The 122357-nt window shown below is 41.4% G+C and overlaps 1 protein-coding gene across 1 annotated transcript; it reads left to right on the plus strand.

Annotated features, from left to right (window-relative positions):
* Positions 1 to 38858: 38858 nt before the first annotated feature.
* TRPV5 (transient receptor potential cation channel subfamily V member 5) lies at positions 38859 to 89372 on the plus strand. The gene is made up of 15 exons (XM_020811534.3): positions 38859 to 39435; positions 54194 to 54291; positions 54541 to 54663; positions 55832 to 55972; positions 59214 to 59312; positions 60624 to 60799; positions 62080 to 62226; positions 71309 to 71521; positions 72486 to 72572; positions 72833 to 72909; positions 74442 to 74607; positions 74981 to 75047; positions 77213 to 77481; positions 79701 to 79807; positions 81123 to 89372. Exons 1-15 carry the CDS (start codon positions 39296 to 39298, stop codon positions 81358 to 81360), a joined length of 2148 nt encoding a protein of 715 aa, XP_020667193.3. The 5' UTR covers positions 38859 to 39295; the 3' UTR covers positions 81361 to 89372.
* Positions 89373 to 122357: the final 32985 nt, after the last annotated feature.

Here is a 122357-nt window from a genome sequence, read left to right on the forward strand (position 1 = left end):
AAGAGCGGAGAGAGCAACATTGGAATTTGTATCCAGGGAGCCTGCGTGCATTTTACAGCCTTTACAAGAAAGAAAAAGGACCGAGTCCTGCGTCCCTCCTCTCCACACCCATTAAAAACAGCTGCTATTAGCTACAAGATTCAAGACCGCAACTGCAGCACATGGGAAGGGGGCTTTTCCCTCCGTATCTTGGTCCCGACAGAAAGGACATATGTGGTTATTCTTCTTATACAGGCAAGCGATGTCTCTGCAGTACCCTGAATGCTAAAGAAAGACGGAGCCTGTTTCCTTGACATATACTCAGAATGAAGGATATGTTTCTGACTGCTGGACCCTCCTTTTTTCCCCCCTCATCATGAGCTGACTCAGCTAATAGCCTCAAACAGTTGTGAGGCAGAGGATAGGGAAGATCAGGATTTCCTGTGTTTTTGGTATACAGTAAATGGAAGACAAATATCTCCATCTTTACCTAATTGTTAAGAGGTAGGGTTTAGACTGCTTTTTTTCCCATGGTGGCTATAATTTGGAACCCGGTTCTTTGAGTTTCTTTATAGAAAAACAGAGTATTAGGTGGTGAAAATACACCCGAGGTTTACTATAGCGTTCAGAGTCACATGACTGAAAACTTCATAATGAAAAATAATTTTTGTCCATGTGATAAAAGTTCTATGCATTAAACAGTAGTGTAACAGTGAGAATGGTCGGTTACAACTCTTCTCTGTGCCCTATAGCTTTCTTCGTGCGGGCCAGTCATGTAATTTCTTATGTGCAGTTGGTGGTACAGTCCAGGAGTGGTTTTGCCTTATTATGATTAGAGAGCTCCTAAAGCCCATGAGCATCTAGAAACAATCTATGGGGAAAAAAGTGCCATAAGGGGAGAACCAAACAGCAACCGTGTGACTTAAAGCAGACTCTACAAACTTTGGCTAGGGGGTTTATTGCCCTTCTCAGGGGGCCATGGTCTTGAGCCATATCTAGTTGGTACTGAAGTCCCTATGTGGTGGAGTCCCCAGGTTCCCTAGGCGTGAGCGATGACACTGCAGATGCCTCTTAGTAGGCAATCATGAAGCACAAGTAGATGTTGAGGTTGTCTTCATCCATTACCATTGCTAAGACTTCTGGCTCTATGTCACGCATAAAAAAAAGAGCATGACACTTGCTGTGTTCAAAGAGATGGCTAAGTCCAGTAAGATGTCCTTCACTGCTGCATTTCCCAGCTGTTCGGAGTCTTCGCTCTCAGCCATGTTGATCACCTCCATGCCTTCCCCTGTTGATGAAGCCACAAATGTTTCTTCTATCTTCCCCCCACCTTAAATACAAAGGGGGAGTCAAACAGTTCTCTTCCTTGACTTTGACTCTGCCTTCTTTGATCCTGTTATCTACTGAAACTCTGTTATACCCCATTCATTTTCCTGAACATTGACATTTGGAGGCACTGAAATGTTTGCCACCCCCTCCCTCCTTTATTCTACTCTTGGTGCATTTGATACGTTTGTACATCTTGTTCTCAGGTGCTGCTGCTGCTTTGGAAATGACAGTAGGTAGGAGAAGAAAAGAACTGGGCCGATTCGCCCCGCAGCACCACATTGGACTGGTGCTGTTTCATAGCTATCCTGCTCTGCCTAATAAAGCTTGCCCCATCTACTTGTCCTTATGCAAAGTAATGCATAAGTGCAGAATGTGTACAGGGATACTTGAATACACATCCCACTGAAAGTAATGCAAGATGTATAGAATGGCATATATATTTGGATACAAAGTGGGAATATGTTCCCTTCCACCTAACTTAGCATTTATCTCCTTGCAAACAATTGTACTATTCCACACAGAGGTGTGAAAAAAGGCTAAATTGTTGCTTTGGGGAGGCACAAATGTTTGTCTGCAACATGCACTTCCACTCCCCAATTTGGCACAATTCTCTAATTCTCTATTTACAGTAGTCTATGAAGCAATGGATTTCCACTTTTGACTCAGAGAAGGTTTAACTCAGTGCCAGGCACTGAAAACACTGAGATATTTGTTTTCGTATCCCTGGGGATACAAATACGAATATCAGCACCAGAGGTGCCCAGAACTGGTTGATCTACTTAGCACTCGCCTCATGGTGCGCCAGGCCATCATCGTTCACATTGTGTCAATCTAGGAAGCAGTTGGGATGGTGCTTCCCTGCCTCCCCACACAGCCAACCACTCAGCTCACCAGAACGGTTGGCCAAGTGGGGAGGCAGGGAAACACTGACTGGGCTACTTCTATGATTGGTGTGATGCGAATGACAACAGTCAAGTGCATGGTGAGCAGTAAGTGAACCCGGTCAGTTTTGGGGCGAAAGGCCAGGCACCTGTGGTGCCAATATTCATATTTGTATCCCATGGGATAGGAATACAAATATCTCATCTCTACTCAGAGCTCATCCACATTGTGGTATTGTCCCCAGTTCTGGGTTGTTTTGGTAATTTATTGTTGCAGATTTAAATATGGTATCCCGGTGTTGGGACCCACACAAAGGAAGGGTATTTGTTGCTAGGTGTACTGGGATACATTGAGTTGTCCCAGTACCACCTGTCCACACACATCCAGGATTGCTTCCTGAGGTCTTACTGCCATCACAGATGACTGTCCCCGTTTCGCCTATCAGCACCATCCCCTCCCTGCCGATTTCATTCTCTCTCCCCCTCCTCCCTGTTTTAACTACCCATGGTTCTCAAACCCTCATATTTCCACTGCAATGCTTTGTATTTTTCTTTAGTTTTCATTTTGGCACTATGGTGAAGAGGTTATAATGGTTTTTAAAAGTTTAAAAAAGGAGAATGAAGCAAAGACCCAATTCAGTTTGGCAGGTGGCCTGGGGAGTGCATTGTCCCACAAAAATGCAGGAGAGAACGCTATTTCCCCCCCCAATCCAAAATGGCAGCACAATCTGCCACTAAAAAAAGATAGTGCAGCTCTCAGTCACTTTTCCAGCTTATCAGCAACTATTTTATATTTATTCTGATTTCTTGTAACATATTTAGTGGCCAGGAAATATGTTACAACCTTGATAGCTGTTCATAATACGTACTATTTCTTGTCCTCATTCTCTCATTGATTAAGGACGTCTTTTGTGGGAATAAGTACTTCCTGTCTTCCTTCTGGGTTAAGTGGCAGCCAGAAACCAGGAAGTACTTAATCAGAGTGTATACATGTGCATGCACACCCACCCACGTGTGTGTGTATGCTCGCATGGTTTGGACATTCTGACCACAATCTATTCCCCTCTCCTTCTCCTTCCTGCAGTCTCTCCTGTCACATTGATTTCTTAATATCTGCTGTCTTCCTTCTCCCTTTCTCTTATTTTTCAGGTTGTGTGCTTTACCTTTCTCCTTCTTTTACCTCACTTACCCCCTTCCTGCCTTTTGTCCATGGTTGCCTGCAGGACCGCTTGACTGATGAAGCCATCAGAGAACACAAGGAAGTGAGTGGTGAAGAGCACGGCCAACAGGCAGATGGTATGCCCTAGGGACACCATTGGGACTCAATCACCCCTTCTCCACCTCTACCGTTAGGCAGGAGACATCCCTCCTCATGGCCCCCGTGAATCAGCAAAGTGAGTCAGACTGGACCAGGTCTCTCACTCCTGACGTGGGCTCATGACATCATCACCAGGCCTTTGTGACATACAAGGGTTATGCCCTCTGTTCTGCATCTTATTAGAGGAATGAGTCATGATAGCACTAAGGACAATGTCTTTGAACAGAGAAGGTTTCCATGCAAAAATGGGAGGGGGACCCCACAGAGATAGGTGCCAGGTAATTGCTGTATGAATATGGGATCAACAGAAGTCTTAGGGTGGGAAATAACCTCCCAATTTACAATTAACTTATTTGAAAACACAGAACAGTACCCAGACAACAGAATATATGTTAGTTCAGCACTTGAAAACTGCAATCATACGGAAAACCAAACTTGTCCATTTGCCTTACATGCTGGGTAGGGGCCCATCTCTGTCTTAAACATCTGGGCAACTGGCAGTAGGGTTACCATCTGATCCCTGATTGCCTGATCCTAAAAAAATCTAGACAGCAAACAGGACCTATTCATTACATGGCGATTTGAAGAAAGAACTTGCCCTCCAATTGCACTTCTTGGGCCCTTCTAAAAATAAATAATCTCTAAGGTGTCCTCCAGGTGGTGCTGTAACATACTTTATGATTACATCACTAGTACGCATGTTCTGAAACATGACAAATTGGGCAACTGAAAGCAAAAAATGAACTAAGCCTATTGGGTCGATTAATGTTTTATCGTCCCGGCTTATGTTCCTACTGTACTGATTCAAGTGGGATAGCCACACTAGTGTGCAGGGATCTGAGACAGGAAGACAGCCACCATTGCTCTGTTGCCTATCAATGCCTTTTTGTCAGGGGCCGTTCCTTAGAATGGTGGGCGATATCCTTGGATTATAAACTTTATAATCTTCATTTATTTCGATTCTGTGGGAAGCCTTTCAGTCTCGGCTTTCAGTGTCTCAGTTCATCCTGCCAAGCCAATAGAAAAAATTGGCCAATGTCATGCACAATAATAAGCTTGAATTCTGAAGAACCCTGGTTTATCACTAGCAGAAGTTGCCCAGTGCCTGATGGTGTCTGCTTGGTTCTTGCCGCGAGGTGGAACAGTTTCAGTAACTCACCAACAAGAATAAGCTTTGTTTTTGTATCTGAACCTGCCTCCTGGCTTGTCTCTCCCAACAAGCCGAGAATAAGGAACCAACTTCAAACCCTGGTTTCAGGATAGAGTGACACATTGGGAATCCCAGTTGAAATGTAATACTAAGCTGATTCCTCCTCATGAATTCGGAGATGGTTGGAGCTACTCCCATTAGCAAATGATACAATCAGGAAGCATACCCTAATACTGTACATTTGCTCAGGAATGTTAAGCTGGAATTTGCTGCGTCTGGTATATTGTCCTGTGTGAACATATTATGACATCTAAGTGTTTTTATATTATTTCTAATAGTAAACACTCCGTCTTTCAAAACCATATTTGAATGTTCAATCTCTTCAAATGCTTAAATTTGTGGGAGTTAACAATCCCACCCGGCAGGATTACAATTTTATTTTGTTATTCATTTGTGAACATCTTTTCTCCCATTGTTTTTGAATATAAAGAGTGGAATCATCCCACTGTCCATTCCTGGAAACAGGATGTTTGAGATCAAAAAGGCAAAAAGGGCCTGCAATTTTTCTTCTTCTTCTTGAACTAAATGGATCAAGAGGTTGGATTTTTTTTTTCTTTGCCAGTTATCATTGATGCCAAAGTGTCTACACTTCTTGAATCCCAAATTCTGAGTTTAAAAATTAGCTTTAAGATCGCCCATTTAGTTTCACATAGCACATTTAATTGCATCGTTGTGCAGAGGGCGGGAATGAACTTACAGTTTTTGCACTACAGTATTTCTTTCTGTGTATCCCATAACAGTCTCTTGCTGGATTGCTCAGTGGTTGGGAGTTCAATTCCCTACTGTGGCTCCCAAGAGAAGAGCCAGCCTGTGTGGCCTTGGGCAAGCTGCACAGTCCCAGGGTGGGAATGGTGAATCATTTCTGAGTACTCTCCATCTAGGAAACCCTGAAAAACGTCCCTGTAAGTCAGACATTACTTGATGAAATAATAATAATAATAATAATAATAATATTATTATTATTATTATTATTATTATTATTATTATTATTATTATTATTATTATTATTATTATTATTATTATTATTATTATTATTATTATTATTATTATTATTATTATTATTATTATTATTATTATTATTATTATTATTGCATAATGAGACTTTAGATACTAAGTTAGGAAATGTATTTCTAGAATACTCTCTTGAGGGAGGCTTGATGTGCAAAATCATCTTAGAGGTGAAAAGTAGATGATAAATACGTATGTGATCAGGGCTTGAAAAATTTTAAGATGTCTCACCAGTTCAGTCAAAAATTTCACCAGTCAGCATGATCGGACTATAGCCTTGCAATTTATTGGGATTGGGAATCACTGATCTGTACCCTCAGACCTGTGCTGCTTTATTACCTGCGTGCCTGTGAGGTCAAGAAGCTTGTATTTTGAATGCCTTTCTTTTGAATGTCTCCAGCAAAGTAAAAGTGAAAGCAAAAGTGCCTGGCCTCTTAAGGAGCCATGGTTCATCCCACCCCAGAATGTGTCCTCCTTCAATTGAAATGGGAGCAGGGAATCTCCATATTCTCCAGCATGGGACTACTCTACACCTCCTGTAGAGCTATATCTCTATGTGCCACCCAAACTCTGTTCTTGTGAGAAGAGGGCTGTTTTCCTTTTGCAATGGGAGGGGAGAGGGGAGGACTGCAGGATTAGAGAGAGAGAGAGAGAGTCGGAGGGGAAGGAGGCAGGGAGGGAGGGAGCTGTGATTCGTCCTGCAGCATTTTCCACTTGTCAAGCCCTGCATATAATAGATATTACAGTTCCTTGAGTGAATTCCAACTTACAGCAACCCCAGATTTTCTAGATATATAACTGTCAAAAGTAGTTTACAAGCCCCTTCTTCTTCAGGTGGCATTTCTGATGGCACACAATTTGACAAAAGTGACACAGGTGGTAGGGCAGGCTACCCCATCAACTATACATGCTCTGGGTTGATATTGACTGGGTGTTTTCTCTGGATAGATAGTATAGATTCAAACTTGGTCTCTTTGCCTCCAGGTGGTCTAACCATTTCAGCTATAACATATAATCTCTCTCTCTCTCTCTCTCTCTCTCTCTCTCTCTCTCTCTCTCTCTCTCTGATAATTTATCCATTTCCGCCATGTCCAGAATTTTTGCTATTAATATTTGTCTTGTGATGGATTCGCCGGGTCTTTCCAAAGTTTAGCAAAGAGAATTCTTGCAGCTGTCAAGTTATGGATGGCTAAATATTTTTTCATTGGTTCTATTGAGTCCGGAATTATGTTTAGAAGAATCCAGAGGTTACAGTTATCGGACTCGAACCTCATGCAAAAGCAGTTTTTCCAATATTTTTGGGCTTTCCCGCATAACCACCACATGTGATAGAAGGAACCTTCTATTTGTTTGCATCTCCAACAGAAGTTTGAAATGTTTACATCCATTTTGGCTAGTTTTGTGGGAGTTATATACCATCTATAGAACATTTTATACATATTTTTGTTAAACGCTACTGACTTGTTAAGTTTTATGTTGTTTTTCAATATTTGTTCCCACTTACATTATGCCCAAACTTATATTATGCCCAATATTCTGTGCCCACCTTATCATACATTCCTTAATCACCACCTCCTGGGTATTCAAATCTAATAAACAGAAAATTATATAGCACTTTAAAATGCTTGCCTTTGGTATCTAGGAGGATTCTGTCAAAGGGAGTATTGTCCACATAGAAATCTTGTTGCTTATCTTTACCATATCTTGAAATTAATTGGGTCATGTTTAGAAAAAATTACAGTTTCTTGAGGGAGACTGTGGGAGGCAGAAGATTGAAATGGAAAAATATGATAAAAGTGCCTCCCAAAAGCAAAGCAAAGCAAAAAAGCAAAGTCCGCTGCTTATATCATAGAACTGTCATAGGGTTGGAAGGGACCTTGGAGGTCTTCTTGTCCAACCCTCTGCTCAAAGCAGGAGACCTCATACTATCCCGGACCTCATACTATCCCAGACAGATGGTTGTCCAATCTTTTCTTGAAAACCTCCAGCAATAGGGCATCCACAATACCAGGAGGCAAGTTGTTCTACTGCTTAATGGTTCTTACCGTCAGGAAATTCCTCCTTATTTCCAGGTTGGGTCTCCCTCTGATGAGTTTCTACCCATTGGTTCTTGTCCTACTCTCAGGTGCAATGGAGTATAAATCGATGCCCTCTTCCCTGTGGCAACCCTTCAGATATTGGAAGACTGCTATCATGTCTCCTCTCAGTCTTCTCTTCATTAACCTAAACATATCTAGTTCTTTTAGTCATTCTTCATAGGATTTAGCCTCCAGTCCTCTTGTTATCTCTTGCTCTTCTCTGCACCCCTACCAGGGCATCAGCATCTTTTTTGTATTGTGGTGATCAGAACTGGACACAGCCCTCCAAGTGTGGCCTCACCAGCGTAGTACATCCTGTGATCTTGATGCTATCCCCCTGTTGATGCATCCTGTGTTGGCTTTCTCGGCAACTGCAGCATACTGCTGACTCATCCTTAGGGGGGTGGTCCACCAGGACTCCTAAATCCCTCTCATAGGTACTACTGCCAAGGCAGGTACCACCTATCCTGTACCTGTGCATCTGGTTTTTGCTGCCTAAGTGCAGGACCTTACTTTTCCCACCACTGAACTGCATCTTATTGGATAGGGCCCAAGGTTCACGTCTGTCTAGATCCTTCTGAATGTTGAGTCTATCTTCCAAAGTATTAGCAATTCCCCCTAGCTTGGTGTCATCAGCAAATTTGATGAGTGTTCCTTCAATCCCCTTATCCAGTTCATTTATGAAGATATTGAAGAGTACTGGGCTCAAAACAGAACCTTGAGGGACCGTACTGCACACTTCCCTCCACGTAGATGTGGTTCCATTGAGGACCACCCGTTGAGTGCGGTCAGTCAGCCAGCTGCAAATCCATCTGGTAGTTGCGCTGTCTATCCCACTTTGTTCTATCTTACGCAGAAGTAAGTTGTGGTCTACCTTATCAAATGCCTTACTGAAATCTAAGTATACTATATCCACTGTGTTTCCTTGGTTCACTAATTTAATCCCTTTATCAAAGAAGGCAATATGATTTGTTTGGCATGATCTGTTCTTAACAAACCCATGCTGGTTTCTAGTAATTGCCTTGTTATTTTCTAGGTGCTCAAGAATCTGCTGCTTGATTTTTTTTCCCCAGGATTTTCCCAGGTATTGATATCAAGCTGATTAGTCTGTAGTTTCCTCAATCCACTTTTTGAAGACTGGAACCACATCAGCTCTTTTCCAGTCCTATGGCAGTTTGCCAATTCTCCAGGACCTCCCAAAGATTTTTATGTAGTTCCAAGATCACATCTGCCAGTTCTTTTAGTACCCTGGGATGCAAACTTGAACTCATTCAAAGCAGCCTTTTACCACTTCCTTGCCTATTTTTGACCTGCTTCCCTCTCCTGTCTCCCACAGTGCTGCTTTTGACAGGGTAGATTGGCCTGTAGCACTTTAAACAACTTTTTGGTGGTTTATAATTTAATTATGCAGACTGCACATTGCTGCCGCCCCCCAGCAAGCCAGGTACTCAGTTTACTGCCCTCAGAAGGTTGTAAGGCTGAGTGAAGGCCAAGCCAACTACCTGGGACTGAACTTGAGTTGTGAGCAGAGGTTTTGCTGCAGTATTGCAGTTTAACCACTGTGCCATGAGGCTCCCAACCCTCCTAAAAGGCAGAAAAGGACTTTTGAACCAACTTCTTGTGTGGGGTAGTGCTGAGTGCTAAAGGCTGCATTTCTCCCACACCTGCTCCAGTGAACAGGAAGATACACAAGAAGAAGAAAAAAACCAAGTATTATCTTGATTCACCTCTAAAGGAACTGACAGACCTCTTCACAATCTAGAGGTAAACACCAGTTCCCGGAAACAAGGGGCTGTCCTGCAACTAGACTGTAATAAATAACCACTGAGGAGAACTTGTCTGTGCAGTGGCAAGATCTGAGGACAACACCACCAAGAACTGAGTGACTTCTGACTTCCAAGCTAACCTTCACCTTTCTAATTCAGTCATTTCTGGAATGAGGGAACAGCAAAATAGTCAGCTTTGATTATTATTTTTCCCCTGGAGCAAGACTCCAGGGCAAATGAACTCCACACAAAATCAGTCAGAGGCACTGTTGTGATGAGCGTGGGATAAAGTTCTAGACAGGAGAGAGCAGATTAGATAGTGGCAGTAGCTCACATATTCCAAATAGCCCACACATTAGTTAGCCTTTAGATTGCCCAGATGGTTCCAGTCATGTCTCTCATTGCCTTTTACCACAACTGTACAACACAGCAGTTTAACTTCATCTCAGCATGTATACTAGAAGATATTGATTTTAGAAGAGATGTTAAGTTTGAAAAATTAAATTCTATGCTGAATTTCTCTTTGTGTATGTCATATTGGATATATGTATCTCCCTCAGCTGGGAAAAAAAAAAAATACCAGTCTCAGATATTGTTTAACTCATTTACATTTGCAGGAGAAAAACCGGAGTGGGCATCACATGAGACAGACCCACTAGGTTTATATTCCCTGCACATATCATCTAGTACAGAACCACTACAAGAGAGTATCATGTTAAAGCAAACATTGAATTGAAATAATTCCCTCATAGATAATCAGGGTGTGTAAGAACATTTGAATTAGAGGAAGGACTGTAAGGAGCAGGAACAGTGAAGAACCAATGTGTTTCCTGAAGGACCTTATAAAGAGGCACACTGGCTGTATTCCATTGCCTTTCCAGAATGTTCATAAGGGGTGCTACAAAATATGTATATAAAATGCACATGAAATATCAGAACTTTCTCCCCCCCCCCCCCCAATAAATGATGCCATACATGACAGTACAATCCTTTAGTGTTGCTGCAATGGCTCAGCAGAGGTAGTGTCACTGAAAGCCTCTAATTAAAGAGTTCCTTTTCTGATTTTGGTTTGCATTGCTTTGCCTCATTATATGCACGTTGCATGTAACGCAAAATCATAGCAGGAATACTTTAATTAGGGGCAATCTGCCACCGCCAGTGACATCATTCCCACTATGCCAGTGGAGTTATCTAGTACAGTGGTTCTTAACCTTTGTTACTCGGATGTTTTTGTACTGCAACTCCCAGAAACCCCAGCCAGCACAGTTGGTGGTGAAGGCTTCTGGGAGTTGCAGTCCAAAACTCCTGAGTAACCCAAGGTTAAGAACCAGTGATCTAGTAGGATGCTGGCCATTCTTTTCTCACCTTTGTTTTCCTACATAATATCCTGCCTTTCTCCAACACTGGAACACAAAATAACTCACAAGGTAAGTAAAAATAATCCAGATACAACTAAAAATACAATAATTTATAATCTTAAAAACAATACAAGAGAGTATCATGTTAAAGCATACACTGAATTAAAATAGTTAAAAATCATTTGAAAACACATAAGAGGAAAAGAAATTTTTCTCCTCCATGTAGGCATCTTCTTAAATAACCTGTTGAATTGCTAAGGGCTTGCTTGAAAAGATTTTTACCTATTGACAAAAGCCTGTACTCCCCTTGAAGGAAAGTCTACAGCCTGGTAGAAGCCGCTGGAAAGACCTCTATCAAGTCCTCTTCCTCTCTGAAAATCCTGAAACCCAAGGAGGATCATAAAAGAGAAGTGGCCCTTCAGAGAGCTTGAGTCCGCAATGTACAGGGCTTCATATACTCATAGTCATTTTGAATGGCATTCAACCCTAATCATTTTGAATTGTGCCCAGGAACATGCTAATAGCCACAGAAGCTATCCTAACAAAGATGATCCCCTTAAACTAGCCAGAGCCAACAGTTCAACCGGAGTACACTTCTCCCTTCAATCTGTGTATAACTCTTATACCCCACAAAATGTAATTTGATTCTCTCTCTCTCTCTCTCTCTCTCTCTCTCTCTCTCTCTCTCTCTCTCACACACACACACACACACACACACACACACACACACACCCCTCCTCCGTCCCACATCAGCCTCCTGACATGTCCCATCACACTCTGTGGTCGCCATGTGGAGCCATTTTTCAGACCTCAATTGTTTTCCATCCTGAATTTGTAATCTGCAGATTTTGGGAAGAGGGGGAAGGAGGAGAAGACTTAAATAATTTAAATATTTTTCCCTCATTTGTACAAGTTCAATAGGTAGGAGGTATAGATATTCCCAGCAGGTGGAGGACTGTTTTCAGTTATATAAAATATAAATGCTATAGATGAGGAGCCTTGCAGAAAACAGAGGTGACAGCGACAATTCAACACCCGAAATATCGCTGAATATGCAGGGATTTATACCTAGAATTTTAAGAGTTACACATTCAAAGCCCCAGAGTTCGTTAGTTGTGTCTGTTCCTTTCAGTTTTTCCCAGGTTCATTTTTTAAATTAAATCTCATCCTCTTACCTCACCAAATAGGGAAAATATTGGAAATGTTGGAAAATTCTGGTCGAAAAAGGAGAGAAAGCAACATGTCCAAGATAATTAGCAGGTGTACCTGGAAGTGAACTCCACTGAGTTCAATGGTATTTATTGCCAAGTAAGTGTGAACTGATACCCAGTGTGGTGCAGTGGAGAGCTTGACAGCTTAGGACTCAGGAGGTCTGGGTCTGCATTTCGGTTCAGTCATGGAAACTCACTGGAGGGGAATGGAACTGGTAAAACCACTCCTTGAAACTCACTTACCTTGAAAGCCCTTTTAGGGTCACTATAAGTTGGTTCTGATTTAACAGCACAGAACAACAACACAGTGTGCATAGGGTTGTTGTACCTGTGATAGCTTGTCTTTGTGATCTACAGTAACTATTATAAGCTCCTCGCCAAGTTTTTTGCTTGTCATTTTCCTCCGGCATTTAAAAGCCAGAGTTTCTATGTTGTTAATCAGCTGAGCATTTATTACCGCCTGAAAGGAGATTGCATCAGTGAGTCATATGCCTTATCAACCAAATCACTGAATGCCACACTTGGATTTGGAAAAGACCCAACAGGAATCAAGAGGGAAGCCGGCAGAGCTGACCATGTTAAAAAGGAGAACTTTCAGGAGCAGGAAAACGGTTAATATGACAAAGGAATATAATGCCAACCGGAACATGCTTTTTAAAAATTATTTATTTATTTGCAAATTTTTGAGAGCAAGGAGGGTGCCCCAAAGTGGAAGGCAATGGTGTTTGGGGAATTTGTAGTTTGGTGAGGGCAGTGGATTCATTTTGCTCTATTTCCTTCTTACTAAATTACACGAATTTAATGGTTGTTGTGGGTTTTTCGGGCTCTTTGGCCGTGTTCTGAAGGTTGTTCTTCCTAACGTTTCGCTAGTCTCTGTGGCCGGCATCTTCAGAGGACAGCACTCTGTGCTCTGGTGTAGTTGCCAACTGGCAAAACGTTAGGAAGAACAACCTTCAGAACACGGCCAAAGAGCCCGAAAAACCCACAACAACCATTAGATCCCGGCCGTGAAAGCCTTCACGAATACATTACACGTATTTACTTAACTTATATTTATTCTGCCCTTCAGAATAATTACCTCTCTAGAAGGATTAGTAAAGAGGTAATGATAACACTGCAATTCCAGTAATATAACTCAGATTTAAAAGTTCAACATTATAAATGCAACACATTTCAAGGGGAAAAACACATTGCGGCCATATTTTATTGGCTCAATATTATATGTTTCTACTCTGTCTTTAAAGCCTGCATCAAGGAGGCTCATATCCACCAAATTACACTGCATAAAATTACATCAATAAAATGTTGCAGGTTTCATGCAAAAGGAAAGCCTTCTCTGCTGTGGCACATGGATTGTAGAATCCCTTCCACCTGCAAACCCAAGTAGTATTGATATTGATCTCATTCTGGCATCCTATTAAAATACGGCTGTTGCAGCCATAAGGACCATGAAACCATATCTTAGCTCTAAGAAAGTACCTAGTGCAGGTCTTTTGGCTTTAATGTCATTTTACTCTATTGAATTCTCTTGCAACAGTCTAAGATGATTTCTGTTGAAAGCAGTTGAGTCACCAAAGCCCCACTGATTAATGGGTCTACTCCAGTGTAATTTATTATGCTAAGCAACAAGATTTCATCCACTCTCTGTATCTCACCCTAAGATCTCCAGCTGGAGGATGTGATACAAATATTTATCTAAATCAATCAATCAGTGATGAAACTATGAAGTAATGAAAATGTTAACAAAAGATGTAGCTATAATCAAGAACATGACAGCTCTTAATCACTACAAAGATATGAAGAGAAGGGCCAACAGGATTAAAGAAACACAAACAAAGGCTTATTTCACTCCAGATGGGTGAATGAGAAAGAGCAGCTGGGAGGAAGAACAGGCTGCAAGAGGCGGCTGCCTAGGCTAGAAGGAAGATTGTGTGTTTGTATTTACAGCCAAAAAAGAGGATTTTCCACACACACACACCCCTCTGTAGATCGACAAAGAAAATATCCATTAATTTATCATTGAAAAAGAAGTCATCACTGAATAATATGCTTTTCAACCGGAAATATTTCAATTAAATTTGAAAATAAAGTGTATGTTCCCTGGATGATGAGGAGGAGGAGGATGTGCCATGAAGCAAATTCTGGCTTATAAGTGACCCTTTCAAGGATTTTCTTGATACAAAATATTGAGGAATGATTCAGGTGTATGGCAGTAAATGCAGTGTTGAGAAAGATATGGTGCAGGATGCAAAAAAGGGGCGCAGAGGGCCCCTGCAGCTGTGTGTTGCCAGCCCGTGCTCTAAACTGTCACAAATACAAGGAAAGAACAAATTTACAGCAGAAAGAACTGAGCCAGGCAGCACAGCATTCAAAGGCTGTCTTGATCTTACTGACAATAAAAACTGCCGTCATACCAGGTTTTCCTTTAAAAAAAAACAAACTACTTAAATTTTCACATACACACAAGGTTTGTGCACGTGCAAAGTACTGTGTCAGAGTATTTCTGCTCCTCTGCCAAAAGTTTGTTTATTCTGAGTCAGATGTGGAATCAGTCCATTGGAATTGATTCCGCATATATGAATGTCTCATCTGTTTGTTTTTTTAAATCTTTCTGTCTAGTATACAGCACTATACCAGAGAGAAGGAATTTTTTAAAAAAAGAAGGCTGGCATCCACCCGCTTCTCTGCCCCTTGCTCAGTTTCAATGAAGATAAAATAAATAGGAAAAGTAGCGGGGGGGGAGTATGGATCCAACGTGACATCCTTGCTCAGAGTTGCCACATTCCACGGTGAAGCACCCGTGATGACCTCTGACCCCCAGTAGAAGAGGCACAAAAGAAAAAGAAACAGCGAGCAAGAGATGTTGCTGCTTTTCCAGAAAGAAGGGTAAGCTAAATCCATCATGGCTTCCCACGGTGTGTGTAGTTCTGACATGGCCTCCTTCTCCTGTTTCTTTGGCACTTTCTGTGCACTCCTTCCCCTCAGGGATGTTAGCAAGTCTTTGGGTCCAAGTCATGAGTCTGAGTCTTTGATACCAAGTCCCAAGTCCTATTAAAAACAGGCCCTTTTCCCAGAAAAAAAAGGGAGGAGTGGGTGGGTTCTGAGTTGTGAGTTGAGTCTCAGTCATTGAAAAGAAAAAACAACAACTCGAGTCTAGTCCAAGTTGAGTCACCGCTGCGACTTAAGTCTGACTTGACAGCGAATCCCACGACTTGAGTCGCCACCCCTGCCTCTTCTTGTCTCCCTGATATGAAACTGTATGTTATGATATACCAAAGAGAGGGACCATGCAGATGCTGCCGTTGCCACAGTAGCTTGAGGGGTCACACAATCCTGTGGTTCCCCGTGAAGGCAAAAGGGGAGCTTAAATGCTAACAGTCCTCTTCTAGAACCCCAGATTTTTAAAAGGTAAATGCAAGCATCAGACATTAAAGTTGACTGGAATTAATATACAGGGCTATCCAGGAGGAAGGAGGACACTTAACTGGCCAGCGTAATAATCTGGATAAGAAAAGTCCAGAAAATGAGTTAAGACCTCAGAAGAACATGAAAGCCTTAAAGAGAGAGAGAGAGAGAAGAATCAGTGCCAGGAGCTGGCAATAGCCTGGAGGTAGAAGGGTGTGCGTCAACACCTGTCTATTAAATAATCTTCTAATTAAAAAGACTGTTTGCCTTCGAATGAAAGAAATAAAGAATAGTTTTTGCCACCAGAACTGTAGACACATACAGAATTTGGATTGACCAACCCAGGTTCATTGCAGAGCAGCGCATTTGTGTTGGTTTCTTGATTATAAGACTGGCATGATTTATGATTGGAAATGAAGCTCCTTTTTAACTTCATCTCCTTTGATTCTCTGTGTTTGCATCCTGTTCTAATGGCTGCTTGGGTTCTAGATCCCATAGTACGCGTCCGACTGGGTTGGCACATTGGTGTTCTGATGTCCCCTTGTCTCTAGAAGATCCTGTCAGTGCTATTCAAAATGTTTGTAAAATGTTTGCCCACATTCACATTCACGAGAAAAAAACATAAATAAGGAGGCACTGAGAAATTCCATGCTGCAAAATTATAACTTCTTGTTTTGTGCTCTAGGATTATGAGGCCCTTCCTGATAGGTGGCTCCATCTTCAACTATGGAGTTTCACCCATTGTGCCTTCCTTCCGGGACTGCTGTCTGGATGAGTGGCCACTGAAGGCTGAGGAGCTGGCCTTCTCCAGCATGTGGCAATTAAAACCTGGCCACCAAGTGTTCAGCCTTCCTCAAATAGAGCAACAACGCTGCAATGGCCTGGAAGAAGCAACGCAATCCGTTCAAGACCCCAAAAAGGCTCTGCATATTTGGTGAGGCAGAGAACATGCAGGACAGGCCTTAAGAACAGTGTCTGGCAAGAACAGTGTGTATAACACCTTGGTAATAAGCAAGATGCAGAAATATGAGGGACAGCCTGCCTCGGGACAAATGACCGGAGAGACCTCACTGTGTACTCCTTGACACGGGATCAGTAGCATTGCCACAGGGACAGACCTATCGTTGCTTATAATGATTTGTGCTGTTCTTCCCCCACACTGCTGTGGTGGTTTTACTGGCAGTTGCCAAAAACGCCTGAGTCAAATTCCACTGTGGCATTACAGTTTCAGCAGTACCCCTTTCCCCCTTCCAGGCCTCTCCTGCCTCAGATCAGAGCATATTTTGAGCAACTACTTTGATCAAAGGCTCAGATTAGGACAGGAGAGATCAGAGGTCCTTGGGTGACCTTGAGCCTGTCTCTGTCTTTCAACTTAACTTACCACAGAAGGTTATTATGTGGTAAAATGGGAAGTGTACACCTTGGCGAGACAAACGCTCTACCTGAAGTTACCATGCATATTGCATATTTGCAGAAACGCAGACGAAATTGGGTCAATTGCTTGTGTGGCAGCATATCACAGATGAACATTGACCCCTTCTTTTGCCACGGACTAACAACAGCAAATCCCTTCACATCAAGAATTAGGAGGCAGGATAGTGCTTCCTATATTGGATTTGGCTACAAAATAGGAGAGGCAGAATTCCAGTTGTAAAGAAACAAATAGGCATGGGATTTTCAGATTCCTCCCCCCCCCCCCACTACAGCTACTAGAATCCAGCAGGAATCCCACCCACCCCAGCTAGAACTCTGCTGGCTTAAACAACAACAACAACAAAAATCAAAGTCCCCAGAGGAGTTTTGATATACTGTACACATGTTTGCCTTGGCTAGTTTCACTCTGTAGCAACAGCCATTAAGCATGGAGAAGGACATGGATGGTGCTGTCTAAGCTCCATGGCATCTGCAAAGCATTAAGGGATAGCAGTCTCTCTGTTAATTATGCTCTGTGGAGAGTGCCTGTCAAAAGAATTGCCATTCTCCAAATGCTGACTGTGTGTTCTGAGCTCTCTTTCATCTTTCAGGCCAAGAGGAGAGAACCCGGATGCTCATAACATTTCTTTCCTAGCTTTGGGAAGGTGTAGGATATGTCCTGGATCCACTGCACAGTGTTACCAGTGTCCTTAAATCTGACCTTTTCACAATATCTTTCATATCAATGCTATCCTTCCTCTGGCCATCATCTTCGTCTCTGCCAGTATCCTGCCCTGCCACATCTGAGACAGGTAGAAAAGGTTCTTTGTTGGCCAAGTTCCTTCTTATTTTCTGAGAAGCCAAGCCCTGGGCACAGAAAACAGCCTGATTAAGATCTCTCATTTGAATTTACTTCTTCCCTCCAGTGGTTTCTTCTTGCCTAAGGGTCTTCACACCCCCTTCTTGGGAATAAGTCCACGCCTGGCTGTCTCCCCTCAGCCGCTGCTCATGAGTTTGATGTGGAGGATGATAAGCTTTCTTATACCACTGATGGCTCTGTGCTCCATTGGACCGGAGAACTATTTTTGGGGATCCACTCAACTGTCTGGTAGGGGAGAATTAACTCTTCTGTCTACTGCTTCACTTCTGTTTTCCCCAGAAAATAAAGTGGGTGTTGAATTCTGAAGTGGAAATCCTGAAAGTAATTCTACTCCCAGTTGCCATTTCATAACAAATTCCCTACAGAGGAACTGTGTGCGAAGAAAGGTTAGGCCCCTGTGCCTGTAGTAACTTAATAAACAGAGGCCTGTGAAGCTTAATATGCATGGAATAACTGTGAAAGGAGCTACATCCCCATTTGCAGTTGATCATCTCACTGCTCAGTTGGTTATTCAGTCTCAGGGTGTGATCAGACAGGGAAACAGCTCACGTTTTGGACTCCTTGTGGCAGGGCCCAGTGCGAGTTATTTCCTAACGATCACACAATGCACCGGATATTGTGAACCATCCCAATTCTTTGTCTGTGCCCAAGCTGGACGCTTTTGGTCTAGCAGCACAAGTACTCTATTTAGGGGGAGCAAGTCTGGAGCAATTCTTCTGTGGATGGAAGGGTAGCTTCAAAGGAGATTGTTCACATCAAAGAAACCCCTTCTGGTGCAATCAGAAGTCCCATGTGATTGGATCCTTACTCAGGACAGGACAATCAGGATTTCTAGGACCTGCTCTTCGCGTCACCTTCCTTCATGGCTTCCCTTCTGAGTCTCAGTCTTCTGATTTCTTGGCTGCAATCTCCATTTGGATTGATGATTGAACCAAGGTATACAACATCTCTTACTATTTCAGTCTCTGCATTGTCAATGGTAAAATTGCATAGTTCTGCAGTCATGGTTTTTATTTTCTTGACATTCAGCTGCAGCCCTATTTTGGCACTTTTTTCTTCCACTTTCTTTAACAGTCATTTCAAGCCATTGCTGAGACTTTTCTCTTCGGGCAAGCCTTCCCTCTGTAACCAGCTACCTGTGTGTGAGTTTGAGATAGGCTGTTATGCATTACTGCTCTGACTAGATTGTTAGTACTACGTGTGTTTTCCATTTTTGTGTTTTCCATTTCTCAGAGTGATTTTTAAAAAATATTTGTGTATACTTATCGATCTTAGCTTTAATATTGCCTGCTAATGATGCAAGATGCCTTCTTGTTCACTGTCCCTAGTTTTAAATATTGTCTTTTAATGATGTTAACTACTGTTGTATACTCATTGTTTTCAAATTTCAACGTTAAATATTGCCTTTCATTGTTGTAAGCTGCCTTGGGTCCTTTTCAAGGGAAAAGGTGATAGATAGATAGATAGATAGATAGATAGATAGATAGATAGATAGATAGATAGATAGATAGATAGATAGATAGATAGATAGATAGATAGATAGATAGATAGATAGATAGATAGATAGATAGATGGTGTCATCTCCATATCTTAAATTATTGATGTTACTTCCACCAATTTTCACTCCTTTTTCATCCAAATCTAGTTATGTTATGTTTTGCATATAGATTGAACAGATAAGAGGATAAAATGCACCTTTGCCTGACTCTTTTGTCCATAGGAAGCCATTCTGTCTCTCCGTGTTGTGTCCTAACAGTAGCTCCTTGTCCACAATACAAGTTATGTATTAGGACAATCAAGTGCCGTGGTACACCCATTTATTTCAGAACACACCACTGCATATGACATGTAGATATATTTCCACATGCTGAACATTTCCTGGATTGAGAGGCTAATGAAGAAAGAAATGCTGAAGTGAATGACTACAGACCAATTATAAACACATAGTGTAAAATGTAGAAAGCTTGATTGTATCAGTTATGTAAAAAAATGATGAAGAGAGACTTTCATAGATGATCACTCAAGGTAAAGGGAATGGGAGGGAATGGGAAAAGAAGGGCACAAGGAAGAAGAATTTATCGGGTAGAAAGCTTAGGAGACTAGTTTCAACACAACCATCGTGATATCCAACCACCAGTAGGAGAGGGGGAAAAGCAAAAAGAAGATAGTTTAGCTGCATATTGTGTGAGCATGAGCTTACAATTTTTGGAATAAATACATAAAATTACCTATGAACAACCTTTACTACAAAGCAGCCACATCACATGTGAACTGGGTAGAGAAGGTCTGCTCAGCTCAGTCTTGATTCAAGCAATGGAATCTCCCTGGTGCCTCATTTCAACTGAGCTATTAAAGGTAATTTCCCCTTCTGGCCATCGGTAGGAATAAGGCCCAGGTACTGTAGCATCAGAATTCCTCTGCTTCTTTAAATTGTATACTCTGACATAAATGTAGTATTTCATGACAGACAAACCTCCAGGCCAAGATAAGGTTGCTTTCACCCAGAATTATTTACCAATATCTTTGGAATGTACAAGAGCAGGGAGAAAGGTAACACTTAGAACTTTGTGGTGTTTTTGAAATTGACATTTTAGTATTAGTGATGCATTGTTGAAAATATATTGTGAGATTTCTTAGCCATAGCTCATTATTGTAAGAGTAATTCATTAATGATATGTAACCATCACCATCCTCATTACGATCCTCATTACAAAATGTGCTAAAAAAAAGGACGAGAAATTGGCACCAAATCCCCATTACCAACAAATTTAGTATTTGTTACACAGAAAGGTGATGTTACTTTACTTCACAAAACCAGCATTGTTATGCTTTTGTTACCCTACAAAATAACATTAGAAGTAGTGCCATTGCTTCCGAGCCATTGTGGCATAGCAGTTTAAAATGTAGGACTGGGTTTTGGGAAATCCAGATTCAAAACCACGCTGAGCCATGAATTTCACTGGGTGACCTTGAAAAACATGTTCTTTTCCTCAGCCTGCTCTACCTCACAAGGGTGTTTGTTGTGAAGTAAAAGGGAGATGGGGGAAGGCTCAGGGATACTGCCTTGAGCTAATTAGAAGAAAGATGGAATATGAATTCAACTAGTAAATAAGGGAATAAACTATTAGATATATTGAATAAGTGCTACTGTTTTGGCTTTCTTGTGCCCTTCATGAAATGAGGGAGTACCTTAGAGGCCCTGTGGGGACATAGAAAACTTTGGCACAATCTCCCATTGAAAACAACAGAAAGCAAGAGAGGTGTAACCATTATCTAGAGCTCAGAAGGTTACTTCTAGGAAGAAAGAATATAACCGTACGTTGAAGCCATCTACAACTAAGCAGTGGTAGGATGATGGGTCAGTGACAGGGCTTTACCACAAGATTGGCCACTATCCTATTTAATGTCTGTGGAGTATAAGGATTCATCGATGTATTTCTGCTTGCCCTGTGTCACAAACTCTCCTTTGGAGAGTGCCAGTTTTAAAAAATGGGCTCCTGCTTATGTCAGGTGGTACAGTACTGGATACATTCTTATGCAAAAGATAAGCCCCACCTTCTAATCTGAGTGATTGGCTGAACGACAAGACGGAAGACGGAAGAGCAGGCTGGAAAAGGTGAGTGGCCAGTCCTGTCGGAGGGGGCAGAGAAGAAAGCACATATTGCCCAAGAAATGAGCGAGCACGCAAGGGAGGTGGGCGCCATGCCCGCACAGCAACAACTGGCTGGGGACAGGGATGACTTAATTCATGCCCATTTCTAATTCCATTGAAATTTCTCAGGTGCTTTGCTTAAGCAAGAAATCCTAAACTCACTTCCAGTGTTGCTTGAGAATTCAGTGGCATCTAAGGACATCTCAAGGACGTTAGAAACTCTTTTTAGAAGCATTGCAGGACCTGCCAATTCTTCTTTTACTTTCTTTGAAAGACCTTGGGTGTTCTGCCTTATACCTAGGAACTAACCTTTCTAGAGGTGAATTTCTGCTTTAGGGTTGTGGTCCTCAAACTGCAGGGTGATATGACATTTCAAGGGCGACAAAATATTGAGCTATGTCATGCCTTCCTTCAAATGAATAAATCAATTTCCAATTTCCCCTGGCAAAGTAGGGGTAAAACCGAACAAAAACTATGTAGGCATTTAGAATAATTTTAGAAGAGATGTTCTTTCCAATATGAAATAAATCTGTCATATCATGAGATATTTCTAATCTCTGTATCTTGCATTTTGCATGCTTTGTCTTGTAACTGGTCCTTGGAATGTAAATATGGGCATCACTGAGCATATCCTGCTACGGGAGGAAAACGGGACACTCTTTGTATCTAGCCATGAAGAATGATTCATTATGCGAAGACATAAGGGAGGGTTTTCTTCGTTGTAGTGCCTCAGGGCTCGTTTACACTACAGCGATAGTTCGAAATATGTGTCGGGATAAAGGGAAATTGAATTAAACCAATTCTGAGTCGTGTGGTGTTTGAATCCCAGTTTTTCGCTCCCTTTAATCTGATATTCTTTTAAAGGGACTCCCTCTCCACTCACATGCATTCTCTCCCCAACCCAAGGCTGGAATTCAGAGAGGCATATGGGCAGGTGTGTTTGCGTGTGTATCCCAGAGAAGGGAAGTGCAACAGGAAACAGCAAAGCAAGCTGGTGCTAGAACAGACTTTGCATGCACAGCAGTGCCTCGTGAGTGCTAGTGCATGCAGGAGAGCCAAGTGAGGACAGGCAACGGATACACCCTGCAAACGTGCAAACAAAACACATGGACACACAGCCAGGGTGACAGAGGAGACTGGCTGGCTGGAGGGGAGGAAGAGAAAGGAAGCACTTGGGTTTGCCTGTCTGCATGCAAGCAAGCCAGTGGCAGGGAGCTCCTTCTGGCTGCCTGGTGGCTAGGCTTCTCCCCCAATCCCACCCCCACTTTTAACACAACAGCAGGGGCAAGTGGCTGATTCACACAGACAGAGGTGTTCACATAGATGGAATCAGTTTAAATGAGTCAATTCCACATCTGCGTTAAAATAAATAAAATTAATTTTTTAAATAAATAAATAAATGATGTGTGTTTACCATTTTTTACAGGCAACTCAGAACAGGCAAAACCTGATTCAAATAGGCTTTTTAAAAAAGCAACATAACAACCTTCTCCGTTACAGAATGTTCTCCTTTTAGAAGCTGTACAAGAGCTGACACTAACTTCATTTGGCACCAGGTTATAACAAGATTTTTCACCAAGGCCTTCAGGGATTAAGGATCACAGCTCTAATAGGCCTTGGTGGCTTCTTTAATATACATAGTTTTAAATGGCTTTAAATTGTTTTAAAGCACGGAGTTGTTTTATTGTTTCTGCTGCCGTATTCCACCCTGATATCTCAGGATACAGTGTAAAATATAAATACCCCAAGTAAATATATAAATAATGGGTTAAATATAGAGAATATCTGGCACTGAGCATGCTTTGTGTTGTGGTTCTTTATTGAGAGGTAATCATGGGCTAATTTGCAGGCCTGGTGGCCGAGGAACAGTTCTTCAATAAACTCCCATTGTGGGAAGGAAAGCAGAGCTCTTTACAGGGAACGTGCATTTCCCCTTAATGTCTCCTCAGACCTATGGGATCTGTGGAGGCAGTGACTGCAAAGTGCTTTGAGAGAAAGGGAACACAGAAGTAGCCGCTGTCCTCTCAGCATCTCAGAATGCCCCGTTTGGGGACGAAGAGGGTCAGAGGAAAGCTGGTCTCTCAAGTCCCTTTGTCATAATAGGTCACAGAAAATTTAGAGGTAAAAGTAAGGCTTGCGTACCCAACTGCATGCCATGCTTGCTCTCTGGCTATTCGTTCTCCTGGGGAAAAAATGATGGGTGATAAAGGGGACTTCTACTGGAAGGGAAGGAGAGAGAGGGTGAGGGAGCATTGTTCAAAAAAACATAAGGAACATTGCTTTCAGCGAAAGGAGGTGGCCACCCTGCATGTCTGCAATTGGCCTCTGAGAGAGGTGGAGGAAGGGACAAACTTGTTACCTACCTGCCTCTAAATAAACCCAGTGACTCCAAAGGGTTTCTCATGGAAAATGCCTTTGGGGTGAACCGAGGATGCTTAAGTGGGGGAAAAAACATATGTTGTTTTTGAGTAATAGTCACAGTTCTAGCCATAGTGCTTTTTTTTTGTGACCTGACCCACCTTTTTGGGTTTAATTCTACTGAGAGAGTATTAGGTCTTGGGTTAGGCACTATAGTGCATGGCCAACAGCATTCAAGATGGTGCCAACCTGCTGCATACTTTATTTTGACATTGCATACATTTCTGACTCCCAGGTTTGAACCTGGCAAATGTCTTAAGTTTAATTAAAAAGTATATTTAGGGCACAGTTACATTATGAAAATGAATCAGGGGAGGAATCAGGGGTTTTGAAATCAGTTTAAAGTAACGTGGTAGTCACGTGGTTTTTGGTCAGTGTGTGTGGGTACTCTTGGGAAAACACTTAATCCATTTTTAAACTGTGCTGTCTATCAGTCAATGGGACTACACCGGGCATTTTCTGCCTCTTCCAGCCACTAGCTACTGCTGCTGGAGTGCTATTCTTACTATTTGTTTTGTTTCTTGCAGTCTGACATAATGCTAGTATGATAAATAGGAAAAAAATTAAAGTAGATTAGATTGCAAGCTTTCACTGCAGCCCGATGCCTGCACATGGTGTCAGACAGAGAGATAGGCGCTCATACACAGAGAGAGTCAGGGAGAAGGAAACAGAGCAAAGGAAGTGGCAGTGTCACTTACTGGTGGCAAACTAAAACTGATCAGAGTAATTTAAAAGGCCAGCAGTTACTAGACTTGCAAAGGAAAGAGCGCTTTCCCCCATCAAACCTTTCTCTGCCAGCTCTCTCTTCAGATCAGACTGCTTGGTTTCCTGCAGCCCGAAACCCCTGATCCTTGCATCTAGTACTTGACATACCCCACAGACAAAATTATATGTGAAAATAATTCAAAATGAAGAGATTTCACAATTTAAAATAAATATCTTGTAGCCATGTAAAATACTTGCTTCCCAACCAAAAACATTTCCTGGGGAAAAAGTTCTGCACTTCCCTGTGCGTTGAGTAGTCAGCATTTTTTAAATTGATTTGAAACATGCTAAACCTGATTCAAAAATAGTTTCCCCCCCCCCCATGTATCCGAGCTCTCATTCATGCAAGGTGGTGTCAAATCAGCTGCACGACATAATTTAACTTTGTACCCATATTTTATTTATTTATTTATTTATTTATTGGACTTATATACCGCCCCATAGCGCTACAAGCACTCTCCGGGCGGTTTACAATTTAATTATACAGGCTACACATTGCCCCCCCCAGCAAGCTGGGTACTCATTTTACCGACCTCGGAAGGATGGAAGGCTGAGTCAACCTTGAGCCGGCTACCTGGGATTTGAACCCCAGGTCGTGAGCACAGTTTTAGCTGCAGTACAGCGTTTTAACCACTGCGCCACGAGTGAACCATATCTGGTTCTCGCCTTGGAATCTGGCTAGCAGTTAAATGTCTTCATAGTAGGACCAGCTTTTCTTAAAGTTTTGTAGGCCTTCTCTAGATCTGCTGACTTTAGCTTTGCAGACAGAGTCAGAGTCCGTGTAAAGATGGGTTCCTCTCCAGACATTGTTTGTAGAACACTGAAATACGAAGCTAGGGAAAAACCTCAGTATGAAGGACAACTTCTGCTGTATCAATAAACTACAGATCGATTCCATTTTTGGGCAGATTCACCAAATTCAGTTAAATATGGATGAGCTAGACATTGATAAATTAAGTGTTAATAAGCACATTTAAAAGGAAGAAACAAGAAGGTTAGCAAACCTCGTGGTACGCTGGGTTATCACTTTAATGAGATACCAGCTTGCTCCATATTCCTGTATCAGTACTGAATGCTTTCTCTATGAAGGACTGTACTAATTGTGTGATAATATATTTGTTACTAGTGCAACTATAATAGAATCAGAAAAGGGAAGAAGGATTGGGTTTCTTGTTTGTTTGTTTGTTTTCTTGTTTTCTTGCTTTCTTCTCTTATTGCATTTTCCAGAGTGTCAATGTGACCAGTGGAATTCTGGGAGTTATAATCAAAGGGGAAATCTCTGCGCAGGAATATCCTTAGCTAGAGTGACCATGTTGCAACCTGGAGAGCTGAGTTGTACCTCTAACAGCACAGATGAAATAGGAGAGAAAACAGGCATGGCTTCCTTGAGCTCCTTTTTAAAAAAAAACTGGTCCTGTCATTCATGCCCTGGGCTTCCAGCTGAATTCCAGATTTGCTGCCCAGCAGGTGTGAGGAGGAAGCAAATGACAGGACAAAGTACCTAAGGGGGAAAAAAAGATATACCCTTGCTGGCCTCCTACTTCATCAGAGATATAATGCACCCTGATTTGTAACGGGACAATTTTACCATACAGTACACATTAAACTTCTACAGAGTTTCTTTGAAGAAATTTAGCTAACGGCTGAAATCCAGTTGCTTAGCTCTGCAGGCACAATGGTGATGACATCAGCAGCAGGCACTGAAGAAAAGTCTGATTGCCCATAGAGATGTAAACAACTCATCCATCATTTCTCGTTGCAACAGTTCATACAATAAAGCAGCGTTGCTGTAGTTGTATATTTTACAGTTGTATGGAAATGTGCACACATTGGTTTTACACGTGTTCACATTAGTATGTAAAGTGGACTCAGATCAGAATTTCTGTCATATTGTTTTGCCAGGATATTCACTGCCCTTTGAGGATGGACCTTAAGGATCATTTATAACTCTGAAGGTGATAATGAAGATGCATGAAAGAAGGAGGTCTGATCACAGCCTTTCCCTTCTGGTGCCTTTGCATTCCTGTGCCATGCAGTGGGTGCAAAAATGCCTAAGCAATATAGTTTTCTTAAGGATCAGCCATTAATGTCTATAGCATCTCCTCTTAGAACAGTGATGGCGAACTTTTTTGAGCCCGAGTGCTCAAACTGAACACAAAACCAACCACAGCAGTTCCGAAGAGTCCCACTTGTCTGGCCGCACAACCTCCAGCGTCTGCCTGGGACACTCCCTGCTCCGCCTCCAGCTGCAATCCTTGAAGGTGTAGGCAGCAGTAGCCAAGTGTTTCCATGGCTGGTGTCTGGGTGTGTGTGTGTGTATGTGTGTTTGTGGTGGCAGAGGCCATTGCCGTCATGACTCTCCCTCCCTTCCCAAGAGTTCTTCCCCAAATCCAGAATCAGAGGACGGGTAAGTATTTCTCAATGGAGACTTATGGCTCGCATGCCCACAGAGAGGGCTCTGTGTGACAGCTGTGGCACACATGCCATAGGTTCGCCATCACTGTCCTAAGAAAACTACAAATTCCAGATGGTTTGTTTCTCCGAATGAGTTTTTAATGATCAAACTGAATGGGGGTTGTGGTTGATTCTACTGTGTGAGGGAAACCAAAATACAGTGGTGCCTCGCTTAATGATTTTAATTGGTTCCAAAAAATTCTTCGCTATGGGAAAACATCACTAAGCGAAACGCATTTTCCCATAGAGATGCATTGAAAACCAGATAATCCATTCCAATGGGAATGGATTGCCGTCCTTAAGTGAAAATCGCCATAGGAAACATTGCGAAGCGAAACACGGTTCCCCCGTTGGAATGCATTGATACCTTTTCAATGCATTTCAATGGGAGAGAAAAAAAATCACCAAAAATTCAAAAAGAGTCAGAACGAAACCAAATTTGGTTAACAAAGGGTTTATTAAGTGCACTAACAATTTCAAGCACTCTAAACCCTTTTAAACAATTTAACACCTTTTAAAGTAGCGAAAACGGAGCTGTCAAAAACATCGCTAAGCGAAACAGGGGGACATAAACTGTCATCGCTAAGCGAAGCAAGGTCCCGAACATCGCTATGCAAAATTCCCCCATTGGAAACATTGCTAAACAGAGCACAAGACTGCTCCTAAAACCTCATCGCTAAGCGAATACATTATTAAACGAGGCAATCGCTAAGCGAGGCACCACTGTACATATTTATGCCAAGCAGAGAAACAAACATAACTCATGTGTTCTTCAATGTCCTGGATAATACCCCCTTCTGTACCTCTTGAGTTTTAAAGTCTTGTTGTCATTTCTATCTTTTGTCCGTCCTTTGGGTGAAAAAATATCAGAAACATGATAAATACTCCACTAGAGGGCAGCAAGTCCTTGCTAGAGGCACTGAATGATCTGGGTAAGGTTATCAAGTACACTACGAGTATATACAGTACAGCTGTAAGAGTGGTATGTTACATTGCTGCATTTTAGAAGCTCTCTGATGCCCCCAAGAGCTGTGATCTTGTCAGTTCTCATGCCTAAGTAGGGTCAAGTAGGGACACCTGTGTTCAAGGTATCCAGCGCGAATTGCAAGTGCAGGAGGAAGATGGGAACAATGAATAAGCCACAAAGGATCAGTGACACATGGTGGTGATGTGTGGATGGTGTCCCCCAGCAACCTGCAGAGATAGGAGAGGAAGGAAGGTTTCATTCCTTTGACATCTGCTCCATAATTGTCTATATTTTCCTCCATTACAATTGGAGTCTCGGTTTCACTTTGGGGAAGAAGAAGAACAGAACCCTGGAATTCATGAGTAGAAAAAAAAGTTCTGATTTGTGTAGCATTGAATCAAGAAAAAGCTGAAAGTAAAATAAACTTATGAATAATCCAGAACCCTTCTTCAGAACTGAGATCTTCAACATAGTTGCTTTTCATTTAATTTGCAAACTTCATCTTGCCAGCAGCCTGACAATGGCCAACACATCTGGCTAGATTTTTTTTAAAGCTTCATTGCTCTTCCTCCGCATCCCAAAGCTACAACCAAAGTTGAAGAAGGAGTTTGCAGAACTTGAAAGCATGTAACTTCACTTTTTCCTGCATGTATGCCACCTCCCTTTGCTCACGGGTTCATGAAGAAGCCATTGAGATGCTGAGAAGCAACATCCACTATTGCAAGCAGCAGGGTGTTTCTTAATGTTTAAAGATTTAAACCCCAATCCAAAGAAAGCGACTGTTGAAGCCAATGAGGTTTATTAGATTTATTAGACTTCTTACAGCAGATTGGTTGATCCACCAATCAACAGAGAAGACACCAGCTGTTTTGCCCTAGGGTCTATTAAGGACAAAATGGAAGTTCACATGCTAGTATTAGGGATACTGGTGCCTTTCTCTTATAGCAGGGGTCGTCAACCCCCGGTCTGTGGCCCTGTGATGGTCCGTGGGCTTGCCGGGACTGGGCCGCAAATACGGATCTCCGCCCGCTGCACTCACGTGCAGTGGGCGTGCCACACTCACGTGGTGGGTGTGTCATGCCTGCGGTGGGTATGCTGTGCTTGCGTGTGGGCGTGCTATGCTGGTGCAAGGATATGTTGTGCTCATGGGAGTGTCATGCCCCCCACAAGCACGACGTGCCTTCACACAAGCATGGACTGTCCCCGCCCCCCCCACACACATGGAGCTCTCTCCCCCCCCCCAGCTGGTCCATGGCTGGGGACTGCTGTCTTATAGGATAATCCAATCATTAATGTTAACATTGACATGCTCAATCTCAGTGTCTACCTCAGTGCATACCAAGGCATTAGATGCTCGGTATTGAATTACTTTATCCCTGCAGGAACAATACAGGGACACTTGGTCCTGTATGCCACCTGTATGCCACCTGTTTCACATTCAGAATAGTTTGCATTGCAATATGTGCAGCAATTCCTCATTTTCTCTCTATTTTGGTCAGTAAATACTTTCCTGCTCACAATCCAGGTAGCCTGGAATGCTTGGTTTTGTGTATTCCAGAGTCTTCCGGCTGCAGGTTTCAAGAGATGCCCCTGTGAAGATGGCCTAGAATGCCAGACAAACACAAGGAATATATAAAGTAATGGTCCACAAATTTAGAGCTGCCAATCAGGGATGGGCAGAAAGTAGGTTGACTGCCCAGCTACCTGCAGTGAGCAGGTAGTCTACTGCTGCTTGCAGGTGGGTTACTCTTCACTGCAATGTGCTATATGTGGACCTGCTATTGAAGAGGGTCTAGGATCTTCATTTGGTGCAATACATGGCAAGTAGGCTGCTAACTGGTACAGTGTATCTACAGACAATAGAGAGGGAAAGAGTCACAGAGCAGAGAGGCCTGGCTCTCTTTGAATTCAGAGGCAGGGAAGGAATGATTAGTTAGTGCTTGATAGATTGACAGTGATCCCAACCCAGCCAAACCTACTAAAGGCAGCGTGCAAGACTTTAAAAATTCCAACAGTTATCTAGCCCCCTTTCAAAACTACCCAAGTTGACAGCTATCAATGCATCTTCTGGCAGTAAGTTCCATATAATTGAACAGGTTTAACTAGGTGCTATGTGAAGAAGTGCTTCCTTTTTGGGGGTTCTGAATCCCCTCACCACTTATCTTTATTCTCACATTATGAGGGAAGAAGTAAAACCTCTCTACTTTCTCTAGATCATGCATTATTGGATATACATCTATCATGTCTGTCTTAAGCTGATGGGTATCTACCTGCCCACCTTTCCAAGTTATTCAGTGCGGCTACATAGATGTTGCCATCATCCCATCTTCTTCCTTCCACGTGGAATCTCCAGTGAAAAGTGTCTTGGAGCCTGGATAGCACAGTAAGAGTGTCAGTTTAGGGCTGCAACTACATGGCTGGTGAAAAACAGGTTATATGTATAAAAGCAAGCTTCATTGCTTCACACGAACTAAGCCCTACTGCGCTTTGAAATGGTGCGCAATGCGTACTTTATCAAAGTGCAGGAGGGCTTCTTCTGTGGTCAGCCAGGCAATAGAGTTCTTCCTTCGCTGCAGATCTTGTTTGTCTGGCAAGCAGCTGGACAGCAGTGACCAGGGAATGCAGGAGCCAGTGGTGGCAACAGGATTATCTTTGACAGACAGACAGAGAAACCACTACTCTTGCTGCTCCTGGCAACGTGCTCCCTGGCTGCCATCTTCCAGACAAGGAAGGCCTGGATACATGTTGTCAACGATCCTGCAGTGACCCTAAGAGGATTCTCATGCTCTCTAACATGTTCAAGGAGCAGTTTGCCATTGCCACACCACCAGCGAGTTTCCATGGCTGAATGGGGATTTGAACCTAGGTTTCGACAGTCTTGGGCAATAACTGCACATTTACAGCGTACTTGAAGGCTGACCGGATAGCTCACTGGTTTAGGTGTCTGGTTGTGGAACCAGAGGTTGGGAGTTCAATTCCCCACGGTGCCTTCTGCAAGTAGAGTCCACTTGTGTGGCCTTGGCCAAGCTGCAGAGTCCCAGCGCCCCCCGGAAGAAGGGAATGGTAAACGTCTTCTGAGTATTCTCTACCTGGAAAACTCCTAAAAGGGTCACCATAAGTTGGAATTGATTTGATGGCACATGGCCATTAATATTTTATTGTGAGTTATCTGCAAACCAGAGCAAAAACGCTCTAAACACATGTCCTGTTTTAATGCAGCAAAAACAGAGCTGTTGGCTGTCCCCAACCTCCCGACTGGGCAAGAACAACATTAGAGGTTCTCAGGAAGTCTCCCAGCACTGGCCAGCTGGCAACACTTTTTCTTGCCTGGTTGATAAGCTCCATTTTTTTGCCATATATTGAGTGGGTGAGGACTCTGCTGCCCTTCCTTCTTCACAAGGCTTGCTTGTCTGGTGGGCGTCTGGATAGCTGGTGGCTGGGAAGCATGGTGGCTGCAGTGGCAGCATTGTCTTTGATGGCCAGGGAGACCTGGGTTCAAATCCTCACTCAGCCGTGGAAACTCATTGATGGAATGGCAATAGAAAAACTGCCCCTTGAACATGTTACAGAGCATGAAAACCCTATGAGAGCCACCATAAGTCAAACACAACTGGATGGCATGCAACAACAGTTGGTCTGAGGGGCTGCAGAGCTACCTGATGTGATGGATCACAAATGAGCCAACTGGGTGTAAGACAGATTTAAGACTGCAATGTGAGCGTCGTAGCTGAACTGAACAAGAACTGGAAGCTGGGGCATTTTAGTCCAAAATACATCTCCATGTTCAGTACATACACTGCACTGGCTTTCATTCCGTTGCACTGAATTCTCTGTTCTGCACATTTGTGGTAGGTAGGTGGGCAGGTTTGTGATTGTTGTCACAATGCATCACATTGGTAATAAAAATACTAATACTGTATGTGTGCTGTCAAGTCAATTCCAACTTCTGGCGACTCTTTTCAGGGCTTTCTAGATAGAGAATACTCAGAAGTGGTTTATCATTCCTTTCTTCTGGGGGAGCCCTGGGACTCTGCAGGTAGCCCAAGGCCACCCAGGCTGCCTCTTCTCCCTGGAGACACAGCGGGGAATCAAACTCCCAAACCTCTGGCCCCTCAGGCAGAGTCCTAAACCAATATGATCCAGCCAGCTCATCATATTGCTTCAGGGTGGAAATTCCCTTTCTCGGTAGGATTCTTTTTTTACCTCCCACACTTCCTGGAGCACAGGGCTGATGGAGAGACAACATGGGACAGCAGAGATGATCTATGGATCCACCAGCACCTGCTTTAAAATCAGCTAAAGGCCCAGATATATTTACAATCTCATAGTTTCACTGTTTAAACTGCAGGTGTAGCATTTGCACACTAGATACCTGGCGATTGTTCAGGGCCAAGGGGATGACAATGCACCCAGAAGATAGAGGAGAACACAGGCTTAGGCTCCTGGAGCTGGAGAGAGCCCAACGGGGAGTGGGGGAGGGGATTTCATACTACCTGCAGGGCAGGAGCTTATCTACCTTCCTATCAGCCTAAGGTATTTATAAGGTGCCCCATGACAATGAGTATCTCACAGCCTTATCTGGCTGTGAACCACTGCTGCTATCCTCTTGCCTGTCCTCCTTTTCTCCATGATCCAGAGGAATGTGGGCAAAATATTTACTCAAAAGCACCGTCTGTATCCACTTTTTTTTCCTACTAGCCCCTCTGCCTGATCTTCTGAGGCCAGCCTGGATTCAAAAGTTTGATGACTGATAAAATTCCCACGCCACCTCTCCTTTCGACAGACTCGAATACCTTTTAGGGCAGGGGCAGCCAGCCTTCACTGGGGCCAGAGACCATGGCTGTAAAAATAACCATTTCGCCTGAGAAATTTCACAGCAAGTGTTTGAGTCACTTATATGTTATTTCAGGCATGCCTGGGCCATTTGAATATCAGAAACCGTCTTAATTTTTTAAAAAAGAAACAGAAAATGACCACTTGGATGTTTTCAGCTTTGAAAGAAAGCTATATGGGGCCTGGAAAAGTGTGTGTGTGTGGGGGGGGGGGACAATAGCATGTAATTGGACAAACTTTAGTAGAAGGAATATACCCATTAAATTGGCTCTCCCTAAACCAAATACAGGTCAGATGGGCTGAACCAACGTCCCATCATCCCTGTCAAATACCCTGCTGGGGGTGAATGGTGGAAGCTGTAATTGAACACTCTGAAAAGAGCCGGGTTAAGAGACATCAGATTACACCGGCACCCTTAGCTCTGTTTCCTGAGTGCTATTGTACTCAATGCGGCTTAACTTCTAATCTGAAGGGACACATAAAGTCACATATTCATCTAGGCTGCACCACCACTGTGCATAATTCCTTGTGGAATTAGCAGGACAAGTGACATTTCTCTCAGACTTTTAGCATGGGGGAGCCAGCAGAGATAGAAGAAAAAAGACAGAAGCATGTTATAGAATGCAGGTTCCTGGGATTTTCAAGTGATGAAACTGATGGATCCACCCATCCCAACACCACATGCTGTGTATTCTCAAAGCTAATTTTAAGCTTTTGCTGCGTATTGCATTCTTCATCTTAAGGAAGCTCCTCTGAGCTACCTCTATTTTAACATTTCATGTCTGGCCATGTTCCCACTTTTCATTCAACCACATTCCAGGGTGGGATATTTGCAAATATGCTTCACACTTGTATTATGGTTCTTTAGCTTCATTTCTTTGTCTGCTTGATTTTTCTGACCACATGAGCTTGGTTTTCTTTTAGACCATGTTCGTTACTTACTTCATTGACTTTACTGAGCTCCTTTTGCACACCATTTAAGTTGTTGCAGTTAGTAATACTCTTTGTATATGGTCTTGCTGATAAATGCTCTATTGACAATGATACTATCATTTGAATTAACAAGTGCTTCTCAAAGATATTCTCAGAGTACAAATTGAAAAGCAATGTTGAGAGTATACATCCATGTTTTAATGACCTCTGCCACCTACTGTTAATTGACAATACAGGTTGGTAGTTACACAAATATCTCTTTTCAAAGAAGTAGAAATCTTAGGGGGTTTTTTAAAAGGCAAACAGCATGGTACTTTAAAGATTATCAGTTTTATTTAATCTTATTTATTCAGTATAACCTTTAAGGATCACAATCCATTTAATCAGACACATATATCTCTTTTTAAATTGTCTTTTAATTTCTTAAACTACAACATAAACATAAAATACATAAACCAAAATACAAATCAACTGTGTGTCCCCCCCACCACCACCATAGTCAGGACCTCTTGCAGTAATCCTCTTCTTCCTCTATCTTTATTCTTCTTCTTCCTTTATTGTCCTCTTCTCCAGAACTGCACTGATTCTTAATTTGGAGTTTTCCCTTTTGACACATATATCTCTTACTGACTTAACAAAAGCTTCAGCAGCTTTTTCATGTGGAATCAAACAAACTTTATCTATTTGCTTTCATGGCATGACATCTGTTCCCAAGCAGATGTAGGCAGAATAGTGCTCCTCTGGTTCAAAATCCCCCTCTGAATCACAATTACATGCCTAGTATCCTTTCTTTGCCCATCTTTTAATTCTACCACATGTTTGTCTTGAGAAAAACCTTGTGCAAATAGCTCATGAAGCATATACTGTGATCTCTTTGCATTTTCCTTTTTTGGGGGGTAGAGCAATAAAGGCTAATTCCAGTTAGTTGGTCTTGACTGAAAATATTCACCAATATAATAAAACTTCAACAAAGCCAAAAATGCAGCTTGGGCTGCATTTTTGGGCATTTATTGATAGCTGTATTCCGCTTCAAATTTTTTAATTTCTGTATTTCCTGCCCTGTATTAACATCTAGTGCAGTGAATTCTGTTGGTCTTCAATGAGCTCTTTAATGTACACTATAGCTAGTAACATGTTGCCAGGGAATGCACTGTGGAACAGTTGGTTACACATACAGTTGCCTTCTGGTCACTGCTCATGCAAGGCAGAATCCAGCAACCTCTGGCGTGAGCCAAAAGCCCCATTAAAGACAACAAGGATTTCTCTGGCTTGCCTAAGTGCAAGCCACGGATCTGCAGGGCTCAGCCAAAACATGCCACCTGCACACTTCCTGCTTCCATGAGAAAGAACATGAAACTAGGCTATGATTTTACCCTTGACATCAAGTTATCAGAGAACGATAACCACCCATCAATAGTTGGCATAGTCATTTCTGGGTATGCCTGCTACCTCATTGATCATTTTATATACAGTACATTTAAGGAGATATGAATATTCTCTAGGTTTTTCATTTTTGTTAACTCTTTGAATAATAATTTATCTTTCGTTTAAAGAGACATTCTGTAGTCTCTATAAGCTGTCGCATTTCCCTTTTTCGGTAACAAAGCTTCTGAAAAGCTTTTACATTTCTCCTTATAGGATTTTAACCTATAAATCTGACCTCTTGGGGGTGTCAGTGGGCGCCAACCCCAAAATATGTTCCATTGATTAGATCAGTTCTACTAAAAACTAGTTCTGCCCAGGGAGGAGGGTTTTTTTTTAAAGGACAGTTTTCACCCCATAATTCCATTTTTTTATGGTATATTTGAGTAGAAGCAGAAGGTGACACATACGTAAAGCTTTCAGAAGGTGGATGGACTGGAAAGTGGAATGGCAGCGTCAGTGAATAATAACCATAATAAAAAGGTTACCAAAAAGAAAAAAATCCACACTCTCCACTGTTCATTTGTTTGTAGAAAGATAACATGAAAACGTCTTATCAACCATAGTCATAGCTACAGCCACTGCACAATAATATTATTCTTCCTGTGGGTGACAGAAATAGGAAGCTTATTGGAGAGTCTATGTAGGCCTTTTGTTGATATTGTATTCCAGATCGACACTGCCCACTTTGCTGTTTGAAACACACTGAAAAAAACTTTAAATGAACTAAAACTACCTTTTTCTCCATGTTCATTTGCAGGAAGATTCTGAATATCATCTTCCTTCTTTATCAGAGCATTGAGCAATTTTAAATTACAGATGTATATGAAAAATAGTTTAAATTAAAAACCAATTACAATGTTAAGATAATTAGACTATCCTTGACCAGAAATGGGTTACTTCAATAACATTGTCTTCCTCATTTGCTGTATCTTTTGTACATGTGGTGGGGCATGAGTTGCATGTACGTAAGCACTGCATTGAATGAATTTCTCCGCAGTCACAGAACATTTGTTCTGCATCCAAGTAGCCCCATTTTACTTGATTATTCTTGATCTTCCTCTTTTGCTTCAAAGTCTATTAAGTAACTTCCAGAGGGTCCAGCTAGCATCTTGTCCTGGTGGGAGACACCCTTCAGCATTTATTCCTTCGGCAAGGTATTGTTTTTGTTCTCCATAGGTTTAGCCTAGCCTCTCCTGGTTTAATATTTAGAGTTTGAGATGTCTGCAGGAAACTTTCCCTTGGTTTTAGACATCCTCTAAGGCAGTGGTCCCCAACCTTGGGCCTCCAGCTGTGCTTGGACTACAACTCCAAGAAGCCTTCACCACCACCTCTGCTGGCCAGGATTTCTGGGAGTTGAAGTCCACAGAAGAGACTAACAACAGGCTGGGCAAAGAAATATTTTCTTTTGCCTGTTTTCACTCTCCTGACTCTCAATTGGAGTGGATGTCCCCTGGTTCTGGTATTGCGTGAGGGGTGGGGGGGGGGAAAGCATCCCTTTATCTACTTTATCCACTCCAGTTTTGCAGTTCTAAGAATATGTCAACCTTGGACACTTCTAATTAACTTGATGATGTTGTGTGAAGAATTTTTTCCACAGCTGAATAAATGAGTATTTGGAAACTCAATTCTTCTACATCCAGAGTTTTGCTTCTGTATGTGAAGAGAGCTTCTCAGCAAAGGTTTCCACCATGACTGTCATACACATTATCTTCATGAGTTCTGTCATTTACTGATTTCAATACAGTACACTGGTTTTTAATACCTGATGCCGATGAAAGCTCCTGTTCTTTTCTAACAGAGAAGATGAAAAAATATTTTGTAAAATGGATGTTTCCACAAGTGATGACAAAGACCCAGAAGATACAACCACACTAGAAGATGAAGTGAGAGGCATATTTCTTTATTATGCGACTGATTCGTAACAAAAAAAAAATTCATTCAAGGTCAAAATTAAAAGGAAAAACACACACCCTAAAGTATAGAAACCTATATAGTCATGAGAAAATGTCTAGTGGTTTCTCGGACTTCAAGGTTCATTTGTTTATTTATATTTTTCTGTGTCAATTTGCATGAGATATAAAAATCTGAAAATGGTGGCATATTATCTCCCTGCCACTCCAATGCATTGTGAGAATTTGGAGGAAAAACTAACCTACTCATTATGGACAACCCACTTCCCAAAGATCACTCATTGGCTCTCTTTTCTACTTAAAACCATAATACATCACACTGTGGGCATGACCACACAAAGGTTTGTCCCAGTTTGAGGCAAAATTTTCTATACTGTACCTTGGTATTTAAATCAATGTTGCTATTCACACAGAACTATTCAGTTATCCCAAGAAGATGCTTTTCAAGTGTCAGTCCACCCGGCCCCTCACCATTCTCTGCCATAATTACCAACCTCTCATATATATATTTCCCTGGGAATCCAATTCCACTTTTTAAAAAGTTAGCAAGTAAAATAGGAATGAACTGACAAGGCATGGTAAGCATTTGAATTAATGTTGTAATGATTTAAAGCTATAAAACTACGTTTGGCTATAGTTATGTGAAACAAGAGCATAAAGTATTTTTAAAAATACAATTTACAAATCCCATTGCTGTTGTAGTACTTACTAGGGCACGTAGAAGGCAGGCAAAAGGTATAGGGTTCACTCCCACACCATGCCTTACTCTGTGAAAACAGAGCATATTAAGTTAAAAAGAAAAAAGAAAAATCCCAAGGGGGAGGGGAGTACTGGATGTATTATGAATGTTGATATGAAATTGAGTTTATGTTTTTGTTGTTAGTTATGTTGCTTTTTATTTTTGTCTTTTATTTGTCATATTTTATAATTATTGTTGATTATTAAAATAAAAAGGAAATGGAGAAAAAAATTAAAAGCATGTACAGTATCTTGGAAACTGTAACTGCAGTGACTTTTTCACTAACTGAAAAGGCCACTATAAATTGGAAGCAAACAGATACAGTACTGTACATAACAACATATTATTTAAAAAAAATAAGTAACATACTACTGACCATTGCAGGAAAAAAATGAATTAAAACTGGCAAGCTAAGGGAAGCTGTTACGTGGTGGAAGGCAATGCTTGCAGCAAGGACAATATGTTGTACTATAGAACGAACGGCCCCAGCGCTCTTCGCCCGAACGAATCGGAGGATGAAGGTGAGGAGTTTGCGGGGAGCAAACTCTCGGTGCTCGTTCTCCATCATCTGCCCGTCCTTGTATCGGAGAAAGTTCTTGCCGCCGGCGAGCTGCCTGGAGAGGAGAGAAGAAGGTGCTTGGAAGTGATCAGAGGGCAACCCCCAGCCTGTAGCGAGCCGGCGGGACGGGTAGCGAGGGAAAAACTCGGCGACCCAGGAGGACTGTTGCATGTCTGTGTGTGTGTGTGTTGCGGGCCGGGGGGGGGGAGCGGGCGGCGGCGGAGAGGGAAGGTGTGTCTTCCACTCTCCCCTCCCGCCTTCCTCGGAGCCTGCCCCGCCCTACTTAAATCTCCCTTAGCGCCTGTCAGGGCAGCCGGCGCGGCTCCGCCTAAAAAGCTTGCCAGCTCGGAAAGAGGGAGACGGAGAGCCGGAGCGTCGGTAGTCAAGGTCGCTCGCGCTGAAGGAGCACCGAGGAGGGAAAAGCCCAGCCGCGAACCGAAAACGCCGCTTCCCGTGTTTCTCGTCACAGGGGACCAGAGGGACGGCTCGTGCCGCCGCGGGACTCCCGGGCTGGTGCTTTCGCCCTCGCGCGCTCTCTAAGACGCCGGGGACCCGTGTTGCCTTTTCGCCTCTGCCCCTGAAAAGGTGGCTGGCAGGCAAGCAGGCGGGCAGGCACCAGAGAAGGTCACGGCAGCAGGCCGGCGGTGGGTTCAGGGAAAGGCCAGGAGACCGGAGTTGAGTGGGCAACGCAGGACAGCCCGGCGCCGGAGTCCTGTGAGGCGGCTGCGCCCGGGGGGCCGCTTGTGTTGCTGTGCCAGGAGGCGAAAGCGCGGGGGCAAGGAAGGCCAGGAAGGAGCGAGAGCCATGGGGGTGCCGGTGCCTGGAGAGAACGGCCTCTTGGGCTCTCTCTGGAAGAGGCTGGGTTGCAGGATGCGACCCCAGCAGCACCCGGCCGGCGACGGCCGGCGCAGCATCGACGAGATGCACCTGTTGCAGCAGAAAAGGTGAGGCGCGCGCGCGAGTCCCGGGGCGGCGGCGGGGATGCTGTGAGGCGCTTTCGCGCGCTTTTTTCCTCGGGACATCTTGCCAGCCTTGGGGAGGGGGGGGGAATCGCCCGGCAGGGAGGTGGGAGGCGGCGTGGGTCTGAAAAATATTATTGGTCTGAAAAATATTACATTAGAAGGTGATTCCCTATTCTGTCTCATTGTGGTCCTTCTCCTCAATTCAGAGAGGAGCCATTTTCTGTGGGTGATACTTTTGGGCATTCCATGTAGGGAAACAGAGTTATTCATATACTTGTAACAAAATCAGTCTTTGCACCAAGATTGTCAGGGACTGTTCGCCTCTTGTAGATTGTATTCAGTCTGTCTTGCACTGGCTTCTGAAGTGAAGGTTTTTTTTTTGTACCTAAGACAGTTTATCTTTCTTAACTTAACAAGAAACCAACAATGTAAGAATGTTTATTTTCACAAGGGATCTGAAGGTTCTTGTTGCACAAGAGCTGCCACCAGCGCAGTTTACTAGCTTGGTAAGAAGCTATAACTTGGTAGGAAGGAAGTGGATCCAGACACTCTGTGTACACACACATTTCATGTACCAGGATAAAGTTGCATTTGCTAGCTTTCACATGTTTCTAGGGCAACTTCAGCAGCTCCTCTAACAATGAGGTTTTGGAACTGCCTTCCTTCAAATCATTCCAAAAGGCAAAATAATTTGCTGACAGCAGATACCTGAAAACACTGGTTTTCTTTGTTAAATGTCACCCTGCCCTGGTCTTTTCTTTTTCTTTTTTTAAACAGAAGAGGGTTCTGTCTGGAACATGACTATTTTGTCCCCTTCAAATTTGTTCTATGCCATTTGTACAGAAGGTCTTTTCCTAACTGAGGATGGGGCAAACAGTCCATAATTAGATAGTGCCCTTCTATCCTAGATATGCATTCTGTTCTATCGTCCTGATGGACATCTGGTCAAGACATGGGTTGTGCACACAGGTCTTATTGCTATAATTAATCACATGGTTATTAAAACAATTCTCTTTTCATTCTCTCCGTAAACAGTTGGGGACCCTTCAGTCATCTTGTGGGGGAAAAGAAGTATAAGGGCATACGTGCTCAGGTTTTTAAACTGACTTGCGCAAGAAAATGTATTCCTGGGTAAAGTAACTGAGGGTTCAATTGAATCCTAATTCAAGGTGGCTTTCCCATGCCATCTTATGACAGAGTTAGCTTTGGATGATGGGTAAGAATGAAATACAAATGTCCGTGGAAATGCCCTTGATCTTGCCAGGGCTCTACAAAGACAGGAAGAGGCTGAATCAATCCCCATGGAATGGGGTCTTTATGATAATAGGCAAGATCATCTGTAAGGAGATGATGGGCAGCCTTATTCTTAACATGAGACTTCCTCCCCCCCATGAGGTTCTCAAAAATATACATTTTAAGATGCTTTCAGGACTGCTATGAACATTTTTTTTAACAAACAGAAAGGCAGTCATCGCTTCATGCATATGTGAAGCATCCACCTCAAAGGCAGGTTTGAAGACTGGTGTGCCTAGACTTTTGCATAGTGCTGGTGCACTCATGCGCATGAAAACAGCCCAATGTATTGTGTTCTGATGCCATCTGGGGAATCTTCCCTCTTGGGCATCCAACTATTTTGGTTGATCCTACTGATGGGCAGTACAGCAGGTGTATTCAATCCTTCCCTCTCATTTATTTGTTTATGCTGTTTGGAAGTTCCTAATATACTGTATGTGCAGAGTCAGTGAGTTTGGGGGAGAATGATTTATACTCTTGTCCGGTGTAGCTTTTATATTCATGTAAAACAAAGTGTTTTAGTTTTAGATCAGTTTCAATCTGGTGTATGCAAGTGCACTCAGAAACATATTAGAAATCCCTGCATTTATAAACCCTTTGAAAATGCTTGTGCTTAGAATATGCATTTCATTGAGAAGTGGCTCCTTTTCTGCTTTCTGTATTGTGTGAACAACATTTAGAAATGATGCACTGGACAGTAATAAATCTCCTTAATATTATTTATGAAAATTCTAGGAAGCCTGAGTGTGTTTGTTTTCCTGGAGGGAAGTCTCACTGAATTTAGTTAAATATATTCCTTGTCCGTGTATGCATGGTCTGAGAATTCATTTAGTCCTAGGTTTCACTTGAGATGGTGAACCTATGTCTGAGCTGTACCGCTTTAGACTGCAGCTGGGGATCTTACAAGAATATAAGAACATAAGAAGAGCCCTGCTGGATCAGGCCAAGGGCCCATCTAGTCCCAGCTTCCTATATCTCACAATGGCCCCACTAGATGCCTCTGGGAGCACACGAGACAACCAGATACCTGTCTCCTGATGCCCCTCCCCTGCATCTGGCATTTGGAGGTACCTTCCTTTTAAGCCTGGAGATTGTACATCCCCATCATGGCTTCTAACCTGCGATGGACTTTTCCTCCAGAAATCTGTCCAATCCGTTTTTCAAGGCATCTAGGTCAGGTTCCGTCACCACATCCTGTGGCAAGGAGTTCCATAGACTAACAACACACTGAGTAAAGAAATAGTTTCTCTTGTCTGTTCTCACTCTCCCAACACTCAATTTGAGGGGATGTCCCCTGGTTCTCGTATTGCGTGAGAGGGAAAAGAACTTCCTCCTATATGCACTCTATTCCCTCTTCCCTTATGCCTGAATCTTTCTCCAACCCATCCCAAAAATTATTTACATGTAGAAAACTAGGTGTCAAAAGGAGGGCTCAGTGAAAATCTTTCTCTCCTCAGTATCCAGTTTCTATGAGGATGGATAGTTTGTTAAAACACACTCATATGAATCAATTCTGTGGAAGTGTTTCACACTTGTTGGCTTTAATGGATCCTAAAGCCCTTCCAGCAAATCATCTTTTGCCTTAGCACAACCAAGCATTGAGATTTGATTACTCTGTAGGTGCAAAGAAAAGCCTGTCGATCCTTATGACGTCCTAAAGCACCATAATGTTTAGCCTTTAAAAGGCCCTTTGAGAATGCCTGGATAGCAAAATCCAAAGGAGGCCCTCACTTGGGAAGATGATGCAGGAAGAGCTGTTGAGAGTTCTTGTCTATTACTGTGAGTCTGGGAGAGATTTTCCAAGGAGATTTTCAGATGAATCAGATGTGTTTGTCTTCTGTTCTACTGCCCTTAGTGGCATCCTACATCTGAGGTCTCCCTCTTGAATTTGTAAGCCTTGGTGCTGAATTTGGTGGTGGGAAGCTCCTTAAATCAAGACTAGGACAAAAGAGTAGAGTGCGAATATTTTGCATTCAGCATTGTTCTTTTCTCTTGAAATCTCCATGTAGGCAGCTTAGCAGCTTGGAAAATGATTAAAACTGTGCAGATGGGATGATCTCTGTATTGATCAGATATTAAATGATGCTGATCAAAATTACTGAGAATAAATTTGTAGATAAGAAACTCAAGGAATATTTGAAAATTGTACAGACATTCAGAATTAGGCCAGTCAGTATAACATTTCCACGCAGTTGAGGTTTCGAAGGAAGGCTTGTGGATTCCTATGTATGAGATCCTTAATGTGAAATAGAACATTTAAGCAGCTTTCTCAAAGCACATTTGACTTTTTGCCTGAAGTGTAAAATGTGTAAGGCAATTCCTGAAATGTGGGGAGGCCAGTACAGTATATGTTTAATGGCTTTTGCCTGTGGTCTGTAGTTATTCAGTCTCATGTGATTTCACAGGATACCAGCACCCCATTCTGCTGAATAGATTGATCAGATCAAAGACACATGATTATTAAATCAGATTAAACATACATAACCTTGAAGGACAATATGGAGGGCAGTTTTGTGAACCAAGATAAACTGCCTAGCAAGAGGCTAAGAATTCCTCTTATAGCTTACACTTTTGCATAGCTTGGAAACACCATGTATACGTATTGGTTTACAAGGATTTTAGGTGTAGCTATATCCTCCTCTTTAGTCTTGCCCATACTTATAATTTTCCATTTGAAGAACTTACAGAACAACTATTGTAAAGAGTTCAGCAATTGTTGAAAGTGGCAGAATCCACTGCTTTGTGTTTTAGAACTTGGCCAACCTGAGGCTTTACAAAAAGATAGGGAGAACCTTTTATCTGAAATCCAGTGCAATCAGTTTGTTCTCCTCTGGTAATAATTAGAGGCGGCTGAAAACTGATGGACTCATAGGCACTCCGGGTTGAAATTGTGGGGCATACCTCATGTTTGCCTTGTAGTATCCTACATAGATATAAGCTATGGGAGCTAGTTGTATTGTTCAGTTAATAGCATTTTGAGCTTGGAAATGTGGAGACCAGGTTGAAATCCCACACCAGACATGAACTCATGAGGTCACACTGTGAAAACCACTGTCTCTTAGCCTCGAAGAAGAGATGATAAGATTTTTTAAAAAAACTGCTGCTGCCACTATACACCCCTTGAGTGACATCTAGGGTACCACAATGCATGCCTTGACAGCATCATGAATAGTGTTGCACATCCCATACTCCAGACAGAAGTTATATGAGTTACAAGATGTAGAACATAGCATTAATATCATTATGAAAAGTGAAAAGTGATTAGGGTGGAAGTAGTGCCATGTCTTGCTCTATTTCTAGTCCTCTTTTACTAGTCCATTGTAAAAGAAAAAAGAAAAAAAATAGCACCAGGTGTGGAAAAACAAGAGGTACAGTCTGCAAAACATGTGACCCCTAAAATTGATATCTTCTTTATTACAATAAACATAAAATGTGTTTTATGGCACCTGAAAGATTCGTATATTTATTTGGCATAAGCTTTCAGGAACTTCAGTCCAGGTCTTCCAATGTCTGCAGAAGTGAATTGTAAACCACAAAAGCTGAAACTGGTAATTAGCTAGTCATGAAGGTGCCACAACCCCTTTTCCAGTTTTTGTTGAAACAAATTAGCATGGTTATACAGTATCTCCAAAAGCAAGGCTGTTTCTTGGTTTTGTTGCGACTGAGTGATGTGTACTCTCCTAGAAGTTTTATTATTATAATTAACATCATTAAACTATAAAACCTACTTTGTGTAAGTAACATGTAATTCAGGAGGATTCCTTAGGTGAATGCCAGGCAGCTATACGGCTCTTCTGGGCCACCTTAGCAAGGGCACAAAAGGTATCTAAGAATATGAGATAGTTTTAGTTGCCTGGTGGTCTACCAATGGACCGTAATAGAGCTTCTAATCATATTCATTGCATAAGTCCATATCGGGTAGATTGCCTCCTTCCTGCCTATTTCTTGATGTCTTTTAGCCTCTAACTTTTTACTGTGATATACAACTTTAAGATGAACTTTTAGAAACCATTTTCCCATTAGAGGCATCGCTTATAATATTTGATTAGTGTTCTAATCCAGAAGTGAACCAGACAGAAAATCTATGTTAACTCAGCCTTACTTGCATCCACATTCAATGGTGCTACATCATGTTCCACATTTTTCTGAGTTTGGAAATGTTAATTTTTTGTATTTTAACTCCCAGAATTCCCTTGCCACAGTGTTGGGAGTCGTAATCCAAAAATAACAGGGAGTTGTTAACAAAAAAATAAAAATAAAAAAATTCCAGGCTGTGGTATCTTTCGTGGTCCCACTTAATGTATTAATACAAAGCCGGAAAAGGCACAAAGTTATCATGATGTGACAGGGCAAGTGATGTTACTACGCATTCAGAGGAGATCTTGATGTGGACAGACCCATGTTTGTCGTAACGTGTCGTTCCCCACTGTTTGCATTATTTTTAGAAAGTGGTGCTGGGTTCTAGTTTGTAACTCCCCCTCCCCTCCATTTTAAATGCAAAGTAATAGCTGAGTGTCAGAAATTCTTCTGTTTCATCTCAAAAGAAAAATTGGTGCGCATCTTTAACTGTGGCAACGTGTTTCTTGTTGGAGATTGTCCCTGAAAAAGGAATTTCTGCACATCAAACAAGAGCTGTTGACACTTTCTGTAATTAGTAACTCACCAGTACAATTGCTTGTATTTATTTCAAGTTTTATGGCAAGGCCGATCATTGACCTATTCACTTTCACAGGTGCTTTTGAAATGCCTGCAAGGATAACCCTCTGTGGGGCCACCTGAGCTATCAAGGTTGGTTTTAAGCTGAAAGTTATGACTATTGAGGTTCTCAGCAGGGCCTGTTCAACAAGTTGCCAGGGGATAGGCAACATGACACAGGCAGTTCAAGACAATACAGGCAATTCAAGACAATAGCTTCTGGGCTCCAGTTAACACTGATAGAGGACAAGCAATTGTTCCCCAAGGCTATAGTGGCACTACAAAAAGAGGTGGGGTGGGAGACAGAAGAAGTTGACTGTATTTTTTAGGAGGGTGAGCAGTGTCCTACATGTTAAGATCTCTGAGAGAAAAATTACACTGTACATCATACCGAAATGGGCATCTTACATGTTTTCTGCAAAAGCAGTAGCGATCAATCTTGAAATGCAGGTACCCATCCTGAGAGATCCTGTAGCCCCACACACCCATAAGAAGAGTCCAAATGTGCAATCATCTGGTTCTGATCAAATGGACAAGTGAGGAAAGAAAAGGTATCTTGTAAAGGTAACGGCGACTCCAGTCTAGACCAAACCACCCTCATACGCTTTGCATTACAACAGGGAGAATGGCAACAGTGTATTTGGTCCTTGAAAAAAATCCATTTCTCCTCAAGCGGCTGTGAGGATTTCAGCTAAATCCAGAGGGAAGAAGACAGTCTGGGAGATGTGGCAGATGTCATAGTCCCTGCTGGTTAGAAAGTCCTGGAGCTTTGACCCTTTGAACCCTGATGTTACTATACTAGTGGAAATATTACTTTTTTTTTTTACCTTGATCGTAATATGTGAAAAGGACTTTTCTCTCCAGTAATGACAGGAATGTATTGATGGGGAGAGCAGGAGTGGAGGGGGAGATATCTTTGTTAAGAGGAGTCCTTGTTGCTTTTCCCCTCCAGCGTTGCTCCTGCCTTAATGACCACATCGCTGTACATGGATCCTCCTCACTCAGGCCACCTGATAAGGACAAACACACACTGTCCATCCTAGGCTATGCTGATATAGATTGGAATATGAATTAATGCTTGCACTGGGGATCGATTAGTAGAGACAAAGGCTTATGATTTTTCTTTTGAACCCTCCACCCCCAAAACCCACCAGACTCTGCTTCTGAGCCTCCTCACATTTGCTGTATAAGTTCTTGATGCTCCCACCATACCACAGGAAGTTGAGAAACTGCAAAATTATTTTCCTTGGCCTGTGAAAAAGTGAGATTTTTGTGGGACGTTTGCAAAAAAACCCAAGAATAAGTTTATTCTGAAATTAACAAATTTGTGCAAATAACACTTTGACACAAATTGCACAAAATGCTGCTCCTTTTTTCCCATTGACTAAAGATTAGAAGAAACGGATGTTTGTATCTTTTTAAAATCAACCACTCATTCTGTGTTTGCTGGACTTGTGTGCACACTTTGCTCCATAGAGGAAAAGGACAATAGTTTTGGATAGGGATAAAGAGCGTGGCAACAACAAAAAAAGTGTTTCTTGTTTTGATCGCCACCTGCAGAATCTTGCAGGACTAAAAATTCCTCATTGATGTGTCTGAGGGTGTTAGGATAGCTTAAACTGGCAAAGAATGAGAAATTTAGTGAGCATTTTCTATATTCTTGCTTCACATATTGACAGTCCTGCTTCGAGTGCCCCCTTTTTTTATTGTAAGCAAAGTACTGTTTTTTGCTATGTAGAGGGGAAAAAGTAATGGAGTCCTAAATAGCATGCCCTAAATGGTAGATCAGACTGACAACAATTGATAATGGGTGTATTGTGTTGCGTGCATATGGTATCAACGTTTCTGGTTTTATTTTTCTGAACTGGTTTAACCTTGCTTTGGGTATTTGGAGACAAGTGATTTTAACTGCTCCAGGAAGAGTGCGACTTCACATAATCAATTCCTGGTTTATAGCTATCTTTATCTATATGAGAGTGCCAACGAGTTTCTTTGGTCAAGTGCCAGGAAGTTAAACAAAGACAGAGAGAGAGGATGCTTTTAACTGTGCAATGCATCATCTTTTGGTGGTATAAGTATGTGCAGCCGTGATGGAACAGCCGAACGGTTACTCTCAGCGCTATGACAAATTACAGTATTGCTCGTCTTCATGTTAATTGCTACCCCAGTGTTAGAAATGAATAAAACAGTGTCCAAAATTTTGTTGTGCAACTATGCGCACACAAGTTGAGGCTGTGCCTGCATCAGTTGTGTTAGCACTGAGGCAGAAGTGCTATTCCAGATGTACTTCCATTGGCACGTTGTGCAATCAGACATGCTGGGAATGCATGGACTGTCATCTGGTTGCATTGTGCAGTGGTTCCCAACCTTGGATAAATCAAGTTTTCTTGGACTGCAAGCCCCAGAAACCCCAGCCAGTATAGCTGGTAGTGAAGGCTTCTGCAAATTGCAGTCCAAGATCACTTGGGTTACCCAAGGTGGGGAACCACTGGCATAGTGCAATTCCTTGTTGCCAGGTGTAATAACTGGCACATTTACGCCAGTGTAACTTTACGCTTTGCAGGCAAGAACAGGATTTTTGCCCACTTCAGCAGTTATTATGCAAAACTAAATTAACTATGTAATTACATTATTTAATAAATAGTGGCCCACATAAATGTGGCCCACTTTAGCATTTGTAAACAAGAAGAATTGGGCTCAAATTAAGTAATGCTGAGAGTGTCATTAGGATACATGTCTGCTTTGGAAACTACAATTATAGAATAGGCGGAGGAAAGGCCGTTTTAATTGGGAATGCCCTGTCCGAAAGGAGAAGAGCTTTATCCATTCTCCCTAAGCTGTGATTCCAATTAAAATTGCCTCATCTTCTGTTGTAGCAAATAATTTTGCTACCTAGGGCTAATAGCAACATGTTATCCAAAAATCATTATAAAAACTGAATTCCCTCATAAAACTGGGCTGATTTTGTGGTGTTTAATCCTAACAAGCCAATTTTGAATTTGTGTTGTCTGTGTGGGTGTCTCTTTGATGTATCATCAAGTCATTTCCAACTTAGTTATTCTAATAGGATTTCCAAGTGTGTGAAATATTTAAGGAGCAATGGTTGTTGTGGGTTTTTCGGGCTCTTTGGCCGTGTTCTGAAGGTTGTTCTTCCTAACGTTTCGCCAGTCTCTGTGGCCGGCATCTTTAGCCTTCTCACAGCCATAAATACTCCACCCACTCTCAAGCCTACCCAGAGCACAGTTTGCTGTCCTCTGAAGATGTCGGCCACAGAGACTGGCGAAACATTAGGAAGAACAACCTTCAGAACACGGCCAAAGAGCCCGAAAAACCCACAACAATCATTAGATCCCGGCCATGAAAGCCTTTGAGAATACAATATTTAAGGAGTAGTTTTACCATTGCCACTCTGCCTCTAGTGAGTTTCCATGCGCTAGTGAGGATCTGAACCCAGGTCTCCTGAGTCCTAGTGACAGAAAGAAGAAGAGAGCCTTCCTTTATTTAGAAGGGAACCTACCAATAATATGCCATCAAGCATAGCTTCAAAATGAACACATTTCTCTTAATTAGAAGACATATTTCTTTGTCATGGCAACTTAATTCCAGATTTGCCCCATACTTGGGAAAAAGCACAATAAACCTGATTCAGTCCAACTCTGGTGTATGAATATCAGCAGTGATATAACATTCTGGATCCCACTGAGTGAAAGTGTTGCTTTGGAGGAATGTCTCATGTTCCGTCAATATGTATGGCAATACTGGCCCTTTGGCCTTAGGATATCAGGTATAAGAGTGCAATCCTAACAGGCCATGATGACTGCGAGCTGGCTGAGCTAACACTGAGCTCTAGCTAAGACTGTGCTGAAACCGAACCCCACCCAGCCTCTAGGGATGTTGGAAATTCCTTCGGATACATACCCTCACTCTGAAATAACTTTGTGTCAGCATAGTGGCTCTGAGGGAGGGGTTTGTCCCCTGCTCTACTGCCTTCTCCACCCTTTTCTTTGACTCTTGCGCCAGCTCATCTCAGCCAGTAGAGCAGTTGTGCTGGCAGGTCTGAGATCTCAGATTTGTCAGCAGAGCTATGCTGGCACAAGAGGCTTTTGCCTATTCCAAACTCCCTGTTGGTGCCATCTCTGAGTTTGAATTGCACTGCCTATTCACTTTGATAATCATATAGAGAAACATCACGGATGCCTTGCTATACATCCTAAATGTCTACCTCATATAATCTACTCATTTAGCATTATTATGTTTTCATAGCTGTATTTGGAAAAGGAAAAGAAAAAAAACCAATCCCAGTGAAAATATATTTAAGAGTAATATTTTCAATAACAATGTTAATATTTTGATTGGTTGGTTAGTTGGTTGGTTGGTTGGTTGGTTGGTTGGTTGGTTGATTGATTGATTGATTGATTGATTGATTGATTGATTGATTGATTGATTGCCACCCATCTGGTCTGGTCGACCACTCTGGGCGGCTTCCAATAAGGTGCATACAATAAAACATAAGAATTTTACAAACAATCCATAACACATAAAATAATAAAACAAATAATAAATGAAAGAAAAAATAAAGAAAGAATTAAATATTGACAGGAGGGAAGGCCTGAACATACAACCATGTTTTTAGTTGACTCTTAAAAGTGCCCAGCATAGGGGCCGCACGAATAACCAGAGGAAGGTTATTCCAGCCACCGCTGAGAAGGCCTGGTTTCGTGTCCTTTCCTTCCGGGCCTCCCTCGGCGTCAGGCTCCTCAGCCTCACCTCCTGGCTCGTGTGGGTGATTCAAGTAGATCTAGTTGGGAGCAGGCGTTCCGCCAAGTATCGGGGTCCTAAACCGTTTAGGGCCTTATATGTAAGCATTAACACTTTGAAGTCAATGCGGAAACAGATGGGCAGCCAGTGCAGCTTGGCCAGAGTAGGAGAAATATGTTGGTATTTTCTCACTCCAGTGAGGAGTCTGGCCGCTGCATTCTGCACCACCTGAAGTTTCTGCATCAGCTTCAAAGGGAGCCCCATGTATTATTACACATAATATTACCCTCCTCTTCTCCAGTAAACAGTTTTTATCCTGATTATTGGAAATGCAGGTTTGGGTGTTATTTTCCCCCAAAACTGGAGACTTCTGTGTTTAATACCTGAATTCTATACTGTTTCTGTTTTCCATGAACAAGGCAGCCACCCAGCTATCCACTAGTACAGCTGCACACACTGTTGGAATATGGCATATGCTGCCAAAGCAACATTTTTAGCTCGATAGGATGTGGAATATGGGTGGGCATCCCCCAGAGCCTCAAATATGACCCCAGCACCCCTTTTTAAAAATTTTGTCTCAAAAAAACCTTCTTGTGCCCCCTGAGGGTATGGGAGGCAAACAAACAGAAAACCCTTTTTAAAAAATTGGGCAAGAGAAGATTGTGGGGGAGGGTCAATTTAAAAAAGCATTTTAAAAGAAAAGTATTATAGGCTTGGACAAGGAGAGTGCAACCCTTAAAAACCCAAAGGTATGCATGTGTGCAGCTTCTGACCTCTAGAAGTTACCCACCTCTGGTGTCATTTATTAGAATATTATATATTTACATATACTAGGCTTAGATCAAATGAGACTCCCCTCCCTAGAAGCCACATTAAGAGATAAACACAGAAAAGAACTTGATTTGGAGGGCATGAAGCTTGGGAAATCTGCCTTAAAATGCATTGTGTTTGCTAATGGGTGGGGAAAGCACCAGGCTTTACTTGAAATTACAGGTGTGGGTGGGTAAGGACTTACTAACTCTGTACCTCAATAAAGGGCATATGGATTGGGGCTTACCTGCCCTCTGTCCTTTGGGAAACATCCTTACCTGCTCTGTCTTCGGGTCTGTGATATTATGTGCATAATTCTGGGTGTCCATGAAAACAAAAAAGCCAGGAATGATGAGGGAATGCAAATGGCCTTCAGCTGGGGAGCTACGTAGGACCCTAACCATGTGATTTACAAAGCCTATACAATGATGATCTTTCCGCAGTCACACACATGGTCAGTCCTAAAAAAATTTAATAATATTTTGGTAAAGTTAGCAAACTCATCTGACTGAAAGAACAAAGAAAAATAACATTCCAGAACGCAATAAAGCAATATAAACCGAAATGCAAATCTTTCTCTTCGCCTTCCAGTAATGAAAAATGGAGCAGTTGTAAAGCGATATATATAGCGCTCAGTGAGCTTAGCTTGAACCTTTCCTAGTATATAAGTGGTTGGTGTGTCCCTGGAAGATCTGGGCTTTATTGATGTGTTCAGCTCTCATTTGCCTTCTCCTTTGACACCAATCCATGTTCCCTTTATTGAGGTACCAAGTGGAGAAGTGCTTATGAACACCTATAAGGTAAAGGTAAAGGTTCCCCTTGACATTTCGTCCAGTTGTGTCCGACTCTAGGGTGCGGTGCTCATCCCTGTTTCCAAGCCGCAGAGCCAGCATTTTGTCCATAGACAGTTTCCGTGGTCACGTGGCCAGCACAACTAGACACAGAATGCCGTTACCTTCCCACCATGGTGGTACCTATTTGTCTACTTGCATTTGCATGCTTTCGAACTCATTCCGTCACATGGATTTGATCTTACAACTGCTGGTCTTCTGACCTTGCAGCACAGAGGCTTCTGCGGTTTAACCCACAGCGCCAGCATGTCTCTATGAACACCTATAGTGCCTTATTCCATCTACTGTACTATACTGCTTTCATTTCCCCATTTCCTCAATTCAAATTGTTATCCTTCTTTTAAACCCTATTGATGCCGAATGGTATGGAGGGCATGTTGTGGTGTTGGTCTTATTTAGGTCAGCTTCTTCTTCCACCCCGCCATGGACCCAGAATCATTCAGACCCTGATTCAGTCCAGTTTTGCACATTTGCCCAAATACACGGTGCACCTGCATTCTTGGAACTCCAGCTGGGAGAACTGTTAAGCACATTTTACACAAGGCTGCCCCAGTGGTCGACTGGAGGGCAATTCAGATGTGAAGCCAAAAAAAGTACCCATGCATTTTGCAGCACAGGTATATGAAAGCTATTTACAAGCACTTAAACTGGATTGCTAGTAAAACTGATGGAGAACACTTCATTTACTGGCATGCTAGATCCTGGGTATAAAAGTTTCACTAAACTGTATCCATATTTAAGAGATGGGAGCTAGAGAATAATAAGACGTAGGGAACTTATTCCCAAACTAGCATGGATTCCCACAAATGATATGTACAACTGAAGAGAGCATTTGAGCTACTGCAGTTGTTAACTCAATAAATCAACAATTTATAGAGTATATGTCAAATATATCACATGCAGATGAACCCTGTTTTTCTTTCGATTTTCAAGAATGTGCATGGTGGTCAGATTAGGATTCCCATATGAAAAGAGGAGGGTTTAGTCTGCATTTTCTAACTGTTTCCTTCAGTAGAGAATCTTTCTCGTCCTTTTTTGACCACAAACTGTGGGGCAGGGGAGTGAAGTTATGGAAACAAGCAGCTACAAGAAGGACAGTAGAAACTCTCTCTACCCATGTGGATGTTGCAAGTTGGACCAAACCAGACCATATCTGACTTCTACCATGAACCTCTTAGGTGGCCCTGAGCCAGCTACTGTAAACTCATACTAGGGAGATAATCTTATTATGCTGGAGGGTAGCTATAAGAATGCAAGAAGGTATGCAAATCACTCTGAACATCTCAAGTGCTATCTTATATGATGTGAGGGAGATTAAGACCAGCTCTATCTGGTCATATCATGCCTTCACGGCCTCCAGGCCTCCAAAACTGCCCAGGACAACATCTGCCTGTGGTGGATTCACTTATTATCCAGAAAGCAGAATGACCATTAACCATTAACTCCTAGGCATCTCCAGTATCCTCAAGAAGCCAAAGCCCTAGGAATGAAAGCTACTTAATGTGTCTGTTTTTCATGTAGCTCATCTGTAGAACATATGTACTATGTAATGCTCACTCTCTTACACACAGACAGACACATACATGCTCCAAGCTTCTTTCTTGTAGAGGAACAAAGTGCTGATTTTTCTGGGTTAGCAGACAAGCGGTCTTTTCCCCTCTACTCCTCAGCCCTTCTACAGGGTTAAAGGTCTCAGTCTTGTTGACTGTCCTTGAGCCTCTTCTGCTGAACTTCCCAAGGCCAGTTACAGCCAGTTACCTCTTATCCTTGTTGTCTAGGCTTATGGACCTTAGGCTTCCAGGTGTGCCTGGTGAAGTCCTCTGAGCCGTGTGGGATCATATTGACCTCGTTGGATATTGTTGTCCTTTGTTTCCTGCATCCCGTATTAGGAAGCCAAGTCGGATTAGGTATTTAGAATATAATGGCTAGGTGTGTTTTAAGAACATACTTCCATCTTCCTTACTAAGCTACAATAAATAGTCATTTTCTGTGCTATGGGACTCACTGCTGTTTGCTACAAAGGATTAATGACCGTTAAGACGGCTGAATTTCTATCTTCCTTCTCTGTCCTTGTGCTGCCCCCATGTGGTGTGTGATGAAAACATTGCAAGGTTTGATACTGCTCTCCATTCCAAACTGGATTTTTGATTTTTCTGGTCTTTATCAGATTCTACATTTCAGGAAACACATCAGGGATCATGCTTCCTGCTCAGGTGCATTTATGATTGATGATGATGATGAGTGCTTGCTGTTGACACAGACAAAAAATTTGGAACCTCAAGAGCTAATTTCTTACTGGAGCAAAATGTTGACAGCTTTCTTGTTGTCTGCAGGATCCAGGAGTATCCACTTCTCCTGGCTGCCAAAGAGAATAATGTCCAGGCCATCAGGAAATTGACTATGGATGGTTCTTGTGATATTTTCCAAAGAGGTACTTAACCCTTCTTTTTCCCTACTAACAAAAGAGTCAATACCCCATTGATTTAATAATTTTAAAATTATTAAAATAAACTCATTAAATTAGATGTCTGTTTGCTTTTTAACATAAAAGTTAGATCTTTTATCCACTTAGAACTGTAAATGTGCTTTGGACAGATATCTGAAGAAGCAAACAAGTTTAGCTTACCCTGAAATGCAATTCGTAGAAAGTTGACCCTTGTGCTTTTCTTACTCTGTGTAGGTGCTGTGGGGGAAACAGCCCTCCACATAGCAGCCCTTTATGACAACCTCAACGCTGCTGAGGTTCTTCTGGAAGTGGCTCCAGAACTTGTCAATGAGAAGATGACATCAGAACTCTATGAAGGTAATTCCTATTTTTAAAAAAGGAGATTTGCATTGTCTGGTATTAGAGTGCCTACGGTAGAGGGTAATGAATGCAGTATTTTAGACCTTATGTCATAGTGCAAAATAGACCATAAAACATGAAATACATTTAGAGTAATCAGTGGAAATCTCTTCTTTTGTTCCTGCAGTAACTGATAGCAAGTAACCAGTCCTTAGCAAATGTAGTCTGTCTGTCTACCTTACTTACTTATTTTTTGCCTTACATAACTTAGTTGTGACATAATAACACAATCAAGTTGCTTTTCCTACTTGTCATGTAAAAATTTTCAGTGTTTGGCAAACAATATTCTAAATACAAATACACACACATTTTCTCTGGCATGGTCAGAAAACAGATGTGGAGTGATTTCAGAAGTGAGAAAATTGTGGAGGGGGGACATTTATCCCTATCTCACCCCACTCTTGCCTTGGACCTTATAATATTAAAAACAAACAAGCATGGCTACATATTCCCAGCATTCCCTTTCTCTTTTTTGGCCTAGAATTTGGTAATATTGAGACTTCCAGAAAAATGACTTCCTGCTTCATCATAACATCAGTAGAGTAATGGTTAAGCTATATAAAATAATAACTGCAGCTCTGCAAATAAATTAAGCTACAAATAATGTTCACCCACTTTAATTCTGTAATATGGATATGCCATACTTTGTTATAATAGATATTGGGATTCTTTATGTCATACATCAGTGGGCAATGACAGGCCTGAGAATCAGATTAGATATGGTGTAAGAAATAGCTTTGAAACCCATGAATGGAATTCCTATCTCTCCACCCAAATTCCAGACATGGAGATGCTAATCTGGATTGGAATTGCAAGGTCTGGGAGGGAGTGCACTTGTGAAATTCAGAAATGTGGTTGACGTCATATCTAGTTTGATCCTGAGGCTTGACTTTTGTTTCACAGAAAGGCTTTGTTTTAATTTGCTTTTTCTTATTATTAAGGAAAATTTGTGAAACACGACTTTGATACACTTTCCTGTTCAAACCCTTTCCCCCCTGTGTAAGCCTTTCCCCCTAAACCTTCTGTCCTTTCATAATGCAACCTACCCAAAACTGAGTGTAGAGAATGTCCTTATGTGGTATTAAGGCTGTTTGTTTGTTTGTTTGTTTTTAAATGTGAACTGCAGGACAAACAGCACTTCACATTGCAGCAGTGAATCAAAATGTAAACCTAGTGAAATGCCTGCTCAAGAAAGGAGCTCACATCTGCACGCCCCGGGCGACGGGACTCTTCTTCAGGCGCAACACCCAAAGACTCTTCTACTTTGGTATGATCACATCGGTAGCTCTATAGCAGCAGTCCCCAACCGTTTTAGCCCCGCGGACCAGCTGCAGAAGGCGGGGCACCGCATGCACTCATGTGCACATGCAAAGGAGCGTGCACACTCTTGTGCACGTGCATGTACTCGCACACATGCGCATGCACAAAGGGCAGTGCAGCACTTGTGAAGGCACGCTCACGCTCGTGTGCATGCACCAAGGGTAGCACAGCACTCGTGCCATTATTATAGTTCATCCACCAAGGGTAGCACAGCACTCGTGCCATTATTATAGTTCATCCTAAGCTTCCTTTTAGTGACATTTGCACCAGTCTGCTTATCCAGTGGCAGCTTGGACTGCAGTTTGCTAATGAATCACCAGCCACAGCAATGAAGCACTGCTGCATTCATTATCACAAAGCTTGCTAATTCAGCACCATGAAGACACACAGATTCTGTTTAGCACTGCTAATGTCTACTGAAAACCACACTGATATCAGCAGCCCTGCAAAATACAGGGAGCATAGGAATATAGGAAGCTGCCTTACTCAGTCCTGGTCTATCCAGCTCAGTGCTGTCAGCTCTGATCAGTAGGAATGACTTTCCAGGATTTTAGCTACAGTTCTTTCCCAGCCCTACCTGGAAGATCCCAGGGATTCCCTGGTGGCCTTCCATCCAGTACTAGCCAAGCAAAACCTGGTTAGCTTCCAAAACTGGAAAAGATCATAAGTGTCCAGGGTGGCGTGGCAGGCAGCCCCTGTGCCTCTTGCTTGCAGAACTCTCCAACAAAGTTGCTGGGCCCTTCTCCATCATTAACAGTTCCGTAGGGTTAATCTGGTTTGTCCACCAGAGAAGGAGCCACCACTTTGTACATCAGTTGTTTTCCTTACACTTGACAACTAGCACCTGAATCCATGAATTAAATCCACTGGTGAACACTCTGTCTGAAGGAATATGAAAGCGCTGTCCATGGTGCTGTATTTCTAATGGCCCATTCATCTAAGCAAGTACTGAATGACTAAGCAAGTACTGAATGATGGAAACAGCCACACCACCCATTCTGTCGTAAAGCAAAAGCCAGATAAACAAAGTTCCACCCAAGAGGTTTAAAAGCCAATCTGTGGTGGAGCAAAAATAATTTTTAGTCCTGAAAAAAATGACCATAAATACCTGGTGCAGAAAATACACAAGGCAGATGCAGTCCCTGAGGGTGGCACCCCCCCCCCAGCACTAAAAGCATAGCTCTGGAAGTGGCTCTATGTTGCAGAAGGATGTTCTGACTCTCTCCTGCACTATAGAGTTACTGGTACCCAGGCAACTATGGATCCAGGGAAACAGACTGCGTGAATAGGAGACTTTGCTGCAAATACATCATAAAACTTTGCCTTCTCCCCCACTCAGAGTCCTGTCCTCTGGAGGGTACTTTAATTTTTTCCCCATCTTAGCAACAGTACACAGTATCGCTTGGATGGGGTAAAAAAGAAAGCTGCTTCCCCGTGACGTCGGTCTTCAGCAGCATCACTGTGCTGGAGGATAGCTTTAACTTTTTCCCCATTTCAGCAATGTGAGATGGGAGCAAGTTTGCAGCAAAACTGCTACTGGAATTTACTGGGATGAAGAGGAAGCTTTAATCTCCCCTCTTCCCTGCGATGTTGGAGTACTGTTGCTAGAAAGAAGAGTGTAGGTGAAAGTTTACTTCTCACTCTACAGGTTTTCAGTTGTGTTATTGGGAGAAAGTTTGAACCTCACCAACACACTAGTGACATTACTATGTATTGCTGGGATGGAGGAAGGAGGCTACAGCCTCCCCACCTCCACCTCACTGATAGGCAGATTTTCATGTTTTTGTGTGCATCTCTCTCTCTCTCTCTCTCTCTCTCTCTCTCTCTCTGTGTGTGTGTGTGTGTGTGTGTGTGTGTGTACAAGTGTTTTTGCTTTGATGGATATGCAGTCCTGACTGCCTAGCAACTGGTACAGGATGGTTAACCCATCAGAAGTTGCTAGTCCCTTTAAAAAAAAGTGCCGGCCATCTCCAAACTCTCTCTTTGGTGGATAACATTTCTTTTTGCATGTTGCTCATAGGCTAAATAACTAAATCTTTCCTTAAAAAATTAACTAATTAATTCTGAATATATATTTTATTAGATCAGACTTGGTTAAACTTAGAACAGAACAACTTCAATTTGTGTTAATAATTCCATTGAGCTCAAGAGTGCCTAATGTAAATATGACGTAAGACTGAAACAGAGCTTGGTCATATTCTATTCTATTCTATTAAGTAAGGAAGCAAGCAAGCAATGAAGCAAGCAATGACGCAAGCAAGTAAGCTCCGGTCTGAATTCAATATGCTATTTTAAAAAGCATATTTATTGACTGATGATATGTATAGCAAGAAAGCAAAAGGTGAAAGATTTATACGATCTGTAGAGAAACCAGAGTAAGCAAGAAAGCAGCTGCCACTCCATGTTAATAAGCACTTTTATTAGAGACTTAGATGCTCAGTGTGTTATCAGGGCAGAATGACAGACTGAGATTCAGGAGGCCTCGGTTCACATCCTCAGACAGCCATTGAAGCTCAATGGGGTGTGTGGAATTGGTAAAACTGATCCTTAAATATTTCACCTACTTTGAAAGCTGCATTAGAGGCAATTTGAGTGAGATTCCGACTTGAAAGCACACAATAACATGTATTAGAGAATAAAGAAAAGTTTTTAAAGTCTGCTGTGTGAGTATTCAGAAGCATATTCTTGAATCTGGTAAGTACATAAATAAACTGTTTTAAAATGTGAGATGAAATACTGTTGCACAACTCTGGATGCATGAGGGAGATGACCACTACCAGCAGTGAAACACAGCTGATTAAAGATGGTCTTTAATCAACACAATGTTGCAAAGTCGTGCACATCCCAAATTTCCCAAGGGAAGCTTTCATCAGCAGCTACTTGCTATTCCTGATTACCTCATCACTGTTGTGCACACAGAGCTACGTAACAGGATTTCAGCCATTGTTTAGTTTAACTCAGCCATTCTCAACATTTTATTTTGGTCACAGCCCTTTTAGGAGCTCTTCTAACGTTTCAGGGTTCCCTGTCAAAGAAGGATACAACACAAACAGCTGAATAGGAAAATGGAATAGAAAATATTTCCATCTGTGGCCCCTTCAAATGGAAAGTTCCCTCTGAGAAGTCCCCTTACCTTTGTTGTCTCCTTATGTTTGAGACTTGTTTTAATTTATGGCATTCCTCCTCAGGAGAACATGTTCTGTCCTTTGCGGCCTGCACAGGAAGTGAGGAAATTGTTCGTCTGTTGATTGAAAATGGAGCTGACATCAGAGCACAAGATTCCTTAGGTATGAGGCCTGTACCCAGAAGGAAAGTCAGTTGTGATTTTCTTCCAGTCTTCTTCAAGGTTGGGAAGCAACATATAAATCTAACCAATGAAATGGAATGAAGAAATTGCAATTAATTCATTTAAGGATTCTCTTTTTGATAACATGTAGCAACATTTTTTCCTGGATTATTTTCAGTAGAAGGCAGTGAGGATGTTTAGCACAGAACATGCAATTATAAAACATCTTTTGCAATCCTGCCATCAGCAGGACAAATGGTACCTGTGCCATCTCTTGTCTGATAACAAGTGCTGATACCAGACAAGAACTGATAAAATGCTGTTAGCAGACAATGCTAACACTCTTAGCTACCTGGATATCATCTAGCTAAGACATTTACCAACATGATTTTTTCCAAACTCCGGGAGGCAGTGGAAGACAGGAGGGCCTGGTGTGCTCTGGTCCATGGGGTCACAAAGAGTCGGACACAACTTAACAACTAAACAACAACAACAAAAACATTTATATACATCTACAGGTTATTAGTCCCCAGTATAATTATCTTTTTGAATCAAGTATTTATTATAATTTCAAATATGTTAATAATAAAAAGATTCTACCATTTCATCCTGGTGACAAACCATAGTCAGAATAATTTTTAAAAAAAGAAAGAATAAGGGTTCATTAACACTCAGCTTCACCATTTGAAATCTGCTCCTTTACTTTTACGATGATGTAATCAAGGGAAGCTTTTGCTACTAGAAGACTGCCAGCTAATCTGATACTGGCTAAATAAGTATTATTTATGAGCTGCTACCTTTCAATCCTGCAGTTCACTAAGTGTGGTTCCTATACTATGGTTTAGGACCTTAATCTTTTCAAAAATGTATCTCCCACAAAACAGCTACTCATCCCGCCCACTCCTCACAGTCCATGATATTAAAAATGGTGACACTGAAGGAGGCCAAAACATTAGAAAAAATTATTTAACATTAGGAACTCTGCTTTTTCAGTTGTGGCCCCTTCCTTTTGAAACAAGCTTCCAACAGAGGTTCATCGGGCACTTTTCCTCTCATTCAAAGAAATTAATAAAAACAGTATTATTTAAAGTTGCCTTTTATTAGTGCTTTTACTGCCTGAAATGTTCAAATCTGTTTTAATTTGTTTAATTCTGTTCAAAGACAGGGGTTTATCTATTTTATAATATTTGTTCTATGATATTTCGTATCATTCGTTATGTGTGATTTATCCTATTGTGAAGCACACAGAGAGTGTGTGCAGTATGGGACAATATAGAAGCTGAAATAAATAAATAAACTGTTTCCTCTCCAGGCAACACTGTTCTTCACATCCTGGTCCTTCAACCTAACAGGACAATTGCATGCCAGATGTACAGTTTGCTGCTGTCCTATGACAAACAAGAAGGAGGTCTGAAACCTCTTGACTCAGTCCCAAACCACGAGGGCATTACTCCATTCAAACTAGCTGGAATTGAAGGCAACACTGTGGTAAGCAGCGCAGTCCAGTTTATCTTTACCAGAGAGGAAGAAAAATGGTTTGGAAATAATTCATTAGAATGCCCTGATTTTTTTTTTCCAGGAAGCTCCAAAGTATTTACATGGGGCTCTCCCATCTGAGCACTGACCAGAATAAGGCCCCATTTACATTGTGACAAACCATGATTTCACTTTATGGTGTGAAGAAGCAAACTCAAATCTTTTTTCCTCCACATGTCGGGCAACAAAGTTGAAAATTCCACAGTCCTGCTGCCTGTTAGGCTCTATGTTGGGCGCATAGTCTACATGGAAAAAAAGGAGGATTACCTAAACAGAATAGCTTGTAATTTTCTTTGTGAATATGCGAGTTCATACTGTTGTGCGTCTTGTAAAGCAAATGAAATTCCAAGTATTAGCACATTTAGAACACAGAAATGTGTATATGTGTACATCACATGTTAGTGATGGGTGGACCATCTCCTACACTTGAGTTGAAGTCATAAGCATTGTAGAATGATTGATTATAATACAATACCTTGTAGATCAATTCTGAATCCTACATTAGCAGAGGGTTTCTGCATGGGGTGGGAGTTGGATTCTGTGACACTCAAGTCCATTCAAGCATTGGATCTATGATTCTATGGATAATATCCTGTTGGCCTAGTTATGCCAATGTAAACTGGGCACAGACACTGGAAATAATTAATGTAAATTAATTAAAAGCTTTGCACCCTTTTTGTTGGGAGCCTCAGGATGGAGTGGAGCCTTTAATAGTAAAATAGCCACCAGATCAGTTGGTGATATCAGGACTGCTGGCAGCAATTTTTTACTCCCAAAGAGAGCTTCAGAACCTGAAACAGGTGGATAGGATGCTTTTAATTAATTTATAGGTCTATACCAGCCTTGATTTTGAAACTTGGTAATTCCTAGTTATGTCAAGCGAAGCAAAGAGAGACCTTTATCCCTATATCCAGCATTTCCCCTGGCGTGGACAGGACATTTTGCTTTCCTCTGTCCAGCTACTTTACAGAAACAAAGAACAACAATGAATAACATATCCAGTTTCAGGATATTCCTGGTGAGTGTTGAAGTCTAGAGATCAACAGAATGAACTATTCTGGCCTAATGGTAGAGTATACAGATTTTCATCCAGGTTCCAGCAAACAGATGTACACAATCTCTGGTCTAGCATGAAAAATGAAATATTCTGAAACTCAGTGTCATCCTCAGTAAATTCGGGTGTAGAGTCCTGTGAAGAATATAATCAGTATCTGGTTCTCTTTCCCCTTCAGATGTTCCAGCACTTCATGCAGAAACGAAAGCACATATTGTGGTCCTTTGGTCCCATTAACACCATCCTCTATGACCTCACTGAAATTGACTCGTGGGGTGAAGATGAGCCTTTTCTAGAGCTTATTGTCTCAACCAAGAAAAGAGAGGTATTGTGGAACTCAAATCATTTTTAAAAAAATGTATGGAAAGATGGTTACTGACATTACTGAACATGGAATCTGACTGGCCTTCCTAGCTGTTTATGTAACCCACAAAGCCTAAGGAGTTCTTGGTCATCTGGTGAAATGAAGAAGCCAATATATGATTACAAGATTTCATTATATAATTTATACTACAGACCTCAACTTTGTGGCACAAAGTGGAATAATGTAGGTTGTTAATGCTACAGGTGGCAACATGGCTGATCAGGCTAGATGGATTGTGCTTTTCTCTAAGTGAAATAAAACAATAATTGGACTGAATGGTTGTTGTGTAGCAAACATTAGCAGACGGTTGTTCAGTTTGTGTTTGTGGTGATCTTTTCCAGATGATCATAAATAATGAAGTAGAAAAGGCGTAACTTTTATATGGCGGGATTGTGAAAATCTATTTCTGTTTTATTGTGTTCTTACAGAACTCACCAGGATTTACTTCCTGTCCTTATTGGGCAAAATCCTGTTGTGTAAATTTGTGCCCAGCACAATTCAGATAGGGTGCCAGAAACAATGAACTTGGACTAAGGTTCCAATCCCTCTGTTTTAGATTCAAAGGCTTTCTCAGGCTCCCATTTGCCATAGGGAAGCCTTGGGGAGCCTCGAGTGAGGGCGTGTGAAGTCTTCAAAGGTCAACAATTGCTCCTGGATCAGCAGTGGTGATCCTGATCCCAAAAGGGGCACTTGGGCAGTGTTTTTTTGACATCAAAAGACTATTTTTCCACTTTCCTGTCCCAAGGCTTGCAATGGCTTCCCCAGGGCAAAAGGGAACCTGACAGAGCCTGGGAGCCTAAAATTGGGGGGGGGGGGAGAGAGAGAGAAAGAGAGTAAGCTTTTAATCACAAAGTTAAACATTTCTGCCACTAGATCTGAGCTGCAGCAGATGCAATGATGCACTACAGGATTTTGCCCATTGAGTTGTAAGCCTTGTGGTGGGAAGTACTGTACATGAAAGCTCATTCCCCCTTTACAAACATTTCTTAATGTGTACATTTACTTTTTTCAGGTTACATATCTTGGATATTTTTCTTTATTGACTAAATTATGGTCTTGCATATTCTTCAATTGTGCACATTTCTAGGCATTATCATTTTGAAATGTGTATAGCTTTTGTGCAGAATTTTCCGAAATGTTCTGTAAGCGTCACAGATTCATGTGGCAATGTCGGTTTCTTTTCACAGTGGATTTTCTTAAAAGGTATAACAAGGTGACTTTTGATAACAGTGTCAAGTCCAATGAAATTGTTTTCCATACCTAATTTAACTTACATGGAAAGTGTGGTTAATTTTTTTTTTAAGAGAGAAAGGGTCCTTAAACATAGATCTAGAGCTATTACACCAAAGTAAACCTTCTTTCAAACAACAACAACAAAAATCTTTTACAAAAGACTGAAAGTACCTCTGGGATTCTGGGAATATCCAGGACATTTGCATGATTTTGTGGGTAGTCTAGTCTCCATTCCTGGCATGGTAGCATCCTATATTTAGGAGAGAGCTGTATTCTATGACTTTCAAGCTTTTTAATGCATAATCCAGTATTTAGAGTTAGCGACTATCCTGTATTAAGAATGTGGAGCTTACTTTTTACTATTTATACCTAATATTTACAGTGAATCTGCAAGGTGAATTTTTGTATGCATATACCTAGCTTTAGGTTGATTTGGCAGTAGGGCTGCATTCAAACGTTCTTCTGCAGTCTGTTTTTTCTTGCAAAGCAGTTACAGCCTGTTGCACATTGTTCCTGCCCCTCTGATTTCCTCTTGCCTTCTGCTCTTCATTCACTTTATACTGCAGAAGAAGAACAGAATTTGCAACAGTGCAGGGTGGCAGTCATTTATGCTTTGATCCAACTGTTTTCTTTTGAGACTAATAGTTGCCGGCAGAAGCTTGCTGGCTAGCCACAGACAACACTTTAGATTTGGCCCCCAAAAAACTGAAAACATTGAATAACAAGGTCTCCCAGGTTGCAGACTCAGGCAATTTATGTACTATTTATCAGGTAAATAGTACAAGCTTTACTGTGGAAGAAAACAGATGCATTACTTTTTTTTAACTGATCGCATACTGCAAGGCCAATGTGAATCAGCTTGGCCCTTTTGCAGTTCTGAAGCTGAGTTTTCCCTCTTGCTGCTGAGGATTTGTACTTTTTTTAAACCAGAACAGTTTGAACCATGGTTTCCCCATGTGATCAGTTGTTTATTCTGAAAAAGGATGGGGGACATGACTGTGTATAGTATTCTAGTAATGTACAAAGCTGGGCATGATGTACAGTGGTGCCTCGCACAACGGGTGCCTCACACAACGATGAATTCACAAAATGATGCCTTTTTCTGTTAAATTTGCCGCCTCACACAATGATGTTTCCTATGGGGAATTTTCACACAACAATGTCTCTTTTTCGCTCCTGTAAAAGTGTCTTACAATGTTTGGAACCTGTTTTAAATGCTTGCAATGGTTAGCCCACCTCCTGAAACCTATGCAAACTTATTTTGGTGTTGTTCTGACACTTCGTTAATTTGTGGTGATTTTTTGTTTTTCCCCTCATTGAACTCCATGCATTTCAATGAGGGGAAAAACAAAAAATCACCACAAATTAACAAAGTGTCAGAACAACACCAAATAAGTTTGCATAGGTTTCAGGAGGTGGGCTAACCATTGCAAGCATTTAAAACAGGTTCCAAACATTGTAAGACACTTTTACAGGAGTGAAAAAGGACTTCGCAAAGCCATTGAAATGCATTGAGTCGGCTTCAATGCATTTCAATTGGGGAACCGGGTTTCACTCAACGATGTTTCATATGGGGACTTTCGCTCAAGGATGGCAATCCGTTCCAATTGGAACGGATTAACCGGTTTTCAATGCATTCCTATGGGAAATGGTGTTTCACAGAACGATGTTTCACACAATGTTGATTTTTTGGAACCAATTAACATCGTTGTGCGAGACACCACTGTATTGGACAGCAGGAGCACCTACCCCACAATTTTTCTCCCTAGTCAGCCTACTGAGTTTAGCACTAGAATACCTTATCATTGCATTGATATATTAGTGCTAGATCACTTCTGCACAGACAAAGAAAAAAGAAAAAAAAGAAAAACAAATCTATATGAAATAAAGGTCAGATGCAAACACAAGAAACATAGCATTTTTTGGAAGGGACAAAGAGCTTTGTAATGAAAAGATAGAAAAATAACAAATAGTATTGATAATAATAATAAAACAAGTATCTCAGAAGATCATGTTGGGGAGCACTAAATGTATGTATTGATGATGATGATATTTGGGAGTTTTTTTATTTGTAGTCATTAATTTGCCTTTTTAATGATTATATAGTTTGTATTGCAGTTTTGTTTTTCAATAAAAATTTAAAAAATCGATATGAAATAGAAACAACTTTGACAAACTTCAGCAGACTACTGTTTTTTGGTGGTATGTGTGTGTTTGTATGTTATGGAAAACTGCCCTTTTCCCTGATGCCATGTAGCATTCTAAACAGCCCGCAGGCTTCACAGTGAACCGTAACAGGAGAGTCAGGAATCAGCAAAGGGCAGAATCAAAGGAAGGGGACTGCGGGCTGTGGCATAGATCAGACCACATCAGATTGAGGAGCTAGTGTGGGCACTTGGCACCAAAACAATCCACAGTCTCTGTGTGATCACATAGTCCAAACAGAAGTGCAGAATAGGCGGTGAATCAAGCCACAGCAAAGCTAAATCACTCTGATTTTGGTTTGCCTGTATAGTTGGAGCATCAGTGGGAATAGCCAGTTATTCCAAGGATTTGATCACTGATTTACTTAAAACACCCATTTGAGAATAAAAGCATATTGGGGGAAATTTTAAGCCCCTAAACTCTTACTTATGAAAATGGCATGGTTTCCCCAGCATCAAATTCCATCTGTTTAGGGAACAGCTGTACTTAAATGACAGAGCAGCACTGCTCTCTGGGCAAAAGATCCGAGGTGTAATTCCTGCCACTTTCACGTAGGTTGTGAAAAGCTGCTGACTGTCACCCTAGAGAAGATTGGTGCTGTTCACTGTGTATATGACTATGTTATCTCCTTTTGGTAAAAGAGAAATAAATGTTTTATCCTTCAGGCTATAACTTGTCAAATAGTTCCACTCTCCTGGAAAAACAAATTGTTTTCCTATTAAGATCTTGTTAAGCTTATTGAATTGTGTCTGCACTCTTTGACCATCGTCCCATTAAATTCTGTAATGTGTTTATTACATGGGAAAGGCTACACATAAAAATCTACCCACCCCATGGTTTTGCGCAATAGCTGCCATCAACCCGTTGACCTTTACAATTCCTACATATGACATCTCACATGGTTGTAGCCTGTTAGATTTGACCTGCTTGAACCGTCATAAACTGTTTTAGAAATACGTCTACTGAATATAGATGGAACTACATTCACATGTATAGCAATCTCTCTGGCTGGTGAATCACATCACAAACTAAGGTGTGCTCTCCTGGTCATGGTGCTTATATGCACCATGGAAACAGCCATTCTAACTTCATTTTTATGGATTAAACTCCTGTATGTATTTGTCTTATTTGATCTTAAAAGGGAATCGAAATGCATTTTCCCTCCTAGTTCTGAGTCAAAGATGTTGTTACAGAGTATCTTTGCTGACCGCAGGAACCACTCACGGATAATTATAGTTGTACAAGTAATATTATACTTACGCATCTTAACAACTCGCTGAAATCACTGACAAATACATCTCATTGATTGAAGAACTAGTTTACCCAGCATCGTGCCAGTAAAATATTTTACAAGTGTTGAAGAGGGAAAAAAAGAATGGAATCAAGAGACAAGGCCTTTAGAGTGGTTGTGGGGCAAAATCAGGATAATGACCTCTGTGCATTCATAGGAATGCAGAAACTGAGCTGGTCAATGTTAGAGGCTTGGCCAGAAGATGTGGGCCTGCCTTCTGTGTACTAACAAACTTACAGAACACACTATACTGTCTAAATAGGGCTAGTAGGAAGAAGCCAAATGGACAGCGGATAAAGATGTTCATTTTCAGCTCAGCCCCATATTGTGGTCTAGGTTTCTGTTAGATCCCTGGGCTAAAAAGATGGAAGACTAGTGAGTGGGCAATACTGGAATTGAATTGATAGCGAATACATTCAGAGCAGGCAAAAATAATTCTTCATCAAACGTATAAGAACATGTACAATTTGCAGCCTGCTAGTTACCGGTGGTTGTGTAAAGCCATAGAAGAAGGACATTGCCTTCATGCACACCTCAGCATAGAACGTGGTGGCTGGTCATTTTCATGAACATGACGAAGGACTAGATGGGCCCTTGGTCTGACCAAGGACAGCTGTCTTGTGTTCTTATCGAGTGCAAAAAAGTGAGTACGGAGGCCTGGACTTTTAAGTTGTTGTTATATTCAACCCTCGACTTACAAACCTAATCCATTCCAGAAGGATGTTTGTAAGTTGAAAAGTTCATAAGTCAAATCAGCATTTCCCATAGGAATGCATTGTAAACCAATTAATCCATTCCGGCTGTTTTTGGTTCTTAGGTCGAGGGGCAGTTTGTAACTCGAAACATTAGTTCCCATAGGAACTAATGCAAAGCCGGTTAATCCGTTCCTACCTCTAGGGCCAGAATTTTTTTACTTTTTTCCTTTTAACCTTAGGTGACTTAGGTTTTAAAAAAAGGAAAGAAAGGAGGGAGGGAAGGAGGGAAACAGACACCTTTTCAACAGAACACATTGAAAAGCATCTTTTCAGCCAAGACAAGCACCTTCTGGGAAAAACCAAGCACCTTTCAGACAACAGGTCACCTTAAAAAGCACTTTTCAATCAAGACAAGCCAATACAAGCACCTTTGGGGGAAAAGGGAAAGGGAAAAAGGGAGCAGCAAAGGAGGGAGGGAACACTTTTAAAAATCCAAAAATAAAAAAAATAAAAAAAGCCAAAAAATTAAATTAGAGTCCGTACAGCACTGTACCAGGCAATACCATACAGTCTGAAGACTGTCTCCAAATCCACTCTCAAAACGCTGGGAAGAGCGAGGAAGCAGACAGGCACCCTCTTCATTGGTCAACGGTTAACTGAAAGTTCAAATTTCACGCTTTCCCTGCCTCCCATGCATTTTTTTCAGCTTGTAACTCGAATCTAAGTTGGCAAGTCAAGTCAATACTTTTCTATCAGAGCGGTTTGCAAGTGGAAATGTTTGTAACTAGAGCCGTTTGTAAGTCGAGGGTTGACTGTATATGGCTCACTCCATACATTGAAAAAATTCTAGATAGATTATCTCAGTAATCCTTGCAGTACAAGATTGTTGCTCCCTTTGACAGATGAAGGAGGGGAGAGGACGGGGGTTGGAAGAGACTGGCCTGTCCATATCTGCTTTCTGGGCCTTAATGGAGGCAAGGATTTGAAGGAGGGGTGTTACCACTCTTTTTCTTAGCCTCCAACCAATAAATGCTCTTACCATGGTGGTCTCTAAAAGAAACTACAACAAATAGTGTTAATTAGTGGTGATTGCATATATAAATAATGTATAGTAATCTTGTGTTCCTCTGTCCTTCGGGGTTAATACATTAAATGTGTGATTTCATGTCTAATCTGACATACGGTGACCCTTTGCAGGGTTTTCTACATTGAGAATACTCAGAAGTGGTTTACCCTTCCCTTCTTCTGGGGGCAACCTGGGACTGTGCAGCTTGCCCAAGGCCACACAGGCTGGCTCCTCTTGCAGGCACAATGGAGAACTCCCAGCCTCTGGCTCCCCAGCCAAATACTTAACTCACTGAGCTATCCAAGATCACATAAAACATGCTAAATAGTGCAATAAACATTCAGTAAAATGCATGCAGTTTTAAAAGTCCCTTTAAAAAACACCATATTTAAAAACAGAGCAAACACTCAAAGGTTTCAAACACATTGAAACCTTTGAACTTCCTTTGGTACTATGTAGAAGCAGTAATTTTCTTTTAGTGGACTTCAATGGAAGCATCAGATTAGAGTTGCTAAGAGAGTAACAGCTGCTTTACTAGATCTTATTTCAGAGCCCAGGCGATCAGTGAGTGCTAGAACTTAAATGCTATAGTTACATTGAATTATTATGCATAATAATAATACTGCACCATCAAGTCTATTTTGACTTAATGGCAACTCTTTTCAGAGTTTTCTAGGTAGAAAGTACTCAAAAGTGGTTTACTATTCCTTTCTTCTGGGGCACCCTAGGACTGTGCGAGGTTGCCCAAGGCCACATAGGTTGGCTGTTCTCCCAGGGGGAACATTGGGGAATCAAACTCACTGAGCTATCCAGCCAGTATAAAAGTGAATTCAATCCAGGCATTATGCCAGTTTATGCCTTGTACTCATCCTAGATGGAACACTCCAGATTTTTTTTTTTTTTTGAGCTGTAGCAGAAAACAGCCACCTCTCACTGTTGGTTTTCTATCTGCTCAACAGAAAGGGGCTTCCAGTAAGAGACCTAGAGCCATAACAATAGTTTGTCAATTCAGATTCCAAACGATCGTAAGCACAAACCTTGATTTGAGCATGCTCCAAGATTTCTGATTCTAGTTTGATGGAGGACTGCAAACCATCAGTTCTCAGTTTGGATTCTTTCAGAGCTAGAAGGGTTTACTTTTCAGGTAGACATGGATCACAATGTTGGGCAACTCTTCTGAGTTGTAAAAGGCAAGGGCATCATCCAGAAAAAATAGTAGTTAGCCTGTGGCTAAGTTTCATAAGGCCTTTGATTTCTTGTCTCTTGAAGGCAGTTCTCTAGCAGCACATTAGGACCAGTAGGCAGCTGAAAAATTTGCCACTATAGAATTATCAGCAAAGTACATATCACTTAGTTCTTGGTTTCTTAGGGCTTATCCATGCACCAAAGCAATTGCTGGCCATAATAATGAGAAACACGAATACCAGTTTCACTTTCTTGAGTAATTGTTTCCCACCTCGTGTGCTACCTGTGGCTAAGTTTCATAAGGCCTTTGATTTCTTGTCTCTTGAAGGCAGTTCTCTAGCAGCACATTAGGACCAGTAGGCAGCTGAAAAATTTGCCACTATAGAATTATCAGCAAAGTACACATCACTTAGTTCTTGGTTTCTTAGGGCTTATCCATGCACCAAAGCAATTGCTGGCCATAATAATGAGAAACACGAATATCAGTTTCACTTTCTTGAGTAATTGTTTCCCACCTCGTGTGCTACCTTTGGCCATGTACTGTTGTAAATTCTGTATGAAAACGGTTGATCAGATAAATAGTGTTTGTGCTTCCTATAGCAAATTTGATTTTTAAAAGACTGCAATAACAGTCTCTTCACCCAGTGAGCAAACATACCATTTCCCTGCTTTTGTTTTCTGTCTCTTTTTTATTACTACTGTAAAAGAGACTCGAAATCTACCATCTGCAGCAGTACTCTTGCATTCATTTCAAGGAGTCTCACACAGGGGAAGGCTTCACATTGAACTAGACTTGCTGCACATTCTTATTTATTATTGTGCCATCAGTGTAATAAATAAATGCCGGTTCTTCTTGTCTCGAGGAGCTTATAATCTAAATTTTGATAATGGAGTGGTGAACGTCATTATGGGGGAGTAGCAAAGGGATGCATATGAGTAAATAAATAGTGTTTGCTTCTTTTGTTTGTTGCATTTATACTCTGCTTGTGATCTCATAACTGTTCGCCCCACTTTAAGGAGCAAGTTCTGATGAGTTTTTTTGAAAGGAAAAACAATAGCACTGTGTGGGTGTTGAGGTAAGAAGGCTCACATTTTAGGGGAAAATAATAGGGAATGTGTAGAATACCTAAAAACCACCACTCATCTGTTCTGGGCTGCGCCGTTTGTGAACTCAAGCAAGCTAGTTTTTGACCTTTATGCCATTGAAAACTATCTGCCAAACCTATTTCATAACTTATTTTGGTTCAAGATTTCAGGGGGAAAAAAGCTTTGCAGCTATCCCTTTTGTAGAAGTACGGCTCTTGCATCTTCCTCTCTTGAAAAGGCTTGGTGTAGACTGCCTTGTGACCTGTCGCTTTCTTCTTACAGGCTCGTCGTGTCCTAGACATTACGCCAGTGAAGGAGCTTGTGAACCTGAAGTGGAACACATATGGACGCCCTTACTTCTGTTTCTTGGCGTTATTTTATATCCTCTACATGATTTGCTTTACTATGTGCTGTGTCTATAGGCCTCTTAAAGATCGTCCAGACAACCAGACGGATCAGCGGGACATCACCATTTTCATCCAGAAAACACTGCAGGTATGCTGCGTTACAAATCTCAACAGAGATCTGTACATAAGTGCACACATCTCTCGGTCTATGCCTAAAGCAAAATGAGGATGCTTCCTCCTTACACTGAGTATTTTTTTTAAACAAGAGGAATAATTTAAAAATGAAACCCCCTACTTTACCAGCTCAGGAGCTTAATGCTTCATTCTTATTTGAAGGTGTCAAAGCCACCCAGGGCCCTGGCCATATAGTTTATCTATATTTTCTCAATGCTGTCCCTAGCTTATTTTAAAAGTTGTTAATTAAGGCATCGTACAATTCCCCCAACACGTAAGAATGTATGTTTTTAAAATAATTTAAAAAGCAAAGAAAACAGAATATAAAGAAAAACAAAAACCTAAATGTAGCAAAAAGTTTCCATTTCTTTCATGCATCTTTAAGTTGGTCTTTGGAATGGAGAACCTCAGATTCTCTATTGCCAGTAGGCCGGTTGTTATTGTTGTTCAGGATCAATACGGCATCAATGCAGTGAGGTTGAGAAAGTCCCTGCTACAAACGCTACCAGCTCCTGTTTCCTGAAATTGAAGGATCTGAAAGAAAGACTGTCCTATTTATCTGAAATCTCAGAGAAGATGTTATACATTACCACATCATAATGCAGAAGGAAGATATATGATTTTATAAATAAAATTCCATGCGGAAATCATGAGGGTACTGAGAAGGCTTCAAGCTTAGCCTTCTTTTTGATAGGTTATTTTTCTGTATTGCAGAAATGTTCATTTGCTTTAATGGAAGGGCATTCCATTGTGCCTAAAGTGGTATACAGTCCTGAAACAGTTTTAAGGTCTATATGAGAAGATCCTATCCAAAGGTTCTTCCTGTGTAGATACCACCAGATCTAATTCCCCTGCCCTTACTTGTATCACTGTTTCCCCCCGAAGATTTTACTTTGATCCTGTTTGTTCATTAACTGATGGTACTTTTCTGTTTCTAGGAATCATATGTTACATATGAGGATCAGCTCAGGTTGGTGGGGGAGCTGATCACAGTGATAGGAGCTCTGGTGATTTTGCTTCTAGAGGTAAGGGGGAAAAAACAAATTATACAGTCCAAATCTTACTTGAAAGAAGGCATTGTGAAGGAATTTGTTGACTTGTTACATTGTAAAGGGATTCATTGACTCGTTGGCCATGATTGTATAATTAATTAAAATATATTAATTTATATTCAGTGTTAAAATTTTATTCCACTGATTCAGTGGAACTCATATTTTAAAAGAATTTTCATTTCAGTGCATGTTCAGCCAGAACATTTCCATTCTAATTGATGCCATCTTTGCAGATTCCAGATATTGTGAGAGTTGGAGCCACTAAATATTTTGGACAAACCATCCAGGGAGGACCTTTCCACATCATTGTGTGAGGCTCTAAATTTTTTCAAGCTCACAGATTCATCCTCCTTTTCTCACAGATTTCTCTCTCTCTCTCTCTCTGTTTGCTCTCTACCTTTCCCCTTCTTTACCAACTGGTTCTACTCTTGCCTCTCTGGCTTTCCTTCTTTGCAAGCCTATGTTTCAGAATGAGAACTCCCCTGGTTCTCTGAAGTTAAATTTCATAAACCTAGGCTGGAATCTTATTGCCCCATAGATTGCATGTGCAACACTCCATTGCATGCAGAGCTAGTTCCCCCCCCCCCAGGGGGGAATGCCTAATGTCAGCCCCAGGAACTTGAAGTAAGTGGTGAATATTACACTACCGGCCTCAGGTGCTTTTTCCTTATGTTGATGTATCCGAGGAATTTCAAGGGGAACTAGAAAAATCTCTCAAAAAGGTTCAGTGTTTTGTTTTGTTTCGTTTTTACAAAAGTGAAATTTGAATTTGGAGGTTCCTCCAAATTTCTATGGGATTTTAAAAGAGATCAAAGAGGGCCCAAAAAGCATAGCAGAAAAATGAATGAGTGCAGAGTAGCAGAAAACAACTTGGGGAGGTTTTATTAGGAATCAGCTAGTTTGTATTTAACATGTTCTCAGACAAAAGGCATAGGGTGATACCAGATAGAAGTTTCATCTTTGTGACAGCTGCCTTCCACTTTGTTACCTCAGGGGCCCACAGAGCTACTTCCTTCTTGTTCTTCCTTCCTCTTTTTACCTTGTATAAATGGCTCTCCTTGGCCGCATATCTATTTTCTTGTCAGCTTCTCAGAAATGTTATGTTTCACCATAAGGAAATCAAGAGATTCTACTGGGCAACAGGTGGAATGGGCTGCTTGTTACCTCCACACCCAGATTTCCACCTGAATCTTTTCTGTGCTTGGCCTTGGCTTACTTCTGCCTCCTCCCACAGTTTTGGGTCCCTTTCTTGCCTTCCAGAACCTTAACTTGGTGAAAGCAAATCTCGAACTCAGACACTTTTCTTGAGAATCAGTTCTCCTGCTCAGTTCTTTGACAGAGTGGTGTTTTGTTTGTTTTTGTTTGTTTGTTTGTTTGTTTGTTTGTTTTTAATGTTGTCTTGGGGATAAACAAAATCCCTGCATGATTTCATCATTGGCATCTCATGGTATCTGCCCATCCTTGTGATATTAAAAAGAACCTCTGAACCAGACGAAGCATACCAACAGACAAATTAGTGACATTTAGAAGTTATATACATTTTAAGACATGTGTATTTCTATCTGTGACACTCCCCCCCCCCCCGGGTATGCTTTAAAGAAAAGTGTCTGAACAATCAGACATGCAACAGAAACCCTTTTTTTATTTTCCAGTGACCAATCATAGTTGCTGTCAGGTTGAGAAACCTTGTATTATGATAAAACTCATATGTAAAGGGAACTGTGCTTCTGAGAGCATGTGAACTGTATCACCTAGTTCTGCCCTAACTGTTACTGGCAAATGCTCCTAGAGGTATTGTTGACTCTGGTTTACACTTTCTTAATCATACAATTTCCATTACAGTATCACATATGCATGTATGATCCTGGTGATCCTGGTAATGCGCCTCACAAGCACCTATGGAGAAGTGGTCCCTATGTCCTTTGCCCTGGTGCTCGGATGGTGTAATGTCATGTATTTTGCAAGGGGGTTTCAGATGCTTGGTCCCTTCACCATCATGATACAGAAGGTAAGAGTATTATGTGAGTTTATTAGAAATTATAGATAAATAAAATGAAAAGGCAAATGTTGAGGCAGGTTTCCTTCCAAAGACTTCTCCTATTTTTGTAAAAGGCATTAAGTCCCCAACCATGGCAAGATCAACTCAGAAAAGGTTCAGCAAATGCCTTAAATACCAAACAGATCCATGCACCTTCTAAGAGTTACCAACATCTTATCATTTGCACAAATCTGGAAGTGGCATTTTGAGGATAGCTGCAGCCCTACAAATCCATATAGCAACCTTTCACTGAATTTAAATGCCCAGAGATTACTGAATGGGGAATAGCCCAGCTATGAAAAAGCTAGAGAACTCACTTTTTTCCTTTCTTTCTTCTCTGCAGATGATATTTGGCGACTTGATACGCTTCTGTGGGCTAATGGCTGTTGTACTTCTTGGCTTTGCATCAGGTGAGACTGAAAGCAGTGGGTGAATTGTTAGGGTCATTAAAAAAAACTAGTAAGAATGTTTTTAATTTTGAGAATAGAAACTCTTTGCTTGTGTTGTGTTAAACTTGGGTAGAGATGGGCAACTTATAATCATTCATACTAATTTGGGTTTTCAGTTTTAGGAATCAGCTAAACTCTAAAGCAACCTGTTTAGGGCAGATAGTAGTAGGAGTCCATTAAGACCTGGAGAGTCAAAGGATTGCTCACTTCTGATTTCTCCAATGGAAAATCTCAGATGTTTTCACCATAGATTTATCTATGACCTCTTTTCATATAGGCCTTTTTTTGGTTATTGTTCAATTCCAAAGCATGTATCTCTACACTTTTACTATTTCTAAATGTATAGCAGTGGCTCTCAAACGTCGCTTTGGAGAGCCATGGTGTTCTTTGAAAGCTTACTCAGATTCTCCAACAAGATAATCAGTATTAGCTGAAAATGCTACCCCAAAAAACAGGTCACTAGTCATTCATAATCAACTTTTCCATGCAGTGCTCAGCCACAGGGAAGTACTGGGCACCTTTTCAGAAACATGAGGAAATAGTTTGGCTAAGTAGCTCTGATTGGTGTCCTCCGAGGTAATCTAAGAATAGGAAGGAAACTGCCTCACTCTAGAAGATGGCATGAATACTCAAAAGCAGACAAAACAGGCTGAATTCTGTAGAGCATAGTTGTCTCCTCTCCTTCTGGTCTTTTACTAGGTTTGTGCTTCTTCCTTTTTTTTTTAAGAGCCCATCCAATCTTTTCCCACCTCTTTAACATTCTTGGGCAACCAACAACTCTCTCCTCTTTTCAATACTGTATTCTCTTATTGTGCAATTCCTCCACCATATTTTTCCCCTCCTCACTCCAGCCTGGCTCATGTGTCCATTTTGCCCAAGAGGTTGCTTAGGATAGAGACTATCTCAGCCACTGGAACTGCAGGCGAGGATGCTAGGAGGCACAAAATGCTTGGGTACTTGGAGTTGTAGATGGTCAAAATCTGTGACCCTGATGTATCTTGTTTCAGTGCCCCCCCTCCATCTGGTGTAAAACCCCACTCCTCCTCCAGCAAAAATTGCTTGGTGTAAGGCCGTGCTTCTGAGTGCTAAAGAGACTGTACAGGCATCTCAGAAACGCTAGCAGGAATTTACAGTGGACCCTTGACTTACAGATGGCTCGACTTACAGACTTTTCGAGTTACAGACTTCTCTGGCTGCAAAATTTAGATTTGACTTGCAGCCAGAGAATCGACTTACAGACCAGAAAAAAACCAAAATGGAATAAAAATAGAATAAAAACCACTGGTTATGGGATTAATCGGTTTTCAGTGCATTGTACGTCAATGGAGATTCGACTTACAGACTTTTCGACTTGCAGCCACCGTTCCAATATGGATTAATTCCTTAAGTAGAGGGTCCACTGTACTGTTGTGGTTAAAGCACAGGTTCCCAGGACTGATCCCCTCTCCTAGGCTGCAACAACCCTGGGCACACTTAACACAGGATATGTTCCATTGAACTCAAAGAGATTTCCTTCTGAGAAAACATTAATAGACCTGTGCTGTAAGCAAATGAAGCCTGTAATCCTATTCAAACTGTGTTTAATAAATGGGATTACACTGTGAAGGAAAGCTGAATATCAGTGGCTTGGGAGGAGTCTATTAACCTTCTAGCGCTGAGTGTCTCTGTGGGTAAAGAAATTATAATATGAAAAGGTACTCTGAGTATATGAAAAGTTCGTTTCCTTTAAGTAATTCTAACAATCCAGCAATTGTGAACGATATGCTATTTATCAATAGGGTTCCCTCTTTGGGAACCCCAAGGGATGTAGGGCACTGAGGCAAAGGGAATCGAGAAGGATTGGAGCAGAGAAAGTGGGCCAGAGGTGAACAGTCAGGTTGAAGTAAACCTGACAAAGGGGTATTAAAGTCCTGCGCTGCTTACCAGCAGAAAGTGAAGAAGCAAGGTGACTGAAAACTATATGTCAGTAAGAGAAATGAGAAGGCATAGATTTACCTCTGAAACACAAGATAGGGATGGAGACAATGAAAAGTTCCCCAGGAACTGGAAAATGTTGTTTGTACTCTTAATCATTACACTTGTCATTTCCTGTAGCTGATCTCTGGTTCTCTTTGCTTCATCATCAGCTTTCTACATCATCTTCCAGACAGAAGATCCCACGAGCCTAGGACAGTTCTACAGCTATCCCATGTCCCTTTTTACCACCTTTGAACTGTTCCTTACCATCATTGATGGGCCTGCCAATTACGACGTGGACCTTCCCTTCATGTACAGTGTGGTGTACTTTGCTTTTGCCATCATTGCGGCTTTGCTTATGCTCAATCTACTGATCGCCATGATGGGTGACACCCATTGGCGTGTGGCAAATGAACGGGATGAGCTTTGGCGGGCACAGGTGAGAACGTCGTTCTTGCGGAACCAGAACGAATGAGCAGAGTTGCATGGGGAAAAGTTGTCATTGTAGACATCACTTGTCACTTGAGCCATATTTTAATTGCAGCTGCGAGGTATTTTAATTGGCATAACAACCAGTCAAACAACTCTGAGAACTGGGGTTCTCTAAAGGGAATTTTGAATATATAGTGTAGAGGTAAATGGAAGATTCCAGAGCTCAGATCTGTGAGCAAATCATTCCCTTGAACTTAGCTGTGGCTATTCAAGGGCGAAGACCTGGCACTGTGCATATGCTTAAAAGAATTAGGTTCAAGCAGTGAAAAAACTCTGGAGATAAGCTTGAAGGTCTGCGTCCACCAGAAAGAAGGCCCCTTTGAACAAGGCGGAATTAACTTCTAAGTAAACAAGGGTAGTAACATGTTGAACAGTATTTTTGTATTAAAGGAAAATGTACTTTTAATAGCCAGAAGGCAAAAATACAAAATAATATTGAAGCATTTCACTGAATATTTGCAGTTAAAACCAATATGGAGCCATTTCAGGAATATTCCACAAATTTTGTTCAGTTTGAACCTTCTAAGTCTGCAATTTCTGTGAATGCACAATATTTGCTCACCATGTTTAAAATCAATCAAATCTGAAGAGTAGCTTAACTCCGTTTATATGAGTTGTAAAAAGGTGGAGCTCCTTTATTTTTTTTAAAGGAGACAAATATACAAACCCAATCCAAACACAAAGTAGTTGCCACAGAGAATTTTTTCTGAATTGGAAGGGCCCCAGTTCTGTGATGAGTTCGTGTAACATCATGAGGCTTCTCCAGATTTTTCGCCACAGGAAACCTCAACCACAAGGAAGAAATGTTCAAGGGCATTTATGCTGCTGAGATCTCTTTTGAATTCTCCCAGAAGCTTGTGTGTATGTGACTGCAGCTGGAAGAAGGCTGAACCACAAAGTAGGCACTTGGACATGAGCACCTGCCAAGATTCCCAATGTGAAAATTCTAATAGATGCAGATTTCAAATACAAAAGTGTGCTTCAGCCCTTCCAGACCATATCCAGGACTACCAAGATAGACTTCCAAGTTCTTTAAGTTAACTAATTAGATTAGCTAATTCTAAACTCTAAAGCAACATGAATTCACAAATTGAACCATATTAGAAGATCAGATGCTTTATTTTAATTGATTCAAAGTTAGTGTAATGTGTAGAATATTGTAAACCTTTGCTGATTTCATTCTTGTGGATGAGAATGGAAAATTCTAAAGGTTTTCTCCGTGCCTGGTGAGATTATAGGAATTGTGGTGACTTTTTCACATTTCAGCACTTTTTTTTGTGAACAATCCATGCATTTGTTCTTTGTGCAAATATATAAATCTACAAAAAAAACCCTTTTTGATTCTATCCAGATAACTTTATAATTTGTACAACAAAATACAGGCTTTTTTTTTCTGGAAAAAATTTTTTTACACACAAACAAAAGGGATGTGCTAAAGCTGCTGTTGATGAGAAAGAATTGCTAATCATTTTGCTTGCACACAGAAGAGGAAAAACAAACATGATTTACTATGTTTTAATAGGGTAACTGGATGTCACTCATCCTTGTCAAGGATGAAATAAATTTCACATATCCATGACATCCTTAGGTCGGAGTTTACTCAGTGGCTATAGAATTCTTGTGTATTGGAAATGTGGAAGGGCAGGGCAGATAAAATGGGATGGAGGATCTTAGCAGAGAGTATGTCTGGCGAGCTGGAAGCCTAAACTGGGTCATTCCACATGGCAGCATTTTATTGCAGTTTCCAGTTTTAAGATAAATAAGCAAAACTGCAGAACAGTAAATAACAGATAAATAAAATTATTGCACTTATATTTACAAATAAGTAAAAATGTACAATTTGAGATCAACTAAACATAGCAATGTACCTAAGAGATGAAACCTGGCATTGTGTATTGGGTAAGAGTATCAGACTAGGGCTCAGGAAAGCTGGGTTCAGATCTCTGCTCCGCCATGGAGACTTGCTCTGAGATGACAATGGTCAGCCATTCCTTGAACATCTCATGTATGCTGAAAACCCCACTAGAATCTCTGTAATTTAGGAGCAAATTGAAGGGAATGCAAAAGAGACTCAGAACGTCTAGCTAGACTTAGGAATATGGATCTGACCAATCATTACTATTTTTTAAAAAAAGACTGGTCTGATGACATTTGTTTTTCATGCAGGTTGTGGCCACTACAGTCATGCTTGAGCGGAAGCTGCCACGGTGCCTCTGGCCTCGCTCTGGTATCTGTGGACACGACTATGGGCTAGGAAACAAGTGGTTTCTCAGGTGAGTCTCCTTAGGCTAGGAGTGAGCAACCTCCTGGGGTCTAGGAGCAACGCAGAACCATCTCTGGAACCGGGAGGGTCATTTGACACACCTCACTCCCAAAACATTTTGGTTACTTTGTTTTAAAACTGCAAAAGCTTCTTTAGTGACCAAAAGAACCCACACTTGTTTGAAGTCAGGGAGCCATGGGTGGGAAGAACCTTCAGAACATGTCAAAATCACCCTCTTGACCCCTAAGGGTTACAAGGCAATTTTTGAGCCAGATAAATTGGGGGTGAGTATGGAGTGATGCTGGAGAGGCCCATGGAGGCCTGCAGACCACATTTGGTTACATGTTGTCCACAACTGCTTTAGAGACATATATTGCCAAGCATAAATGAGTGTTAAGATGGAGCAGTTGCCACCAGTTAACCATCTCATGGGCATCTGTGAGAGGGGATCATAGGAAGCTGCTTTACATCCATTCACAATGGACAGAGATTGACATGATAGTTGACTTGAACAGTTGAATTAGAACTGAAAGCGCTTGGGTATTGGTGACACGTGATTCCGGGAGACTTTTGTGTTTGAAGAATCAGACTTCAAAGCAATCCCTGAAGAGCAATCACAAAACGAAGCAAGATAATTTGGAAATTACATGAGGTGGGAAAAGCAGCAACACTGAAATAAGGTCCACAGTTAAGAAACTCCTTCTAATGATGGATTTTCTGCAGTGTCTGTTTCAGTTTGTCAAGCTCAGCATTCTTTTTGCTGCTTTCAAATGGTTTCAGGTACAGTTTTCCCCAGCTTGAAGCTTAGCTTGTCCAAGCCTTTCCTTGTCTGGGGTTATGATGGGTTATAAAGAGATCTAGAAAGGCTATAAGCTGAACTTGAACTAGAGGATATAAATGAAAAAGATCTGTTGATCAACAAAAGCAAAATGGTTGGGTTTATCAGCTTGTCCAGTGCTGAGCCTTCAACCTGCCTGTCAATCATAGGCAACATTGTTTGCCAATTGTCTCCTGAGGCTGAAGTACACAAGCCCTGTTAAGTTCATGGTTCAAGCCTTGCAGTCTCTGGCAAGAGGAGCTATTTCATCTAAGCAACAGAAGCTGTAACTTGACACTAGAGGTCTAACACTGGCTGAAAAGAGAAGCTGATCTGCCATCTGAAAAGAGAAGCTGATCTGCCATCACCAGAACTGGGTGATTAAATCTCTGCCCCCTTCTAGAAAACCTGCTGGGCATGACACAGTCAGAGACACTGCACAGTAGGGCTACGTTGACAGTATAAGTTGAGGCAAGGTATGATGGTTCATTCTTTTCAATCTACACAGGGTGGACGAGCGCGTGGATTCCAACAAACACAAGGTGCTTCGGTATGCAGAGGCCTTTAAGAGCCAGGACAAAGAGCAGCTCGATAGGCACCTCAAGAAGGACCCATCTCCATCTGTCTCGAGGAGCACATCTGGGAACAGTTTCCATCGTGGTTGGCAAATCCTGCGGCACAGCACCTTCAGACGCATGCATGGGGAAGTGAATCCTGCCTTAGAAGAAAAGGTCTACCACGTCTGAGATACCATCTCAACTGTCTCCGCCACATGCAGCTGGGGCTTTGTGCCACATTACTGATCCCTTTGGTGGGATCTTCTAGCGGGGTTATCCAGATAAGTTCCCTCTAGGTACATCTCATCCTTGCATGGAGTGCTCTCCACAATATGCTGCTCTTGCACATCTAAAGAAAGAGAGTTGCAATCTGCAAGGGTTCTTACTGGAATGCGTGTCTCCTTTTTGGAGAAATTGTTCTAAGAGAGCACTGGAGTTTATCAACATCAAAAAGATTATTGTAGGAGTTAAGTGACCAATAGTTCCTGTCTCTCAACATGTTCTCAGGCAACATTCCACATTCCTCCTTGCTCTCTGAAGAGCCGACTCTATGGAAAAATTGAAATATGAAAAAAAACAAAGGGAGAGAACACATCCTTTCAACTCAGGGAGCTGACGCAGCAACTCAGCAGCCTGTCCACAGGCAGTAAGCTAGCGGTCGGAAGTTCTTCAGGAGTATGGACATTAATCGTTCAGGAGTAGAAACATCTTCTCTTTCCACCTCATTTCCTGGAGAAGGGCAGAATGTTTTCTGACTATGGGAAGCCAGTGCACTTTAAATTAAAGGAAACTGTTCATGTTATGCCAGATGACTTTTTAGGGCTATATTATAAATTCAGTTTCTTTTTGAAAGAGAAGAACCAGCTCCCCCCCCCCTTTAGCTAAATGGAATTGTGTTAATGTTTGTTGGAGCAGGGTAGCATGGTGGTGGTGGGGAAATGTTGTGAATGTGCTTCGATTAACATACAACTGCTACTATATCTGCTTGCTGGGGTAGACTGTGGCCAATTTTGTTCATCCCACCAGATGCTGCTGATTCCTGTGCATGCTTTCTGTGGCACTTTAACATCCCCCAGTACCCTTATGCTGATCCACAACAGCATTTTAAATTGTCTCTTTGCAGGAAAGGGCAAATATGAAACAGAATACAGATGTCTGCCTTGCAATCCAGATCATGTAGCCAGGGCTGGTGAGAAATATTCCCCCTTCATGACATCACCCCTTCATCTCTTCTGAGTATTGTTGTCACAAAACTTTGCTTAGATCAAGCCTGGAACTTTTCTGCTTAAGTAAAGTACTCAAGGAGTTGAGGTTTTATTAAGATGACCAAAAGTATTCCAAAGTTTTTTTTTTTATCCTAGTGATTAATCCATTTAACCCTAAAAGTTTTGACACGGACTGGAAGCCACTCTCCAGAGTTTCAGACAAGAGTTTTTCCTACCCTTCCTGGAGATGCTAGGGATTGGATCTGGAATCTTGGGTATATCAAATAGGTGCTCTAAACAACCCTTAAGCACATTTTATATCCTTAAAAAGTCACTAAAGCTTCACTGAAGCATAACTCCAAGGTACGTTGGAAGCTCCTGGACAACAAAAAGCACCTGCAGAGTTAAACCAAGTGAAATATTTTGGTCGGACTTTCACAGTTGTCTTCTTCCACATTGATGGTCCTCCTGAAATGGCCTTTGCTTCAAATCCAACTCAGAAGGCAGCCTTGCCTTCCATCCGTAAGAGAATGAAGTAGGTCCCGCCCTCCAGCATTATTGATATTTCAAGTTTCAACTGAAAGGATAAAACAATCACCAGTGAAATAAAAGCAGAGACTTGAGACTGTTGCCTTTTTAATAGTGGAACTCAGTGGAAAATTACTCTTGTACCTTTCTAGCAAGAACAGTCCAGAAATATCTCAGCTGGCCAAAAGAGATACACTTGTATTTGAATTTGTAAAAAAATGGTGTTCTGAGCCACTTTGGGCCCCAGCAAGGCATGATACAAATCAAGTAACTACCTAATGTGTACAATTGCATTGACAAAATACAACTGTGCCACATACACAGCATCATAAGCTGGTGAAAAGGAGTGTGGAGAGTTAAAGAACAAGGACAGATCCTGCCATGGAGGAGCTTACTCTATGGCTCCAAACTGAGACTCTGGAGGCCTATTTGCCTGCTTCCCTTATATTGAGTATAAATGCTATATATATTTTCATTCTGACTCAGTGATTTTTGAGCTGTGTGCCAAGCTGGGGCCCTCGCAAGCTTGTTGAGGGTTCCCCAATTAGTAGTAAAGGGGGATAAGCTACCCTGAAAGATACCTTGTCTGCTCCTACTGCTCTTTCCGTACAGTGGGTAGCTACAGAGGAGTGCTGGATGAATTCTGAAGCATTCTTCTCTGTTTAAAGAGGGTTGGGGTGGGTAAAGTGGAGCTGTATGCCATATGTAGACACCCCTTTGCTGTTTTAGGGGTCCTCAAGCTTTATGGACTCCCTTCTTTTTTTGTTTTTAAAAAAAGTTGAACTGTAGCATTCCAGAGTGGAGAATCACTTTTCAAATATGCCACAGGGCCTTCTGGTATCATTTCATGTCTTGAACTATACTCTTGTTTTCAAAATTCAAAGGATATTTAGCCACTTCTGTTTTTGTTTATTACATTTTTTGGGCACACTTTCCTGGAAAGAGTAAAGTTGGCCAGTCCTGAAACAGGGCAAAAAAGAAATCATCTGGCTTAGCCAATAAATGCCTTTATGTAAAGTCAGTGTACATTTTGAAGGTGTCTCAATACCCTGCTTGCCAAGGTTTCAGGAAGTGTAATTTGAAAGGACACATTAATCTGAACATTGAGAGTCTGGAAACCACCCCCTCAAGTTAACATGGATGATTGTTGATGATATCACTTTGTTGAACTGAGTTATGGAGTGATCAGACTATATTATAGTGGTTTCATATTGCTATCTGATCAAACCCTCTGTCTGGGTTGGTCTTGATTTCCTTTCTTATCCTTGGGGGATTTGCACTAATTGTCTATGGAAATGGAAAATGTTATTTTCCTCATGTGCGTGCATATATGTGGAGGGGGAGGGAGAATGTGTGTGTGTGTATGTGTGTGTGTGTGTGTGTGAGAGAGAGAGAGAGAGATTAAGAGAGAGAGAGAGAGATTTTTGAATAGTTGGTAATATTTTCATTTCATGTCTTGACATTTGGAAGGAAGAGTCTTCTGTTCACCTGCTTTTAGATTCTATCTAAATCAAAATTTATGCTTTAGCTAGTAAGGCATGCCATTGAGACTAGTAAATGAAGCGACTTCTCTAGTTGGCTGACCTCTGCTTACAGATCCCAGATTTGACTGCATTGAATGAATCATAGAATTATAGAACAGAGAAGTTGGAAGGGACTGAACAGTCTATCAAGTCCAACCCCCTGCTCGATACAGGAATACAAATCAAAGGATTTCTGCCAGGTGGACATCTAAGTTTCTCTTGAATGCCTTCAGTGTTGGAGCACTCACCACCTCTCGAGGTAATTGGTTCCACTGTCTTGCCACTCTAACAGTTAGGACATTTTTCCTGATATTCAGTCACTGCACTATGGAGTTCATTTGCACCTGTGATATAACTAGCAAGCAAAACTGGGGCTTCATCCATAGAGTATCTTTTTGGTACGGTTGCTTACTGCCACTTTCCTGAATTTGACATGCTCCCTACCAAGATAGCCAAAGGAAACTGCCTTTCAGAAGCTATGCAAATAGCTATGTATATTTTCATGTATATTTGAAAATATACATGCCCTTTTTTGGAAGTCAGAGTGGCCCCAAGATGACCCCAGGTACACAAAATTGTCATTGGACATAACAACATTTCCCACACTATCCTGAATGCTCAGGAGTATTGGCCTGGCCACCTACAAAGCCAAAGCCATTTATATGCACTTAGACAACCACCTGGCAGATATCCTTTGATTTGTATTCCTGGATTGAGCAGGGGGTTGGACTGGATGTCCTTCTAGGTCCCTTCCAATTTTTCTTTGGGGGCCTGGTTTTAGCCATCAGCAGCATCAAGCGATATGGCTTTCCTTGGACTGCTCCATTTCAGGCCACAGAAGCAGGGCCAAGGAAAAATAGCAGAGACTACCTCAAAGAAGGCTAGGTTTGATCCATTCTCCCTAATAGGGTGTTTCCCCCTATTAAGGATGTGTTTTTCATGGGGAGACTGAAACTACTTTCTACTTAATCCTATAACCTCTGTCTAAAAACAAACACTCTTGTTTTCTTGCAGCAAGATTTTTCCATGTGAGATTTAAAAAAAAAAAAAAAGAAATCATTCAGGAAATCTTCCAGGATTTGTCAGAAGTTTCCTCCCCCCCCCCCAAGTTTAAATTGCACAGGATTATTACAATTCCTGCTGAGAATAACATCCTTCCTGTGCAGGATTCAGTAGGCTTCAATAATGCACAGATTTGAACAGTTTCTGGATAGAACTATTGGGGGGAAAACAGACAAAAAAGGACAATGAGAGAAGAAGCCGAGAAGTCTCATAGATGTAGGTAGAAGTATCGATATGGAATCTTGGTACAGCAAGAGTCAGACAAAATTGGAAATTTGCAGTTTACTCATCACACGCCTGCTAGTTTCAGTTGACAATTCAGGAAGAGCTTTACCTTTTGTTTCAGTTTCTTCACAGTCTAAACTTTTGGAACTTTGGAATGTAAATATCCTTATTGTATTCAAGTTGTCACAAGTTTTCATATTCCTGTTGAGTCAGGAGAATGCAAATGAAGATAGCATTCGTGTGTATGGTTTGGGCTGGGGACAGGCTGGTTCAGTTCTTTTTCCAATGACCATATAATGTACATCCCTTTGTGGACCAACCCGCCACCTACACTTTTTGGGGTCCCTCTCAGCGACAGAATCCATGCATCTGTCTGGCTGTCCCTTTGCTGAAACCTCTTAACAGTCTTGAGAAATGAGATGCTTGCTGGCTGCTCCCCTGCACGTGGAAAGGAAGAGGAAGTTTTGCATTTGTTTTTAATTATTGCTAACACATCAGTGGCATTTTGAAAGTTTTTTTTTTAAAGCAATTTCAAAGCATTGCTGATGAGTTAGCAACAATTTATTTAAAACTGGAAGTTTTATTTTCCTTCCCTTAAGCAGGCAAACAGGAAGGAAGCTTCCTATTTCAAGATTGTTAAGCAGCTTGAGCAAAGTATAGAGGAGAAGGTGGGGGGATTGTTTCCCCTTTTTCTTTAAAGAAGATTTCAGCTGTTCTTAACCTTTGTTACTCAGGTGTTTTTGAACTGCAACTCCCAGAAACCTCAGCCAGCAGAGCTGATGGTGAAGGCTTCTGGGAGTTGCAGTCCAAAAACACCTGAGTAACAAAGGTTAAGAACCAGTGCTTAGATGGTGCTAAACAGAGTCATTTTAGGTGTGGTGTGGTTGATCCTTGCACAGATCACCTCAAATGACATACCATGACCCTCTTTAGCATGGTCTAGACCAGGGGTTTGAGGTTTGAGACCCCTGGTCTAGACCAATACAGGCTGGGATAATTGGGCTCTCTACTCACACCCTGAGTCTTAGAATGGTCCTCCCTTAAACAGAAAACCTCTGTGACTAAAGAGGCTAAGCATTCACTATTTGTTAATGGATAGGAATATCCCATCTCTACTATCGACAGTTCACTTTTCATACAAAAGGGTTCAGCTTAGCCTTATTTCTGCCCTCTTTTCCATGGTGCTTCCTCCACTATATTTGCTCTTTCCCCCCCCCCCCCCAGCGTTGTCCTTCTTTGCCCTCCCTTGTTGCTCTTTCACCTCCAGTGCCTCCATTGATGTCAGTGGCGGCTCAAGAGTTCTGTCAATGTATACTTCGTCTTCCTTTATAGCCTTAAGTGTGGCTACTCACTGCTCCAGTTCTCTCACCTTTTCTTCTAGCAGTGCCACCAGTTTACTTATTTCATGTGTACACTGTATTACATTCGGGCAGAAAGACAAACATTGCACAAACTATGCAAGTCACCACAACTGAGGTGTCATAATCCCTCCATAATCCCTGTTATCTTTTTGGCTTTGATCTGTTGGTCTACGAATGCCCTTTTCTTAGTTTTGTTAGCCTGAATGTAGCTGGGAAAGCCCACTAATATATAACTCTGTTGTATTATTTTATTTTTCTGTTCTGTTTCTGAGCGATGGTAAAATAACATTTCAGATCAAATCATTCTCCAGTTTTGTGATATTTAAAAAAAACGTTGTTATCTGAAGTAGCAAGTTAGGAGATAAAACAATGTTTTCAGGATATCTAAATAAAAATATCCAATTCGAGTCACTGGCTAGATGTATTTAAAACAGGATTGAAAGTGTATTTGCAGGTTTTCAAAGTCTTCGCCTGCTGCCAGAAACACTGAACCGTTTTCAGACCCTTCAGTGAATTGAGTCCTGCAACCAATCAGGCAGGCTCTGAACACCGCTACTAAGAAATAGAAAATCCCAGGTGGCTTTGAGTTTTCAAGAAACAAACTTGTAGTTATTCTTCTGGCTTTTGCATCATCACTTAAAGCCAATGTGGCTCTTCAGCAGTGTTTTATAATAATTTTACATCAACAGTGCAGTCTTTATTCAATGCTTTTGTTTAAATGGTGCAATTGCTTTTAGGGTGGCTATATGAGTTGCAACTAGCAAAACAAGTAGGTTCACACCACTTATGGAGCATCTGGAAGACCAGTTTTGCCTCTCTTTAATAACAATTCCACAAACAAAACTGTTGAGCCTTTGTTTGGGATAAGTGACACAGTAGGAAGCGAAGAAGAGATAGATGAGAATATGCCTTGTTTAGGAAATCAGCAGCTTGCTCTATAAGGAGGTGAAAAGGTATCTCTTCCATGATCAAACGTTTCTTGGTGTAAGTGTGCCATTTCTGTTCTGCATCACTCGTTAATTAGTGCTGTGAAACTATTCCAGTGAAATCACTTCAGAAATATGACTTTGTTGAGATCACAGTGGGTGTAGTAGAAAAAATTACTTGAGTGCTGGCATAGATCAAAAGTCTATTATTTTCTGCACTTTGCTGTACATTATTTTAAAAATAAATATAAAAAAGCTCATCAACTAGTGACCTCAAATCAATTTGGAAGCACTTTTTAAGAATGTGGATGCTGTGTGAAAAAGTTACAAAATAGAAATTTGTCATATTTTTTATTCATGTTGTACAAAATGAAAGCACAATTGTATTTAAAATAAATCCATTATTCTCTCCTATAATCTTCACATTGTGTGTATTCTTCTTTTTGAACAAGGTGGTCAAAATGGGAGGTCTACCCCCCAGCAGGTACAGCACAGCCCATCTACAAACAAAATTCATCTGTCCTTGGTTAATACATTGGGTGTCCTAGAATTCTTCCACTTTTTGACTTTTTGACTATTAGTTTGCAAGCCATAACATCTGTGCTTCATATATATCTTAAACAAGGGGATTCTAATAGTATTAAAATCATCTTGTCAAACCAATTACAGAAACATTAATTGGAGAATGCATTTTAAGCCATGTGTCTTAAAGAAATTCACAAAGCAGGAATTAAGCTATGACAACTAGAGGCAAAAGAGATGGACAGGAGACCTACCCAAGAAGTCAAGCAAAAAAGAAAAAGGCAAAACAGACAGTGCAAACGTCTTTTGCAAAAGTTGGGTTTTGCATTTGCCAAAAAGAATAAAATTAAAAAAGATAGCATGATGTATATAGTATCCCATATTGCCCTCTGGAAATAAGTCCTACTATTAAACAGTTAAATGATATTCTGAAAATACTCTATAGCAAAGCACTTTTTTCTTTGACTGATGCTTTTTTTATATATCCTAGTTGGAAAAAAAATTAAAGGGAAAAATAAGAGTCAAAATCAGTCCTAATAGTGTTTGCATTTACCCTGGTACAAAAGCTTCTTTTCTCTTCTTTTAATTATGTAAAAGTAAATTAATTGATGATTCTATGGATTAATTTCCCCTTCCTAGCCTGCATTAACTGATGACTATGGACCCTGAGCTCATAAAAAGGACCTCAGCAACATGGCTCAGAGACCCCAGTATTGATTTAAGGAATTCCTTTTGTATATAAATAAACTCAGCTAAAGCTGTTCTGCATGTTAGCCCTGGATATTCTATCCCAGATTTCACAGAAGCTTTCTGTTTGTTTCCGTTCCTGTTGCCTCTACATCTTCCATGCCCTTTTGCTAAACCCATACAGAAGCTTGACTTGCATGGGTACTTAACTCCCTCATTTCATGCTTTGCCACTGGGACTGCCATCAAAGACTGGCTCCCTCCCTTGAATTTTATAGGCATTGTGATCTTAAGAGCTCAACAAGTTTTGCTAATTCCCCAAGTGGAGATTCACCCTTCCAAAAGTTGCAGTACTGGTGCTAAGTAGGTCATGATCATTAAGCTCTTTGCTGTTATATTGCAACATTTATCCAGTAACACCAATATGGCCCTGAAAGCTCTCTGGAGGATGGCAATGGCAAAAGCACTGCTCAGACATGTCAGATGTCTGGATGACCCTGTAAGGATACAAACTGACAGCATTTAACAACACCAACAATGTGTTAACATAACGTAGAAAAAACAGTCTTCACTGAACTAGCCAAGAAGAATTGTTTATAAAATAGGATGATTTATTTATTTATTTATTTATTTATTTATTTATTTATTTATTTATTTATATCCCGCCTATCTAGTCAGTTAAGACCACTCTAGGCAGCTTACAACATAAAAATACATAATATATATATATATACACACACACACACACACACACACGATTTTTACATAATGGAAGACATTTCAACAAGATGGGACAACAATGGGAAAGAGGAGAAAAAGGGGAAATCAGGAATTGGCTGGGGGGAAGGCCTGCCGAAACATCCATGTTTTTAGTTGATTTTTAAAGATACCCAGCGAGGGAGCTGCGCGAATCTCAGGGGGTAGATTATTCCAGAGGCGAGGAGCCACCGCCGAGAGAGCACGATTTCTTGTCTTTTCCTTCTGGGCCTCCCTCGGCGTTAGGCTCCTCAACCTCACCTCCTGGCTTGCATGAGTGACACAGGTAGATCTTGGTGGGAGTAGGCGTTCCGGCAAGTATCGAGGCCCTAAACCGTTTAGGGCTTTATACGTAAAGTCGATGTGGAACCAGATGGGCAGCCAATGCAATGTGGTCAGATTGGGTGAGATGTGTTGGTATTTTTTCACTCCACTAAGAAGTCTGGCCGCAGCATTCTGCACCACCTGGAGTTTCCGCAACAGCCTCAAAGCAGCCCCACATAGAGCGCATTACAGTGGTCTAATCTTGAGATTACGAGCGCATGCACCAAGGTAGTGAGCGCCCCAACATCGAGATAGGACTGCAGCTGGGCTATCTGCCTAAGATGAAAAAAGGCGGTTCGGAGCACCGGCACCACCTGAGTTTCCATAGTGAGCGCCGGGTCCAGATGGATCCCCAAGCTGCGGACCCCATCCTTGGCAGGAAGAGTCATCCCCCCGAAAGAGAGGGAGTTTCCCAGACCCCCAACTGTGGGGGCGCCCACCCTCAGTACCTCCGTCTTGTCCAGGTTCAGCCTCAGCCCGTTCTCCTGCATCCACTGCAGTACAGTCCCCAGGCAGCGCTGAAGGGACAGAATGGCATCTCCTGCGGTAGGTGGAAAAGAGATGTAGAGCTGAGTGTCATCAATGTACTGGTGACACAGGGCTCCACACCCCCTGATGACCCCACCCAGCGGCCTCATATAGATGTTGAACAGCATTGGGGAGATAATCGACCCCTGTGGAATCCCACAATTGAGACTCCACGGGGCCGAAAAGCTCTCCCCAAGCTGTACTCTCTGGGGTTGGTCCTCCAAGAAGGAACAGAGCCAGGCAAGCACCAGGCCACCGATTCCCAACTCGGAGAGCCTCCCCAGGAGGATACTGTGGTCAATGGTATCGAAGGCCACTGAGATGTTGAGTAGGACCAGCAGAGACACTTTGCCCCTGTCAGCCTCCCTCAATAGGTCATCACACAGGGCGACAAATGCCGTTTCTGTACCATGGCGCGGCCTGAAGCCCAACTGAAATAGATCCAGGGCATCTGTTTCATCCAGGTGGGCCTGGAGCTGATCGGCCACCACCCTCTCAACCACCTTGCCTAGGAAAGAAACATTGGCGATGGGCCTGTAGTTGCCAATTTCGTCCGCCGCCAAACTGGGTTTCTTCCTAATGGGCCTTATGGGTGGACAATTTTGGTAGGCCCAGGATCCAATTTTCTTCTATAATCATCCCAGGTATACATAGAACAGCAATAATGCCCACAAAACAAAAAGAAATGAAAAACAGGTACAGTGGTGCCCCGCAAGATGATGTTAATTTGTTCCACTGAAATCGCTGTTTAGCAAAAACATTATCTTGCAAAAAGTGTTTCCCCTTTGGAATGCACTGAAATCCATTTAATGCGTTCCAATGGGGAAAAATTGTCGTCGTCCAGAGACAATTGCCCATAGGGAAGCGATTTTGTGAAGTGCCAATCAGCTGTAAAATCGCTGTCTTGCGAAAAACAGAGGTGCCGATCAGCTGTAAAAATCGTTGTCTTGCGAAAAACAGTCTGCGAAGCACAGACCAAATCATCGTCCAGCGAAATCCCCCATAGGAAAACCATTTTGCGAAACACTATAGCGATCGCAAAAAGTCATCATCCTGTGGTTCACCCGTTTTGCAGGGTAATCATCTAGTGGGGCCCCACTGTATTTGAAAATTGTTCAGTTCTAGTTTTAAATGGTGTTGGGAAGCTGGAACCTGTTTAAAAACTGAATCACTGCACCTGGAGGCTTCCAGGAGCAGTAATATGTTTGGGTTTTTTTTCCCCTATAGGAACTTTTTTGACACCAAAATTTGGAGGAGACGAGAGCCATGAAAACAACCTTCTGGCGCAATAGATGCCCCATAGAGTGCCCTTTCCTCACCCGAAAGAGAGATGAAAAGTCTGAAAAGGCCTGTTTATGCTGCAAGAGATGGCATATTCAAGGCAGGTGGTATCAGAGGTGACGGAACAGTTCGGGATGGCATTTAATGAAGAGGGAGGAACCGAACTGTGTTTTCCACCTCCCTTGTTCCAACCTAGATGGCCTCATTTAGCAGGAATATAAGATAACTAAATAAACATGTTAACGGAGAAATTGACAAAACCCTACCCAAGCCAGTTTAGTCCTGTCACAACAGGACCGCCTTTCCTCCCAAGGTCAAGGAGTGCAAACGCCACCTCTTTGAACATCTCAGTCCTAAAGGGCATTGGGGACATAAGGTGTATCTGCCTTGACCTTTCCCTCACAGCACTGGTGGTAGCAGCACGATTGCCAATAAAGACTGGGAAATTGCTGTCATATTCTCACCACCCGCTGCCTTATGGAGCTTCATGGAATTCTGTGGATGCATTCAGGGACTCTCTTTTTTTTTTTTAAGCCAGAACAGCTTGTTTGTATCCCGCTTAACATAATCCAAATCCCACCACACCACACCAGGTTGTGTTAACCTCCCAGTGGATTATGCCAAAACGAGATCTGTGATACCATCCTCACACTCACTGCCTTGGCACCTTGCAATTTGATCCAGCCAGCTGGTGTTTTGCTGATTTGCCAGTAAAAGTGGGTTTTTGTTAAGTGATCCATCAATTCTTTTTTTTAAAGCAAGCTTCTCCCACACGAACCCCTCTCCTGGCTATGCTCCCTGCCTAGTTCCACCTACAGAACTAGTATTTCTGAAAGTGTGTGCAGAGAACTCTAGTTGGGTGGGGACCATTAAAAAACCAGCTGCTTTCCTTGACAGCACAGGGTGTTAATAGTGGCATAAAGTAGTGATGGGAGACTTCTTTAGATTCTATTGCTGCTCTTTTAAAACTGAGTTGCAAGGGTCTTTTGAAATTGATATCATACTGAATACCCATCAAAGTGTGGTAAATGATGCACCTAAGGGCCTGATCACATGGAGCAACTGTTCCTTTGTTATAACCTACTTAGACTGTTGTATAAATTTCCAGTCACATGATGCATGCCCCTTGCCCAGAGGGTTGTGTTATTTTATTCCAGTGACTTATTGATTCATTCCTTTGCACTATCGCATCTGTGCACGACCCTATTGATTCTTGTCGGAAGCTGAGTCACCAGGGAAGGCAGTTGCCATTACTGCCACACAGCAGCCCTGCTATTAATTTTTTTAAAATTATTTTCGTGGCCACTATATCGATACATCAGTAAATGTATGTGAACGGCTTTAAAGGGACAATACTCCACCTATTGCAGTGGTCCCCAACCTCGGGTCTCCAGATGTTCTTGGACTTCATCTCCCAGAAATCCTGGCCAGCAGAGTTGGTGGCGAAGGCTTCTGGGAGTTGTAGTTCAATAACATCTGGAGGCCCAGCATTGAGGACCATTGACCTATTGTCTGGCAAGTGACACAGCCTTAGAAGTTGGGGGGAGGCAGGTTCAATTCTTCAAGAACCCATGATGAAAGAGATAAAATGTTATCGAACAGTAACCCCTTCCCGACATATTGACGCTATCTCAGTAAAATATATTTTTTAAAAAAATTAAAGTAAGGGCTGCACTGCCCCAGGAGACAAGAGAGGAAGTAAATCTATTCCATGGTGTAGCCGGCCATAATGTTACAAACAGGAAGAAATGAATTGGTAACCTTAAAAGATAATGTTCATCCTGGTATATATACCACATGACTGCAATTCAGTATCAGAGGGGTATGGAAAGTATTGTTAGAAGTGGGGAAACATTTACCTTGTGTAATCAGGCTCTAAGTCTAAACTTACTTTTTTATACAGTGGGGAAGCAATCTGGCTTCATTTGTGACTTGGTTGACATGAACTCTTCTGGAGTGGATTATTTGTTGGGGCCAGGTGCAGGGATCATGTATTATTTTCCTGCAAGGAAGCTTGATGGGGATGGCAGATGAGGTCAGAGTCCTGCCTACTGAGAAAGTCCTGGGGCTTTGACCCTGTGAGACCTGACTTCAGCTACAGCATTACCTTTATGTCAAAGAAGGTAAAGAACACTGCCAAAACTAAGAAATATTCCATGCATTATTCAAATTAAGATGGCAGACTGAGGTGAGTGAAGTAGTCACACTTGATTTTACCATTTTAGACATCAGGAGGGAAGCATTATTCTCATTGTGGTTTGTTTTAAAACTTCCTGCATGTAGGAACATAGCACACCAGTTAGAACATTCAAGCAACACTCTTTCTCTCCCTAGTGTGCTAGGTTACTACATTCCCTTCTCCCTTCCACCCTCCTTTTTTTTATTTTTTAGAGGCGGAGAACCATTCCGAACTACAATTCCACACCAGAAGTGTGAAATGATATAATCTCCATACTCTTTGGATCTAGATCATTTTGCCATGTTGTTCTCTATAAAAACATAATAATAATTCTCATCAAAAACTGTCTCAACATTTTAATTGGTTTTTGATTTTGCCTATATTTCATTTGTGTCCATGATTTTCCATTGTGCAATGCTCTGATACAAATAAAGAATGATTCTCTATAATTCTTACAGTTATATAATACACAACTCTCTGCTATGTTCTGTTTGTTTGGATTTGGACAATGAATTCTACCCTTCGGTATAATGAAATAGAAAAGATACTGTATATATTCTATTTAAAAAAATCATAGGGAAACATTTTTTTTCCAATCACTCCTTTTCATGAAATACTTTTGTTACAGCCAGCTATGATGTCTCCTGTCCTTCAAGGTTTTGGAGGGAGTTTAACATCCAATAGTGGGAGGAAGGCGGGACATCAGTGGGTGGAGCTGGGATGGATATATATTGGGGAAAGTGTGTCATGAGGGGGTTCTGTTTTAAGTTCTGCTGGAGCAGTTCTGTATTGAGTTTTGTGGAGTTCTGTGTGAGCTCTGTGTTCTGTATGAACAAACATTTAGAGTCTGTTTATGCTAGTGCCTTGATTTAAATAGTCTCTTGTTTTATTTGTTTACCAATCCAAGTGTGTACCAATCAATAAATTTTAGTTCTTTGTTTTTGAAATCCATTCCTGTCTGTGTGGCTCCTTATAGGGAATGGTTGGTGGCAGTCTACCTGAAGTGTGAGTGAGTGTTGATGTAGTGTAACAGGCCTCCTTGGTGAAATAGAGAAGGAGGTTGTTACAACTTTGAACAAAATTTCCATGGAAGACTTCCAAAAAGAGCTGTTAAGAAACAGTGATGATGACACTGAAATTCAAGTGACTAAAGCCTAAAGCTGACAGTAGGTGTGACATACCATGATGCAAACAATCTTATGCTGAATCTCTACAAAATAGGGATGAAATGTGGTTCGGGTGGATACAGCTGAACTTTTCATATGCCTTTGATTCCTGCCTGCCTGCAAATGTTCTTTGCAATCACTTTTCCAATGGGGGTTCCTTCTGGTCAAAAAGCCCATAGCAGGTGGAAGACAGAATAGGCAAAAGAAGAATTTAGCTTCTCTCACTTCTCCATGCTGTATTTTAGATCTGTTCAAAACTGAGCACCTAAGAATGTAACCTGTAACAGGAATCTGCGTGACAATTAACATTTGCCCAGTAGATCCAGTTTTCTCTCTTCCCTTTCTTTTCTTATTGATATATAGACTGTTATTCTCTGATGCAAATCCTGTAGTATAACTTACACCTGTGGAAGTGTAACAATATCACCGATGGGAATATTTCAATAATTGAACACTTCCTATTTCTGTTCCATGACCTTCCAACTCTTGTGTAAAGCCTGCTATTGAATGGGAGTCATGGAAGCTGCAGGATGGACGGAAGAACTCTTTACTTAACAAAACAAAACAAAACAAAAGCCTTCTGCTAGTAACATTATCTGGTCGCAGCAACTTTCAGTAAGCATTTCCTCCTCCCGCCTAGTGGCCCCCATGGTATTATGTGATGAAGAGGACTACACAGAAGTTGGAAAATCTACAAGATAGAAGCAGGAATTTTTTTAATTACAGAAAATCATTTCCTACTGGTGTTGTCATCATCCTTCCACGGGTGCAGTTATGCCAACAGGATTTCAGATTCAAGCTCACTTCTCTTTCTCCCAGATTCAGTGGTTGCTTCCTCTGGTAAAGAGCCATAGCATGGCTAGAAGAGGTCTCCCACACATGAAGCCAGATGTAGGGTCTTATTATGTAAGCAATCTTCCCTTTTCTACTATTCTTGAATGGGTTTCCTGAAACAATGAAACATACTTTTCTTCTTCTTTGCCTGAATATCAATTGTGACAGTAGTCACTTCTACAGTACTTGTGAGTCATGACTCACAAGTTCTGCACTAAACGATTACACTCTGCTACAAATAATAATAATAATAATAATAATAATAATAATAATAATAATAATAATAATAATAATAATAATAATAATAATAATAATAATAATAATAATAATAATAATAATAAAATTTATTGTCATTGTAAGTATATACACAGTATACCCATACAACGAAATTCACAGACACCCAGAGACCAGACACATGCACACACATGTGCACAGTATGCACACATACTGAGTTTTTCTATAATTCAGCATCATCACAATTCGTAAGAAACAATCCAGCTCTTCTTTTACACAGCCTCTCTCCTACTGCTATAGTTGGGCTCTCAATAAATACAACTGTTCCAATGGTTTATGCCAAAGGCTAGTAAAAACAACTTCAGTGGCATGGTGTCTTCTTCCATTTTGTTCGTGTTTCAACCTTTTTCTGCAGGCAGCACAGTGACAGTCGGTTGTTTCAGCATTTAAGGTACAATAGGTCAGTTATTTTGGTCTGGATAAAGTAAGGGTGATGCCTAAACCAAAGTTAGTAGCTTAGCCTTAGAGGTTGGAAGTTAAGCAGCCACCCTCCTAGAAGACATACACTGCAGTTGCATCTAAAAAGGGCAACCATCTCTTAGGCTGCAAGTGGTCACAATACACATGCAAACATCATGGGGGAAACCTCTAGAGTCTAGAACAATCCGGAAACATGGAAAGATTTATTTTCACATCACTTATTTAGAGATACATTTGTTCCACTCTAAATCTGCTCCAGACATCATCTGGAGGGACCATTCATTTCAGAGATGGCCACAGGTGGCCAATACTATCGCGCACGTGTGCATGCTATTTCACAACATCACAGCTGAATCTTCAATGACCGAGGCAGCACAGATTGGAAAAAAATAACTATGAAAGACAGGGTTGCCTCCCCATCCAAAGCCAGAGAAGCCTGTGTTTTATATCAGGAGTAAGAATTGTTTCAGTGGTATCTTTTATCTGGTGGTGAAAGAATTTGTGGGCGATGGAGTCATGTATTGGTCCCATCCCGCTTAGGTACACACTGTGAGAGCAGTGTGCTACTCTAAAATGGTTATTTTAGATCTATGTGGGTAGAATTTCGATGATATGATCTTGAGTGCTTGTCTTTTATTGAGTGAATATTTCTGAGCTCCCCTTGTGTGATTCCCCCCCCCCTTTGCTGATAAAAGCAATAACTTAATTTCTAACCAGGGTGCTGATCATTTGGTTCCAAACTGTTGGAGACTTCTGTGAATTTCCGTGGAGATTTTAGGGTGGAATAAGAAAATATATTAACGTTGGTAGGGGTCATTGGTTTAATTATCCATGCTCCTGAAATCTCCCCTGTGGAATAATTACAATACACTATAAAAAGGCATTGGTGTAGTCGCTACAGTGAAACTCAGGAAATCTGGATTTGAATCCCCCCCACACAGTGGTGGCGCTGTGGGCTAAACCGCAGAAGCCTGTGCTGCAGGGTCAGAAGACCAAGCAGTCGTAAGATCAAATCCACGCGACGGAGTGAGCGCCCGTTGCTTGTCCCAGCTCCCGCCAACCTAGCGGTTCGAAAGCATGCAAATGCAAGTAGATAAATAGGGACCATCTCGGTGGGAAGGTAAACAGCGTTCCGTGTCTAAATCACACTGGCCATGTGACCACGGAAGATTGTCTTCGGACAAAACGCTGGCTCTATGGCTTGAAGAGCGGGATGAGAGCCGCCCCCTAGAGTCGGACACGACTGGACAAAAATTGTCAAGAGGAACCTTTACCTTTACCTTTACCCATTCATGTAATCTCACTGGTGGTGGGCTGGGGGTTTCGGCAGTGGTAAAACCACTCCTTAAATATCTCACTTGAAAGCCCTATTCGGGTTGCACCAGGTTGTTTCTAACTTGGTGAAACATAACACACACAGGAGCACATTCTTTGGGTGCTCCAGCTGGTGCAGGATGCAGCTCCTAGAATGTTAAAAAGAACAGTTTGTTTAGATCATATCTCGCCAGGGCTGACCACGCATTCCTGGATATCTGTTTGTTTCTGAGCCCACATGCCAAGTGTGTTAGTAGAACAATTTACCTTCTGCAGCTCCATATCTTTCCAAGTTTATAACCATTATTTCATTCCTAGTAGTAGGCATCCTTCAGCCTCAAGAGACTATGGTAAGGTGCTCTGAATAGAAGTCTTGGAACAGTGTCTAGTGTGGCTAAGAAGGCCAATTTGAGAGTGACAATCCCTTCCACACTGAAGACAAATACAATCCGTCCCCTGTCCAGCTTCCTGATTTTGCTGGTTCCGGGACTGCCTCTTTGCCTCGGCCTGCTGGACAAGGGTCTCTTCAAATTGGGAGAGGCCGTGATGCACCGCCTGCCTCCAGACTGAACACTCAGATGTCAAGGTTTCCCATCTGTTGAGGTCCATTTCTAAGGCCTTCAGATCCCGCTTGCAGATATCCTTGTATCGCAGCTGTGGTCTCCCTCTGGGGCACTTTCCCTGCACTAATTCTCCATACATGAGATCATTTTGAATCTGACCACCAGCCATTCTCATGACATACCCAAGCCAACGTAGACATCACTGTGTCAGTAATGTATACATGCTAAAAATTCCAGCTCGTTCTAGGACTACTCTATTTGGAACTTTGTCCTGCCAGGTGATACAAAAATATGTCGGAAATAATGCTCATGGAACTTTTTAAAAAGGCCGTCCCTGCTAACCAAATCAAAGGCCTTTGTAAGATCTATGAAGGCCACAAAGAGTGGCTGTCGTTGTTCCCAAAGTTTCTCCTGCAACTGTCTAAGGGAAAATAGTGGACCTATTTCCTCGAAATCCACACTGCGATTCTGGGTAGACTCTCTCTACAAGCACCTGGAGCCTCTTCAGGTGCTTGCACAGGCAAGCAGCTTCCCTACAACACTGAGAAGAGAGATGCCACGGTAGTTACTGCAGTCGCCCCTGTCACCTTTGTTCTTGTAGAATGTGACAATGTTTGCATCCTTCATGTCCTGTGGTACTCCACTTTCCCTCCAGCAAAGACAAAAGATTCCTAGACTTCTGAACTTATTTCCACTCGCTCCACCAAACAATGTTTTGTGTGAACATCAGAGTACAGTCACCTCAGCATGGTCTTATCCCAAAAATCTGCACTCCTGCATTCACTTCTGAGCGCCAGAAGCTCAGGGTTACTTTAGGGCTTTGGAATGAGTCCAATTGACAAAACGACTGTGACTGCAATATGAATGTTAACTATGCTCAGTGTAATCCTTCGCCGTGAATAGGAACAGTTATAAAGAGGTCTTTCCACAACCTAGCTTCACTTGACCAGTCTCCTGACAGATAGATTCTATCAGGTCCCAAAAATCTCTTGCCCTGAGTGCAGACCAATAAACCTGCCCTAGTTTCCACTCAGGAAAAACAGTAGTTTGATTTAAAAAAAAAAAACCAATGATGGCTTCAACTGGTGGGTGTACACTAGTGTGTCAGAGTACTGTAGCCCTAAAAACAACAACATGCATGGCTAGAAACCTGGCCATGATTTTAAAAGCCAGCAAAATGTCAAAGGCCATCATGAATTTTTATAGGACCAAGAGGTGCATTTTACCAATTACGTAGCAAGAATTACTTTCCGTCACTCTCCAGAATCATCATGGAAACAATACACAAGCACATGATAAGGTGCTTTCCTTTATGGCTTGATCCCATAAACATTAAAGATTAAACAGAAGATATAGAATCTTCACTCAAACACATTATGTGTTAAAGATAATAGACATACATTTTCCCTAGCTGTATCACCATCTCCTATATATGAGGGTGGAGCAAGGCTGAGATGACAGTTAATGAAGAACTCCACGGGGAACATTAAGACAATCCAGCAGTTTAAAAACAAACACACAAAAAAGCATTAGGGTAACGTCATCAAGCATGAGGGATGCTGGGAGCTGCAATGCAATAACATTTGAGGGTTGCACTTTATTCGGACTCTTTATTAGGAGTCAGCAATAAAATAGATCTGTCTGAAATTATAAAAAACAGTATACAGCAATGCAAAGCTAGTGATTTTGCACCCAAAGCCATGCACTTTTCCTGTATTTTCTTTTCCGTTTTATTTCACACGTCATTGTCATGTTGCTTTTGACTTACAGCAACCCTACGAATTAGAGACCTCCAGAAGATGCTGTCATGAACAGACCTGCTCAGATCATTGAAAACTAAAGGCCGTCTCATATTTGTTCTTACTTGTTTTCCTGCTGCCTTGTGGTGCAGTGGATAAATTGTAGCATCGCAGCCCAAACTCAGCTCATTGTCAGGGTTCAATAGCAATGGATTCTTACAGATGGCTCAAGGTTGACTCAGTCTCCATCTTTCCCAGGTGGGTAAAAGGAGTACCCACCTGGGGGGGGGATGACAATGTGTAAACCACCCAGAGAGTGTTTTACGCACTACAGGGCAGTATATAAGCAGCACATGTTACCTTCAACTTTTCCCAGCATTATTGTCTTTTCTAATTTTACACACATACATAAATACAACACTAAACAATCCCTTGTTATCACTCTATCTTATTACATTCTATTCAATTCTTCAAAAAAAATATTTCTGGTTTATGGATGTGGGATATTGTGTTTCTGTACCCATGATTCAAGAAGCCAAGAAATGGCCCATGGTTGCTGCACCATATTGTGCCAGTGTTGCCAGCAGTAAAAGGGATGCCAAGTTTTACGAAGCAAAGGGCATGTTGACAACACCAATGGCAGCAGTCAAGATGGTCTACAGAATACCCTCAGAATACCAGGAGCCTCATGGTTAAACGGCTGTACTGCAGCCAAAACTGTGCTCACGACCTGGGGTTCAATCCCAGGTAGCAGCTCAAGGTTCAGTCAGCCTTCTATCCTTCCGAGGTCGGTAAAATGAGTACCCAGCTTGCTGGGGGGGGGGGCAATGTGTAGCCTGTATAATTAAAATTGTAAACCGCCCGGAGAGTGCCTGAAGCACTATGGGGCAGTATATAAGCAGCACGCTTTTGCTTTGCTCTTCTGCTTACCTCAATTCTCAAACTGACACCACACAAAGGAAAATCCCAGGAGCTGTGTCCTATTTTTTCACCAGTTCACCACTTCTCACCCAAACACAAAGCAATTGCCAGGGCGATTTTTCAAAAGGTGTGAATGGCCACATCTCTACCAAGCAGTAACGATTTTCCTAGAATGCATTTCAAGCTGAGGAGACTATATAGGCCAATTTACATACTGAATGCTCCACAATTTTTTTAAAAATCACAGTACACAGGAAATGTGCAATATTAGGTATGAAATTTATTTCTGGTGCAGCTAATTTCGATGTGCAACAATCATTCAAACATTCAGACAACTATTGTCTGAAGTGGCACAAGTTTTACTCTTTGATTTTGCTGAACACACTAGATTAGAAGGTAGTGAAGCATTGCAATGTTGAAAGATTGTTCATGACAGACAAGCTTTGGAGTGGTCCTGTTGGATATGCATGACTGATGCAGTGATGTTTTTGCCATCATATTGCTTCATGCATTTTCTGTTGTGACAGAGTTCATTATGTGGGTGCTTCCAATATTTATAAAAATGAATATGTATTTCTCATTTTTTCAGTGTTCCTCTAAGCCATGTGAATAACACAACTTCTTTTTAAGATGTAAATATTGTCAAGGTCAAAAAAAGGTCTTATCAGCAGTTCTTTGTTGAGGCGGTGCCAGAAACAAAGCTGAGAACTCTTTTCAAAGAGGTGTTAGTCTTTTTAGTACGTGTCAGAAAAACAAAAAGAAAATTCATCTTAAAAATCAACAAGATTTCTGTCTGAGCTTTTATGAGTTGCAATCCACTTCCTCAGGTATATCAAGTAATTGTGTAAACAACAACAACAGCAACAACACTTCAGTGGTAGCCATAGTCTTTAGGGATTTGGGAACAATATCAAGAAATATCACACAATATTAGAAGCAGTTTCAGATCTCAGAAGTAACACCATCAGAACTACATAAAACAGCAATATTAGGAACAGCATACATACTGCACCAATGTTTAACAGATTTTTAGGTTTTTGGTTAAAACTTGTATCTGTTATATAATACCAGTCAATGTTCTTATAATTTTGATTGCCTGGTGTTTTTGAACAATAGCAATAGTGTCTAATGTCAAGTCCATTCTGACTTACAGCAACTCTTTTCAGAGTTTTCCACGTATGTATGTATGTATGTATGTATGTATGTATGTATGTATGTATGTATGTATGTATGTATGTATTTATTTATTTATTTATTTATTTATTTATTTATTTATTTATTTATATTTAATTTAATTTATATCCCGCCTATCTGGTCGTATTAGGACCACTCTAGGCGGCTAACAACATAAAATAATACAATACATATATATAAAACAATTTTTGCACAACAGAAACATTAAACAAGATGGGAAAAACAATAGGAAAGGGAAAGAAAAAGGGCATCAGGAATTATCTGATGGGAAGGCCTGCCGAAACATCCATGTTTTTAATTGATTTTTAAAGATACCCAGCGAGGGAGCCATGCGAATCTTAGGAGGTAGGTCGTTCCAGATCTCACTCAGAAACTGTTTACTATTCCCTTCTTCTGGGGAAGTCCTGAGCATGTGCAGCTTGCTCAAGATGACATGGATTGGCTTTTCTGAGATGCACAGTGGGCAAATGAACCTCCCAACCTCTGGCTCTGCAGCCAAATGCATATTAGTTTTTGTTCAAAACAAAACTTTTGTATGGGCAGCATTCTGTTTTATCATCCTTCACCCACACTCCTGTTTTATTACTTTAATAGTATAGGTAGTTGTTACTGTCTTGATGCAAAGAGATTATTCTGCAACAATAGCAGCATTTTGTTCTTCTTCACTGATCATGCTTAAGCAAAGTCATCAGTTTCTACTACCTCTAGGTAATCAGATATGTGCATGGCAAAAGCACTAATGAAACTGTAAAAACAGCTTAAACAAAAGGAAAAGGAAGGCAACAGAAAAATAATCTAATCCAAAAGGAGGCAATATTCCAAAACAAATGAACAACAAAAAAACACCACAAAAAACACCACAAAACAACAGCAAAGCAGACAACCATCAAGCAAGCAAGCAAGCAAGCAAGCAAGCAAGCAAGCAAGCAAGCAAGCAAGCAAGCAAGCAAGCAAACAAACAAACAAACAAACAAACAAACAAACAAACAGGGAAAGCACCTACATATGAGGGAAAAATAGAAAGATCACACAGAGAGAAACCTCTCTCCCAACCCCCAATAAGCAACCAAGCAAATAGGCAAAAATTAATAATACTGTAATAATAATGCAGCCCAACTAAATAGTCTAAAAATATTTCTCTTCTTCCTGCCAGCTGCCTTCTCTTCTTTGAGTCAAGCATAGCAGCATGTATGAAGCAAAAATGACCCAAGAAAGGAGAAGAAAAAATATAAATATTCATGGAAACCAGGGGAGGTGCCAAAAATAATCCCAAGGAAGCCTGCTGGTATTCTTTGATTTTGAAAAATTAAAGAGGAATGGAAAGATCATAGGTATAGTCAGGGAGGCAACCAGGCAGCACAAAAAGCAGTGCACCAAGAGAGTTGGTACACCCACAAGAAATGATTGAAACAAAGTGAACGCACTCCCACTGAATTACAAGCAATCCAGACCTTTCAAAATTTCTGCTTCCCCTGTCTGGGCTTTTGATTGGCTACAGACAGCAGCTCTCATGACACTAGTGGATGGAAAATTTCCTAGTCAATTTGACAGACAAGGGGTAAAAGAAAAGTTAAATAAAAGAGGGAAGCAATACATACACACATACAACATGTTTTCTGTCCAGAGACTATCTTTGGGGATCAATGAAAAAAACATGAAAATTGGGGCATGGGGGAAAGAGGACTCTTTATTGTATTTCTCCTTTCATTAAAACATGAAGGTACCATCTTTATAGACAAAGAGAAGAAGGGGGGAAAGGCCATGGATGAGCTAAATTTTAATCTATGTAGATCGAAAGTGGCGGAGCACAATAAATTCCCTCTTTACACAGGCAGGGAATATTTTTGCATAAATGAAAACCTTTCTGCTTTTTTGGAGCATCATACAAAACAATGACCAATCCCAGTCAAACAGACTGAATCGGCTCAAAATAAATCCACTGGTTTAGCTTCCAATCCTGTGTTGACCGCCTTCAAGGCATAGGGTTGCATAGGAGACACAGGTGGGGGGGAGATTTTATACAAGAACATTGATTGGACCCTTTCCACGGAGCTGTGGAATGCAGACATCTAGATGGGGACACCATAAAGAAGCTGTGCTGCTGGTTTGGTATTAAAAATAATTCTGTGTAACTGTAATAACCACATCATATTTCCACTTATCTTACCTCCCCTTCTTCAGTTCTCTTCATAGTGTCTGCTTCTAATAAATAATGCCCTGGTGGCTAGGATCCAGCTTCCAATTTTTTGGAAGTGCCATACGTACATTCAAAGGATGTTACTGAGGATGATTTGAAAATAGAAGACACAGTCTTTGAATGGTATTATATAACAGAGACAAGTTTAAAATCTTAACTATCAGTTAAATATTGGTGTAGTACAAATGTCGTTCCTAATATTGCTGCGTTTTGTTTTGTTTTTTTGCAGCTCCGACAGTGTTATTCCAGAGATCTGCAGCTGATATTATTTCATAAAATTCCACAACACTGAAATGTGTGTTTCACCCACAAGTGAATTCTTTCTATTGCTAGGTCTCCACATTTTGTTAATTTTTCCCATTCTTTATCTTCAACTCTGGCATCCCCGGGAACTGCAAAGTCAATTATCAATACTTTTTAAGTTTCTATTGCAGTTACGTCTGATGTATTGTGCTCACTTGATTGTTTTCTGAAATCTTCTCTGTCTGAAGTTCCCACAGATTCTTAGATGCTGGCAGATTTTTTTTAACATAATGACCAGTGCGCTAATTTTGCAACTGTATTGTGTCTGACTTTGTAGTCTGTCTGCACAATCTCTGAACATTCACAGGTGAGGTGTGACACAGTTTCATCTTTTTCTTGGCAGAGTCGGCATTTACTGTTTCCACTCATTCCTTGATTTTTAGCTTTCATTACATTAGTTTGAAGTGTTTGTTCTTGTACAGCAAAGAACAAGCCTATGTTATATTATATTATATTATATTATATTATATTATATTATATTATATTATATTATATTATATTATGTTATGTTATGTTATGTTATATATTATATTATATTATATTATATTATATTATATTATATTATATTATATTATATTATATTATATAATTCCCTCAAATAATGAATATTAAAATGAAGGAAATCAATAGTTATAAAATCAAGTTTCTGCCTTTCAAGGAATAAGGCTTTAGCACTTAATTTTATTTATTAGAAAAGCAGAAATTTAAGTTTGAAAATTATGGTTTTATATATGCATGGTTTCATTTTACTACATATTTCATCACTTAATGAGCTGTAGAAACATGACATTCATTAGTTTCATGTTTCCACATGGATTTTCCACCTCCTGAGACTGCCAATGGAATGGAACACATCCTGCCTTGGAAATCGATACTTTTGCAGAGTTTATGAAGTGTTTGGGAGGGGGGAAATTATGTGAAACCAAACAAACATTTCACTGGACAGCTAAAAAAAGTGCAATGGTTACAGATGTGTTTTGGTCAATACAAATGATCTGTACAATATAAAAATGTATGCACTAAGAATGGTCTAGAAATAGGCTGATCTTTTAAAAATTGCTCAAAACATCTCTGTGAATTTTCAGGAAGGAAAATGAAGCGACACAGCCGGAAACTGGTGCCAGAACAGAACAAGATGGCTGGTGGGAAATTAAGACGTTCAACAAGAAAGATGGCCAAACTACACATTACAGATAGCCCGTTATTGGGAACAGAGACCTCTTAGAGTTCCAGAGACATCATGCAGGCAGATCATCATGACTGAGCAATCACATTTGCAAATAATGCCTGGCTTACCTGCCAATGAACCATCCCAAAGCAAGCAACCTGATTTGCCAGCTGTGAAAAGTTCCTGCTCTAATCATCAGATCTTTACTGTGTTTATGGAAGTTGTTTGTTTAGTTACTGTGCAATTTAGAGGCATGTAGAATCTATAGCTTTTCACATCTCTACCTGGAAGCCTTTGAAACAAAAACAAGGGTCCTCCCCTCCTGAATAATTATTTCTAGTATGTAGAACACCAAGGAAGGGTGAACCAAGGAAAAGAGTGGGAGGTACCTGCTATTTCTGGGACACATGGCAAGGGGAATTCCACAGCAGATCTCATTCACTCTATGGACAGGGAACATGCAAATTATTGCAAAGACAGAAGCATCCTTTTCCTCCCTAGGTGAAATGGAAATGCTAGGACTGGAAGACGGGAAATGACAAAGAGAGTTGTTACACCAAGCTTTACAGTAAGGATGCTGCATCACAACACTGCATTTCTGGGAAGCATCTCTGACAAGATGCGCTATCTTTAATATACAACCCCCACAAGCTAGGTCAACGTTAGTCATATCACTTTTTCTTCTTCTAATGTATATGAAGGCAGTTGCACTAATTATCCATGCTGCAGAGAAGGGCAGGTGAGGAAGGAAACTGTAGTGGAAGCTTGGTGCCCTATTTTCCCCCAGGTGCTATTTTATTAATGTGTTTATTCAATTTCCATCCTACCCTTCAGTGTGAAAAACAAAACAAGACCATCCCCTAGCTTATAATGGGGTCTTCCTTGAATACAGTACTTGAAATAAACAGTGTTTAACAAGCAGCTAATACATAAAATTATGTATTAGGAATTTTTAGCATGTATACATTACTGAAACAGCAACGTCTATGTTGGCCTGGGCATGTTGTGAGAATGGCTGATGGTCAGATCTCCTGTATGGAGAATTAGTGCAGGGAAATCACCCCAGAGGGAGACCACAGCTGCGATACAATGATATCTGCAAGCGGTATCTGAAGGCCTTAGGAATGGACCTCAACAGATGAGAAACTTGACATCTGAGCATTCAGCCTGGAGGCAGGCGGTGCATCATGGCCTCTCCCAATTTGAAGAGACCCTTGTCCAGCAGGCCGAGGCAAAGAGGCAGTCATAAAAGCCAAGTCATGAATTAAAAAAACACATTCTAGCAGAGACTAAAATGCTACTATACACTGCAAGACCCATCAGAGCACAGAAACATAACCCCCCAGCCCAAACTCATGCTTCAAAAACCCTGTACATACGGTACTCACCTAGAACAGTCTCTCTGTTTTAAAAAAGAAAGGCAAAAAGCAAAAATCCAAAAAGCAATTTTAAAAAATGCAAACTTCCCCCCCCCAAAAAAAAACAGTACAGTACAGTACCAGGCAGTACCAGGCAGACGGAAGTCTCTCTCTGAACCCACACTTTCTAACCACTGGGGCGAAAGAGCTACAGAGAAGCAGCCTCTTCGCTGACCAATGGTTAAGTGAAAGCAGTTCAAATTCCCTGCCTTCCCCGCCTTTTTTTCCATTTGTAATTCGAAGCACCGGTCACGAGTCGAAGCAAAATTTTGTGGCCGGAGCTGGTCATAACAAAAATTGGTCATAAATTGGGACATTCGTAAGTCGAGGCACCACTGTAATAGCAAAAATCCTGAATATGGCAGAGATTGACAAACTATCAGAATGGCAGGATTTAACAAGAAAGAAGAACCATGAAGATTGTTGGCATAAATTTTATGATTGGCTTAGAAATATAATGTAAATTAATATTTGATAATTGAAAGCCTAAGATTAATTTAAAATTAGAGTGTGTATGATAAATTAGTTACACTGGAAACTTATGTATCTTTGAAATGTAACAGATAAGAATGAATATTGTAAAATGTTGATGTTGATTTATAACCCCTGTTTAATTCCATGTCCCCTGCCCCATCCCTAACCCTAATCCCTAAAATAAAACTAAAATAAAAAATAAAAAGTTAAGGTGTAGATACTAGAGAGGAGGATAAAATAAATCTTTTTGCAAAAAAAATACATTATTAATAATTAAAAACAAAGATCAGAACACATTTAAATTTATTTGAAGAAATAATGGGCTTGAAAGTGAATTGGAAGAAATCCCAGTGTATGTTATTAAATTATTCTGAAGTAGACAAGAAGGAAGTGAAGAAAGATTTTAAAAGAAGAATAGAGAATATAATTACATACTTGGGAATTTATATTACATGAAATTTACAAGAAATTATTAAATTTAAGATGGATAAACTGAAGAAAGAAATTAGTGAACAGATAAATCAGTATCAAAAATTTAAATTACTGTATCATGGTTTGGTAGAATAGCATTATGTAAAATGAAGATTATCCCTAAATTTAAATTTATATTTTGAATGCTCCCAATAGAGATTGGAGAAATATATTTGAAAGATTGGCAGAAACTGATAAATAACTACTGTAATGGAAAAAAGCGAACAAGGATCATTAAGAGGCTATAGTATATTTCACAAAAAAGGAGGGGTTAGACTACCTAATATTAAATTATATCGCAAATCAGCTCAGAAACATACCAAATATTACAGCATACAACAGAAACCTAATATGGAGGGAAATTGAAATGTCAGAATACTCTGACAGACTGGAGGGCTTTTTTAAAAAAGAAAAAATTGTAGACGAAATTGAGAGAACAACTAATCCCTTTCTGATAAACATGGTAGAATGTTGGAATAAATATAGATATATATTGAGGCCACCTATTTCACCATTGCAACAAGTAGTGGAGGTTCAGAGTTTCCTGAAAACTCTTAAAATTAAAGAGGTATTACTAGAGAAAGGGTCAAACACAACAAAGAGTTGGATGAAAAAGATTAAAGATAAAAAATACTATAAAGGAAATTTTGGGGGAAGAAGAGGGAATATCTTGGTTAAATATACTCCAAATGGAAAGCTGGACAGGAGAGTGGACTAGAAAAGTAGATCAGAAAACTGACAAAATTCAAGGAGATCATTGAAGATAAAAAATAAGGAAACAAAAGAAAAGAAAGTGTAATTTATTTTAGTACAATCTGGATTTGAACAAGTTATGATGAAAAATCAGTGGCAAGAGGACTTTGAGGAAGAGATTAAAGGAGAGGATTGGAATCAGATATGGTCACAAAGAATAATGAAGAATATGTATATAAGGGTAAAGGAAATTTGTTATAAAGTAGCAAGGAGATGCTATTTTACTCCAGTAAGAGTGACTATAATAAATAAAAATATATCATCTCAATGCTGGAGATGCAAAAAGGAAAAAAGGACCTATATGTTCACGTGTTGGACATGTGAACTAAGAAAGAATGAGCACTGGTTTTTAAGGGAATTAGAGAAATTATTGGATATGATATCCAGATATCACCAGTTATTGCCTTCCTAAATATAATTAAGGCTGATCATTTTTTAAAAAAATAACAGAAAGAATTAGTTGTTATAATGGTTACAGTAGCAAGATTAATATTTGCAAAGAGTTGGAAATGTGACAAACAAATTAATCTGGTTTAAGAAGATTGGTACAAAGAAATGTGGAATTTAGCAATCAATGATAAGTTAACATGTGAAATGAAAATAAAAAGAGGAATGATAAAGTCTAATGATTTCAAAGATGTATGAAATTTATACTTGGAGCATGTCTTTTTGAAGGGGAAAGGCTATGTGTCGGTAAAAGAATTAATGTGCTTTTAGAGAGAAATGGAGTGAAAAGGGATATAAATTGATATTAGTGGTCACCTAGTCCCAAGTGTGAAGGTGGCACGGGGGGGGGGGGGAGGGGAGTTTAATGTGTATTGTGTATTTGTGTTTTAGTGCTGTTGTTTTGCTATTTGTACTATTTTCTCTTGTTAATTAAAATTATAATAAAATATATATATAAAAAGAGAAAGCTTGTGTTTATTAGAGAAACGCATTTGGGATATGAAAGGTGATAGAAGTCCTACAGTAGTTCTAACTAACTAAGTTGGAGATATCAGCCACAGCCACCCTTTTCATCTCTGGGGAACAAAAGGAAAGATGTCTCCTCTTTGGAGGGACAAGAGAGAGGTGTGAGAGGGAAGGAAGTGACATCAGAAACCTTAAGAACAGGAATCTAAGGTCAAAGGAAGGTGAGCGCAAGTCTAGGCCCTCTCTGCTACCCTCCCCCATTCTCAAGTGTAAACCGAGCTGCACCCATATCAGGCAAGAAACAAAAGAAAACAGAGGCAAAACTAACACATATTAAATTTTAAAAAGTTACAGAAGACAAAAATGTAAAAACCCAGTCATGTCCAACATGAAATGAAACCAAGGAGCAGTCTTTGCGAGAGAGATGAAATAAAATATAATTACACACAAGTTGCTTATGGAATCTATTGGCCTAACAGTGGTTAGCAGAATTGCAATTAGTGACGGAGGAAGGGAGTTTTGACCCTGGTTGCAGAACCATTTAATGCTGGAAAGGCGCCACCTTGCCTGTTGATGTGTACTGCAAGAGGGAGGTGCACTTATGTGCACAGAGTGCCCATACTGCCTTTCCCCCACTCCAGCCACAAAAAGGTCAGTCCAGGAATGAACTAATATGGCTGCTGGATCCACCTACCCAGATGCTCCTCCCCATTCTTCTACCCTCTCCCTGCATAGGCCCATCTCATCTGACCAAAGCTTAACCAGTAGGGCAGCAAAGACACAGGCACCAAAACGGTTCAAGGTGGCTCTGGAGGAAGAACTGTTTTCTATACCTGATCAAAACACATAAACAGTCTGAGTGTATGCATTGTTACATACTCACATGATAGCACTCCCCTGAATACAAGGGAGCTTGCTTCTGTTGTTCTGATGCTGAAATTCATTTAGCATCTGTTGTAAAGAACTGGATATTTTAAATAAAAAGCAATAAAGTGAACATCTGTAAGAATGCACCTGCCCAATCAGCTATTTGCTACAGCAACCAATATGAGGCTTGATGGTTGATTTGCCAAGTCAGCGCTATCTCATTCTCTAAAATTTAGTGGTTAAACATGGAATGAGGGGGATGGGCTTTGTGGTATAATTAGGAATAGCAAGCAAGGTTTGTGAGGAAGACGGTGGTGGTGGTTCCCCCCCCCCAATCTTTGTACTGTTGGGGCCAGGGCTTGTCCAGCAAGAAGCCATATGAGTTGCAGTGCTGGTTCTCCACTCCCTGGCTTGTCTCAAAGGGCACTGGTTCAGTCCCAAAGGGCAAATGGGCTCAATGGTGGCCCACCAAAAAGCCAGGAGCAAAGAAGGGGACCTCAGTGGAGAACTGGAGGTGAGTGCCTGCATTTGAGTCCATTGTGCCATTCACATTGAGCACACTCACTTGGAACAGGTAGAGATGGGTGCCTAGATTTTTCAGGCAATCTAACCTACACACAAAAAAGTCAGACCACATGCTCTGCTCTGCTAACTGTGAGGGTTGTCTTCCTGCCTGAGACCCAGAAAAGCACTGTAATTCCCTGACACTCAATGCTAAGCCTAGGTGCTGATACCAGGCCTATTTTCTGTCTGCTGGCTATACCACTGTGGAGACATTTGACTCCCCTCACCCCCGACTGGTGGGCTCCTGGACTTTGGCTCTGAGATACAGTGCTGGCTGTACCACTGCTGATCAAATCATGGCTCCAACAGCTGCATGCTAAAGTTTTAGATGTTGAGGCAACACATTGGTAAGGAATGTGCCAGAAGGGTTAAGATGCCACTGCACTTCTCACTTGAGAATCGGACACTAAATCAATCTGTATAATTACAAAGTAGGATGGCAAATATAATTATATCAATTATCTGACTCCTCAACACATGCCTGTTTATACCTTCTGAGCAGAATCCATGACTGGGGAAGTTTAGCAACGTTGGCATCTGCAAGACTTTGCAACATAACAAGGATGCCACCTAGGGAGAGCTTGCAACAAGCTGGCAGCTTGTCTTACCAGGTTATTTTTAGAATGATTACTATTTTCATTATAATGAACAGTTATTGTAATTATTATTGCATCTCTTTATGTTGGCAGCCTGGACAAATCACAGATCATACTCAGAGAGTCCTCCCCCCTCACCCTGATCTTTACTCTCTGACCATATGTTTTGTCTGTTTGTTTTTAAATGAGCACAGAGGAAGTTACCTGACAAAATTGGTCTGATAATTATGTTTTGTTTTTGCATGCCTAATCGATCCAGAAAAGTTTCATAAAAGTAGAACCAACTGTAGTTCTTGTGGGTGACAAAATTTCCTGGAGGGAGAGATGTGGATGCACGTTCCAGAGGATCCCCCACCTCCCTGGTTTAGCTCTATGTACATACAAGGAGATGCCCACAGAGGGGCAGTGCAGTCCTATAAATGAGTACTCAGATAGATCCCATTGAGTTCAGTGGTGTTTACTGCCAAATAGATGGGTACAGGGTTGCAGCATCAGCCATTCACTTATGGAAGAATAGAAAGAAGCATCCTACAAACATCAGGGGTTGCCTACTGTGCCGTCCTCTGCTGAAACATTGTTTTGCACGCAAACATCTTTACTTTCTCCTATGGGCCTCTATAGGGACTTGTGACAAAGTAAACCCACCCTCATCTGTATCATTTCCCCCCAAAGTCCGCTTCATGGAAGACTTATAGCCAAATCAGACTGCATGAAGAATACCTGCTGTTCCACCCAGTGTCATCCCCATTGCCCTCCAAGCGCCTGGTCTCTGCATGCTGAGTGGAGACTCTTTGCGACATTGGAAAGCTTGATAAATATTCCGTCACATAGAGGTTTCTACTCATATTAGGCATGGCATCCCAATACAGTATGAGGAAGATGGGACTTAAAGGATGGAGTCAGAGTATTCAAGGACATTTTGAGAAAAGCCGGCACCTTCTATACTTTTTATGTATATATGTATGCATGTATTCAATTTATCTGCGTGTGATCACACACAACTATCAGAGTGATGATTGTGATACTGATCGCTCCCTGGTGTGTAATAGAGTAAAACTGAGAATAAAGAGATTGTACCACATGAAAAAGGAAGGAAGACCACGTTTTGACATCAGCAAGACTTGCGATCAGAGAAAAGTGGAGAATTTGCTCAAGCGCTTGAGGAAACCCTTCCAGGCCCGGCTGGTGCAAATGCACCTGAATGATGGGAACATTTCAAGAATGCTGTTTATAACACCACCTTGTCCACATTTGGCAAGAAGACCAAAAAGATGGTCATGGGCCAGGGCATGGACTCAGCTCCCTCTATTACCATCTCTACAAAAGAATTGGAGGTTGTTTATGATTTTGTGTACCTTGGCTCAACGATCTCTGACACCCTCTCTCTAGATGTCGAGCTGGATAAACGCATTGGCAAAGCAGCCACCATGTTCTCTAGACTCACAAAGAGAGTATGGCTCAATAAGAAGCTGACAGCACATACCAAGATCCAGGTCTATAGAGCCTGTGTCTCGAGTACACTCCTGTACTGCAGTGAGTCCTGGACCCTTATTGCACGGCAGGAGAGGAAGTTGAACACCTTCCATATGCGTTGTTTCTGACGCATTTTTTGTATCACCTGGCAGGACAAAGTTCCAAATAGAGTAGTCCTAAAACGAGCTGGAATTTTTAGCATGTATACATTACTAACACAGTGACGGCTACGTTGGCCTGGGCATGTCCTGAGAATGGCTGATGGTCAGATGCCAAAAGATCTCCTGTATGGAGAATCAGTGCAGGGAAAGTGCCCCAGAGGGAGACGACAGCTGCGATACAAGGACATCTGCAAGCTGGATCCTTTGGAATGAACCTCAACAGATGGGAATCCCTGACATCTGAGCATTCACGGCCTCTCCCAATTTGAAGATATCCTTGTCCAGCAGGCGGAGGCAAAGAGACAGTCACAAAAGCAGCAAAATCAGGGAGCGGGACAGGGTACATATTGTATTTGTCTTCAGTGTGGAAGGGATTGTCACTCTTGAACTGGCCTTCTCAGCCACACTAGATGCTGTTCCAAGACCTCTGTTCAGAGCACATCACCATAGTCTCTTGAGTCTGATGGATGCCTACTACTTTATTCAATTTATACCCCATATTTCTCCTAACTGTTTCAAGTGGGCAAACCATCAAAATAAATATATAATTTTAAAACACACCCCAACAGAAGGAAATTCAGCACCCAACCAGTTTAAAAAATCCTTTCTACAGCCAGTAAAGCCAATAGGAAAAGACATCCCTGTTCTAACCTGTTTCTCTGAAAATAAGACCTAACCTGAAGATAAGCCCTAATATAATTTTTCACGATGCTCGTAATATAAGCCCTTCCCCCCCAAAAAAACTAAGCCCTAGTTAAGCGAAACCCCACCCTCCACCATTTTGCAGGAACTAGAATATGATATGACTGTATTTGAATAAATGTAGATTGTTGTACATGGAAAAATGTAAAACATTCCCCGAAAATAAGCCCTACAGCGTTTTTGTAGCAAAAATTAATAATAAGACCCTGTCTTATTTTCAGGGAAACACGGTATGTTCAGCACGCTTGCATGGCGGTTGGGCTTCAAAAAGTCAGGAGAAGGGGCCTGGGGAGACTTAGACACACACCTGGACCCATCCTCCCATTGGGAACAAAGTACCGAGAAGAGCACTACCTTTGTGCCTCATGCGCCTTGATGTTGCCTGAAAAACATCCCCATGCGTCATCATGCGTGCTGTAGGCAGGACCCCACAGGATGCATGCTCTTGTGGGAAGAGCAGCACATACCACACCTGCCATGTGCATTGAGGTACTTGCCCAGCTGTCAAAAAGCACATCAACCACAGTTCTAGGTCACCACCACATTACCTAGTTAGCTATTTTCACTTGGCCCTAAAACTGTAGTGGCCTTGTTATAAAATTCCATCAGTCAAAACCCTTGCCTGCCCTGCCTCTGTGACATCACAGGCACTTGTGTCAGTCTTATGTTTGAACCCTGGAAGTTTAGGGGGTGAGATGCTGCGGACCTGGCGAAAATGCCTACATGGAATCCGGGAACTCACTTTTATATACTGTACTGTATATTCAATGGCGACTTTGTGGATACGTATCTCCCCATAAATACATAGAAACTACAATGGTGAAACATACGTTGCCTTGATTTACCTCCAGGACTAGATAAACCTAGAGTAGATGATATTTTAATAGATGACTCAGTAGAATCGTTGTGCTGAATCTGTAGGAGGCGATGCACCTGGAAAAATTTGGCTTTCTCTGGGACATAGGCAGCAGCATTACCTTCAGTGGCCTGTAGGGAGCAGTGATGGCTACCTCAAAAATGACAGGGCTTCTTGGAGGCATCAAGAAGGTCTCCTTCTGGGTTATTCCTCCTGTTGGCAAGTAGTCCTTGCCTGTTTTAAGCAGGCTGTTGTGCCAGAGCTTGGAGAGAACATGGCAGGGCAGAGTGTGACATTTCTCTGCACACTTTCACCCACCTCAAAAAAAAAAGCTCATTGGAAATCTTGCGGGGATGGCTCAGAAATTTTGTGCTCCTTTTCTTGCACAGGATTATTGCCGTCCCACGTGTAATGGCACCTCCTCTGTGAGGCCTCCGCCTGGAGAGAGAATTGAGCTGGGCAGGATGCGGCCGTTTCTTGTGCTAATCAAAGGGCAAGAAAAGGAGGAGGCATCAAGACGTGAAGTCTCATTTTCATGGGAAACTAGGAAATCTTGTCGGGGTGGGGAAAGGTCTCATCCTGGCAGCACTCAGAAAATTGCCATGGACAAGAAATGTAGTGAGTTCTCATCACATCCCAAACTGGAACCTGTTTGAGGGCCAAGCAAGAGGAGACATGGCTGTTTTGTGGGCAGAAAAGTCCGACGTGATATGCAAGGGCCATTCAGGCTATAATTAGAGACGGTCTGAACAAGGGCAGCTACTGTGTTTCTCTCGGTGGTAGGAGAAAGGCATGCGGGCTCCATTACCTGCAGAACTGCATTCATGTACCCTGAAGTACCAGGTCTATTGCAGCAATAGTCACAACAATGCATTCCAGATCTTTTGGATTTCTCAGGGCTCACCTGGGTTGCTCTTTGCTGTCTGTCAAAAAATATGATGAGAGATCTGTGAATGTTGTGCTTAATTCAGTCTTCTCGAAATCTGAGTAGGGAAGAGGCTTCCCGTCAAAATTCTTTGTTCTGTCGCTTTTGGCTTCTTTCCTTAGAGACCTTGAGAAAGAGGCTGAACTGTTGAAATGGTTTACTCATGACCTCAGGAATCTATCCTGAGCAGCTGCCCAGCCTGGAAAAAAAAGAGTGTGAGACATCACTTAGGACCAATCCATGCTGAGCATTTGCTCAAATTTCCTTGCACCCAATTTCCTCCAGCGCACCCTCTGCTCATGTGGACATGAGCACCATGTTGATTTGTGTTAAACTATGAACTTTTTGGATGGGTGTGATTTGACGATGTTTCCTTATAGACATGTTTCTGCAGTCTCCACCCCTCCACGCTTATTGATACTCCTGTTCAGTGGGGTTTTTTTTAAGTATATCAACTATTCCTGAAATCTGATTTTGTTTGTTTGTTTGATGTTAGAACTTGGGCACCATAGTGCAGAAGTGAAAATTAAAATTCTAAAAAGCATATAATTAGAAAACATTGTGGACAGAATAGTGGGAACAAGAAGGGAAAAGGAGGACAGAGTGAAGGAGGCAGGGAGAGGGGCAGACTCCACCAATTACCCAGTATTTTTAACATTAACTCCATGCGATATGTGAAAGGAGGAACAAAAACAGTAGCAGCAAAAGTGGCCTCCGTAGCAAAGGGCCTTTTGGGGTCAGGCCATAGACTCCTCCCGGGGAACCGGTCTGGGCATCTGCCACATTTTCTTGGTACTTACACAATTGTCTCCTGCTTCTGTCACACATGCATATGGTTTCCACTCATATGCATTTCCACCTACTGTATAAAACATTCAAATCCTGAAGTGGCAAAGTATGAGGGAGAGGAACAAAAGATATCTTCTGCATTTTTTTCTGTAGAGAGCCTGCAAGATTATAGATTGGAAAATGCTTCTAGGCCAATGGGGGAAAAATCTATATTTCCCAAACTATAGCAATACCAGGAAGGAACGCACAGTACCAGAGAATTTCTCACAGCCTCTCGTAAAGTCTTGAAGCTTTTTTTAAAAAAGTATTTGAGTGTGGGAGAACCCCTTTCAGAATTAATTAATCCCCTACATTAATCCCCTACTAGTAGTAGTACTAGTACTAGTAGTAGTATCCCCTATATGTCTACTCAGAAATCACATTGAGTTCAAATAGTGTATAGGAATATATAAATATTATTCTCAAAAATATCCCTGTATAGGCGTATAATAATTAAAATTTGATGGTTTTTTTAAAAAACCTCCAGTTTATTAATGTGGGATATTGTGCTTCTATACCCACAATTCAAAAAGCTAGGAAATGGCCCAAGATTGCTGCAAAATATCATGCCCTCATTGCCAGCAGGAAAAAGGATGCCACTCTTCAAATAGCAAAGAGCCTCAATGCTGACAACACTGTCAGGATATTGTAATTTTGTAGGCCTGAACCTGGATTAAATGTGACATTAATGAACTGCCATAATGAACAGATGTGTGACTGCTGAGTCACTGTGACAGAGAAGAGGATGATGCAATGTCTGGAGAAGAGGTGACACCCAGGTGGAGAAGATGATGTAATGTGTGATGTGATTGGACAGAAGAAGCTCTGCAAATGTATATAAGAGAACAGTGTAGACATTAATGTATTCTTCTCCTTCTATCACTTGCTGCTACCCTCTATGCCAGTTTGTCTGATGATTGCCTGCTACGCCGAAGTGCTGCCAGTCTGTATATTTGGATATTTTGTATAATACACGTGTCTTGCTATAGAAGAAGAGTGTGTCTGTGTCTTCGATCAATTAACTCTGCATATTTTCACAGCGCTAAGCTGACAATGGCAGCAGTCAAGATGGTCTACAGCAGCGATGGTGAACCTATGGCACACATGCCATAGTAGACACGGAGAGCCCTCACTGTGGGCATGCAAGCCATAAAGTTGCTGGATCACTACCCCTGGCAGCCAAACCTGAGGAGACCGCTGCAGCCGCAATGCTAGCATCCCGACAGACGGCGGGCCAGGATCTGGAACAGCTGGTGCTGCAGTAGCAGGCCCGCCAAGCTATAGGCAGTGGTGGGATTCAGCACAACTGGAGGTGGGAATCCCGGGCACACCTCTGTGCCCGGGATTCACACTTCCACTTCAATCACTTCCACTTCTGCCGCTGTCACTCCCGCTTCCGCCACTGCCACCTGCCATCTGCTGGATCTTTTTTTTCCAGTTTGGGCACTCAGGATCTAAATGTTTTGCCATCCCTGGTCTACAGGATACCCCCTTGTGCTCACGCTCATTCACAAAGGGATACCACGTAAGGGAAATTCCAGAAGCTGACTCTTTTTTTTTCATCAGTTCACTACTTCTCACCCAAACACCGAGCAATTGCCAGGGCTGTTTTTCAACAAGTGCGAATGATAGTGAGCAGAAGAGGGTAGACCATCTTAACTGCTGCCATTGGTGTTGTCAATATTCAGACTTCCATTTGCTATGCAAAGCTTGGCTTCCTATAGTTTTTGAGTTGGCTTAGGGAATGCTTAATTCTGCTGTTGCACAATATCTACTGCTATATGCTTGCTTGTGCAGCAATAAAAATCATACATGGCATATCTGATGTTATTTTGTATTTTCAGAGACTCCACCTCTGATGTGACCAGATTCTACAAGGAAGAAGAGACTTTTGTGCCCTTAATACTCTCTTCTGACGACTTTGAAATAAGGTGATCTATGCTATTGTTGCATTTATGGTAGCTTTTCTGAGAAGAAACCTTTGGAAAATATAAGGATGTTGAGCAAGCTATCAGAATAGAGGGCATATGCACAACTGCTTCTAAAGTGGGGCAATATCTACCTTGAGTGTCATATATTTACTAGAAACAACCAAGTTGTAGTTAAGTCATAGGTTCAAAATGTTGTATAAACATGCCACCTATAAAAAATAAATGACAACTTGTTCGACTCATTTCCCTAGACCACTTTCTCCCACCTCTTCCATTCTCTCTCACACAGAGACCCGTTCCCTCTTTTTTCATTCGTTCATCTTGTTTTTACACTCTCTTTATTCCTTCAGTTTCTGAAGCTAAGGCTCCGACTGCCTTTTTTTTTTGTAGGCAAAATGCATACAACCCACATACCGTACAGTGGAAGGAGCTTATCAGCAACTGTGGGCAGAATAGGAAGGTTTTGTTGATACATAAACTTTTAAAGGATAATGTTATGAGGGCAACTTCTCTTCCAAAACAGCCCAGACAGGTCTGAAGTAGTCTGCTAAAGGGCTGCTACAGAATGTTGACCAACTGTTTGCTGTTCAAGGGGGAAATCGGAAGGGGGATACAATGGTCTGTCTCTTCAGCCTGTTATTTTTCAAGTTTCAGAGAAGGGTCCTCTCACTTTAGATCTCTCATTTGGGCTCTGTATTCTACTCCTGATTGTTTCATTGCTCCTGGCTTGTTATTGCTTTCTCTCATGGCCTGGGAATCTTCCTTGGAACAAATGGTGGAAGATTTAATCCTGCCACCCTCAGCCCAAGAAGCATTATTATGGACAATAGCATATACAATAAAAACATGAGCTGATGAAAAAGATAACCCAGATCTGAAAACAAGGTCAGCTCTTCCACATACCTCAAGGAGGTACACGTACCACACTTGCAAGCTTGCCAATCAGATGCTGAGAAGAACATGGCGCACATGCCGCATTTGTACATGCCTGAGACACGAAAGAGGCTGAAGCTGGAGAAGAGGAGGCTCAGAGCTAGGGGCATGCGGTAGCATTTGCAAAGATTTCTGCCCTGCCCAAGTTTAAGATCCCAACTGGCGAGCACCTATTTGATGAGGAGAAATTTTATTCCAGTCAATAGCATTTTAACTCTGTTTCCTATTGTATATATTTCCTATATATTTCCTCTTAATGGTCAACTCACCAGAACATGATTATCTGTTGTAGATTTCAATTTTAAAATAGAACCATTATTTCCTTCCATCTCATGTACTGGACGAAGCCATGTTTTGTTTTGTTTTTTTCTTAAGAGAGAAGCCCATAGTATAGATGAAGGAAAATGAAACTGTACATATTGTTATAATTCAGAACTCCCCAATTCTAGGGGCTAAGCAACACATCAACTATGCTACTTCAGACTGAAAATGGGGAAATTATATGACTCCTGTCCCCATGGAGAAGTCAGGGAGAAGCCTTTCTCCTTGACAGGCTTGTTTTGTGGGTGAAAAGGACGCGTACACAATGTGGAGGGGTATTCTGCTGTTCAATGTACCTCCCCTTCAATCTGAAGTGGTACAACTGAACAGAGAGCCCCCCTTTTTTCCCCCACCTCAGAGAAAAGTAGGTCATGTCTCAGCATGTCGGATGACGAATGGTCTTATAGCTTTAGTCATGACTTTGACGTCTGTCTGTTGCATCAAAAGGGGAGTGCTTGTTCCCGTAACATGTAGGCACATTGTATAAATGTTTGTATGGTATGCAACTGGCATAGATTTTAGTGAGAAATGAACAATAATTGGGAGCAAGTATGAGGGACCGTGGATAGTACAAGAGTTAGAATCTCTTTTTTTTTTTGATCCGATCCCTCCCCTCAACAAATCATTTGTTGTTCACATTTTAAATGTGTTTAAAAATGAAAAGGATGTTGTTTCAGTGTTGTAGTGAAGCTCTTCAGGTAATTTACATTGCAAATTTTGGTCGCCCTATCTCAGAAAGACTAAGGACATTGAAGCCCCAGGATAACATTTGCTTGGCGTCTATATCAGTTGTGCATTCTCTGGTGCTTTAAACACCCGCCCTTGTTCCTTTATATTAGAATGCTTTCAGGTCTTCTAAAGTAGATCTCCATCCTCACCCGACTCCACCTTGCAATGTGAGAATGTGACTTAGAAAACAAGGAAGTGCTTGCTCGCTCTCCTCTTGGGCACTGGACTCGATGGTAAAATGTAGATTTGCATAGGTTTTGTGCATGTGAAATTGGCTTATTCGTAGTGCAATCTCTTGGCATCTAGTCACTGCGAGCTCCCCCTCTCCATCACCCTAGGCAGAAGCAACAGTGCTGTCATCACAAGTCAGCTGTCTTCTCAGGACATGGACCTGCAACAAGATATGGGTCTGCAAAAGGGAATATGTGTGCTTTGCATGTGAATATTTGTGTTCTCCCTCATTCTGTCCATTGCCTTCAAATAAGAGCACAAATAAATGTATTTGCGAAGGCTTTCACATACACAAATAAACCTTAGCCTATGGTTGCAGCACTTTTCTCATGTTTTGTGATTGAACTTCAAGACTGAAGTATGGGACTCCTTTGAAGTCCTATTTCTCAGGCACAAAGGATTGCCTGAATTCTGTCTCTCCAACACTAAAGTGTTTTCAGCCTGTGCCACCTGTAACACCTATTTCTGCCTCGAGGTCCTACATAGCTTGCAGTAACTAGGATTTTTCTTCTTTCCTATTTGGACGACTGAGCTGTAAACATATGATACATAGCAACCCTGTTGTGTTCTTTGTATGTGTTTGTGAGTGAGTCATGGCGTAGAAGAAGGCAGTTGGCCTGTAAATCCCTGCAGCAAACTGAGGTTGAGTAACATTACCTGGCCTGCAAATTTTTTTATTACTTTTTTTATTACTGTACATGATGGGAGGCACTGGGTTTGTTTCTCACATGTAAAACTGGTCTGTTGCCGCTGGAAGAATTCTACTAGCTGGGGGTGGTTTAGAAGGCAGGAGGCCTAGATTCACCTTGAGGAGTGGTCAGA

The sequence above is a fragment of the Pogona vitticeps genome, chromosome 2 (genome assembly GCF_051106095.1).
Source record: "Pogona vitticeps strain Pit_001003342236 chromosome 2, PviZW2.1, whole genome shotgun sequence".
Taxonomy (NCBI): domain Eukaryota; kingdom Metazoa; phylum Chordata; class Lepidosauria; order Squamata; family Agamidae; genus Pogona; species Pogona vitticeps.

Coding starts and splice junctions, on each gene's coding strand:
- TRPV5 (XM_020811534.3), top strand. CDS start 39,296: ATGGGGGTGCCGGTGCCTGGAGAGAACGGCCTCTTGGGCTCTCTCTGG. Junction 54,292..54,540: donor TTGTGATATTTTCCAAAGAG/GTACTTAACCCT, acceptor TACTCTGTGTAG/GTGCTGTGGGGGAAACAGCC. Junction 75,048..77,212: donor ACTTCTTGGCTTTGCATCAG/GTGAGACTGAAA, acceptor CTTCATCATCAG/CTTTCTACATCATCTTCCAG.